Raw genomic sequence first — 144,179 nt, forward strand, 5'->3', positions numbered from 1 at the left:
GCAGAGTGCTTTAATGCCAACAGTAAACAGGGAACCCTTCTCTATGGTCTTCCATTGATTTCTCAGCAGCTGCTCTTGTGTTTTATGTGGGGGTGGGTTTGACTGCACAAGACTCTTCTCAGCTGTTGTTTGTGTCCTCCTCTCCTCTGGTTAGTTTCCCAAAGTGAAGAGATCTCTCTCAATAATAAGGCCCTGTCCCCAATTTGTACATGGGGATTAAAGGTTTACTGTAAAAAAAAAAAAAAAGTTGGAAATCTATAGTAATGTCATGCACTGGCTCATCAAAATCTTACAGACTTGTTACAAAGCAGTGATAGCATCTTTCCTAGTATGCTTACAAGGTATTTTCTTTCCTGTTAGTGTAATCTGTGCTTCGTCCTTTGCCTTTTTAGAGTGAAAATGCTGAACATTAAAAATAAAACGGTAAATACGTTACCTACAAAATGTGCAATTTACTTGAAACGGGACATTCTGATTGGGGGCCATATGTCATTCATAATAGTCCTATGTTTGTTTCATACCAATTGTTTTTGACAGTGAGTTTGTGTGTTGCGTTGCCAGCATGGCTGCATTCAGAGGAAATACATTACATTTAAAAACCATGGATGAGTAAAAAGAACCGGAGACCTTGTACTACGTTTTGGCAAATTTTGGAAGAGTGATTGTTATTGCTTATCAATTTTGGTTTTGCTATCCTTGTATTACATTGCAAGATGCAGAAACAACAAAAACATAGAAACCCAGAGACACTATTATTTCAGGCACATCATTGTGGGTTCTTTTTTTTTTTTCAAATCTTATCACAAACGCTAACTTGCAGTACTTCCTAGGAAGTCTAGCACATGTGTGTTGATTCATGAAATGTCAGTTCTTACTTTGTCCACCAAGAGTGCATCATGAGAAATCTGGAAACATCTATTAGAAACAAAGAAAAGATGCAACGATGACGTGGATATCACCATTGAGTGTCATTCTGCCGGTTATCAGCAAAAGAGCATCAAGACCTTGTGCAATGATATGGTTAGTTAGCTTGGTAACTTAAGACATCATGGTTTTCCTTTTTTTTTAAAAGCATACTTTTATTTTGATTTGGGGTTTGAATCACTCCTCTGTAGGTGTTACCATTATTTTACCACATTTTTACTGTGCTCTATTACGCTTTTACCACCGCTTAATAACCGTTTTGAAGGGGAGGCCTGATCAAGCATGTAAAAGTATGTGTATTCTGTTGTGCCGCAACTTAATTAATCATCTGGCGGTATATATATACTTAATATATATATAATGTGCTAGCTTTCGCTCAAGGTAAACATGCAACGTTTAGATAGCTGTAGTCTGAGCTCTTTAAATAATTCTGTGCTTCTCAGGGGGCTGGCTCCGATTCAAGACCATAAGATCTGCATTGGATGGAAGTCCCCTAACATTCCAATGCAGCGCACTGTTAACAGTACACACTGTTCTTCTGTGCTGGCTGCAGTTTCCATGTGCTTTCTATTAGTGGAGTTTTTCCATGTCCACACAGTTCCAAGGAATTTGGTACCATGTGTTGCAGGTCATCTAGTACAAAATAAATAAAATAAAAACTATGATCGATCATATAGCCTAGGGTTTTACTGATTGATTGAGTGATTGGTTGATTAGATCATTCTCCCTATCTGGAAACCTTGAATGGAATGCAAAATGTTCACTATGAATGCCTCCTCCGTGTGGTTTAAACACATTGCTCTTTCGATGACACCTGGGAAAGTATTTCCTTTCTAGAAAAGTGGCAATAGTTGTCAGAGGTAAAAGCAGGCCAATCTAGAGATCTGTTTGTCTGTGTCAGGATATCCCTGACCTTCTCTCTGATTAAGGTAGAAGGTTGTAGTGTCATGCTATCAAGGTAGTTCACTGTGTTCTGTGATCTGCAGGGCTGAGAATTTGGTTTAGATGAGCCAAATTAACTTCCATGTGCCCTTGGTCACAAGATAAATGAATCAGAAAGCCCCTGTCATCACTTCTCTTTGCGGAATGCTGCTATCAGCAAGAATCAAACTGAAGTAAAATAAAAGTATAGGAAAAGAAGCTGTCATTCTGAGAAAAGGCACAGTCATTTCTGCACGGTCTGTCTTTTCACTCTGACTCTAATCAGACCAGAAATGGATTTTCACATCTCCCGATCAGCTCATTAAATAGAAGACCAGAAATAAGGATACAAGAAGTCAGAGACACATAGCCAGAGGAGCGTTTGGGGCTTTTGTCTAAAGGAGGAAAAGCTATCGGACTGGATTGATCGTGGCAGCTCTCCCACAATCGCCTAAGAGATGTCTACTGCTGATCACACTCTGTTCCTGTGAATTGAAACGGGAGGCTTTCAGGCCTTTTCTGCAGCTGGCCAGCCAGTAAACGCAAAACTCAGGTCAAGAGTAAATCCAAGATGCTCCTTATTTTGGATCCCCATCCCAGTGAGCACCCCCTAGCTTCAAACATCCATTCTGGCACTCCTCAAAGGACAGTACAAATTTGGAATAGATAGTTTTGTCAGGGAGAGTGGCATGAGTCTTACTATTGATGTCTTAGGTCTGCCATTGTTGTGCTTGCAGTGTGGAAAGAGTGTCCAGTGCTGGTAACCTGGTAGTTGATTTAAGAATGGGCAATTCCAAAAAGAAATTACAGTTTAAATGGCAGAATTCAAATAAAAAAAAGATGAGCAATACATTCCTGACAAAGCTCAGTGATGGCCCAACACTAACACAGCGACTAATGTGCACTCTCAGTGCAGTTCTCATTTTGGGCTGTCCACAACCAGAGAAAGAAATAGTCATTTCAGTTGTCAGATGAAACCTCAGTTACAACAAGGTCTGTGCAAAAGAAAGGCTTAAAATCTCTGGTTAAAACATCGTTCGGTAACAGCTAAAATGAAAGTAACGTCAGTCTGGTTATAACCCCACGCTGCGTCCAAAATAACTGTCTGACTCAGCTTTTTTCCATCAAATTGAAAGAGTTAAGATTCACGACAGTCTTTCTTATCGAGTTTTGAACATAACACGCCTGTATACAAGTCGAAGCATGTTTGGCCTTATTAAGTCAGTCAGTAATGCACAATGAGATTTGAAATGGTAAAAACCCATTAAGGTGCAAAACTGTACAAAGCAGTGGTGGGGCTTTTTATGGATTGTACATATACATGTTATTTTCAAACTGTAAGGGAGATTTTCATAAAACTTGTACCAGCATGCTATATTTACACCTATGTGAACATGAAGAAAAAAAAACAATTTAGGTTGTAAAGTAATTCTGGTAGGATGGTAACTTAAGTATACCAATGTGCAGTGTAGTTATAAATTACTCAAAAGCAGGGTGTTGAAAAATGCTTTATGAATCACTCTAAACATGAATGTAAGTAAAAAATAATGCAATTATAGAAAGCATGCATCACAGATCTATGCACGATAATGTTTGTGCTTTGGAGAGTGAGAGGGGTTTGTGCATTTATAGCTTGACGTGTTGCAGTTGCAGGTTGCCTGGTGTTAAAGGGCAAGTGCTTTGCGAATGAATGAGCTTCAATGATCTGTATTCTCTGGCCTTTCTTTGGGAGATGTGAATTAATCCAGAGACACCCCCTACTTTCTGGGATTAGTTATGAAAATAATAAAAAAAGGAGTTGAAACGTTTCAGTCCTTGGGGGTGGATTTCTGATATTTTAACCATTAAGCCCTTGGCCCTGTTCATTGCAGCCGATTGTTGTGAATGTTTTTAATGAAAACAAACATTCGCGGGGCGAGAACATACACAAATACAGCACAGGACAAGTGGTTTAATAAACAAGGCTTGGGTTTTCCAGACACTTGTCTGAATATCTTTGGGTGATGTAAAGCATTCAGGTGGTTCAGAAATATATTTAACTGAGGACTGATTTCTACTGGACTCTTGCCTACACCAGCATAAGTCAGAGCCAAGGTCAATAAATGTGTTCATAGCCCCTTATGGCAGTTGGAGGATCTGAAGTCAGGCTACATAGTGGAAAATCAGCATGCCTTTTTTAATTATATTTCTTTTTATTTTATCCCAGGTAAACAAATCATACCTCATGGAAAGGCAACTGTTTCAAACCAAAGCTTAAGGTTTAAAGGAACTGGGTCTGATTTCATTACAATACTCTATGTTCAAGGCAGCACTTCAGATTAATGGACTAATAAATGATCAATAGCCCCAGAACAAGGTCTTTATTACTCTGTCAGGGACTCAGCAGTCAGCAGTAAGGTTTACACTCGTACCTTAAATCAGCAAACCTTTGACAGAAGGCAGCAGCATGTTAAGTGTTAATTGAGAGGGTGCAGCTCTTGTGGTTAAGCAGTTATAAGGGTTCACAGTAACTGGCCTATATGAATTTACAAAGGCTAAACAAACATTTAATCAAGCAGACAAATAGTACATTCTCAAAGTGAATAGAAACAGCATATTTTTCCCCCCTTAGCTCATTTAATAAGAATAATATTATTAATATGTGTGCATAAACATGGCTAATCATATATTTGTTTACATATATATGAATATATACAAGTATGGAAAGATATATATATATATATATATATTTTTTTTTTATTTGTGTAAAAGCTCTGAAACCCAGTATATTTTGCATACAAATTTCGAATTGTCATATATTTTTATGTATGTATATATATGTGTGTGTAATATATTGTCTTTTTGTTTCCACAGATCTGTCTTTAAACTGTTTTACCATGTGATTGTGAATGTGCTTTTTCTAATTTATCTTATATTGTAATGTATTATTATAATCATCATTATCATGATTATGATCAACTTATTCATGATGAGGCTATGCAAAACAAAACATTCAATACTGGTTCAAATTCAGAGCACAAATGGTACTATGTGGCGCCAACGGTACCATTCCCTGTTCTTGTTTTGTTTTGAATTCTTATAAAGTATTACCTTTCAAAAGAGAGCCGGTTAACACAAGTTATTGACAGAGACACCCCTGTGGTATAATAGGTAGCCCAAGCTTGCTGATAAGGTACTCTTTCACATTGCTCTCGCTGTACCCACTTCCATTGCTCTCAAATTGATAACTACTGTTCAAGCTGTTGTGGTTAGACCAGCAGTAACGTGCTCTCATATCAGTACAGACGGTTACAACCGCATTCAGTTGTGTCAATAACATCATTACTACAAAGGTAGTTTCCTCAATTGGCTTGCTAACTTGAATTTTAACTGTAAAATGAGATCTCACACATCAAAGCTTGGATGCAAAGATAAGAAATTAATATTTTTATATATACACGAATATGCATACTGTACTTACAGGATTGTTGTGCTTGCATTGGTTGAGGTGATCTGTTTTGAATTAATGACAGCTGAAAAAGATTATTAGTTCTATTTAAATGAACAAATTGCAAGAAACACTGGTATGTAGATGGCTGGGATTCTATTAAGGCATTTTTGGTGCACCTCAAAAGTTGGATGTCAATAAAGGGCATGTGTGTGCATGAGTGAGGATGTTTAGAGAAGGGGATTGTGGTCTTGGGGGAGTTCCAAATTCAAGACAAGTCTGTTTGTGTGACGCTGGGATCGCTGTTGTTTGTTTACATTATTTATCAGCATCGAGCAGGACTGAATTGACAAGACGTCAGTTTAGCTCAAGGCAACGGCTATCGGATTGCTGGGATACATGGACGAAAAGGGGTTGGTTGCCAATCAAAGGTTGTATTTTAGCCAGCCCATCCACTCTAGATTTTTGTGTTACAATGTTGGGCTGCAGCCTACAGAAGGACATTGTAGCACTAGACACAAAATCTTCCAATCGTGACTTGTTTAATCCAAGAGTGACAGGGAGCAGGAAGTGTTTAAGAGTCTGCAGTCTGTGTTTGACTCAGGCTTGACTTCCCACAGTTGCTAAACCAGACATTTTTTTTAGTATCATATTGCACAAACTTCCTTTTTGTAAAGTCTGTTGCAACTGCCCTGTGTTCAGTTAACTGCAGCACATCCCCAAATACCTCTTGCTTATAGAAACAGCTGCCAAAAGCTGGTGGATTGCACAACCTCTGCCCTCAAACAACTAAATGAGTTCTAAGTATTAAGGGGGGTCATCTATGGTACAGTACAGTACAGTATGGGGTTTGGCTGAGATGTTGGACATTAAGGAGTTTAAATATGGCAGTGAGCGAGTTGCCCACATAATAACTGCATGCTTTGAGATCAGATGCAGGGAGGAAAATAATATTCCCATTACACATTATTCATTTAGATCTATGCAGCCTACTGTTTGTGTGAAGTTACTCAAAACAACACTGTTAACATCAACCACCTGTTGATTTATGTCGCGCAGACTGGCAGCTCCTACAATCGGAAATGGATCACATTGCTATTTTGGAATTGGCCTCTTAAGTGGAATACATTAATATAATTAGAGCTTCAGTCGTTCATTAAATTGCTGGAGAAGTAACACCACTAGTAATCGGGATCAGATGTTTTCTTGGTCAGATCAGTGGAAGGAAACATAACATTGTTTTTAGTTTTTAGTTAGTGAGAAGAAGCACCCAAACCAAATGACTAAAGCGGGCCTGTACCAGACTCTGATGGATTGTTTGTCCTCTGTAATTAAGTCGCAAGTTAGCAGGCATCATTTTTGAAGAATTCTGGGCTCTATTACTGTCATCTTCAACATAGATATAACTCCTTGTTTGATTCAATTAAGAGGCAAGTTTCAAAACCTATCCAATCTCAAAGTGGCTGGTTATATGATGGTTAGGTGGAGTTAAGTAACTAAGTTTCACTTCTACAAGACATTGTATAAGGAAAGACTATAATCAATCCAAGATACATCAGATCTCAGCTGTAGTAGTCACTGCCCAATACTCTGTTGGTAAAACCATAATTATATATTTTATTCCCAATTCAGAATACTGTAGTTGAGTTTTTTCAGAGTTTCACAAATCAATTTGCATCAAACTTAAGGTGACGAAGCTAATCAGTTTATTCAGATCCACTGGATAAAGAAACATCCATACATGTGATTCCAGACATACTTAACAGGAGGGGAGAGGGGTTGTGCTGGTTGGCCAAAAATTAGCTTTTGTCAACTAGTGAAGTGTTATGCAGATTTCTGTTTTGTTTTCGGATTCTCTTTTTCCTCCCTCTTCCTTTCTTTTCTTGGGTTGGGAATAACATCAACAAGGTCTCCCGCAGTCAATGACAGGACCACGCTGACCACCACGTGTGTCCATTGCCTCAGGGGTTAAATGGGCATTTACAAACCACTTGGCTGTCGATACGAATACAATACGAATGGGGCACATGAGCAACAAAAGCAAAAGTGATGCGGACCAAGCATTATAAGGGAGTTGATGTAGTTGGAGTCACACTGCCATATCCACCCCTCGGTGACCAGATCTGCTGCTGATAGATGGGTGGCAAAGTCTGAACAGTTTTGCTCTTGGGGGTAGAAACTTGGGAGTTTGTCAGGTCAGGAGGGTATGGCTAATCAATCTAGGAGCTGTAGAATGACTTACGCTATATAACTAAATGTTTACTAGAACAGCTAACTCTCACCTGAGTCAAACCCAAGCCAAACCTGATTGTGAACCGTACACATTATTCTGAAATGAATTTCCCAGACACAATATTGTTCCTAAACAGTCTTAAAATAGGAATAGCATCATTCCCACCTTTACCCGTATTTCTAATTAAACATATAGACAATACCTCATGTCCATTGTTGTAGTCAGGAATGACATAAGAGTTAGTCAGTATTTCCAATGCTAGTGGAAGACTACATTTCTTGGGAAAACAAACCCCAACCCAAAGCCAAACTTGCTGATATCACATCCCAACACCACATATTGAAGCTTGGAAACTATATATATATACACACACATATGTGTGTGTGTGTTTGTGTGCATCATTCATTTAGTCTATGGGTAAGATTATACTTTGCTAAACTGATTGCAAACAGTTATTTTTCTGTATGTCTCCTTTCCTAATAATCTGCTCAGATATTTGATGTTTATTTCTGGTCTCCAGGTGAATGTGTTTCCCTTTTTGATCTATATTTGGCATTTATTTTCTACATACTGGATTGTATTACTCAAATGTTTAGCACAACGCAATATTTATTCAGGTTTTTATTGTTATTGTTATTATTTTTAATAAGAGAGCTTAATCACATTGTAAATGATCACACAAATCTTTCAGAATGCTGATTTAAAAGTCCCCATAGGCAGTTCAAATGTTTTATATTTTGATTTTGTAACAGCAGGAATTTGTTTGCCTGCTTGCAAAAAAAAAAAAGGTAAAATTAATGGAAAGTGCTTTCTGAATATGGACCTGTGTAAATGCTGTGTATGTTTTTAATTTGGCTTTTTTGTGAGATACAGTGGATTGCTTAGTGTTAGTGTGTGGGATATTTAAATTTGTATTTTTTTGTGGGATGTAGTTTTATTGTGCTATTAGTGATACAAGTTGGAGAACATATATAAATGTTGAGTAAAAGTGTTATTATTTGTATCGTCTACGTTTTTAAAACAGTAGTAGCTGTTAATGAGTTTTTCCTTTGCACAGCTTGAAATAACATGTCTGGGTTTACCAATTAATTCCATTTATACTGGGGAGTAAAAGTTGTAAATTAGCTTGAAACTAACTGTGTCCTGCGGCCTTATGCTGTACAGTTTATTTCAGAGATGTTTAAGCACATTCTGATGTCAAATATCTTAGCGACTGTAGTTTTAAGCTGCTACAAATACAAGAACATAATGTTTTACAAGGAATGTAATTTAAATATGTTAAATATGTTGTTAACCCCCCATATAACAAATTATACTGTAACGGAAGGGTTAAATCCTGGAGCAGCTTCACTGGGGAGCACAGGGGAAGTGAAAAAAGATCTTTTGAAAAAATATAATAAAACAGGCAATTAAAAAGGAAAGGTTAAATCTGAATGAGACGTCGGCCTCTGTGATCCTATAGATGGTGAGATTATGTGTTACAAAAGGAACAGCACAAAAATAGGAAAAGAGAGAGCTAGCCGTGTAGTTTCAAATCTTTCAGCTTCATTCTTTAGGGGGGAAGAAAAATAGGCCGACCGAATCTGAGCGACCCTCTAAGTCTCTCTCTCTCTCTCTGTCTTGCTCTCTCTTTTTCTCTCTAGACCCAAGTTTCCAAAGAGAGCAGCCGAACAAGAAGGCTGCTATTCACAGCTCGTTTTGAATGAAGTTAATTATCTGTTTCTTAATTACCCAGGGCCTTGAGCAGTTTTCCAAATGCCGTCCTGGGAGAAGAAGAAAAAAAAAAAAAAATTACTTCACATAAATCTCGAAAACAACAACCTAAAACATGCATCCTCCACCAAAAAAGAACATATTGAGAGGCTCAAAAGAGAGTATTTAGGCCTCACCCTAGGGACTAGTACTACCTCTAGGCCTTCCACAATGATGTATTTACAACTCTTGCATCCCCAGAGCCTGGGCCTTGTGTGTTGTAATCGGAAGCCTGCCCCACTGGACTTGGTTTTTCCCACCAAAATTAGAAGCTCGCTTTTCTATACAGCTTTGCCTTGTAATGATACGAGGGCAAGGGAAGACAATTGTTGTTTGTGTGTGTGTGAGGAATATCAGGCCCCAGAAGCTTGACCTCCTTAGCAACAGGCCTGTAGGCCTCTAGTTGTTATTCAACCAGGCCTCTTCCAGTGGTTCACTATTTTTTTCTTTCTTTTTTTCTCTCTCTCTTCCTCTGTCCTACTCTATGCCCCCTGCACCTCTCTCTCTTCCCCCCTCCCCTCCTCCCTTAGCTTCTGCCCATACAAAAACCTGTGTTTTCTTTTGCCACAATACATTCAGAGTTAATTTATGGACATCTGTAGCCGTGCAGAACAAATAATGCAGTGCGGTCATAGTTGGTCTTTAGTAAACAGAAAAAACGAATGACGAGGGTGGGTGGGTGGTGTTGGTGGTGGTGGGGGTTGCTCAAGAAGGGAGGTGGGAGGCTGGGGGGTATCTTGGGAGCTGTAACTTTCATTAATAGATGCTAAGGCTATGCTTTCCAACAATACCGGAGCCGTCTGCAAGTGCATAGCTTGAACACTGGGTGTATGATCCTTGAGTACAAGGCCAAAAACAATCCAAAAAATAGATATGATGTATTTATGGGACTATATATGTCTTTTGGGTTTATAGAAATCAGGGTGGTTCACAGATAGCCAGCTTAAACCAGTCTCCTGGCTTTCACTTCCCAATTTGTTCAGTTAAATCTGTCTAGGCCTGCAATAAAATGCTCATCAGCAGCAATACAATGCACGTTCTTTTGCCTGTAACTTCACCACCATAATGTGATCTGGTTGAATCATCCTAGTGTTTGACTTCATGGGTATCGGTCTCTGAACACCACAGTTCCCAAATTGGCCTTAAACGGTTAATTTGTTTACCCACGGGACATAAAACCCAAAAAATAGACAAGAGACTGTGGATATACATTACATCTCCATCTCGGAGACTCTGATTGCCTGCAAATCAATACAACAGAGTTATTGAAAGGCTGGTGTGTCAGTGCACGATTAACACGCTGCTTTCTTTCAGTTTGGTGACTCCGTGGTTAGAAGGAATAAGGAGCTAGTTGCACGAACAGGGACTTGTTATTCTTGTTTCCCATCAAGCCTTCCTCTTTTGTTTTTTCTCTCTTTCATTTGCATCTAGTAATCAATCTCAATATATGTCCCCTCCAATATTATTAGCATTGACATTTTCCATTGTGGAAAATTTCACTGTCACATCTGTCTTTTGTTAAATACTCTTCGACTTGGTACTACTTTCAATGTAACATAACCGCTGTTTTTTATACTCATGAGAACTCCTCACGTATCTAGTAAGCTACTAGACCAGGCCTGAGCCGGTCCATAGACACTCTGCTGTGCTTCAAGGACATGTAGCAACATAGCACGTAGGAGTTTCTTTAATTTGAAGTTGAAAGCAGGAACCCACCACCAACGAAGGATGTCTAGTGCTTCAGGCTTCTGCGATAATGAGAACTTTCTCAGAGCGGCTTTCTTCATTTTTCTTTTCTTTTTTTGGTTCAAGGAACAAACACATATTTCAGGGGCATAATCACCGAGAGATTTGATGCTCATCTGAATGAGTCATTAGCCTGAAAAAAAAAGAAACGGACTGAATGCTCTCGTGTACTCTGTAGTGCCATACTCTCTCGGAAGAAAAGGGACTCGTATAAGTGTCTGATTCGATCACAAGTACTCCTGCCCTCTTCTTTTTTCACTCCTTCTCCCAACTCCCCCCTTCGCCACCACACACACACCCACTTCTCAAACGAATCCCGAAACAGGGAAGTTAAATAACAGCAGTTCCCTGACCGTTTTATTCAAGGTAACGGTCTGCTTTCAAGGCCCGACAAAGAACCTGACAAAAAACAAAGGTGTGCTCAAAAGCATGTTTAACATTCAAATGGCAGGGAAGTGGGGAAAAGGGGGAAGGGGGGATTTCATTCTCCCTCCCACTACCACCACCAGCCACCCCCCCCCACTCAAATCCACAGCTTTTCAAAAGAAAAATCTCTTACTGCTGACAAGCATGATAAACTAGATTCTACTGTCCATTTTGAAAAGGCTGCATTTCCCCCCTTCTGTTTGTTTATATTGTATGTTTTCTCGGATTTGTCAGGATAGTCTAGTCATAATAACAGTAGTTTAAAAAGAAACACCATGAACACATAGCTGTAATTTATTTTTAATGTTTCCTGCTCTTAATACAAACTTTTACAAGAGAGTGGAGCTTTGCATATTTTGAAAATGGAATCTGATGATATCATTTTGTGAGGACGTCTTGGTTTTCTCTGTGGGATAAGGACAAGAGAAGACCATTTCAAATAGTCCAATGTAATGCACTCCCTTCGGTATTCAAACATCTGAAGTTTCCTGAAGAGGGCGAGAGCCTTCCTAATTTCAAAATGTTTACTGTTAATTTAAATTCAGTCACTTAGAATAAGGGGACTTTCCAATGACTGTATTTAAAAAAGTATTATCAGAACCAAATACAGGATTCCAGCCTATCTTTGTATCTCTGAATACGATAACAATAACAATAACAACAACAACAACAAGAAAAACGTCTGCCTGGAAACATAGGGACAAAGTCAAAAGATTCCTGTTTCATTTTTAAGCATGTTACATCCGTTATGTTTACTTAGTGATGAGTGGTCGGCTCAATGTGTCAGTTTCTTACACTACAGTTCCCGTTCTTCTTACTTTTCCCATCTCTTCCCATCAACCACTGCCTCCATCCATCAAAGCTGTATGTTGAGATTTTATTGGCTTGTTTGTTTCAACTACATTGAGAGGCAAATGGCAGGGCTTCTAATAGGGATGTAAGCAGTGCCACAATTAGAGTCATTGCATAGGTACCTTGGGAGACAAAGGGGTTATGAATTTACTGTCCCCTAAACACCTCTGAAACAATCTGCCTCGGACTCTCTGAGGGAATCGAAGAAGTCTCCTTTAGCAAGTGCTCCTCTTTGGATGTGCGTAGAAGTCTTTGATTTATGCTTGTTTCTGTGGGTAACAGGGATGATGTTGTAGGGGTGGGGGGGGCAGAGACCAGGTGGGTCTGAGAGGGTTGGTGAGGTTGAGCAGCTTAATAGGAAGAACGAAGCATGAAAAGATGTTATTGTGAGTTGATTCCCTGGTGCCATCTTCCCCCCACCATCCCCCAGCTCTCTCTCTCTCTCTCTCTCTCTCTCTCTCTCTCTCTCTCTCTCTCTCTCTCGCTCAGAGATGAGGGAATGCAACTAGTAATGTAAACAGGGAGAGTGATCATGAAGTAGCAGGAGAAAGGAGAGGTAGGGGATGGACTAAGAATTTAAGCTATGCATTTTCTGATTATCTGATTTTAGTTTATGTTTATTTAACCTCCATGGACACTGAAAGTTATCCTGTAGTAAAAAAAAAAAAAAAACAGATAAAAAGAACTCCATCCTGTGAGTTCCAATGGAAGCTAACTAATTCAAACAGGGTCATGTGTGTTTTCGTCGTTTCAGATGAAGTAACAAAGCTGCTAAATGTGACATCTTATGTTATTTTTTGGCTGGTTAATATAATAGCAGCAGCTGTTCTTCAGTTAACGATTCAGATAGCTGTCCTCAGTCATGTAGTCAGTGTCTTTCTTCCAAATTCTCCCACTAAGCTCCAACTCTCCCCCGGCTCCTGAAGCTACCCCTCATTTACTCCCCAGAAAAGGAAAACAACAATCCCTTAACTTTCTTTGAAATGGGTCTTGCCTGCAAGAAAAATAACAGGAAAAAGAAAGGAAGTCAATTCAGTGACCTTCCTACTCATTTGTGTTGGCATCACCACCCTGACAAAAAGTAAACAATCCTCCAGGGACCGGCCACAAAATTATATTATACAGTGAATGTCCTCAAAGGTTATTTGGCACTTTTCTGACATTACTTCTTATTCTTTATTAAAATAAGATAAAAACAAATCAAACAATAATGATACAAATCTGAAACTGTCTTGGAACATTAGCTTTTATATAGAATAAGAAATGGGGATTGTCCTGTTTGTTTCTTTAGGGCAAGTGTCTCAATCTCAGTACCTGGAGGAGCTACAGTTTCTTTTTGCGATTACTTGAGGATTCTAGTTATGTAACCTTCATATTATTATCTTTCTAAATTTCACTTCACATATTCTTTACATTCAAGGTGTACTACTTACTACATCAATTGCAGTCTGTAGAGAAGCATTAGATTTGTCCAGTTGTCAGCTACTCAGACCACTTAAGAAACTTGGTTGGGACAAAAGTCAGAAAACACTGTGGCCCTACAGGAACTGAGTTTGAGACTTTAAGCTATGGAGCCAAATTCAACTTTCCCCAGCCTCATCCTTCCTTATTCCTTATTCCTTATCTACAAAAGCAGCGATTACCCACTATCTCCATCTCCCTCCAGTTCTGCTGTGTTTCATGGTCTATCAGTTCATTGAGTGGCGGCACAATGGCCAGGGGAGGGCAATGCCAGAGCTCCTGGGGCTATAACCTTTGACTTTTGGCAGCTGCTTTGCTTGAGTCATATATCTCCCACAATCCCCCCTTTTCCCCCCCTCTCTCTATCATTCGCCTGCTTTTTCTTGGGCTGTGGGAGTATTTAGGGGTAGATGAGTTTTGAAACTGGGTCATCCCTCACACGACAGCCCCATAAATTCAGCTGAGCCACAGCATTTCAACTCGCAGCTTAATGCACGACCCCACATAGAGCGAATTAATAACAGATTTGCATTTGAGAGAGAGAGAGAGCCCTCACTCAGATGGAGAACGAGGAGAATCCTTTTTCGCACCTTTGTCTTATGTCGCAGATGCATAGTGCCTCATGTTTGTAGGAAAACTACTTTCTCTCTGGATCCCACTATCTATCTCTCTCAAAATCTTTATATTCCTGTTCCAAACCCGGGAGCCCACGTGTACCATCGGGTCTAATGTACTCCCTCTGAGGGAAGATGAGCTGTCGTACTGAGGTGTTGCCTTTGGTGCCCTCCGGGGACTATTGTGGCAACAATAGACCAGCCCCTGACACAGTGTAGCAGTTTGTGTTCCTATTCCCCAGGGTCCTGTCCCCTGTTTCAATTTAATTTCCACAACAAAGCAGCCCAGAAGATTCTCACGCAGTTTGGAGCCTGCGATGCAATGGATGATATTTGTAAATGCCCCCCCTCCCCCTTTTCTTTTTTCCTCTCCCTCCCACTTACCCTGCTTTCCACCCCCTTTACTTTTTTTTCTTTAAACTAGGCTCTATCTGGCCTTGCTTTGCCCGCCCCCAAATTTCTGTGACAGTTTTGTGAACAGATGTTCAGATTCAACAGTGCACAGTGCATTCCCATGCCTCAGCACTAGGATTAACAGAATGCGATCAATAAACTGGAGGACTTTTTGTGGTTTTGTTTTGTTTTTCTTCCCCCCCCCCCCGATTCTCACTCACTCCCCCCCACACACACAAACACACTCTCTTTCTTTCTCTCCTCTTTCTTTTCTTCCACTGCCAGTTGTAATTGCGATGTGCTTAAGATAAGCCCAAAGTTTTAGAAAAGGCAAACAAACAGTATTAACATAGTGTACATCTGCCAGTTAAAGGGTAAACAAAACAAATCTTCTTTAATATTTACATGTTGAGGTGGAGGAAACAAGAAAAGGACAGAGAGTAATTCAGAAGTAGTATTCTGGCAGAGATTTATTTGACTTCTTTCAGTTTAAAAAGGGTCTGTTCACTCCCTCTCAGCTGTCTGAGTGAAGTAAAAAATTAATGAGCGAGGGGGCAAAAAAGTGATTCATTAAAAAGTGTAATTAGGAACAGCAGTTACGCAGTTTTTTAAACACCCCATTTGATTCTTCAAAGGTTATATGAATATTAACCTTCACCAAAAAACAATAATATTGTTTTTAATATGTATGCTGAAAAATATCCCACAGAGGGTGTATGTCTTGTTTAATTTATGTGGATTATCGGATTAGATCTGTGATGTGGCATTTTTCTCTTGGCATGATCCGAGGTTATCAAGTACTCTTACGAGATCCAAGTGGATTGTTGCTTCATAAATGAATGCTGAGTTAAATGTTACAAAACCACACCATATGCATAATTCATACATGCCACTATGTTCTTTCAGCTAATTTTTGCTGACAGGATTGTGATCAGTTTCTCTGATGGTTAGCATTTCATTTTGTATTTCTTTTAGTCTACCAATGTTTTATTTAGCTCTAATTTTGTTTTCATTACTACAAAAGACAAATATTCAAATTGGATTTTGTGTAGAAGATTGTGTTTGACGGGCAGTCCAGAAAACAATTAAACATAAATGAAGTAGAAACATAGGAAGTGGAAAACCAAATAGAAACTGTTATAAGTATTAGTATTAATAATATTGCATTATTAAAAGAGCTGGAATGTGCTTTAAATCTGGAGTAATTGAATGCATGAAGTCCTGACTCACCACTGAAAAAACAGATAAGATAAAGCAACCAACTGGACACAAAGATGTACTAGCAGCTGATTTATAGATCCAGAATGTGAATAAAACAAGCTAGGACCCCAAAACAAGGAGACGATAGTGCTGTATCTTGAGGCCAATACAAGATTTATTTCTGTATTTTTTTCATGGCCCTTACAAATGACAGCATGCAGCTTTTGGGCCCACAATCCACACAGACTCCCTGCTGTAGCGTTTGATTTCAGAAATGATCTGACTTGACGAGACAGCCCTCAGCCCTGCTCTCATTTTTTGTGTGTCTTTTGCTGATGTGCAGATCATTATGCTGGTGATCTTTGACTTCCCTGGAGCTAACAAGCTGATTGAAATGAGCCCCTAATCCCCACTAAAACCCCTTTAACTCATTAGGCCTTGCTTTACCCTCTCATTAGCAGGCATTAGCCAAAGTATTTTTGTCAGCAGCCATCCAACCCCCTTCTTTTACATCAAATCATTAATGATAATTAAACTACAATGGAGGTAAATCCTACACACATCACTGATCAAAATAAACAGTGCTTCACCTTTGCTCCGGACCTCAGAATCCAAACAGCTGAATATGAACAGTTGCAGGAATTCCCAGCTCCCAGGCTGAAGTCTTTTTGGGACTATACCAAGTGTATGATTTGTTTTCCCACATATATCCTCGCGGATGTACTATACACCTATTTATAAAATGGGAAAAACAATATGTATGGATCTAAAGCATTTTTGCACACACACATATAGTTAAGTGATAAAGATTAATAGATTTATGAAGCAAACTTGATGAAAAATTGATTAAACTTCACTGTGGAATGTCCATATGCCTGTTATAGACTGATGTATTGATACAAGATATTACACAGTGCAAAGGATATGGTATCAAATCACCCATTTTCAAATTTTAAAGAATTGTAAGGTCTCTCAGGAACTTTCCTTCTTGGCCCACAGAAAATGCAACAGATGTTGGTCAGCGAGGATGGGGTTTTAAGCTTGTAAAATGGTCAATGAGATTTAAAAGGAGGGGGATGAAAGGCTGGTTGAGAATACCCCCCCCATCTTTCCCAAAACTGGAGCCACTGTGTAAAAGCAAGCAACAACTGTCTCCACACTGAACCCGCTCGAATATCAGCATTGCCTGTTGCTTTTGCTTTAAAAGAATATCGTGACCAGTCTGGTCCTCTCTTTTAGAGCACCATACAAGGAAGAAAACATGTAAGGAGCCATTATGAAAATCTGAGTGAACAGATTTTGAAAGAAAAAAATAAAAATACAACAATCAAATGTTATCAAGGAAAGATCCAGCTTTCAAGATTTCATTATAACATTATTTATTTAATTCCTCTATTATAACTTTCCAGAAAGGTCCGTTGTGTGTGCAATGGTGAGGAGATCAAGCTTAGGGCCCACAGCAATGCATTGTTCAATTCCAGCAGTGCTAGTTCAGTCAGTCAGTGGGAAAGCACAGCGCTCGCCAATCCCTTTCAGCCGGCCCATCTGTCCCTCCGAGCCTCGCTTTCTCGGCATGTGTATGTGTGTCTGTGTGCCAGGGTGTGTGAGCAGGCAGTCTTTTCATCAACTTCAGCTGGTCTGCAGGCCCTTACAGCAGGCTCTCTCAATGACAGGACAAAAGCCCGGGCCCTAGGGCTATACATTCATCATTCCACCAGTGCTTAGACGCGCCCTGTCAACAACACTAATTGCATTTTGTAAAAAAGAAGTTAATAGCTACTTAGTTGCTTTTTTCCCCATGTTGTTTTGTTTTTTTGGCTTTTTAAAATTAATTATTTTGCAATTCACTGTCTTAATGACCTACCTGTAGTATAAAAGTGAAAAAAGACAACATTTCATTATAGACTTCATTGCAGGTAGTTTACAGTGTTTTAAATTAATGTGTTTGTGTTTCATTTAATTATTATTTCATTTCCCACTCCCTTCCAAGGCAGGTGGTCTTTTTGCAAACACAAAATCTGTGGGGGGGGGCAACATCAAATATATTTTTAAATTAGTTTTGATTACACATGTATTACACATGAAGACACGTTGATTTATGAGGGGGAACAGGAGGGTTTGAATTTTCCCGACACAAAAACTCTCCTGCAGAATGAAAATGAAGAAAGGAGAGCATTTCAGAATTTAGGGTTGTTGAAGGTGGATTTATGACTCAGTCACTTAAATCAGTCAAACTAACGTTTACTGCGTATTCATCGCAACAAGCTCCCAGCAATTTAATGCTAATCAGCTGGGATGACTAGTAATTAATTACTCAACTATGTATAATGTGCATATTAAGGGATTATCTGTATTATATTCCCAGAAACAATGGGAACACTGTTTGTGTGTGTTCTCCTTGGCTTTAATGTATTCCGGAGACACCCACCATTTCTGTGTTATTGGGGGAGAAAAAAAATATATTTAACTACTGTATTCTAATAATTTAGACTTAACTACAGAACTGAAACAAAAATATCTATTGATTCATTAATTTTGTATGTGTGTGTAGGGGGGTGGGGGGGATTTGAAAACTATGGTACAATGGCTGTAGTCTCGGAGCAAAACATGTTTGTTTGGTTATTTACTTATTTTCCATTGGGTTTTGCTGTAAATGTGTTTATCACCACCTTTTGCATGAATGGCACAAGTTTCCCCTTGCCTTTTTGTCCTACTATAGTAAGCTTAACTGTTTTATATTTGTTTCCTCCCATCCATAATTAAGCAAAGTTGAATGCCCCATTGCACTTATGCAATCAGGACAAAAAATAATAAGAATAAACTAACTTAAAGCTGATGACTTAGCAAAAGTAAATCTAATCTCTCCTTTGTCCTGAAGAAGGTAGGGGTTCTTCTTAAGGGATGAAGTTTCCCTTGATGTAAAGTGAAACAGGGTGGGAGTAATAAAGTGCGAGTGCCCCCCTGTTCCATCTTTTACCCCCACTCCAAGTATCCCCTCTCAGAACTCATTACTCTCAGGAACTTTCCTTCTTGGATGGAAAATGCAACAGATGTTGGTCAGCGAGGAAGGGGCTTTAAGCTTGTAAAATGGTCAATGAGATTTAAAGGGAGGGGGATGAAAGGCTGGTTGAGAATAACCTCCCCACCCCCCCATCTTTCCCCAAACATTCCTGGACATCCCTCTCTGTGGATATGAACTCCAAATAAAAAACAACAACACAAAATACATCACAAAGTATGTATAATGTCCAGTGCTATAATAATGACAAAAAGTGCGTGTGGATAGGACCACTTTTTAATTCACTGACCTCCTGGATGCTTTACTCCAAGTTTTCTTTTTCTTTAGCTAGGAATACATGGTTTATCTTGTCTTCAGAAGTTGTGTTCAAACTTCAAGAATATCTGCAAGGAAATCCCAGCGTACAGTCATTGTAAGCCAGTCAGGCAGTGTCAAGGATTTCATAAGCACTTCTTGAAGGAGCATAATGAATCATCAATTACAGCACATCTAGGTGCCAAAATAGCCCTATTGCAAAGGAGCTGTCAATAAACAACTCTGTCTGCACATTACATTATATGTTCAGTGTCGTTACATTCATCTATTATTAAACTGTCTAGATATCTTGACAACGCCTGACAAAGATTTACTGTTATCAGTCTGAAACTGTGATATTTATCTTCCTTCTGCTGTGACAAACTGTTAGAGATTGTTGATTAATAAAAGTAAAATGGCAGCAACACTATTTCAAGCAATTTGACAGGTCTTAAACATATTTGCTATGCCAATCTATTAAATGGATGGGTCTGCTGATCAAACAATAATATCAGATGAAAAACAACATAAATGGAATAAGTGACCATTTTGAATGGTTTCCATAATATGAGAGATGTTAATAACCATATAAAATCGAAAACATTTGATTTGCAGACTGCAGGTAAATGTACAGGAAAAATAATATTTTTAAATAATGACACCATGAAAACCACACTGTGCCAAAGAAGGGGCAAAGACATTGATGCACTGCGGAGCCAGCTTCTTATGATGCCAGTTGGCAAGTTCAGTGCAGTATAGTTCACACAGGTTTGATCATGATTCCTGTGCCGAAAGATGTGCTTATGTGTCATGAAGTTATGTTGTATTAATGACCATGGAAACCAACAACATTGAATTATTATTAGGTATCATCATCATCATCATCATCATCAGCAGCATCATCATCATCATAATCATCGTCATTATCACCATCATCATAGAACAGACCCTAAAATATATTTAAATTGATGGATATTGGATGCAACTACCTTTATTTTTTCCTGTAATTATTATTTGTAATTTTAGTTAGGCCTTTATTTAGCAATACGATAATATAAAGAATCGAAGCTTTCCAATGATATCCCTAGAAAAACGTCAATACCCAGAATGCATTAGTTCTGGACTGGGGGACGCGCTGTGATGACGCAAACCAGCAGAGAAAACCAGCAGAGAAAATCTCAACCTCCATTTCAAATTGGCAAATATTACAATTTTATAATTTACCAGCAGCCACTAAAAACTATAGCGAATCCACATTAATCCACGTGTCTTGAGAGAAGGTTATTTGGGCAATCGGGAAACAGCTCCCCCATGTAAATAATTTCCCGGCGCTGCGGGATGCGTCACTGCTCATTTCTCGCGATAGAAATCCGGGCTGTGAGAGGGAATGTGTATTGCCATTCGGAAGGTTTAAACTAGTAAGAAAGTATAGCCTGTTTAGGTCTTTAATCATTAGTCAAATTATTTGGAAAAACAGAAAAATGGCCACGCCACAACAAGGGGAACCTGTATTTAAAGAAGAGCCTTTCGAGGGGATTAAAAAAGAGCCCGATACCTTTGATCTCGTTAACGATGAGGGCGATGATAATCAGACTTCAGCCGAAGAACCGAATACTATTTTGGTAATGTGAGTATACATATTTATTGATCTACATGTAGGCCTAATTGCAATTGGTATATTGCAGAAAATGTCGTTATTTTGATATACTGCAGTTTCCACAGGATCGGACTGTGCTCGGGTCAGTTGCTAATTTACGGTCGAGCTGCAAAATATCTTCCCGATTACTAGGCCTATGTGACCAAAAGGCACATATTATTATTATTATTATTATTATTATTATTATTATTATTAGTAGTAGTAGTAGTAGTAGTAGTAGTAGTATTGCACTGTGCATCAGCAAGTCAATTAAAACTGCCTATATTTATTATTTAATTTGAAACCCATCAGTTGCGTTGTTTTCCCATTGTACTTCTGTGTCAAGAGAGAGAGTGTGTTCTGCATCATGTGATAATGTGACAACTAGAAGGTTGTTGATTTAAATAAGGAAAGCGTAATACAAATACCTGCCACCCGGGTATAGAAAGCCGATCTGTTGTATATAAAACATGTTGCAGTAATTTACAAATGCCAGTTTAATGCACAATTCAACTCAGTATACTTGGGTGTGGATAGGGGGAGGGGGAGAGGTGCCTGCCAAATATTTGTCCACAGTGCAGTGTCTGGTAAGAGATGGTAAGATGGTGTGTTTGTACTGATTTATTTGGCAGTTCAACTTTAATCAAACCATTAAATCCTTTTTTTTGTGTGTGCTTTATTCTGCAGTAAATTGGAAGATGAAGTGAAAGAAGAATTGGACACTCCAAAACAGAAAAGAAGAAGAATTTGCATCCCACCCCCTAACTCTACCTCACCCCCCATCTCAATCTCTACCTCTACCGAAACTATTCCCTTTGTCAAAGTCAAATCATCGCCTCCCTCCTCCCCTACCTCCCAGCTGCCAGCAAAACGTGTCAAGCGCCCAGCTGGCAGAAAGAGACCATTAAAGCCCAAATGCACCTCAGCAGTTTCTGCATCTCCCTCTACCTCAAGTTCCTCCCCTACCTCAAGTTCTCCCCCATTGCACTCCTCCTTCTTAACCAGTCCGCTGCCTGAATCTCAAATCCTGCACCCTGAAAAAGAATGGCCACCACCAACACCCACCATAGATCTTTCTGCAGAGACGTGGAATATGGAGACCACCAAAGACGAAGCTCCGATTCAGCCCCAGTTTATCCCAGCAAGAACTCCCGGCATTCAGCTGAGCATCTCCAAGACTTACTCCAGAGTGGATCTTTTTAAGCTGTTCTTTTCAAACAAAGTGGTCGATACTCTGTGTACCAACACTACCAAACAGGGCATAAAACAAAAGAAAAGAGGAAGAAAATTTAAGTGGAAGCCGGTGGAGCCGGGCGAGTTCTACATATTCCTGGCTGTCGTCATTGCCATGGGGATTGCGAGACTGCCTTCCGTAACAGACTACTGGACCAACGACGAGTCCTTCAGGATCCCCTTCTGCAACAGCTTCATGTCTAGATCTCGGTTTCGAACCATCATGTGGAATCTCCAGATGAGCGACCCGGACGAAGATGAAAAGAACGACCGGCAGCGGCACACCCCGCAATATGACCCGTTGTTTCGAATCCGCCCTCTTTTCAATCGCATGCAGATGGCTTGCAAGGCGTATTATCAGCCGCGGCAGAATGTCAGCATCGATCAAAGAGTAGTTGTTTCGAGATCCACCATCTCCCAATACAAGAAAGACATGCTAAGTAAATGGGGCTACAAGTTGTATGTATTGGCTGACTCCAGCAACGGCTACACTTGCCATTTCAACATTCACACGGCCAAGTCAGCGTCAACTGAGAAAGGACCAAGTTATGATGCTGTAATGGGCCTGATGCAGCCATCCTATCTCGGGCAAGGTTACCGGCTATACTGTGACAACTTTTACACAAGTTCGGAGCTGTTTCAGGACCTGTACTGCAATAGGTTTGTGGCTTGTGGCAGCATGAGAGAAAACCAAAAATGCTTTCCCCAGACGAAACAGAATGCCATGACGAAACAATCGGAAAGGGGCAGTATCCGGTGGATTCGGAGAGGGTCTCTGTTGTTTGTGAAGTGGATGGACTGCCGGGAGTTATCGTTTTGCTCTACCATCCATAACGCCTTTTCCGGAGAGATGACACGAAAGAGAGTCAAATCAAAGGATGGCAAATGTGAAACAAAAAAAGTCAATATACCCACGGCTGTAAAGCAGCACAACCAGTTTGTTGGAGGGGTGGACTTGTCCAATCAGTTGATACAGTACTACACTGTGCTGCACAAAACTAGGCTGTGGTACAAATCCTTTTTCTTCCATTTCATTGACATTGCTGTCGTCAATGCATATTTGCTCTACAAGGAGATTTCAGAGCTGAGTGGAATCGCACCAGAGAGCCAAAGGTTTTTCCGTCAGAACCTCTGTTTTGAACTCTGTGGAGAGAGATTTCCCGTCGCCAGACCTTCTGTAGGAATAACTAAACACTTACCTGAACCGTTGGTGGACACTTCAACTGTCGATAAGTCCAAGAAAGCCTCATTTGGAAGGCTGAAATGTGGCAGATGCAAATCATCCAAAACACCTTGGCATTGCAAAGCGTGTGATGTACCACTGTGCCTTATTGTGGACAGGAATTGCTTTTTTGAATGGCACAAGTAGGGTTTATCTTCTCTTTGTATGGTGTCATTGGAGTGGATGTAAAAAGTATGTTATGAAACAATAAATTGAGCTTTTCATTATGAAAAAGGTGGCTTTTGTTATCTATAATTAAGAGGTTGGGTTTAAAATGATTGCTTTATGATGTTGAACCCCATATGTATATACACAAATGTAATAACAGCATAACACAGGCCAAAATAGACTTCCAGTGTGGCATTAATCAACATGGCATAAATTGTGCTCTTAAATATGTCTTGCCAACAAGAAAAAAAAAAGAACAACTTCTAACCTGCATATTAACAACTGATGTATGTTTTAACTCTGTATTAGTGTATTTAGGACTTTTGAATTTACATCTTAGAAATACAAATAATTGATCTTAAACATAAAGCACAACCGAAGTTTGGGAACCAAGTTTATTAGCAGAGAGAAGACCACAATTTACTACTAATCTGGCTTGCAAGCCAACTACCACTTGTTATACTTTTCTTCTGTATTATTTATTTTAATTTCTTTAATCCCCTTCAGAAACTGCAACCTCAGGCTTTCCCAAAATCACACAGGGGTCCTACCACAACCCAACTTCCTTGTGCCTGGCTCTCTGACTCAGTGACTGAACATTGCAAGTAATCGGTTGAATGCCCTTATTATGAGTCCATTGCACACACTTATTTTTGTAGCACAGAAAGTGGAATCTGAAATAATCCACCAAGATAATCCTAACAAGAAAGAAACCAGCCAACATATTCATTAATGGTTTGACCCATTGGGGTAAAGGTTAAATATTTTAGGAGGTACTTGCCTTAACCCTCATTCAGTTTTCATTACTGGGAGCTTTACAAAAGTTGTAGTCTATACAATATTACAGTTCTGACTTTTAATTCTGTACCACCACACTCTTTTGTTAGTAGGGTCCCTGACCACATTCTGGCGATTACTCAAGACACCTCTGTTCCGACTGTACTTGTAATGTAGCAGTGTATTCTCTTGAGCTGTTCAGCACATTTTGCATGTTATGTAACTATGACTTCGTTATGCTCCTGCTTACTTACACATTATTAGATCTCCTGTAGGTCACTGATTTCTCCTATGTCCCATCCCTCAGCGTTTTGCTAGGACTTCCCTGCATCATGTCTGCATTTGATGTGGGATGTGTGCTTTGTATTTTTTAATTAATAGTACTTAAATTGTACTTTGTATTTAATTGTTTTGCTACACTTTTGTAATGCTTGTGTAACCAAGTCTCCCTGGATAAGGGTGTCTGCCGTGTCTGCCAATAAATACATAATACTAATTCATAATAACATATCACTGGTTATGTATGCTCTTTTAAAGCTATTCATTTAAATGTGAATTCCAAGTTTTAGTAAGAAGTTTTAAATATCTAAACAGTTCAGTCATTGTCTTTTTACTGTATTTAGTTTGGAGGCTAGTCAATAATACATATTTCTTTTTAATAACTGGACTGCATCTCTTTCAGCGTGTTTAGTTCTCAAATCTATGTATCGTAATGAGTCCAGTATTCGTTGTTCCTGCATAACTAAAGGATGTGTCCGAACATTTGAATGCATGTAATGGTGTAAGGGAAAGCTGGAATAAACAATCTACATTAGTATATCAACGTTATGAAATATCTCCCCTTGATATTACTTTGGAAGAGAGAGCAGAAGAACATGGACATTCATGTATGATTTTATTTTATTAGTGCTTATGTTTTTTTTTATATGTAATCTGTAATAAGTCCCTGCCATAATAACAATAAGAGAAACATCTTGTAGACGGCTGATCAGAAAGTTAATGTCAAGCAAGGATAAACTCTTTCCAACATTGGATTTGAGTAAGTACATATGTTTTGAACAAATGGTTCTCGAGCTGCACTGTGTATAAGATGGTATATTCCCATGTTAAGAAGCATATGTACTTTAAATATCACTTGTTTCCCTCATAACTAAGGTTTTGTATTTCAAATAAAACTCCCATTTGTGAGATTCAGATTTTCTTACCAGGTTGAAAAAGGCACACAGGATTTCAACTGGAGTAAGTCTTCAGTGTGGATTTCCTTTTTATGTTCGCTTACAACCAATTTATTTAAATAACATTCATAACTATATATATATATATATATATATATATATATATATATATATATTATATAATTTGGTTTACGTGTACGATGGTAAGACTTGAAAACATGTTTGTGATTGAAAGTGTTTGCTCAATTACTTTTTCTTCATTAGTTCCACAGGAGAGATCTGTTCTGTTGTAAACTGTAATGGTGAGTCTAAAAGCATTTTTCTCCTCCAATTGTTGTAATGTTTTATTTATTTTTTTCTCAGTATGTTGCAATTGCAGCCCCTTCCCTATCCAATGCTTTTGACAGTGTTCTGTGTTGAAGAGGCCTTTTGTACTAGAGATGCACAGTAAATATTTTGCTTTGCTGTCTGTCTCAGTCTGGAAATGGTAAAGAGAAAGGAGATTTGGTGTATTACTGTCAACTGCATGTAAACAGTACTTAAGGATTCATTAGGGGAATCCCTGTTGATGGGAGAATATTTTTCTTGACAATTACTGGCATTATAGTAGTAAATGTATGTTTTTTTTTAGTCAGCAATTACTGCTCAGAATATCAGCCATCTTCTGGGGAAAGTATTTGTATGTATCCATATGCATATACCTTCTTTATGTGTGTGTGTTTAGATATCAAGATTTAAAACCAATGTGAACAGACAGAATCCCAGTACATAAATTCCTTTGAAGGAACATTCAAAGTGATATATATGAACATATGTTTTCAGAATCTTTACAAATTTGTATTCTCATAACTTATTCCTAAAAAGACAGGTACTGTGTATGGGATAATAAAGATTTGAAGTGTGCATAATGATATAGTATATAATCTGAGATTTTTTAATATATAAATACAATTTGCTAGTCGATCATTTGTATGTTTACTGTTTCTTTGCTATGAGATTGGCCTGCAGTGCTATATTGTGTTTAAGAAGAACAATAACATATTTTAAGATCTTGGCAAGAAACATTGTTCCCATCCTAATGTATTGCTTACCTATACACCCATGAATCTGAGACCACGTTTAGTTTTTATCAAATCATTTATTGATTATTATTATTCATGTATTGTAAACAGGAAGGTTATACTTCCCCAGTTTATGTTGTGATGCATAGAATTGCATAGGTCAGCCATGCTGTACGGCTGTGTTTTCTGTGTCACAGTGTTGAACAGCAGGCACTGTTTTTGGCATAAAGCAGCTGGTGACATCTAGTGTTGAGACTATGCTACCACAATAATACATTGAAGACAGCCTTCTGAACCTTTAATGAAACCACTCCTTCTTTATTTTTTCATGCGATTTTATCTGAATGATTTCATATCTACTGCCCTTTAAAAGGCTCTGAACCATAGTCTAGTCACAGTTGTTTGAGGAGGCAAAAAGGGCACTGGTGGAAGAAATCAGTTTCAATTCTAAATACATAGCTTGAATACTGCAGTTTTTGGGGTGTGTCAGAATGTGTGTGTGTGTGTGTAACCTTACATTGGTTAACCTTACATTGATAGGGTAGTTACATAACAGTTTCCACATCACTGACTGGAGGGACAACCTACCTATAACGTTCTGGAAAGATGAATACAGCATACAGAGACCTGACCTAACCACATACTCACTTTTCTCTTGCTTGCATAGAGTAAATCTGTTTGTATATTTTTGTTGAGCAGGTTGTTCATAGTACTACAAACAGTATGATCATAATTAGTCATTACATTACTAAATCAAGAGATTTTAAAAATATTCATCGTGTTTAAAATGTACTGCATTGGTCACTGTGTAAAAACAAGAGCAAAGTGACTTTATATTCTTAGGCCAAGTCAGCACACGTGCTCTACTCTTCTATCCACATGGCTCTGCAACACAGTGATTGACAGGCTGATGCTCCAATCACTGATGTGGAAGCCCTTTGTTTATGGATCCACCCTTTCTGGATGACAGTTATGTTGCTAGGTCACATTGTGCTGTTTTTGAATTTGTTCTTGTTTTTCAATTTGTTCTCTACATTGAATAATTATATACTTGTGCAGCATCTTTCCCATCAGATGTCTACATTTGACCCCCAAATCTGGTAGGATTCTCTTGTGTGGAGAATGGCTGTGTTTATGAAACGTTGTATGAGTCGCATATGTCTTTTGACAGTTTCTGACTGGGCTTTTAACCTCTAATTTGTACCATGGCAAGCACCTTGGGGTCTTTGTCTGATTGCCAGCTCGGTTTGTTCATTATAAATTGCATAATTAAATAGTCCTGTTACAAATCTCTTATAGAAAAATAGTTTATTTCTATATAAATCCACATCTTATACCTATGAAAGCATAAAATTCAATCTGTCAATTTTTGTTATTGTGTTTTCATATTTATAACCAAAAAAATATGGATATCCAATGGCCAGAGGTGTAATTCACATACAAATACTTACATTTTCTTAAAAAAAAAAAAAAAAAAAATCTTCCGTCCTTACTTGTTCGGCTTCCTGTCGTTATGTAGAACATTTTTTTTGTTTTTGTTTGTTCTATTTTGTATTATTTGCATCAGTTCTTCATTGTAAACCATTAAACCAACAACCCAAAATGAGATTAAACAACACAATATGACAGTGCAGTTGGGGATCACCTGTATGTACAGTATTTGTTCATTTTGTGATTGTGTAAAGTTTTTTATTTTTTATATTGAACTTAAATTGTAGCATCTTTTAAAATAATTTTCACCACGCTAAAAATAGAAATCATTCCCACATCTGCAAATCCAAGTTCAGAAAGTTACAGCTCACAAATCATTTTTAAAATTTATTTTTTTATGATGTTTTATTTATTATCCCCTTTCCTTTGAGATTTCGTGATGGTAGCATTGTTTATCCATGGAGAAAAAAAGAAAGAAAAGGAAAGAAGAGAAGAGGATTATAAAGTGCCCTAAATTCACTCTGTGCAACACAGTGCAATGCAGACGTCGTCAGAAGCTCCTCGGTGTGAAAGAGAGAGGGGGGAAAAAACACACTTCAAGGTGCTTCTGAAATAGATTTCAGATTTCCTGCTGAGCAAAATCAATTATCCTTGCACATTCAAAGCTCTGAGCGGCTCCTGGTTCCGTGTTTGAATCATATACCCCAGACTGTCTTGGCATGACTTCTTGACAATAGCAAGATTCCAGCTGGAACCATCTACCAGCCTCACACCTGTACTCCATTTGTATTTATTCCAATACTTCAGATGACAGTACTTTAAGAACGTGTGCAGCAATATATTCCAGAAAATTGGGAAGTGTCTTATTGTTCGTCTTTGTATTATTGTTCCACGCTGCTTTTATTTTATTTTTGGAGTGCTGTATGGAAACCTTATCATGAGGATTCACAAGTGCTATATTCCAGCAAATGTGTGTTAATTATATATCCCAGGAATCCAGAATTAGGTTATGTCAGGAAAAAACAAACAAAAATATGCAGCAATGTGGGCAGAATGGCAGCGTCTGTCTGTAATCCAGAGAATGAAACAACAATTTTGTTATTTAAAATCTCATCCTGGAGCTGTCTTTTCACCCTCTGTAGATGTGGACTCTTATACCTGAATAGAAGCAAACATTTGTTTTTTTATAGTTACTCATTTTGGGAGGGAAGCAGTGAAGTGAATTATTCTAAGTCCTAAAATGCAGGGTTCAGTACACTTGTTTTAAAACAAAATGTATTTTGTCTGTGTTTTTTGTGTTTTGTTCTGTGCATTTGGTCAAACCTACAAAATGTATGATTTATTATGCTTCAATTCCTTTTTTTTGCCCCAGTTAATGAAATCTCAAAACCCGAGAGAGGGCGGTGTCTTTAAAGCTTGCAAATATCAGTGAATGTGTTGAAATGGATATCAAAATAATGTTCCCATGGAGACTTTGTTTGATGTAAATGGCTTGAATTTGTTCTAATGAACAAGCAGGACTCCAGCAGGAATTAGGCCCACACTCCTTAGGCCGTGAGTGTATTTTAGGGTGTTTAAAATCTAATTTGCTGCCAAAAGAGGGTGCTCTTGTCATACGTTCCACTTTATTATTTAAAAGCAAAACCTCTCAAAGGGTTCGAACCAATCAGGAGAGCAACAGGCCTTGCCAGAGATTTAGTATTACAATCTTTAGTCATGCAATCTGTGGGAAACTTACCACTTTAAAATTGCTTCTGCCAGTTCAGTGTTGTTGCCTGAGTTACTCGAGAATCTGAAACAAAAAAATAGGCAAGACAAAACAAAAAACAATTGAGCAAAACAGGTGATGCGTGAATGTTATTCAGGCAGTATGTTTGCCATTCTTCTTTACAACTGTGGTGCTAAAGAATCTGCTGTTGAAATGCAGACTGCAATATGATATGTGATATGAGAGCATAATTAATACACTGTTGAGGTACATTCTATAAGAGTTCCTCAGTAGAAGGAGAATCGATTACTTAATTCTTAAGGCAATTTTTTGTTTGTTTTATAATTATGCACCTAGCTAACAACTTGCTGGATTAGACCAATTATTTGTGTATATCTATATATCACTACATGTATATTAATCTATATATCTGTATATTAGCAATTCATCTATCAATGTTTTACCTCCGCTTTGCATGTGAAATTATAAGCATTTGGGGAATTCTTTTGAGGAACTTCAGTTGCTTTGTGTTTGTCTTGGCATTGCAATATTCAGACAGATGCTGAGAAAGCCTTTTTCTAAAAGACATACTCTTTTGAAAATATTCAAAACAATTGTAACTTTCCATATTTGTTTTGTGATAATTAGCTATGCTGACTTGCGGATTCCAGCTACTAATTATTTGCCTGCTGTTCAGAGAGATCACCCAGGTTAAAGTTATTGGAGTCATCCACTGATATTTTCCTCAATATTTGATGGTAATTTTCAGTCAGCCCCCCCATTGACACTCTCAGACCGGTTTTCCCTAATTCCTTTCATGTGTTTAATTATAAGATTTCATCATCTTGGACATTTTTCCATGACAATCAAAGTGGATTATCCTCTCTCCACAAATGCAGACTTTACTTCTGGATTTGATGTCCTACCTGTGAGAAATACCATTGCTTGTGTATTTTGCAGTGTGGTATCCGCTATCTCCTTGTTAATGATTAACAAATTCTAGGCAACTCGCACAACTAAAAAAATAAACATAAAAACAACAACAACAAAAAACAGCTAATGGAGACCGCTATAATGTGGTGTGGTAACAAACCGCACCGATCCCTGGTATTTTGTTGCTAATCCAATCAGCTGAAATTGTAGAGTGACACAAACAAGATCCTCAAATTATCACCTGTTGGGCTAAACATCTGGCTCAGGTGCTATTTACTTCACGCACTGCCGCCTGTGACATTAATTACACCATCTTTTGTTTTCTGCTGTCATACTGCTAGAATACCTGCATCATTTCACTACAATGCACACTGGAGAGGATGGCGATTCTCAGTTGCTTCCTGGGAAATAGGGGATTCGCAGTCCATTTCTGAGACATCTCCAGACTCACCCCCTGGTCCCTCCCCTTCCTTAAATTGATCTCAGTTAACTTTTGAATTCACTTTTCTTCCAACTGACAGTGAATGTATTTATTAGACAGTGGGCTTATTTTCATAAATCCTGATTCCTGCATCAGCTGTTTCATGTCTGTGCTGCATGCATTCTACCTCTTTGATTGTCCCGGTCTCTAGCTCATTAATCTAGCTCTCGTTTCTTTCCTTCTTCATCTCATAGGAGAACCCAGCCTGGCTTTCTCTAAATTCAGCTAAATTCCCCACAAAGGGTTTCTGCAGAGATCTGATGTTGTTGTGGTAACTCATATATATGGATAGAGCTTTTAGAATTACAGTCAAACTAAGCCATATTCTCTAAAGGTATCTCAAGACAAATGAGGAAATTAAAATAGCCTTAATATTTTACCATGTTGATTTTTTTTAAAGGAAATGTGAGCTACACCATTTTCTGCCAGACGACTGAACTGTAATGACTAACTGTAATCCCTGAGATGGGAGAGAGAGGAATTCCCTGGCGATGCCTGCAGCAAGATTAAATTCAAGCATTTGAAAAATGTTTTGGGGGGGGAATTGCTAGATTTATTAGAGAGAGTAGAAGGTTATGGAGCAATCCCATCAGATACATTTCTATTAGGAAATGGAAAACGTGAAGAAGTGTAAAACGCTATATATTAAACATAGTTAATAGGGGAAGTACCAGTAGGTTGTTTATCAAGCTGCTATAATAAAAAAAATGAGTTAGCACTGTGTTTTTATTTTTTATTTTTACGGTAGTGGTTGTTTCCCGTAGCAGGAAGTGAGTTATTCCAATTTCAGGAGTTCATATATATAGCAATACAAATAGCTTTTTCGTTATACTTCTTGAAGTGAAACAGTGTGTTCTTATGAAAGCGATCTTTACTCTGGTCCCCACACATATCTTTATTTCCAACCACATCACACAAGCCCATTACACGACTAGGGGTCTCCCATATATTCAGCCCTTGGCAACTGCAGTGATAGATTTACATTATATTGTGTGTTGGAGTGTGTTGCTCTGGATGAAATGGGTATTTTTTTCTTTCTTTCTCAGTATGCCATGTGAACTTCCGAATGTTTCTTTTTTCCTTTAAATACTTTCATATAAAATTCATTCAGAGCCGGCGAGTGAGGTACTGTGGAAACATATTTTCATTCATCTTGCTCTCATTGGAAAATTCCTGCACGGGATTCACAAAAATTGAAACATCATTGACATTTCTTTTGTTGAATTATTGAAATGTATATATGTATGGTTCAAAATGAATTCCTAAACCTCCATTAGCATTACTTTGTCTTCAACAAAAAAGGGGAAAATAAAAGTCTCAGTTTTCCAGGTGAATCAATGAAGAAACATGAAAGAACCAACTCTGAGATGAAGCACAGCAGCAATTCATTGTCGGCTAACCATAAATCATCTCCAGTACCAAGGGAATAACCCCAGTATCTTTTGAATGATTCTGATCTGAGAAGAAATATCATATGGTTTTACATTTGACTGTTTAAACACTTGATAAGCTGGATAACTAAATAACTTACAGGTTGCCTCCTGGAACCATTCCCTTGGTATATTCCATGTTAAAGAACTAGTGGCTGTGCATTTTCTTATCATAACTTCAGTGATAATTGCCTGAGTAGCTGTCATAAGCTAACAATCATAAAATCAGCCAAGTGTACAAACCTTGGTTCAACACTCAAAAATACCAGCCTCACCTTGGACACCTGATAATCCTTCGTAAGGCAGCAGGAAACTGAACGCCGGGGGGGGGAAAGGGTGGGGTGGGGTTGTGGATGTGGGCGGGGGTGGGGGGAGGCTCCCGGTGTTATTGTGAACTGGCGTCATCCTCGGTAACAGTTTTCCCATAATCGGGGTTCAAGTCCACCACCGTTGTCCCTTTCATGGGCCCGCCGTAGCTCTCCTGAGTCTGCACGTCGTACTTGTCGGCCGACTTGCCCCCCGAGCCAGAGGGCCCCCCCCCCCCGCCGCTGTGGCTGCCGTTGGTCTGCGAGCATACATTGCTCACCTTGGCTTGCTTCTGCTTGTAGTGGTTGTTGTAGACCTTGTACTTCATGAGCAGGATGAAGATGAAGACCAGCACGGAGGCCACGATGATGCCCCCGATGATGATGATCATGGTACCGCCCAGGAACTGGTCGTGAATGGAACGGCACTGGCGGTACTCTTTCTCCGTGGTGAAGCCCACGCAGCCGATCATCTTGGTTGCCGTCAAAGAGGTGATCCCGTCGTCGTACACTGCTAGGATGCAGAGGTCGTACTCCCTTGAGGAGGCCAGGTCACTGAGCAGGAATACCCGGGTGGTCGCGGGGATCATCCTGGTAACGCCAAAATTCAATGCGTCAAGAGAAAAGCAAAGCAGAAGAGACTGATTCAACATTTCTAGAAATAAACCCCATATTGAATAACAGTTCAGTAGGCTTTTGCTCTGAATAAATAGTTTTCTATGTATATTTGTTTCACTGAGCATGTCAGCCTACCTTGAAATAGCCAGCACCCACTTTTGGTTAAGATGTTAAAACATGGAATGACTCCAACTGCTACACAATGTGGTGTTGCTTCATTGCAAGCTAAACAGATGCACATTCAAAACCAATTCTGAACAGGTGGGATTTCAGCAACTGGGTGAAGGGCGCAATTGAAGTCTTTGAATTGGAGGGATTTTCATGGATGGCACTCTAGGCCTTAAGGGCACAACTGCAGAAGCTTCTGAAGCAAAATGGTTGAAGGCATGCTCCAGGCACCTGCAGTATTTTTGCCTTTGACCCACAACAAAAGTGTGGGATACATAATGGTCAAGGAGACCAGACAGATGAGGAGCTGTACTATGTGTATATTTGTGCATTGCTATGTAGTTATAATTTATTCTTCCAAGTCAACCAGAAGACTAACACCAAAGTACATGTATAAAAGTGAGACATTCCTTATACAAAGAGTTGTGGTTCTTTTGAAGATATTGCCTAACCAATATTGTGGAAGCTGATTCTCTGAGACTTATCAGAAAGGGCAGAGACCCGGGAATCAATAAGCTACCAAACAAACAATTGCTTTCTCTCGTTGGTAATCATTTTTTGATGTTCTGTGTAAGTTAATCCTCTGCTGACTGTGCAGTTGTTGTGATCATTTCCCAGGCTTTTTTGTACTCTGCAGCAACATGTTTCTAACACCTAAAGTTAACAACAAAGGTGTTACGGTCAAAGTCAGAGGTTTCGGGAGCCTGGTTTCAATGCTGTTGTGCTTTGACTTAAGCATTAAGATGAGAACTAAGAATTGTTCATCTCGATACAGAGCATGGCGTTATATTTGATCTTCACAGTACAAAAGGCTGAAGGTGGTTGCTGCGTGGTCTCTAAGGTTCAGAGGTTGGTTCATTTATCACGATCAGTGTGAAACACAAAAGGCTGGTGGGTTAGAACAAAAGGAGGGAATGAGAAATGACTGCAGGTAGTTTTCTGAATATACTGGCCCAGGAACCTCCTGGTAACCTCAATAGAATAGATGGAACACAAGGAATGAGAGGTTGAGGTTAACCTACGGATGGTATGTTTTAAGAAATGCTCTTTTGTTTTGCAGCTTTTATTGTTGGAGCCTCTGGCAGCTGCTGTTTCTCTCTCTCTGACTGGCTCTTCAGAGAGGGTATCATCATAACCACAGATGTTGAGTTTTTGAATATGTCTGCCCTGCTGTGTGTTACATAATGTTTTTGCTTCCCCTAGGCTAGATGCACTGTCATCTGTTGGTTGAGGTTGCTAACCACCTAAAATGTTTGCAGCAAAACCTTCTAAACATTGTTCTGAATTGGCCTTAATAAGCTTCCTTAGGGTACTGCAATTGTAATGAGCTACTTGTAAGTAGGTTACTACATTATAAATGACCACAATCATATATATATATATATATACAGTGAGGGAAAAAAGTATTTGATCCCCTGCTGATTTTGTACGTTTGCCCACTGACAAAGAAATGATCAGTCTATAACTTTAATGGTAGGTGTATTTTAACAGTGAGAGACAGAATAACAACAAAAAAATCCAGAAGAACGCATTTCAAAAAAGTTATAAATTGATTTGCATGTTAATGAGGAAATAAGTATTTGATCCCCTATCAATCAGCAAGATTTCTGGCTCCCAGGTGTCTTTTATACAGGTAACGAGCTGAGATTAGGGGCACTCTCTTAAAGGGAGTGCTCCTAATCTCAGCTCGTTACCTGTATAAAAGACACCTGTCCACAGAAGCAATCAATCAATCAGATTCCAAACTCTCCACCATGACCAAGACCAAAGAGCTGTCCAAGGATGTCAGGGACAAGATTGTAGACCTACACAAGGCTGGAATGGGCTACAAGACCATCACCAAGCAGCTTGGTGAGAAGGTGACAACAGTTGGTGCGATTATTCGCAAATGGAAGAAACACAAAATAACTGTCAGTCTCCCTCTGTCTGGGGCTCCATGCAAGATCTCACCTCGTGGAGTTTCAATGATCATGAGAACGGTGAGGAATCAGCCCAGAACTATACGAGAGGATCTTGTTAATGATCTCAAGGCAGCTGGGACCATAGTCACCAAGAAAACAATTGGTAACACACTTCGCCGTGAAGGACTGAAATCCTGCAGCGCCCGCAAGGTCCCCCTGCTCAAGAAAGCACATGTACAGGCCCGTCTGAAGTTTGCCAATGAACATCTGAATGATTCAGAGGAGAACTGGGTGAAAGTGTTGTGGTCAGATGAGACCAAAATCGAGTTCTTTGGCATCAACTCAACTCACCATGTTTGGAGGAGGAGGAATGACCCCAAGAACACCATCCCCACCGTCAAACATGGAGGTGGAAACATTATGCTTTGGGGGTGTTTTTCTGTTAAGGGGACAGGACAACTGCACCGCATCAAAGGGACGATGGACGGGGCCATGTACCGTCAAATCTTGGGTGAGAACCTCCTTCCCTCAGCCAGGGCATTGAAAATGGGTCGTGGATGGGTATTCCAGCACGACAATGACACAAAACACACAGCCAAGGCAACAAAGGAGTGGCTCAAGAAGAAGCACATTAAGGTCCTGGAGTGGCCTAGCCAGTCTCCAGACCTTAATCCCATAGAAAATCTGTGGAGGGAGCTGAAGGTTCAAGTTGCCAAACGTCAGCCTCGAAACCTTAATGACTTGGAGAGGATCTGCAAAGAGGAGTGGGACAAAATCCCTCCTGAGATGTGTGCAAACCTGGTGGCCAACTACAAGAAACGTCTGACCTCTGTGATTGCCAAGAAGGGTTTTGCCACCAAGTACTAAGTCGAAGGGGTCAAATACTTATTTCCCTCATTAACATGCAAATCAATTTATAACTTTTTTGAAATGCGTTTTTCTGGATTTTTTTCTCTCACTGTTAAAATACACCTACCATTAAAATTATAGACTGATCATTTCTTTGTTAGTGGGCAAACGTACAAAATCAGCAGGGGATCAAATACTTTTTTCCCTCACTGTATATATATATAATTTGTGTTAAATAGTTCAGTTGCTCTAGAGGTACCTGCTGTGTCAAGGTCTTCAATTTCAATTCTTATTGATTTCCTTTGCAAGTCCTCAGCAGCCGCAACTTCTTAGAGGTGATCTGCCTCACATCCAAGTTCTTCAGCTGATATTTATATTAAGTTACAGGATCACTGCCACTTCACCATTGATAAATCCCTTTTCTTGTGTACCATCAATACAACTTGAGTACAGTATGTAAATTTGTGAGGTTAGCACCAATAACAGCTGATCTCACACTTATTGGATGTCTTGTCTTTTGTAACATTAGAGTCAGAAGGCCATGCTTTGCCATCTATGAGAGATGATGATGTTGGAAAAAGATGAAGAAAATGCATTTGCCCCTCACTCACTAAGAATTTACTGAAATGAAAAAGAAATACATGATCCGTTGTATGCAGCTTTTATCGCACTCCATTTGGTTCTTCAGATGCTTTTGACTTTGCAGATATAATGACCATTATGGTTCCCTAGCCTGTTCTGTCTCTAAAATAAATCAGAAAGGTTTTACCCCCCCACCCCACCCTCTAGTCCACCTTAACAGTGTCAGATCTACGGAGCAGTTACCTATTCAGAGAGTTGTCACATAGTGTCAAACCACTTTAGCACTCTTGTGGTCTAATAGACAGGGTCTTAATTACAACTACTTGCCAGCTTGTCACAAATGGGTTGCTTGGAACTTTGCAAAGATCTAATTAATTTGTTACTCAGTGTGAGGGAAAAAAATTACAATAATTATAAGTAGGCTGGTTGGGAAGTTGTCAGAGACATTCTTTGCTAAACACATCCTTCCCCCCCACACATACACATACACATACACACACATATATCCACCCTCCTTCTCAAACATCACCTTTCATATGCCAAAATAAATAAGTGTTGCATATTCAGGCTCTAGGGACTGTGTATGTTTAATTGATTGTTGAACTGCATTTAGATTGCGGTACAATTGCTTAAATAAACAAATCCCTGTGACTCTTCTACACTTTTAGCCTAATTAAAGTTAATTTACATTTCATACGTGATTTTTATGTGTTTATTTATGTATGAATTTTGCTTAATAAAGTTCATCCTTGGGGATATGCCGGAAGTTAATTATATTATCACCAGCAATAGGAAATGCGAAAATGCTATAGGACTGCTGCCAAAAGCTAGATGCCTAATAATAAAACATAAATTAACAAATATATAACTGTCTTGTGTTAAAATAGAAATGTGTATTTGACTCGCAAAATGCGATCAATGCTGTAGTGGCAGACTGTGTTTGATGAAAAGATCATTAAGCTGGAAAATAATGAGTGGGCGTTTTTGCTTAATTTTGCCTCCATTTAATGAACTGCTTTCAAATTGTCTTCTTTTCCTGCAGATTACACAAAATGAAAGGGTGGAATCAGCATAAGGTTATACTTAATGGTAAAGAATGACAGTATGTTCGGAATTTAGCTTACTAGCATCCTGCAACCCAAAAAACATTTTTCTTCCATATCTAATGTGTTGCAATATAAATAACATAAAAAATGTATGCATGGGGAGTGAATGGTAATATAAACATACAGTTCATTACTCTTTGGTGCTGTCACAGCCCAGGGAGAGAGAAAGGAGGACTGTGAAATGTAATCAAAATTGATATCTTTCTGCTGTGCTCACTTTAGGATTTTAATGATCTTCAGGTCAGTGTTTAGAAAAGTAGATTCATTCTTTCCAAATGTCTAATTTCCATTTCACAAGGGATACAACCCCCCCTCCCCCAGCAAAAGCAAAAAAAACAAAACATGCAATAACAACATATTTGAGGGGTATCCATTTTGTAACCATGCAGTTAAAACTGTCGCTCTTTGGAATCCTTGAAAAAAAAAATGATGCATGGCATTCTGGGATTGATTAGGTGCAAAAAAAAAGCTAATTAGCTAAGTGGACTGAATGGGTTCTAGTTTCTTCCTTTTTTTCTTTCTTTCTTTCAAATGTCTAATTCAACACGTATCAGGTCCAACCCCGTCTTTGAGATCCATTCTCTTTGTTTTTCCAGTGAATCAGACATTCTTGATTTTATGTAGGTAAAAATGCAGAGACTAAGCTTTATCTCTGAATTACCTTACCTTTTTGCTCTGTGTTTGCTATTAATGTATATTTGTTTTGCGTGACAGGTGGAAATTTTGTTCCTGTTACTTGATGTCTTCCTGGTATGCCTTATTTGTTCTCTGCTGCCTCGTCATTACTAACATTTTAACTGATAACCTTTTTCTTTTACATTCAGCACCTGGGGATTTGTGAACCTGAGACTTATCAGTGTAAAGTACACCAAAGCAGAGTTACACAGTGAATTGTTAAGTGGGGAAATTAAAGTAGATAGCTGAAGGGATTGCTTTCCACATGTTCTAGTGTGGATAAAGATGTCTATTATGTAACTGATCTCCATAGTCGTGTCTAATGCCTAACCCTTTTATTTAATTTATTTTCTGGCACAGCGACCCCCTGACTAGGATGCATTTCCCCCGCAGCAATGCTCAAGGCTTATAGCTAGCAAGTATCATTAGCAACTATAACCCCTTGGGCTGAGAAGGGTAAATTGAAGAAGCAGATGTCTTCCTTTCACGTTTGGTCTTACCTGTAGATCAGGATGTCGTCAGATGAGCTGTTGTACTGGATCTGGTACATGCGAATCCCTGGGATGTGGTTCTGCGGGGGCCACTTGATGGTGGCGGATGAGGAGGTCAGCTCCGTCACTGTGACCCTCTGTTCCTGACGGGAGTTTGTGACGTTGGACTTGATTGAGGTGGGGATGTCAGATGGCCCTGGCTCAGGCTCCAGTTTGGGGTTGAAGTAAGGGAAGGGGTTGACAATGAGCTCCACCGGGGCAGTGGATTCTCCGGCTGCGTTGGAGGCAATGCACGTGAAGATGCCCGAGTCCTTGATGGTGGTGGTGAGGATGTCCAAGGTACCGTTCTCATAGCAGACGGTCCTTGTGGTGTTGGCGATCAGCTTGCCATCGGGGCTGACCCAGTGGATGGTGGGTTCGGGGTCTCCGATAGACTTGCACCTCAAGCTTACCTCCTGGCCTTCCATGACAAACATCTTGGATGTGTGTCTGGTTATCATGGGCGGCTCGCAGATGAACTCCTCCTCCTTGATGGTCCAGAAGTATTTGCCCATCAGCTCCTGAGGGGAGGCGCAGGTCTCCAAATCGTCCTCTCTCGTGAGCCTCCGTAGCCATACCAACTCGCAGTTGCAGTGCAGCGGGTTGCCTCCAAAGCTGAGTACCAAAGCTGTGAGGGGGGATCCTTTCAACTTGGCGTAAACTGGGATCCTGAGGAAGAGCGGGTCAGGGGGGATCTTCTTTAGCTTGTTGGAGGTCATGTCCAAGCGAGCCAGCTTGTGGAGGTTGGAGAAGATGCCCTCAGGGACGAACTCAATGAGGTTGTGGTCCAGGCTGAGGGTGTTGACGCTCACAAGCCTGCTGATGGTGTCCCAGGGGATTTCCACCAGGTTGTTGTAGGAAAGATCCAAGTCCTCAAGAGTTTCCAAGAAGTCCTCAAAAGAGCCTTCAGTGATGGTCTGCAGTTGGTTGTTGCTTAGGATCAGGTGGCGCAGGTTGATGAGCCCTTGGAAGTGGCTGTCATTGACCATCGTCAAACGGTTGCTGTCCAAGTGCAAGGCGTGGAGGTCTTGGAGGTCAGAGAAAGTGTATGGGGTGATTTGGCTTATGGTGTTCCTGGACAGGGTCAGGTGGATGAGGCTGGTCATGTTGGCAAAGTCTTTTTTCCTCAGTGTGGTAATGAAGTTATCCATTAGCCGTAGCTCCGCTGTCCTTCTGTCGATGTAGGGCGGCACGAACAGGAGCCCGGTCTTGGCGCAGAGGACAGTGTAAGAAGGTAGGAGGTTCTGGCACATGCATCTCTTTGGACAGAGCATGGCAGACACAGGGGTGCTGAGCATGACCAAGCAGATGAACAATCTCTCCATAGCTGGGTTCCTGGGGAGGAAGAAGATAGGGAAACTAATCAGGCACCACATGGACCCAAACACATAAGACAGGATCCATTTACACATTTAGCCATAAATTAACATTTCGTAGCGTTCTGTTCTTATATTGTGAATTTAAAGGCTGCACACCAGTTATGTCTTACAACAAGTCTAGTAAATATATTGACATAGTTTACTGTTTGTCAGACTGAAAAGAAGTCAGTAACATCTCAGCTAATGAAAGAGCTCACCTAGGAGACTTCATAAGGTGTGTCATACTAGGCTTTTGCTTGTATGAGGGGGATCAATGAGTGCTTTTGCAGAGGATGGCCAGGAGAAGGCAGCATTGTCTAACAAACAAAACAAAAAAAATCTACTATTTGAGCCTCCAAAACCCATGATTTATCTCTCTCTCTCTCTCTCTCTCTCTCTCTCTCTCTCTCTCTCACACACACACACACACACACACACGTACACTGCAGACTGAATTTAATGCAGCACAACTCGAGATGCTGCGGATCACATTACACCTTGACGTGATTGATGAAAGATCTCATATAGGCGTGTATTAACATAGAAAGAAAACAACCACATTAGGTATTTTGAAGTTGAATTTAAATCAGGTTTTGAGGGTACACCCTTTATACTGTAAATGAGCAGCCTTTTATTTATTTATTTATTTTTAAACAGTATTCCAGCATAAAAACAAACATAATCCTTATAACACCCAAAAATCTCTAGGCACCTCCAGAGAGGTAATTCAAATAGCTCAATAGGATGATATCAGTTGTATGTAGGGCAGTACTCCAGAAATATAGACAATTGTGGAGATTTCCCACAGTTCTTTCATATTTGTGGTATACATCTCAGTCTTCTCCAGGGCTGTATGCAACAGGCCCTATGTGGTAAGCAATGCCCAGCTACCATATGGACATTGTGTTTGTGTCTGCCCCGTTTCGTGCTCAGTAGTGTTTTAATTGCGTGACCTCTCGGTGAAGGAAACGTGTTAATATCTTAGAGCTTGTTTATGGATCACTGTCTGGCACAAAATCCATCCATTGCCAGTTATTGTTTTTGATTTTATTAATATGGTGAGAACCATCTGCTTCAGAATGATTGCAATAGGGCAAAGTAAATGTTAGGTGACGAAATGCAGGTTGTGAATATGCGTACTTCATTAAAAACTGTAGCTGCATGCATGCCTTGATCGAAAGCAATTTAATAGATTTTCCCTTTAATTAACAGCACACCAAGATAGCATCATTGCTCAAAATGTACCAGCAAGCAGTTGTCTTGTGGGGATTTGCTTTTGTGTGATTGTAGCCTTTCTTTGTGTGACTGTTGACTGTGCTTTTTTTTTTTTTTTACACAATTTAGATTTGAAATGTTGCTTTGTAAAATATATTTTTTCTTTTATGTACAGCTGTTGTCGGATAAAGTAATGAATGTAATTTAAAATAGATTAGGTAAAATGCATAAAGAAGAGATTAAATTAAATCAGACTAATCGAGCAATCCAAAAAGCAGATTAATTAAGCTCTTAATTGGGAACTGAGAAAATAGCACCCTTAGTTTCTAGTTGCAATCTCTAAAAACAAATTGCACAAAAAACCTGAAATCCCGAACGGAGTGGTTGAGACTATGATTATCCAATTGGCAGCACTAATGATGGAGGTGTAAAAGAGTCCTGGAATACTTAGTATTGCAATGAAGAAAAAATAAAAACCCAACAATATTTGCTAGTGATGTTTGGATAAATAAATTACTACTGTCTGTAAAAAGTGCTTTCTAAATAGATCCATTAGACTGATGATACCAAGGAAGGTGATAATCAATGATAAACTCTCTGTGGGTACAATTTAAAATGGAACAACTCAGCCACAGTGCGATTCTATCTCTGCTGCATTTACTCTGTAGCTGGTTATACCCCCAAAAAGGCAACCACTGAAGTAGACATAGTTAATTCACCCTATTAATAGTTATTATTATGTATTATTTATTCATTTGGGTTGATACCTCCATCCCAAGGTGACTTAAACTTAATAATTAATTTGCTTTACATAAAATCCTGGCAGGTCATAGAAAAATATACCAAAATACTATGTGGAGGTGTCTAACTCAAATGTGGGTACAGCATATACCTAATGTAAGAAAGTATACACAAAGCACGGGAGACTAATGCATGCATCATTCTACGTTATGTGGAAGAATTCTATGTTATTTGTCCATGTGTCCAACAAGAATGGACACAGCTATAGGTCTGGTGTGCTACAGGACAGTTTCTTTTAAGCATTGATCATTAGAATGCAAAATAAAAATAAAAAACTAACAAAATTGGTGCAGATATCACTTTTCGAAGTAGGTAAGTAGTACAACTCAATAGAAGGACGTGGCCTAGTGCTCCCTAGTCCAATAAACAAGCTCCCTGTGGAGTAAACTATCTCTTTCGAATCTCAGTTTGGTCAATAGAATTTACTGAAGGTATTGAACAAAGGAAATAAGTAGTTATAGAGGCTTCTCTTTGACAGCAGTTGGATGGGGTCACCTGTAGAAATCATAAATGGGTTGGCAAACCTTTTATTCAGGTTTTTTTTCCCCATTATGATCACGGACTGAGGTATCGACAGGTCTGCAAAAAAAATGTTTTGTCAGTAAATGTTTTCCCACAAATTACCACCAAAATGTTACTCTCTGGGTTTTTAGCTCTGCGTACTCAGCACTGTGTTGCTATAATTAATGGTGTCCCTGCCTCCAAGGACACAATTGTTCATTGCAAACACTTCTCTCTGTTTATTTTTTATTTGTCTTATTGCATCATTGCAGTTATTGACCAGACAAACTGTTAGCTTTCAATTTATGAGCAAACGGACATATCTGCATTTGTCAGAAAAAGTTGTTGAGTTGGAACTCTTCCACGTCACATGACCTCAGGGGTATCTATGAGATCATATAGAACGCTCTCGTGTGCCAGTCCAGTTAGAAAACTGACGTTGGTGTTTTGCCGGAACAGGACTAAGAAAGGCATTACAGGGTAGCAGTAAATTATGTCTAAATGTATGCTGGTCAGGAATCTGTTCGTTTCCCCTCCTCTTTGTTATTCTCACAGATCGTTATGAGTAATCATGAACAGGAAAGCACTAAACGCACAAGTGCAAATAAAGTCATGGAAATACCAAGGGGATTAACTGGATTTACATGTGTAAATATGTTTTCTGTTGGCTTCCCTTAATTGTTTGTAGCCCTGTGCATTTGACCTATCATCAGAGGGGGCTGTATTGGAAGTGAAATATTAATGAATACTTTGTTTACCACTAAGGCCTGTTTATTTCCCTCCCCCTCTAATAGCAACTTGTTGGCAACAGATATATTCCCTTGAACTGCAATCAAATGTTTGCTAGTTTTGACAAAGGGTTCTTTTTTGCAATAACGGTTTCTCCACAGCCTTATTGTCAATATGAACAACAATCATGTATTTGGGCACACAGTACAAATGTTTAGTTTTTCTTCTCTTGTATGCCACATGCCAAGTTGAACAGTGGCTTACCGGTGTTTAAAATGTCCCTCGGGTCCTGTTAGGAATGCCATAGATTGATGATAGATTCTCCAAGTTGTTCTCTCTCACTCTCTCTCTCTCATTATAAGACCCGCCAATACAGCCCAGTAATTCTATGACAGCAGACTCCTTTACGGTGATCTCATTAAAACACACAGTTGTGTCAGGAAAAAAATGTCCAAGGTTCTGTTCTCAGTTTTGTACTAATTTAAAACGGCTGACAACATGGAAAGCAATGTTGAAAGCATCTAAAAATGTTGAGGTTTCACTCAAACACAAAGATAAACACAAGCATGCTCATCTAGATACTAGTTCAATTGTGCAGGGAATTCAGAAGTAACTCTTCTCTCATGTGGAAGGACACGTACAAATAAACCCTCCGGCCATTTTGTGTCTTGAAAACTCTATAGATAATTAATTGAAAACGGCAAGCTTACTTCTTTGAGGGGAACTGCTGAGGTTTCTGAAAATGAGGTGTATTATGACAAAACTTAATAACATTCAGAAACCTACGCCTCAGAACACTTAATGAACTTGACAGCGGTAATTAAGTCTTCTCATCAGATGAAATTGCCTTGACCTTTTACGTTTTCTAGGGAATTTTCCTCCACACACTCTCAAAATAAATAAATAAATAAATAAATACTGTGAAGCAAATTTGTGTCTTATAGCTGAAAAATCTGCCCTGCTATCATTTTAAAGTTTTGCTTTGTATTTGTGCTGTGCTTCCCAAACAGATGTGTGTGCTGCTGTCTGAAATCCTCAGCAGGATCAGAAGAGAAAGAGCTCAGGGCAAAGCACTGTGTTTATTAATAGGGTCTCGGCACTGGTCCGTAGCTTCTCCTCCCCACTGCGAGAAAACACACTGCTGTCTTTTGGACAGAATTATTCGCCTTCATTGCTTTTCACGTCTTAACGTCAGTACTGGTTTAATGAAAGCTCTTCCTGGGCATTTCTGTGCGTGTGATCAGGTAGACATGTAACCTGTTCTTCCAAAAGCAGACTGTCTTCTCACGATCAAATCTGTGACTCTGCTTCACTGGATTTTAGCAAATGTACCACAGTCTCATCAGGCCGACGCTGTAAAATGCGTAAAGACAGCACTATTCGATATAAGCAGTGGCCCCCTACTCTCTCTCTCATTCCCCTATTACTTCAGTCATTTATTCATTCTCATCGAAGGAAGGGTTTGGGTTGTTGAGTTAATGTTTGTTTAAATGTGTCAACATTTGGGTGACCAGACTGCTTACACAAGTTGTAATCAAAAGTATTCACATGCTTTCTATGAAACCGTTTAATCTGTCAATTCCTTTAGTACAATAAATGTTATTCAGTAAACTGGGCCATATTATTTTGGAGTTTTGCTGAGCCTAGAGAAACCCAGGGGGAACCGTAATGATCCTAGCTGGTTGAAGTGAGTTAGGATCGCATCTGCGTCAACATTGTATTGCTTCTCCCCAGACTTCTGTGAAGGGTGTGAATACTTTCAGTTGCAGCTAGATGTTATTTGAAATGTAATAAAAACATTGAAGTTGCTGAAGAGGCTGCCCTGGGACCTAAATCCCCCAAGTGCAATTATTTTTTTTCGGGTTAAGATGTTGGCACTTTACGTTTGTGTCCCCTTGCTTTCGTAATTTGTGTTGTTCAACAAAACTGCTTTTGATTGCACCTTCTTGCCTCATCTTTGATATTACAATATTAATTATACAAATACACACTCAGCTTCCTAACTAGGCAAAATGAAATGCTCCTGCGTTGAAGAATACAGTAATTACACAGGTTTCTCGAGCCTTTTAAGAACACAATGAAATTGTAACGTATCTTTCAATGAATGTCATTTGGGGCCAATTTTTATTTAGACCCTTGGCTGCATTTTTGCTGTTGTTGCTGTTGTTGCCCTCCAAAAAGACAATCAACAGCAAATGAAAGACGATGAAACAAAACAATACAGCAGAGATTTTTAATTAAGAGCCTGCTGTATATTTCTTCGACTCCCTAAAATTAACATAATTTTGGTGTACTTAAAACAAAAAAATATATTTAACAATAGTAAAAACACAAACTAACAAATGACAAAATTGGCTTTTGTTATTATTTTAACAGTTTTAAAAGAAAGCTATTCATTGAAATTGGCAGTGTAGCTTTATGACTCCACTTAGACTAAAAAAAGACCTTGACATTTTACATTCACCTATTGGAAAACTTCCAGTATCAGACACAGTTCAGTGCCAACTTTGGTGCTAATAGACCGAGATGGTGCAAGCCCCCAAAATGTAATTCCTGTCTGCTTCTCATCCCCCACACTGTCCCTAGCGAGTACATTACTGCTCCACACACAAACACGCAACAAATATGGACACACATAAACACACACACACGCACACAGACCAAACAATTTAGTCTCTGCGTGATTTACTATCACTGCTGTCTGTACACCTGCATCTCAGAAAGCCTGGCTTCGTGTGCTGACGGTGGTGGGGGTGTAACTGTACTGCTGTGACAATCTGGCTTCAGAACTTGCCTCTCGCTGTGCAGGTGAAGGCAAAAGAGATTTTCTTTTTTTGTTTATTTTTTCTATAATTTTTCCTACCCCCCTTCTGTGCTTTTGTGAGATGGTAAAATGAGGGTCCGCTACTGTTCTCGTGTCACCCATTCCTTAAAAATGCTCTTACACACTTTCTGCTTTTGCAACAATAAAAAAGGGCTAAAGAACATACTATGTTATGTGCCATTATCCTACAGGAGAGGCTTGAATAGCATTTCAGCAGTAGACATGTGTAGCATCCGAAGTCCAGCCAGGATTTTTGGAGTGGGTTGCTTTGACTTACGATGTATTATACAACAAAGAAATAATACTAATTGTGATTATGATTAGCATCAGAACGTAGTGTTATTCATACAGTGTTGGAAAGTGTTGCCCCTTGTTTTCTGCTCTTTCTTCATTCGGACACAAATAATATAGAAATGTATATATTATAATATACAATGGAAAAAAGTGGAAGAAGCTCCAGCACAATAGTATCTAGTGTCTTAGCTGCTACTTGCACCAGAGGGGACATGACTCTTGTGGAGAAATTGGACTTTGTGGGTGTGCTAATCGAACTTTGAACTTACCAGATATGATGTATGTATGTATTAGCCTATATCTTCATGATAGCCTGAAGATCATGTTAGTCTTTACTGAATGGAAGAGTTTATTTTTTATAATGAATGGTCTGAATTTCATTCTGAAACACTGAAACTAACAGGTCTTCTTAAATTCTTCAAATGAACAGTGAATTGCAGGCATTTCCTGCCCACTCAGTGTGTCTTTTGTAGGAAGGCCATGTAGGAGTCAGGAGTTGGCATGAGCAAAGGGGAGGCTCACTCTTGAAGCAAATCATCCAGAAGAAATGCCCTGATGAGCAGAGATGCAGTTTGGGTTTCTAATTTATGTGTGTGTGTGTTTTGTGTTCTGTTTCTTCACCCCAAATGTCAGATAATCATGTCAATAAGCACTTCTAAAGAACATAAGAAGAAATATGCTTAATTTCTGTGTGTGTGTATGGTTCCCAGTCCTGTAAATGAACAGGACTTGGACTTTGGATGTGTATTTTAAAAGGAAGCAAGTATTTGTCATTGGCTTCCCAGGTTGTTGAAAAGGATTCGGTGCACTAAAATGTGTCCGCTTTGGATTTCGCCGTTAATTGCAACCTGGATTGTTTTGCAACAGCTTTCATATCCATTCGCTTTTGAAATGGATGAGTGGCCTTCGACAGTCCACAGTCCAGTCAAGTTGAAGTGAGACCTCTCTCTTGCACATTTCTCCCTGGCAAGCAGATGAACACTGGGATGGGTTGATTGTCTGTTTTACCTCCACGCCAGACTTTGCTAATTGAATGTTTGAAATTACAAATGAACTGCTGGCGGCCGTACCGCGACGGAAAAGCAGAACATCGAACAGACATTGAAAGAGAACGAAAGCGACGATTTTTCCACTCTTTTCAAAATCTTAATCAGAAAAAGCAATTTGATTGACACTGCTTGCCTGTTGGTTTCTGCCAACACGTCTAGGTTCTGGCCTGACTTAAATTGACGCTGCAGCAAAAGAGCACTGTGTATTTGAGGCTGATGCAAAACACCTGTCTTGGTTTGGCTTGAAAGAGCAGTTTGAAGGCTTGTGTTTAGATTCAGTGTTCTAGAACATTTTAAGCCCTACATTTTTTAAAGATTCATATGTTAGTTCTTGACCAGTTAAGCAAATCAACTGAGTGAAAGCAGGTCCTTGAGCTTATGTAAAATAACATTAACTATGTATTATATCTACCTACCTATGCAATCGATCAAACCTATCTGTTCTTTTCAAAATATTTAATTGGATTGCAGTGAAATATTGAGGCATATGTTTCTGCATGTCTGTTCACTATGCTTAACTGTCATTCTTTGTCTAAGGAAAGACAATATACTCAGTACCACGTGAGCAGTGCTAGAGCTGAACACTGTGACAAAGCACCGATTGACTCTCATGTGCAGCTTGGACAGACCCTGGTCCAATGCACGTTACAATATAAATGCAGACTTGTGCATGAAAAAAATATTTCAGCAGTAATATATTATACATCTATTAAGCGCCCAGTCTGTGCTGTTCAGGGGGATGTATTAAATGTGAATAATTTGGTTTCCTAGCATCATCAATAAAGACATCCCCCCCGGGACCTTTTCAAATGTGCTTTAGTGGGACGTGAACTACAGTGGTAACTCCTAGCATGAATCCCAGGCATCTTCACAATGGACAACTTTGGATGATGCTTTTTCAGATTTATTAATCATTAAAAATTGAACTATAGAAGGGATGTTTTCAGTTAATAAACATGGATATGGAAACCAGCACAGATCCTGATATGTAGGTACTGTAATTTAATATAAACCCCAGGGGTTTATAGCAGCCCTTTAAGTGCTGAAGGGAATTCAGGCATTTATTTCAAATGCTCTCTAAATTACAGATGTTTCCAGAAAACCTACATAATAAAACATAATTAAAGATATATTATACAATGAAGATCCAGGATTGGTGCTGGCCCCCTGCTCTACAGCCTGACTGTCCCAAATATACTTTCTTGTTCTTTTCTTTTTTTATAACCTCGCATGGCATTGATATCGTGTAACCTGCTGCGTAGTGCTATCAGTTGTGCTCTGTGTATTCCTGAAATATAATTTCCATTGCAATTACTATTGTTTTGATGCTTCAGTTCACATGAACTGGGTCATAAATCAAACGGGTGAATGGCAACACAACTCCATCTCAGAGGTTGGCAGCCTCCTGAACCGTAATAACAAACCAGAGGATTAAGTGGTACTTTTTTGAAAAGTGTCAAACCAAAAAAATAAAATAAAATAATAAAATTCTAACGCTCTCTGAATGTATCATTGCTCTGACAAGCTAGGAACCGCAGTGGAGGGGAACAGAAAATGTGCAACCGCCCTGCAGATAGAGGAACTTTCTATGGCAGCAATTAGAGAAAATACAGGGTCGTTGTAATGCCTTGGAGCATACTCCTGGATGTTGGAGAAAAAAGATCTGTTTCATGGAAATCTGAGCACAAAATGAAGAATTTGCAATCAGAATCATGTCTGGAATTGTGAGCTCTGTATTTGATGATGATGCTCATGCGAAAGAATGATATTTGAGAGACCTTGCAATAGTAGTTACAGGGAACAGGGTTTTGCTTGTTTATTGTCGAGACAAGTCAGTGGAACAGTGGCGATGATACAGCCAGATGCAGTCACAGCAGAACACCTGCAAACAGATACCGAAACTGGCCTGGCATGACTGGCAGTGGTCTCCAAATCACATGGTGTTCCTGGAATCATTGGGAAATTGTCTCTGGAGACTAAAACCCCCAAACCTCATCTTGTGTGTGAAGCCAGATATCAAAGAAGGAATTCTTTGAGGGAGTTTATTGAACACTAAACAATTTCTTTTCATGAATTATACAGGTAATTTTTATTAGCATCCTCATAACCAGAAAAATGCTCATACTGATTGTTTAAGCCCTCTGGAGCAAGTTACTCAAAGGTGATTCCTGCAAAGTATATGCATCCATCTTTTAACCACACTATGCGAGATTTCTGATCATGTGATTGGTGCGGGGTCATGTGTGTGCAGGCATCAATCAGGGGGGGATTGCTATGTGGGAGGTGGAGAAACAAATGACTTGGCTCTCATTGCTTCCAATTCTGACCCCATTGGGATTCTGATGACAGGATTCTCCGAAGGAACAGCGCATCTCTCCATAATAATGACACATAGGCACTCGGCGATGTGACTGGAATTCAGCTATCCGAGGAACACTTATTTGCCACTATGCGGCAGGAGAATGGGGGGTGGGGATGATAATAAAAAATTCTCCGTTCAATACAGCACATGGCTCTAGGCTTGAATGGTAATGAATTAAGATACTCAGTACTCGCCTCCTTATATTGCGTGCAGTGTCAGTCAAGCGCCAGGTACTGACAACTCCCCCCCTATCTATATGGAAATAACACAGGCCCTGTTTAACACTTAACATGAAGTAACCTTTTAGAAACCCATTCGCAGCAATAACTAATGATTAATGCTGGTGTGCTAAAAATAGCAGCAGCATATTAGAGGACATCAAGTCTGCACTACAAAATTGCAACTGGGTGTGTGGTGAGATTCTACCATTTTAATAATTTCTTACTACTATTGTTATTCATATTAATATCTTCATTAGTAGTGGTAGTACTTTATGTAGTTCGAAAGACTATCCCACTTGTAAACCGAAACTTCTGATTCCTGGAGGATCAATTCTTCATTTCAGTGTTCTCTGTATGCACCCCTCACATCAGCCAAATCTTTCCTGGGGAAAAAAACACTCTGTTATACAGGGGATAGACCTCATCCACATGGCCATGTTTACAGCCCTCTGCCAATTGGCCCATGCCGAGAAACCCTTTAAACCAGAGGTGTCAAACTCAAGGCCTGCGGGCCTTGAATACAGCCCCCCAGTGGTTTTAATCCGGCCCCTGTAAAGTTAGTGTATCATTAAGTAATTTGGCCCACGACAGCTTGTGAATGAGGAAATTGCATGTGAAAACTACAATTCCCTTCAGCCATTGCAAATTCCAGAAGAGAGTAGATGATTTAACTGCTAATCTCAAAAACCAGCTAGCAGAAAAAGCAAGTAATTTCACTGCATACTCGCCTGCTGTTGACGAGAGCACTGACATAATGGACACAGCCCAGTTATCTATTTTTACCCAGGGGGTAAATTCAGATCTAAATGTTACTGAAGAGCTTTTGGGTGTTGCAGCAATGCACGACACCACCACAGCAAATGACATATTTCAGCAAGTTGAGAGATGCATGAACCGAATTAAGTTGCCGTGGGAGAAATGAGTGGGTCTGACCACAGATGGAGCACCTGCGCTGTGTGGTGAGAAAACAGGTCTGCTTGCTAGGATGCAAAAAAAGCTATGGGAGGAAAACTGTCAGTGTCCCAGGACAATTTATCATTGCATTGTACATCAGGAAGCATTGTGTGAGAAGGTGCTGAATATGGATCATGTAATGCACACAGTAACAAAACCTGTACATTTGATCAGGGTTAGAGGTTTAAATCACCGCCAATTCCAGGAATCCCTTGAGGAACTTAATGTTGAATGTGGAGATTTGCTTGATCACACAGAAGTGCAGAGGAGAAGAGAGTCGGGACATAGTACTTACAACATATTTTGAGCTATGGGGAGAAATCAGACTTTTTCTGCAAAACAAAGGAAAACTAATATCAGAGCCCTAGGCTGGAAGCTGGCTGTTCGATCTTGCATTTCTATGTGATGTTACTGAGCATCTTAACACCTTAAATGTGAAGCTAAAGGGCAGTAAACACATCATAACAGAGATGTATGACAGTGTGAAAGCATTTCAGCTTAAATTACGTTTATGGGAGAAGCAAATGCAGCAAGGAAACCTTTTCCATTTCCACACTTGCCAAGCCATCTCTAAATCTCTCACAAACATCGCTATTCCAAGTGCTGGATTCGTTGCGAAACTGAACTTGTTGTTTAAAGAATTTGAGCGCCACTTCTCAGACAGCAATTCAGTTTCCAGCTTTTCTTCAACCCGTTTGGTGTTGATGTGAACAATGCTCCAGAGCACATCCAGATGGGATTAATCGAAGTGTAATGCAATGACACACTTAAGACGAAGTTCAAATCCATTGGCGCAGCAGAGTTTTACCCCTTATTACAGTCACGTTACCATAGACCTCCCTGCACGTTGCACAAGTCCTCTCAATGTTTGGAGGCAAATACCTGTGCGAACAGCTGTTTTCACTGATGAAGCTCAACAAATCCCCCCAGACATCACGACTGAATGATACACTCCATGCTGAAGATCGCTTCAGCACAAGACATTACACCCGACATTGACAAGCTAGTGTCATGAAAAAGGTGTCAGGTCTCCTCCACAAATGAAACCCCTCAGAGCAGCAATTAGGTCAGATGTGTGTTTTGAATTGTAATCGTAAGCGTTAAAGATTAAATATAATTCAAACTAATTAATTTATTTTAGAGTGTTGCGAATTTTGTTGAAACAACAGTGAATTATAAATAGGGATGAGCAAATATTTAAGCGGCCCTCGAATGAATCTTGAAATGATCATGGCCCGTGGTAAAATTGAGTTTGACACCCCTGCTTTAGACACTAAAGCAACGTACCTTTTGAACTCTACATTATCTTGCGAGTGTTGCCTTTGTGTGAAATATCTGGTTTCCTATGCTTGACGCCTTTCCCAACTACTTCAGAGTCAGCATTTCCTCAGGTCTCTATCTTCAGAGGTTCAGTCTCTGTTTGCCCATTTTGTTTGGTTGTCATGTGCAGCCGTGGCCCATTACTCCCATGCCTTTGGCCTTCTGAACTCTTTATAAGCTGCAGAATCAGTCGTCCTGGAGACAAACACTAGGCCGAGCACTTATGAAGGACAGCAGTTGTGCGTAGGCCTGTAAAGGTGTTTACAGTGTTCCGTGCAAGTCATGTAGTTTTTCTTTTTAATTAGTTATCTGCATTTGTCAAGATGGATCCTTAACCCTTTATCAGCCTCCATTAGCTTAGCATCGTTCACCTTACTATCACAATTCTACTTTTGTCATAGCCGCACTGACAATTTAGAATTTAGGCGAGCTGCTTTAGTTAGCCCCTCACGCTTTATTATAATGATTGTTTTCTTTGTGATGAGCGCTTGGGCTGGCATCCAACGAATGGTGCCTGAGTAACAGAAAAAACAAGTGCTTTTTCTTCCAAAGAGGAGCTGGGGGCAGGGGGGGTGGGGGACTTGGGGGAGGTGACTGGGGTCTCTTTGTGGTTTGACGTATGTGATCTTCACAGTGAGGTGCCAACATTAGCCAGAAGGTACATTCCACGCCTGCTCTTTTTTTTGGCAAGGCCCAAAAAGCAATGTGGCTGATGATGTCACATTGCTTTGGCTCACTCCATCCACACAGCAGATGGGATACACAGCGAATTAATTTTCCCTTTGCTTTCTTCGGAGTCCACTAAGACCTGATCTTTGTGCCTGCTTTGAAAATGGCAAGCAGGTTGATGAAAATGGAGCTTCACACATTTCCCTGTTGCTTCAAAGGCTCATGGCACACAGTAGGCTTTTAGAATGGAGGAAAATAAGCATTGACACATTGGCAGGCGAAGAATACATTATGACTCAATTATCACATTTTCCGATTATTATCTTTAAATAGGTCATGGGCCCTCTAATGATATTAATAACTTTGTTAAGCCTGGGTAAATAAATAATGGTTTGGTTATACAAGGAAGGCTAAGGTTAGAACAAAGACGTATACTGATGATGTCTTAAGAACCTTTGAGCAGGTTCATGTAAAACAAATTGTTGTTGATTATTTAATTATGCTTTTAAATACTTCCAGAATATTGCAAGTGTCAGCAAATAATATTAATCATTTTTAAAAATTGTTATATTATACTTCAGGATTTTGGTGCTTTATTGACAATGCTGCAACTTCAAGCCTTTGATTGTCCATTAGTAAAACTTAGAGAGCAGTTCCAGCTTTTAAGGGCTCTATGAGTCGCTATAACTAATACAGAAAGAAGCTAATGTGATTAGGATTGGTGGATAGCAAGTGAAACTGGAAATACAAAAGGCATTTAAAACACATTAATTAATCTCTGTTCTTCTTGGCACAAATCGGATAAGCAGCAGACAACTGGATCTTTAAACAGAAGGGACAAAATTTACATATTTGAAATTAAGAAAAAAAAAATCAAAGCCTTCTTGTTTGTATTGTCTTCCTTGTTTGTAAATGACAAGGATGTGTCAAGCGACAGTGATCTTAATTTAGTCTTGCTCTTGGACAAAAGAAGGAATCTATTTTCAAGAATGACTCAAAGATCAAACCTTGCTCTTAGGCAGGTTAGATTAGAGAGGGTTTAGCACATCTTTATAGCCACTAACCAATCATTGCCACGTAGCTCCTTTCAAGATTAACATCCAGAACAAACACACAATATCCTGCAGTCACAATGACTTCAGAGACTACATGAATTATATATAATCATTGACACTAAAGTCTGAATCACATAACAGTTTTAGGTTGAAACCTGACAGAAACTTAAAATAAGAGAATATTTTGATTACATTTTTTTTTTTTTTTTTCACCAACACATAATAGAAGTTTAAGCATTAGAAAAGGCTAAATGATTTGAGACGTGCTTAGAATCGGAGACAGACTCTGAAGGACATTCCTCATTGTATCAGAATCAGCCAAGATCCTGCCTGTCTGGAGCCTTTAGACCACATGCTATGGCCTTCTCGGCCAACATACTCTCTGTCTTTATTTATTTAAAGCCTGTTTCTCCACTACAATTGCTTGATAGTGTTGAGTTCTGAGAAGCCTAGAGGCAAAGTGTAAGTTCCAGCTTCTGTGCACAGTCTGCAGAATTGATCAACTTGCAAAATGGTTGCTGTCAATCATTACTGTTAGTTATAAAGCAACGTTTTGGTGTTCAGGCCAAGTTCTTGATTGCAAAGTCTTACGTGCTATGTGTCATGTATCATGCAATGCAAACAATACAAGTTCTGGCTAGTAGACTTGAAGCCACACTTTTAAAGCAGGATGAAAACAACAACATGCACCTGCTCAGTGCAATGTTACCGACTTAAGACGAGATGATGTAAGTCTGGGGATGACTGTATATCAAGTGTTTTATTCCTGGTCATATATATATATGCCCTCACCCTAGTCTGGAACTCCATCCCTCACCCTGACCCTAACCCCAACCTTGACTGTTATACAGACGACCAAAACATCAGAAAACTCAGAAGGAAATGTATGGGATTTAAGAGTGTTATTCCTGTGGTATTCAAATATTAATTAATTAGGGATTTGCGGCCATGGTTATGAAGTGCAAGAGAAAAAGATGAGTTTTTGACAATTTCGTTATACTGTTTATTCTAATTGAAAATATACGGATGTAGTATTACTTTATTTTTAAAGTTCAGTCTATTGTATTCCTTGAAGGTCATTGGTGTAACTGAGTAGGTACAGTGACTCATGTGCGTTAATCTTCCTGTTGGCAAGCTGCGTCTCTGGGAACTGGTTCACTTCCTATTATGAATGGGAAAGAGATCTGGGAGCAATTCAAAGTGCAATCTGAACACTTTGATACTCCACACCGTTCGTTATTATTATTCTTCCAGCTTACGAAAGCACCACATTAAATCAGTTTTATTCTGTAGACATTTTATGCCAGGCTATTTAACAGATGGTTGCGTCTACTCTATATGAACAGCTAAAGAAACCATGTGCGGCTTAAATGATCAAAAAATGCCTGTGAGGGCATAAATATTCCCCGTTTCCGACAGACACTGTTCAAATTGGTTATGCTGACATAAACCAAGTGTGTCTATACATACCACACAAAGTGGTTTAAATATGTACACTGTGTTGCAATCGTTCAAGTCACGACATAGATGCAGCGCTGTTTAAACATCTGGAGATGATATTGGCTTTTGTGCTTGAAACTCTCCTCGTTGAAATCTCTCCCTCGTGCAGTAGCTCTTGAGTTATTGATTATTTAAGCCTGCCAACTTATTACAAATGGATGAAAGCAGGAGTCAGTAGTCTTTGCCCACCAAGAGGTTTTGATATTTTTCCCCCCTCCAAATTATAGTAATAAAATAAGAGTTGCATGATTAAAGGCATTCTGTATATGGCTGACTTTCCACACTGTGGAAAACAGCGCAAGAAGTCAGGATATTTGAAAAGCCTTTAAATTGGTGTACAAATATTCAAGGAAAACACTAAATGTCAACTGTAGTGTACAAGTGGCTCAGAAATGTCAGGGAAGGTGGAGTGCAGTTGGTTGGAATATCCTCAGCATTCTCAGAACTGAAGACTATAAGTATGGATTCTGGTTTTTCAGTGTTGCCTACCCATCTTTCCATAGTATTTTAAAAAGATTCACCTGACTAACTTCTCCAGTCATCTGTTTGTCTCAGTTACAACATGTTGGTGGTAGAGTTGGTTTAGATTTTGCTGCTTAGTTCTTTTCAAGTACAGTGTCTTCAATAGATTCTTTCTGGGTTCTTAAAGGAACTCTCATCTTTTGTTGCAGAATTATTATGTGATGATTGATTAAATCGTCAGAAGCAGTCATCATGTCTTCAAAATGCATAACCGATCCATATGTATGATTTCACCAAGTAAACCATGTGATCGCAAACTGTGCCCTCATATTTTCCCATGAGGGCACAATAAGCCAGATTTTAAATGTTTGGGAAAAAAAAAAAAATCAGAGATATAATTTTATAAATTTCGAAATGTCTTTTTTGAGGAGTCTTACTCAATTTAATGGCCTGCTTCCACCTCCCAGAGTGAAGGAGTTGAAAACATTGATTGCAGCTGTGGTTGGGGCAATTTGCACTAAAGGTTGGTTTCGATTAACAGTTAATGCCAGTCTGTGTATGCCACGAAAAATATAAAATAAAAGAGAATTCCTGAGGCTTTAAATCTAGATTTGTTTTTCGAACTTGTTTATGTGTGAAAGAGCTACTGAGGGAGAATTAATAACCTGTTACTGGAGCAATGTTCAAAGTACACTCAGTGATTTTTTTTTTCCCAGCCCAGAAGTGGGTTGAATCTAAGATTGAAATGTGTTAGTCATTTGTCCATTGTCTTTTGTTTGATATGTGCCCTACCTTCTTCAAGGCAGATGTGTTTTTTTGCTGTTCCCTGCAGGGGTAATTGTGTTCACATACAAGATGCATTAGGAATACTGATTTAGAAAGAAATGTTTAGTTTGAAACTGTTTTTCCCTTCATTTCCTTTGTCTGTAATCAGTGCCTGCTCTGTATGGCAATGCATTGGAGGAGCATCCCTTGGGAACTCTGTCTGGAGTGAAAAAGTGAACCATAACACTTAGCTCTTCAGAGGGTTTAACAGCTCCCAAGAAGGCTGGAGAAGAAGAAAGAAAGTGTCCCAATACTTTTGCCACTGTGAGGTATGAGATTGCACCTAAATCAGTGATATGACACAGTTACAATGCAGGATTAATCAGTTATTTATTGCTGGCAGCTCATACCTCTTGTTTTGTTAAGTAGTTGGAAGTTAGCATCTTTCACGTACACAATGACTCTGAAAACAGAGGATGGAAAATGCCCTACCAGCTCCACGATAGAAGTTAACAGATGGTATAGTGAGCAAGCCAGGATTTGATGATCTCTGAGCAGACCAAGAGATTGAGGTGCCTGGATACCAGGTTTAATTCTCCGATAGGAAAGGAGGGGAGTTGTGGGGACGTGCTTGAGGGTTTAAAAATCCATTCCAGAAAGCCACTATCCGGCTTTGAAGTCCGACTCCAATCATATTCCTATTCTGGTTGGATTTGATTCATGTCTGAATTCTAGCAGGCGCATTTTGAATGAATTAAGCCAGATCTACAAAGCTTTCTGCTTATATGTACAGCAGAAAGAACTGACGATTGGAAGGCTGTATTCTGATGTCTTTTTCATTTTTTCATTTTGTTTGTTTTCTGCCTTGGTTGATTTCAGAGGAAACAGATTTCATCACTGGTATTACACACAGCAATTCATTCATACAGATCTAAGTATGTAAATGCAAATAAAATCAGCCATAACATTATGACCACCTGCCTAATATTGTGTAGGTCCCCCTTTTGCGGCCAAAACAGCCCTGACCCGTCGAGGCATGGACTCCACCAGACCTCTGAAGGTGTGCTGTGGAATCAGGCACCAAGACGTTAGCAGCAGATCCTTTAAGTCCTCTAAGTTGTGAGGTGGGGCCTCCATGGATCGGACTTGTTTGTCCAACACATCCCACAGATGCTCGATTGGATTGAGATCTGTGGAATTTGGAGGCCAAGTCAACACCTTGAACTCGTGATTCATCAGACCAGGCCACCTTTTTCCATTGCTCCGTGGTCCAGTTCTGATGCTCACGTGCCCATTGTAGGCACTTTCGGCAGTGGACAGGGGTCAGGATGGGCTCCCTGACTGATCTGCGGCTACGCAGCCCCATATGCAACAAACTGCGATGCACTGTGTGTTCTGACACCTTTCTATCAGAACCAGCATTCACTTTTTCAGCAATTTGAGCTACAGTAGCTCGTCTGTTGGATCGGACCAGATGGGCCAGCCTTCGCTCCCCACGTGCATTAATGAGCCTTGGCCGCCCATGACCCTGTTGCCGGTTCACCGCTTTTCCTTCCTTGGACCACTTTTGATAGGTACTGACCACTGCAGACCGGGAACACCACACAAGAGCTGCAGTTTTGGAGATGCTCTGACCCAGTCGTCTAGCCATTACAATTTGGCCCTTGTCAAAGTCGCTCAGATCCTTACGCTTGCCCATTTTTCCTGCTTTCCTGCTAACACTTGCTGCCTAATATATCCCACCCACTGACAGGTGCCATGATAACGAGATTATCAGTGTTATTCCCTTCACCTGTCAGTGGTCATAATGTTATGGCTGATCGGTGTATATATATATATATATATATATATATATATATATATATATATATATATATATATATATATATATATATATATATATATGTATGTTAACCATATTTCTAAAAGGACAAGCCAGACAGCTTGTATCCACTAGAGAGGGTTTATGAATTAATGCATGAAAAAGTCTTCCAAGAAAACTTAACTTAGCTCCCAAATTTAAACAAAGAATAATGGAATGGATAAAAAACTTAAAGCATTTTGTCATTGCTCAGTCTTCCAGAGTAGCTTCTTTTAAAGCATTCTCACTGCTTGGCTGTTACTATCCTATTTTTAAAAATAAACTGAAACTTGCTGATGGGAAGATTATGGGCAAAATCTTCAAAGCCTTTTTATTTGTGCTGTGTTTCTGTGCCTTTCTCAATTTTCGAAGAGTACAAGGAAAACAATTGACAGAGATAGATCTGTAGATACATAGAGATGGATATCGATATTAATATAATAGTATTAACACATTGCAAGCAGGAGTGATGAAGGAAAGTGTGGTGCTAATTCCACAACGGAGACATCAATATTGACTATATTTTATGAGAAAAGCAAAATTCGGTTCTTAACCATTGAAGGTCAACTATTTTGCGATTTCTAAACTAAGAACTTGACCTGTAGGTTTCATTTCAGGTCTTATACTATAGGAACATAGATGTGAACTAAACAGATACAAAATATAGATCAGGCAATACTAATCAAATTCGTACTACTGTGCATAAGAATAAGCATCTATCCCTATTACTACTATTATTATGTATTTGCTACAATCATAATTATAATTGCCATAAATATTATTATTATTATTATTATTTTAAGGAAACCCCTAGCCTGCTGTATCATTCAGTTACTGAGACAGATCAAAGTGCCAATTGGATGCAGGAACATCACATCACATGTGATCGTCACGGATTCTGTTACAGTTCCCACTAACCAGCTGGATCTGGAAGTCACTTGAACTGCTCGTGTGCCCAGCTGAGGTTGCTGCGAACAGCTGGCATCCCTGGGTTGACCACGGTTACATCTGTCTTCACCCCTCTCCCATTACACAGCAAAACACCAGATGCATTTGCAGAGCACTGCTCTATAGTTGTGCTACATTAGCTCTCAGAGCCAGCTGTATGCACATTTTTTGCCTCTCCGCTCAATACTTGTTAGATGCTTAGAGGGCTGGGCTGTAGATTTATTCTCTTTTACACCCTGCCACCTCCTTTCCTCAGTTCATAATGCTGCCATAATTTTGTGTTTCTGCTCTGGTTCCTGGCTGTAAGTGAGGTTTTGGGCTGTTTCTTTGATAGATGTTACAGAACATGGAGCTCATGAAAGGTGAAGATTGGCGTCTCTTATTTTCTCATCCGTTAAACCATCCCAACCTCTGGATTATGTGGTCAGACTATGTTATTTCCTTTACATCGGGCAAAATGATGCTGCTTATAGCCAGGCTCCCTATTAGGAACATTGGGGAGTTTACATGCAATGTTTTTAACTCGTAAAGTAATGACATGCATGCATGTTTGGCCTGAAAATAAGAATCAGGTTTGCAGCCCAAGAACGGCTACAGAGAACAAGGTCAAATCACAAATACTTGAGTAAATTACATAAAAATTACTTGAAAAACATGCCCATTTCCATATATAAATTCTGCCAATGAGACCAAAGAGTGAAAAAATAACACTGAGTTTTGTTACCATTAGTGTTTTTCATTTCACCCAACACGAATACAGGTTTTTAATCCCTTCAGCCACCCCCTTGATAATTTACATAACATCGACATTTTACATTTTAAACAAATTAAAATGTAATCATTTGAGAGGGCTTTGATTGGAAAAATGAGACTTTAATACTGAAGGGAAAGACAGGGAATCTTTTCTGCTTATTTGTTGTTTCAAGCGTTTTACAGCAGCACTCTGATCTTAACAAGACCCACTCACATCCTGCTGGTTTTGTGGATGTTGTTGCAGGTCTCAGTTTTTTAATTGGTCTGAGACTCTGAGATGTCTTGAACAAACAGGGGCAGAACATCTCAACAGCCCTGAAACTGTATCTTGAATCTTTAAAAAATCATAAAATGCGAAAGAACAGAAACAACATGTCACACAAAGCCAACTGAGCAAAAGATTGGATCAATTAGTGTCCTAAAGGTTTTAAGTGGGAAACAAGTGAGAGATGATCACTTCATGGGCCTCTGACTGATCTTACACATCACTCCACAAGTGATGTGCTCTGCATGGTTATTGAGTTTTGGGTCTCCAAAACAGAAGACAAGACTCACTCCTTGTCTACTTGGGAGAATAAAAAGATCCTTATCTATTTTAATGCAAAACTACTGATTTACAGAGTTATAATTATGAAGATTCTTATAAATAATAACTTTTATATGGTTAACTTTGTCTCACGTAAGGCTTTTAAGCCTCAGACACTATCTGTACTCTACCACTTATTCAATGTTGTCTACCAGCCTGTCTTTAAATAATAAAAGTCACACTTAGAAAGGTATGGGGATATAACACGTCAGTCAGTAAATGACTATGCTCTTTTTCATCCAAAACTACCTGTTTTCACATATGCTTTCAGTTCTGCATGGAGACATGTGGAAACAAAATCGCCAACAAATGAAGAGATTCAGATCTGAGATACAGAAAGTACATGAAAGCTTTGACCCATTATATACAGCTCTGGAAAAAATTAAGAGACCACTGATCGCAATGATCAGTTTCTCTGGTTTTACTATTTATAGGTATGCATTTGGGTAAAATGAACATTTTTGTTTTATTCTATAAACTACTGACAACATTTCTCCCAAATTCCAAATCAAAATCAAAATATAAATGGAATGGAATGGCTGCCATACGTGTAGAGATGCTGATTTAAGAAAACATTGCAGTGGCTTCTTAATTTTTTCCAGAGCTGTATTTTTGAGGGGTTAATAAATCAATATTGTACATTCCAAGATGGCAAGGCCATGAAAAAATACTTTAAAAACATGACTTGGGAGTATCAACAGTAATCATAATAATAATAAAAATAACCAACACACCCTCTGCCAACAGCCGAAAGAAACTCTATAAATGTGGATTCATTATTTGCCATGTCAGATATATTTCTTATCTCTTTCTAAACAGAAGCATTTATTATCCAACATACATAATTTCTCAGTCAGATACTTAAATGTGGCAGGTGTCCCCTTTAAGTAATCCATACAAAATGTTGTATCTTTTGAGAATCACTCTGCACCATGCTTAGCTTCACTTTTAATCACCCTGTGGTAACTACATTGAGAAAATGGAAAAGGACAGAGCTAAAAATATTCAACCTGTTGTCCTTCTGCTGATGGCTACGAAAAAAAAAAAAAAAAAACACAGACCGTTGCGCTATTAAAATCACTTAAATTTAATGTCAAGGTAAGATGATCGGTCTGCTTCTCTAATTAAGATGAACAATTTGATTAGTGCATTCCACTCCTCCCATGAGCCAGCTTGCTCTGTACTGTTTCAGTTGCATCCTTGAAAATCTGCACCAAATCAGCTAAATTAACCATGCAAAATCCACACCAAGGGACCTGGGGGGAAACCTGACATACGGTATAGATTTTTTTTTTTTCTGCAAAATCAATTACAACACATCATTCATTATTCTACACGGAATGGGACGCTTAGTGCATTCCTACTTTTAAGGTATACAATATGCACTTTGCGGTAATGAGGTAGCATACATCTGAATGTACTCTTTTGACATTGTTAATAGCTTGGAAGGTCATACACCCACACCAAACTCCTATTTAAGTTGCTTATATAGGCTGTTTTTATTCTCTCACTCCCCCCTTGGCTTCTATTTAATCTTAATCACGACTGAAGTTTAGATAAGGATTGTCAGGGTCAGCAAAAGTCTGCTTACAAAAAAAAAAATCGAACGTGTTTAGCTAAGAAGTTGAGATCATCCATTTTTGATAGGAGCAGAATTAAACATTTATCTTTTGTTTGTTCTTAATGGTTTAATGCCTTTTCATAGTGCCCCAATCACTTGGTTTAGTAACAATGTACGCTGCTCAATATACAGTTACAGGCAAACATCCCTATTCAGTGATTGTCGAAGAGAAAGGCACCAAAGCTCTTCAGCCTATAACTGAAACACTTTATTCTCCACACAAACGATAACCAGCTGGGAGTTTTGGCCCTCATATAACAAGGACAACAACAAAATGATATAGTGCAAAAATCTGTTTACAATTGCATGGACAGCATACGTGCATTCAATTCATTATCGATGGTGGTGTCCCATTTTCTCAAATTGCTTAAATCTCAAAAAATGAAGTTCTACACAGAACTACGACCACTTATTGCTGCGTTTGATTCTGTTCTGTCTAAGCTTGGCATTATATGACACAGATGTGACCTCGTTGTGAGGAATGCTCTCTGCAGCGGCTCAAAACGTGACCCATAAAGACTAAGGAGGCAGGCTCTTTGCGCTACACTGTGTTTCTGGCTCAGAGAGAGCAAAGTTCAATTTAGCCAGCTTGACTTCACCTGCTATATGGGCACCAATGGTACCTGCCTCACTGATTTAGCTTCACGGGACTTCAGCCAAGCCCAGCTATACTAAACAACCAGCTTGCCAACCACAGAGCTCCCAGAAGTGTTACTCACTCTGACGATTGCTGTATTTAACCAGGTGACACGGGCCGTATCGATCCTAGCCTTTTAACTCAGCAGAAGGGATGGTGTTTGCCATTAAGAACAATTGTTTGGTGCATACGCTGTTGCCTGAAGACACAGGGCTGTTGATGTTTTTATGTGATGTGTGTATCTTTGATATACTGTCAACAGGTATCCAGTGCTAGCTGTGCCTCAGGTTTTGGGGGAAAACCTCCATGAAAGTTATTTCACATAATCATAGACTTGTACCCTCTGAATTTGTTGTTACCTGTAAAGCCTCACTTAGAAGCCCCAGATATATTAAAAAAGTCTGCTACCAGAGATAACAGCCACGATGTACAATACAGACTTTTTCGTCTGTTTTCCGACTAAATTGATAGTATTGATGTCACCGAGAATAAAGTGTCTCTCTCTATTGGTGTTCTCCATCTGCTGTTAAAACCAATCTGCTGCCACTGTCACCTCTAGGTAACAGCTAATCAACGGCAGTGGGTTTACCGTATATTCTTCACAGGATATATAACTGCCTTTCTGGAGGTGTGAATAAGATGCGGTGTTGGACCCCGACCCAGAGAATCTTTCGGTCATGGTAAAGTAGTGCATTGCTCTCTGAAGTTCTGATTATCGGGCCATGGAGATTCAGGATCCTAACTTTTTGCATGTTTGAAAACTCCTACCACTCACAAAGGGAAATCCAAAGCTTTATAACTACAGGTTGAACAATCCCCCAGAGGTATAGGAAAAGTGTAAGGCCTTTCCATGCCTATTCTCTCCCTACTGCTCTTACTCTCTCTTGTCTCCCTCTCAAAACAACCAGAACCTTAAAAAACAACGAAATAAATTGATGTCTCTGGCTTTGGAAAAAAAAAAAAAATGTCGCTATCGTGAAGCGGTCTGCCCTCCAAATTGCAATTTTTATCTCCGCTGTCAAGGTTGATGAGGTTCCAAGCAGAGGCCAGAGGTGAGGATCAGTCATTTTGTTCAGGGGACAGAAAGAAATAATGTTGGATGACTGATGGGCTGTGAAAAGCACCCCCATTTCAATCCAATCGCCGATAACAAAACCCTCGAAAAATAAACTCATAACAAGCAGAAGCTGAGCATTAAGGGAGACCTTGCGGTGTCACTAGTCTTGACTTGCAAGGAACTATATTATTGATATTTAACAGGATATCATGATGTTCCAGATGAAAAACGGGGCAAAGATGGTGCCGGGTTCTCTCTTCTCTTGTACTTATGTATACATTTATAAAAGAGTTGAACAGGAATCCCGCCCCACCCTCCAAATAAGAAAGAAACTAAATATTAAACTAAGATGACAAATGAGAAAAAAGGGGACTGGACTGAGTCGGTGTTTGCGATGATAGCCAAAGCTGTCACATGAATACTTGGGGAGGCAGGAAAAGATTTCTGGTGCAGTGGCCATATCATGTCAAATGCATGTTATTTCACTTACTTCTGACTGTCTTTGGGAGCTAACTAATGATCTATACTGCACCCCCCCCCCATCCACACATACACAAAATCCCCCACCATGGAAAAAGACATCACTTACAATTTCTTATGCCATTGCAAATCCAGAAAAAATGCACATCAACAGATTTCTGCCCCCCAACCCATCCCGTTCTTTTACATACCCTGACTTTCTCAGAGATGTGCTTCATTTTTTTTTCCTTTTCAGCTCCCCATTTACTGTTGCCACACTATTCAAGTCAAACTCACTGGCTTTCAACAGACACACCAGAGAGAGAGGCTTATTCACAAATGTGTGTGGAGTAAAAGCCTTGACACATCGGTGAAAAACCAAATTACCCTACAGAAAAAGCTTGTCATGTCTTTTTTTCTTTTTCTTATCTATATTTTTTTGGTTCAATTGTTAGATGTAGCAGTGCAGTGTGAGGAACTGGAGGGAGGGAAGATGAAAGCAGACACCTTTTAGAGCGGGGGAAAAAACAAAACAACTTTTAACAGGTTTGTTTAAAGAGGATTTTTTTTTTTCTGGGGTTACCTGAAGGATGTTTATAATTAACCTCAGTGAATGTTAACATGCAAGAGAAGTTTCCTTTCCTGTTGAGGACAAGGGAATATATTTGCATTATAACAGTATGGGGGGATGTTCTAGTTCTCTAAATAGGACTGGTAAACAGGGTGAATAAGTCACTTTCAGTTGCTTCAGTAGCTTTTATTTCTAAAATATTTATATAATGTTTTTCAGCAAATAAAAAGCCTTTTCAAATATGCATAATTTGGGAGCATTTAAATCATCAGTGCCATGAACCTGCCATAAATGAGCTATGTCTGCTTTGAACTTTTGAACACATACATACCAAATAATAAATCTTTAATGCTTTAATGCTTCCTAATACCTGATAACAGGCCTTTAAAGAACAGTTTTCATTGTTTTTTAATTGAGCGTCTTTTCTGTTGGAAATGGCATTGGATCAAAGGATTAAGGTGCACAGATATGCAGTAGGTGCCTCAGAATGGTAATAGCCATTAGATTGTGAACCCGGAGGTTTTCGAAAGATGACCTTGAGTTTGTTGTAACAGTGGTGTGTTCTTCAGAGATCGGTGGAACCGCATTTCTGTCTATCAATCAGCAGTTCAGTGTCTCAGGGAACGTAAAGGAGTCTAGTGGAATGGATTTCCTGAAGCAGAAAAGTCTACATGCTATTTTTAGCCTGTAGTTAGGGCTGTGTTCTCCTTAGGAATTGAATATAAGAGAGTTGGAACAAAGGCATTTGCAAAGAGGGGAGTTTTGAGTGACGAGGCGTTCTGCAGAGTGATGTTGAACTATGAAAATCAAATCTAATGTTGCTCAGCCTTGTTTGTATTTGTTTGACTTTGACTTTATATTATTATTGTGTCATTAATACACTTTAATACAATTGGTAAATAGTTTATAAAACAGTTAGGAGCCATTCATAATGTCACTTATACATTATTAATAAACCTTTAATAAAATGATTTATTGTTTATTAACCAAATTAAACATTTTTTTTTGGGGGGGAGCTGTCAAATACTTTTTATATACATATATATGATAAATAATATTTTATAAGGGTCTACAGATCATTTATAAGCTATTTACCAATCATTTATTGATGAAACTATTATATAAAGTGTTACCAAATGTGCACAAATCTTGCTTTGTTAAAAGCATCATCTTCCTTGTTTATAGGTATAATACAAATCTTCCTTTCGGACGTTTTGAACTCAACTTAAAGGATCCATTTACTCCATGGAGTGGAAGTCAAAGGTTTGCCCAACTCCCTGTATTGAACTAATGCCTTTTATATTTTTATAATGCCTATATTTTTTTCTCAACTGAATCAGTGTTCAACAGACTCTGAATGCATACTTTTCATATTTTCTGGACTTGGATACATAAGCATGAATTGGCCAATGATAAGGTTGGAAACGAAAGTGGTAAATACTTTCAAGTACAGCCATACATATATAAACACAAAAGGAAATCATGTATGAAAGCTTTGGAGTTTTAGCAAAGCACGCAGGGATCTGTCTCTCTTGATTTGTTCGGTTCACCAGAATATCTCAAAGGCAAATGCAATTGCAAACTGGGTCACTGGGCTTGTCAAAGAGGTGGAGATTGGTTGACCAGTTAAAGAGCGATTTTAACTGTGAATATGCAATTGCACCACATTAAAAGGCTATTGATTTACCTATGTGGACATGTATAATGTAATTGATATTTTCACTGGGAACTGATCAGCTTCATAGTAAGGCAATTTCAACCAGGAGCCATTAACCTAATTTGTGGTAAGTAATTAGACTGTTTTTAAAGTGTTGAATTACCTATTACAAGCTGAATTTGTTTATTATTAGAGCCACATAAAGAGAACTGTGTGATGAAATAGTATGGCAGTTTTTCTCAGAGCTTGTATTTTTTTTTCTGAATAGAGACTTTGCCATCATTCTCACTCTTACATATGTTACTCAAAATTTCATTTCATTGATCTTCATTAAAGACAGAAAACAACAATGATGTCATAATTGTGAATATTGAATGTTGTGTAGTTACTACATTTTCTCAAAAAAACAACATAGGCACACATTAAGATAATTCTCTAATTGCATTCCTGGCAGGGGGCACAGACTGAAAGCACAGATAGTTGATTAATTTCTTTTTTTGATGGGTCTTTTTCTTGACGAAGATTCAGAGCATTTTCCCTGGGACCAGATAATGAACTTTCAATGTACAAAACTGATGTTTAATTTGGGGGAAATAGTTATTTGTGTGAAAACAAACATCCTACCAAGAACTTCGATCCAATCCATTCGGGTTTTGGTGGTAATGTATGGAACATTGTAGACATTAGTCCACATTAGTACACATTATGTCTTGGAGTTTTATGGTAAAATCAAATATTAATCATATCTATTCTGGGTGCCTGTTTAGAGGATTACATGAATTATATATGTTGGTGTATCCTTTGATGATGAGATCCTTTGCAGTGAAATATAGTACAGTAGTTTGATAGCAGTTTGACCTTGATGAGTTGCATCTTGCTTTTAAGTAAAAATAAACAACAACATAAAAGATGAAAAGTGAAATAGTTAATTAATATTCTAATATCTAATAATAAGTGGATTGAGAGACATGCCTAATTTTAAGCTTGACAAAATGTGGGAAGACATCTAACAGTTTACCAATGGCTGTATGTTGCTTCTTCGTTACCTTACAACTGCTACAAAGCATTCGTCATGTTAATAATTCACAGGAAAAAAGAGAAATAAGACTCAAACATTCTGAACACTAGCCAGATAAACAATCGCCTGTTTTATTGGATTGTTTCCAGAAAATAATTATCTTTATAGCAGTATATTGATTTAACTTGATTGGGGTGGGGGGGTGGTGTTGATTTCACAAATGATGATCAACATCTGGACTAAAGTGGTTTTAAACCTGTATTCCAGATACAATATTTAATGAGTGTTTTTTGTATTGCTTTTTAATATAGGCTTATGTAGATGTAATGAAATTAAGGATTAATAATAGCTCTTGATGAATGTGCTTCATTTGTAAAAGATTATCCTGAGTCAATTGACAATTTTTCTTCTTCTTCTTATAGTTGTTTTTAATGTTATTATTGACTGTGTACCACTTGTCCTGCTAAACATATACATGTCTTTTTTAGAATACAGCATGAAATATGTACTTTACTGCATGAGAAAAGCAGGATTTGTTAATTTAAAAAGATATAGCAACTGAGTAAATGATACAACTAATTTGCAGATTGAGCACGGGGAAATTATTTGAGATATGCCTCTTCCCTATGGTCTTCTTATCTCATACTGTACTTATGCATACTTCAAAATTGCAACCTGCTGAACTGAAAGCTTGAAAGCTTTTTTTTCTTTTTCTTATTCTTCCAAAGAACCTGCTGCCCCTTGTGAAATTCTGGCAGCTACAAATCTATCGTGGATCCGTTCTTGTGCGATTTAACTGGGAAATTTAGATTGGTGGTGCACAACTCTGGTCCTCTAAGGCCACAATCCATTATGTGGAATAGGTCTCCTTAAATAATAAACAGCTTGAGCAAATAATTAGTTTGATAATGGAATTAAGAGCTCAGGTGGAATGAAAACCAGAAGACACATCTGCCCTTGAGCAGTCCTAATATAGATTAATAGGGAATGCTTTTATATTAGGGTACACAAATTACATTCATAAATCCTTTAGAACCTGGGGTCCTTTAACAGTCACAATATCCTTAAAGTAACTGTCCTCTTGTAATGACTAAGTGTATGTTATTAACACACACTCTGTAAGTCAGGGTTAATAGCTATGTTATTATACATGGCTATTACTAAACTGCCATTTCTGTACCTTAAGCTAAAGTGCCAGTGATTTATGTGCATTTTGAATCCATAGTTTTCCTGAGCAGTTATATCTATGATTGCATGACAGCTGCCCTGAGACAGGAAAGTTAATATCAGCTCCAGAGAATGTCCCAGCATCCATGTACCACCGTGGCAACACAGCCTGACTTCTCTGCCTCACAGACACCTGTTCTTCTCCTTCAAGACACTTAATCCAAGCTCCAGCTGAGCGAACTGACAGAATGAAGCGCCACAAGGCTTTAAATTGCCCCAATTCTGTATGTTACAAGGCAGGGGCATTAATCAGAGCAGAGATTGTTTTGAATTACACACAGAGTCCACGTGATCCAATCAGCCAAGCTGACAGTGGGGATATGAGAACCCATCGTGGCTCTTTGTTAAATCATGGAAACTAATGCCTTCAGATCATGAAACTGGAATATGGAGAACAGGGCTTTTGTATGTCTGCTGGATGCAAAAATTGGCCCCAGTGCATTTTCGCAAAAATGAAATATAAACAAAAAACAAAATACACAAATGCCCTGCCCAGAGCATGAAGGACATGGGAAAATAAGACAATCTGACCTTGTGTTGAAGGATTATGGATTGGAACTTTTCTTTGTCTTGCTCTGTATTCTCTCTCACCTTGACTCTTGCAGTCAGACAACCATTGAAAACGCTACTGAAGTGTCATTAATTTGACCCTGTTAAAGTCGCTAAACCATCATCTCATATGATTTAGTACAAACATTTATATCCACAATTCAAAAACCATTATTTATTCAAAAACGTATAATTTCTTGTGGAATTCATGTGGCTTGTGCATTAAGTGCATTTATATGTGACCTAGTCAACATCTAATTTGGGATAATTCCTTGATTCAGCTTTAGTTAGGTCTGCATGTATTCCAACGTTGGGGTTTATTCTTAATGTTGGTACAAGGCAACGATAAATGTTGAAGAGACAAACAAAGCAAGACTAAGCTTTAAATGGCTGGGGTGTTTTAGGCATGGTATATATGCAATTTATAGTGAACCCCTGGTTGCATGTTCCTGAAGTGCCTTTAAGAGATTGGATGTCAGTTAATTACCTGGTGTTATCAGTTTAGAACTGAAAACTGATTTTTGCAAAAGTAAAAGGGGAAAGAAAAACTAGACTACTTGGGAAATATTTCTTAATCTGTGCCACAAGGGATTTGTTCATCACAGTTCAAATTCCCACCCAGTTGTTTTGATGGTAATGAAAAGCACTGCATCAACATAACTAGCAGGAAACACCTTGGACATGGCTTAAGGGAGCTATTAAATTAGCATTCTTTGTGGTTTAATCTTACTTTAAATAGGCAGAAAGACTGGAGAACTCCAGCAAATTTCACTCCAGTGAAAAATAACCCTGTCAGTTGTTTTTCAGTGTGCAAGAAATCATGAAAGACCTGAATGCCAAAACATTTTAAAATAAAGAATAGTTATAAAAATAAAGGATGATGAGAAACCCTATAAAGCTTTTTTGTTTTGTTTTGACCTCATTACAAGTTTATGGATTAACATTTTATTTTGAGGATTGAGCTGGTTATATATACTCTTCTTTTGATTTCTTCCATAAAATCTCTGTCTATATATGTTTGATTTTCACTCCAAATTACTTGGAATGCAAAACAACCAATTTCGATTCAGTCAAAATGAAACTTGTGCACAATCATGTGATCTGAGCTACAGACAAAGTAAATGAAGACTCAAAGCTTTTTCCGCCCAGTCTTTCGTCATTAGAAAATTAGAGGCTCATTTAATCGACTTCAGGGATTTGGACTAAAATTATGCTCTCAAAGTGATGCTATGTATTTATCAATAATTATATTGATACTCGCAAAGCAGGCTTATATCTGATCATATTAGTGGTAATTAAATAATAATCAGGGAGATTTCAACACAGTCTCCGCAACTGGTGCGACGTCAGGAAAATGGAAGAATAAGGTCAAACAATGGAGAAGATATCCCCTTGCATTTTAATCGTCCCAGCTCACAGCACCCGAGGGAGGCCGGGATTCATTTAATAAATGGAAGAATAGTTTCTAAAGAAATCAAAATGTGAAAGTCAGATTAAATCAGAAGCTCTTCCCCTTGTGGCAAAAAAACAAACAAACAGCAACAACAACCAAACGAACAAATGAAGCAAACAAAACAAAAACAAAACCGCAGGACAATTATGAACATGGAAAAATCATAAAATAAGTGCAAATAATACATGTATTATTTTACCAGCAATGTATGCATATTTCCCCTGAGGTTTATTTTCAGGTACAGGGCTTGTATGATATAAATTAGTAATCTTACAGGTATAAGAAAGATAAAAAAAGGAGAAGCTTTTGTATGTATAAGTGGCTAACAGTTGCTAATGTCATGTTCGATATTGAAGGCTAAAAGTAAATAAAGAAACAACTCAAGAATCCTGCATCCTACTGATTTGTCAGTTGAAGAAATTATAAGTAAAAAGGTCCGGTTTTGATTAAATGGATCTAAAAATGGCACAAGAGCATAGATAAAATACCATTTTAATCATACTTTGTACTTTCATAGTCTGGGCCTTTGGGGGTTTCTGATTTTTGAAGCCGTTTCAGCAAAGGAAGGTGACTCTTCAAATTGACAGCTTCAATGTGCTGAGAAAGTTAAGGAAAATATTTGAACAAAATTGGGCAACATTCATCAGGTAGCCACTTCTACCTTTAAGAGCTGCACATATTCAAGTGTGAAAGCAGTCAATTAAAACAAGACAACTTTTTATTTTCCCCTCAGAAGAGTAAACCACTTTGTTTACTTGATTTCCAATTCATTTGGGAGCCTAATTCGTTCACAGAGATTAACTCTTGTTGATAAAAGGAGCCAGTCGTAGCCCAGACACGTCAGATGATTTCATAACTGAATGCTTTGAATCATGTATCCCTCAAATAAGTATTCTCGTAGCACAAATAGAAATAATTGCCTCTGTTAAGAAAATGAAGAGGAGGCATGAATAAGATTAAATAAAGGTGGGAAAAACATACTCCAGAAGTCTGATAGCTTGAAGGATTAAGGATTTGTGCATGTTTTATATATATATATTAAAAATAAAGCTGCAGTACATTTCTAAAGGTTACAGTCACATCTTTGACTTCTAGCAACTTAATCATAAACAACTGGGGCTGTGCTCTAATGGTTTATAATGTCACCAGAACCCCACGGTGCAATTATAACCTTGTAATTTACTGTAGCCCATCTATTATTCTTTCTGTATAGCTACAGCTTTCAAGGAAAAGATTAAAGCATATGCCGGGCTGTGGCTTCATGAAAGTCAAGGCCACTGGAAGAGGCAGGACCGCAACACCAGCAGAAGGTAACTGGGGCATGGCTAATCAGGTACAGCAGCCAGGGAAGTCAAGTCGTTTCTCCAGCTCCATCCTTTCCTGTGCCTTCCAACCAAACCCTTGCCATCCTGCTAATGCTTCATGACAGTCAGGGTGGCATGTGTTTAACATGGCCTAATTAGGAGCTTTTGGAGCCTGGATGTGAACACCAGCTACTCCAAAAGACAAGCTGACCAGATGGCTCTGTCTTCATAGGGAAATGTGTGCTCTTTTATTTCTTTTTTAATCCACCACGCTCTTGACTTTAGTAAACTGGCATGTCAAGTGGAAAAGGCCAGACTGCAGTGCATTCCTGCTACAGCGCTGAAATGTGAGACTGTTTGAAACACGATCTATCTGGGTTTTTGGAGGTTTGGCATCCAGTCCTAGAATCCATTTTAATTCATTAACCTATAGTATACATAATTGGATGGCCATAGCACTCAAGCAAGTGACAAACTGGAGCTTGGATGCATGCTGAACTCTGTTAGATATACATGTTTTAAAGAAAATGACGAATACAGGATTGTAAAAAACAAACAAACAAAAAAAACTTCAAATCTCAGCCAACAGGGTTTATTTAGAAATGGATCTTTGGGACACTCGACTGAGAAGAGGAGTTATACATACATTTTCTTAAGCTCTTGTTTGTTTAAAATAATTAAACAGGTTGCTGCCTCTTCAGATGGAAACTAATGGATGTGTGTGTGTGTCAACCACAGTAGTTTCCCTCAGCTGTCTCTTCCTTCATCATGTGGAGGGAGAACAATGACTCTAAGGTCTATTATTTCTAAGTCAATACATTATAAACTTATTCATTAACATCTGTTTGGAGCAAATAGCTTGACCATGGGGCACAACATGGCAAAAGCCCAGGGTCTGGCTTTAATAATCCCTATAGTCCAATCCCTTTCCTGAGCTAGTCCACTTTGGAGATTGTAACTGCCACTCTTAAGCAGCTTACTCTACCTGGTTATATGTGGATTACATAGGAGCCCAAATGATTGGGTTATATTTCTGTTCTGAGCTCTGGAAAGCCCTCACATTAATATGACTGTATTTAAGATAATATTGACTATACTTGGGCTTACTGATGTGCATCATTTTGGCAATGGCTAAAGATGTAATTTTGTTGGTTAATTTTGCTTGATTTAAATTAAGAAAATAAACTAGGAAGTATGGGTTAACCCCAACATCAACCTGTTAGAGATCTACAATATTGAAGTACCTAGACTTGTGCTTTGATTGGTGCTTTTAAAGTTCTTTATTTTTTGTTTTCCTTTTTTTTAACAAATCCATATATCTTGCCATGCAGTAAAGGTTCTCCAAGTCTTATACTGTCACCTGCCTTGGAAAAGAAAACTCTTAGTATTCATCTAGTGTCGCCTGCCATCCAAGATGAAATTTGTTTAACATGGCCTAATTAAGGATACTGGCGTTTCCTGGATCATTTTAGCAATGCCAATAGCATGAATTTTAACGAGAGTGTGATTGCAAATCTTTTGAAGAGGGAGAAGAAGCAAAAAAAAAAAAGTTTATTTGCATTTTATTAATGAATACAGACAGGCTTCAAAGGTTTAAACAAGTTACTCTGATTTGTATCTAATTTAGTTATTCTTTAGCACCCTTAAGCACATAATCAACAGCATTTCCTATAATTGTATTAATTTACATGAAAGCAAATTTAAGCACTTCACACTCAAGAAAACAGTATTAGTGGCCTCTTTAATGAGCAAAGTATGAGGTTGAGGGGAGCCAAATCGATGAACGATGGCTAAGTGAAGTACGGAGAAGTCACTGGGAAAACATGCAGTGTCAATTGGAAAATGTCTCCAGGCCTGCTTAGCACATGCATGAAGTTTCATTCTGCTCCACACAAGCAAAGCTCAGAATAGATCAGCACCGAGCATCCAGGCTGTCCATCCCATTATATTTTCACATTGCACATGAATAATTAAGGTACGCTCTCCATCCCTGTGATCTGGTATGATTCTGCTTTATGTACGGTAGATGTATTGCTTGTTTTTGTATTCTTTTTTCTCCTGGATCTTTTTATCTCCCTTCTACCCTGTTTGATCTATTCCACTGCAGCTCAACCTGACCCGCAAGAACATATAATTAGACAGAGAAGTGAGTCCCATACAGCTGGTTCGTGATGTGATTGCATCGAGTTTCATGAGAAGATTCAGTTAAAGGGATTCACTTAAATCCTTTGAGCGTTTAAGTTCTGAAGGCCACCGTTCCAATCCAGTTAAGGTCATCAGGGAGTTTGATTGTGTCAGCCTAGACCCTGTATCTCCATTCCTCTCCTGGAAAGCTCTAAGCAAGTATTTTTGTATAGGTCACACTTAAAGCATCAGTTTATAAAGACTTGGAAGCATTTCATTGTGTTCAATCAAGTGGCTATTTGGGTAAAATCAGCCATTTAGAGACTTTTTAGAAGAAATGTTTAAGCAACCTTCTGCCTTCAAAGATCAGAGTTCCCTTAATCAAACAAGTGAATTGCTTTCCTTGTGACCTACAAAACAAACTGCATTGAGGGTCTCTAGCTGGAGAACACTGGCTGAGATCTGAACAGACAATAATCCAGAGTACAAAACTACTGCAGAAGTCAGTGCAATTAAATACGCCGGGAGATTTCTTTCCACAGAACTTGTTACTGAGCTACGCAATTGCCTCTGTCTTATCTATCTGCAAACCTGGCCCGTTGCTTTACAGGGGGGGGTGGGGATCTCTCTCTGTGTTTCTCTTTGAAGTCAGGGAGAAGACAGACACCCAGTGTAGCGCTTGTTTTGGGTCACAGTGATCCTGATCCGAACAAGCGAGTATTTCATTCTGTGATTCACCCAATGTGCTTCAAAACACATTCACAGGGTCTTATTAATTGATTCACCCATCTATCTATTTATATATTGGAAAGAATAATTACACAGTAAATTGACAGGATTATAATAATTACGTCTATACTTATACTGTTGGAACCCAGCAGCAGAAAAGAAATACTAAATAAATAAATAAATAAATAAATAAAGGGATAAATCACATTTTATCTGAAACTGTAATCGAGCGAACACAAAGGAAACTGAAATGAAACCGCACTTAAGATCTCTGAGCCCTCATTTAGAGAGATTAATCAGAGACAACAGTGATGTACTGTTACTGATATGCAAATGAGCTGTTAATCCACATTTCATTTATGACTATATTTCATGAATAATAATATAACAAAATTTCAAATCAAACAGCCCACAGGTATCAGAAGAACCTAAAAGTGGGAAATCTCTGTTTGTACTTTCAAGACAAACAAGGTTAACCTTGTCAACAATTGCAAAAAAAAATTAAAAAAAATAAAGCAATTTCTCTATATCTCTGGGTACACAGTATCTGTGAAATGTACACCACAGCAGAGACACTGAAATTAAATTGACAGGTACTTATATAGGCAGTGTAGTTCACACTTTTTTCAGTTGGATTTGACCAATGCCATGGTTAAAAACCATAGATTAAAGGACAGTTTTCCCAACCTCTCTCTCAGGAAAATTCTCAGAATATATGCTAGCCTCAACACCACACCAATACTCTATGATTTTATTATTTTATTTTTACAAAATGCTACGGTGATACAAAATATATTACCAAAGCTGTGGAATGGAAAACCAGATATCAAAGTAAAAAAGAAACAAACAAACAAAATAACAAAAACCTTAACTTGTCATATTGTGACTGCTTCATTAGGTGCTGTGGTGTTCATAAAGTATGCGCTACCCATTCATAATGTATACATTATTGTAGGCACTTTATGTAGTCAAAGAAAGCTTTTCTATAGTGTAGTATTGAGGACAAGGAGGATGGCGAACCTACCAAGATAATTCCCTGTGCTAGACTGAAATGTTTACCCCTCCTCAAATACAAGGTGACAACCAAATGGCAGCACTGTTCAATAGAGCATGAGCCAAGCATTTGACAATACGCTAATGTTCACATACAATATCAATTACCTATAGGGAATCACAGCAATCTGCTGCTGAATACGATACTGCTTCATTGCCATTTCCTTTTCTATTTGTACCGTGGGCGAGTTAGAGTGCAGAAATACAAAATGTGACATGCTTTTGTTATGCTCTTTGCTTATCAAATGAACAACAACTTGTTTGAATTTGTATTTGAAGTGTACAAATCCAACCCTCAGACACTTCATGATAGGGATAAAAACAACACGTCCTTTGAAACCAGTCCAATTCTTAGAAAAGGGCCACAGGTAATTTCCAGTCTAAGCCTACAGTGAGGGAAAAAAGTATTTGATCCCCTGCTGGTTTTGTACGTTTGCCCACTGACAAAGAAATGATCAGTCTATAATTTTAATGGTAGGTGAATTTTAACAGTGAGAGACAGAATAACAACAAAAAAATCCAGAAAAATGCGTTTAAAAAAAGTTATACATTGATTTGCATGTTAATGAGGGAAATAAGTATTTGACCCCTTCGACTTAGTACTTGGTGGCAAAACCCTTGTTGGCAATCACAGAGGTCAGACGTTTCTTGTAGTTGGCCACCAGGTTTGCACACATCTCAGGAGGGATTTTGTCCCACTCCTCTTTGCAGATCCTCTCCAAGTCATTAAGGTTTCGAGGCTGACGTTTGGCAACTCGAACCTTCAGCTCCCTTCACAGATTTTCTATGGGCTTAAGGTCTGGAGACTGGCTAGGCCACTCCAGGACCTTAATGTTCTTCTTCTTGAGCCACTCCTTTGTTGCCTTGGCTGTGTGTTTTGGGTCATTGTCATGCTGGAATACCCATCCACGACCCATTTTCAATGCCCTGGCTGAGGGAAGGAGGTTCTCACCCAAGATTTGAAAGTACATGGCCCCGTCCATCGTCCCTTTGATGCGGTGCAGTTGTCCTGTCCCCTTAGCAGAAAAACACCCCCAAAGCATAATGTTTCCACCTCCATGTTTGACGGTGGGGATGGTGTTCTTGGGGTCATTCCTCCTCCTCCAAACATGGCGAGTTGAGTTGATGCCAAAGAGCTCGATTTTGGTCTCATCTGACCACAACACTTTCACCCAGTTCTCCTCTGAATCATTCAGATTTTCATTGGCAAACTTCAGACGGGCCTGTACATGTGCTTTCTTGAGCAAGGGGACCTTGCAGGCGCTGCAGGATTTCAGTCCTTCACGGCGTAGTGTGTTACCAATTGTTTTCTTGGTGACTATGGTCCCAGCCACCTTGAGATCATTAACAAGATCCTCCCGTGTAGTTCTGGGCTGATTCCTCACCGTTCTCATGATCATTGAAACTCCACGAGGTGAGATCTTGCATGGAGCCCCAGACAGAGGGAGACTGACAGTTATTTTGTGTTTCTTCCATTTGCGAATAATCGCACCAACTGTTGTCACCTTTTCACCAAGCTGCTTGGCGATGGTCTTGTAGCCCATTCCAGCCTTGTGTAGGTCTACAATCTTGTCCCTGACACCCTTGGACAGCTCTTTGGTCTTGGCCATGGTGGAGAGTTTGGAATCTGATTAATTGATTGCTTCTGTGGACAGGTGTCTTTTATACAGGTAACGAGCTGAGATTAGGAGCACTCCCTTTAAGAGAGTGCTCCTAATCTCAGCTCGTTACCTGTATAAAAGACAGCTGGGTGCCAAAAATCTTGTTGATTGATAGGGGATCAAATACTTATTTCACTCATTAACATGCAAATCAATTTATAACTTTTTTGAAATGCGTTTTTCTGGATTTTTTTGTTGTTATTCTGTCTCTCACTGTTAAAATAAACCTACCATTAAAATTATAGACTGATCATTTCTTTGTCAGTGGGCAAACGTACAAAATCAGCAGGGGATCAAATACTTTTTCCCTCACTGTATATGTGTGATACAAGCACTATCAGCTTTCTAAACTGTAATCTTAGTTTCATACTTAACAGCAAAGCAGATCCTAGGGGAAATGGTAGTGGGGGAAAGGGGGGTAATGGAGGGTGAAGCGAGGGACAGAGTTTGGGGGGGGGGATTGGACTTGAACTTACTCTAAGACACGTTGATAACGTGGGGCTCTCATAAAGGAATATGTCTTGTTAACCGCACTTGACTCGCGGCATATTGCTTGTACAAAAGCACCAGGCACAAACATTTGCCTTAACAGCACGGTTGGGTAGTGGATGATTGATAAGGCTTTATCTGTCTATTGCAGTTACTCATCTTGGCCCTATCAGGCCCTCGTTATCTCAAATGGGAATGGAAGGATAAGATATGCTCCCATTTGGCCTACGGCTTTGTAGCCCTCGGAAGAGGTGCGGGATGGGGAATTAAACATGGAGTAGTCATCTCAAGTTCTCTTCATGTTACTCTCTCTCTCTCTCTTTGGGTGACATTTCAATTCTGAATGTTGTGGCTTTGAGATGAAACAAGATCATATATTCCTCAGTTGGAGGAGGAGGACGATGGGGGGGGGGTAACAAACCCTAGGAGGTTCAAACAATCTGTATACCACTGCTGTGCAAATGTGATTGCTTGTCAGGGTGCAGATTGTTGACAGTTAACAGACCTTTCCTATCTTTCATTTGAAAGGCATATAACAGCACTGTGCAAAAGTTTTAGGCAGGTGTGAAAAAATGCTGTAAAGTAAGAATGCTTTCAAAAATAGACATGTTAATAGATTATATTTATCAATTAACTAAATCCAAAGCCAGTGAACAGGAGAAAAATCTACATCAAATCCAATAGTGGTGTGATCACCCTTTGCCTTCAAAACAGCATCAATTCTTCTAGGTACACTTGCATTAAGTCAGGGATTTTGTAGGCAAATTGTCAGGTTGTATGATTAAACAATTATACCAAACAGGTGCTAATGATTATCAATTCACTATGTAGGTTGAAACACAATCATTAACTGAAACGGAAAGAGTTGTGTAGGAGGAATAAACCTGGATGAGGAACAGCCAAACTCAGCTAACAAGGTGAAGTAGTTAAGACAGTTTACTGTCAAAAGTCATTCACCATGGCAAGACTGAGCACAGCAACAAGACACAAGGTAGTTATACTGTATCAGCAAGGTCTCTCCCAGGCAGACATTTCAAGGCAGACAGGGGTTTCCAGATGTGCTGTCCAAGCTCTTTTGAAGAAGCACAAAAAAACAGGCAACGTTGAGGACCGTAGACGCAGTGGTCGGCCAAGGAAACTTGCTGCAGCAGATGAAAGACACATCATGCTTACTTCCCTTTGCAATCGGAAGATATCCAGCAGTGCCATTAGCTCAGAATTGGCAGAAAACAGTGGGACCCTGGTACACCCATCTACTGTCCGGAGAAGTCTGGTCAGAAGTGGCCTTCATGGAAGACTTGCAGCCAAAAAGCCATACCTCTGACGTGGCAACAAGGCCAAGCGACTAAACTATGCATGAAAACACAGGAACTGGGGTGCAGAAAAATGACAGCAGGTGCTCTGGACTGATGAGTCAAAATTTGAAATATTTGGCTGTAGCAGAAGGCAGTTTGTTCACCGAAGGGCTAGAGAGTGGTACACGAATGAGTGTCTGCAGGCAACAGTGAAGCATGGTGGAGGTTCCTTGCAAGTTTGAGGCTGCATTTCTGCAAATGGAGTTGGGGATTTGGTCAGAATTAATGGTCTCCTCAATGCTGAGAAGTACAGGCAGATACTTATCCATCATGCAATACCATCAGGTCGGCATCTGTTTGGCCCCAAATTTATTCTGCAGCATGACAACGCCCTCAAACATACAGTGAAAGTCATTAAGAACTATCTTCAGCGTAAAGAAGAACAAGGAGTCCTGGAAGTGATGGTATGGCCCCCACAGAGCCCTGATCTCAACATCGAGTCTGTCTGGGATTACATGAAGAGAGAGAAGCAACTGAGGCTGCCTAAATCCACAGAGGAACTGTGGTTAGTTCTCCAAGATGTTTGGGCCAACCTACCTGCCAAGTTACTCCAAAAACTGTGTGCAAGTGTACCTAGAAGAATTGATGCTGTTTTGAAGGCAAAGGGTGGTCACAGCAAATATTGATTTGATGTAGATTTGTCTTCTGTTCACTCACTTTGCATTTAGTTAATTGATAAATATAATCTATTAACATGTCTATTTTAGAAAGCATTCTTACTTTACAGCATTTTTTCACACCTGCCTAAACCTTTTGCACAGTACTGTATATTTATGAAATGTTATTATTCAAAATTGGAGAAAGTACTTGAATCTCATTGTAAACTGATTCACAAAATAAATAATAATAATAATAATAATAATAATAATAATAATAATAATAATAATAATAATAATAATAATAATAAAAAAATGCCTCCCCATGTATTTTGTCTAGATCATTCTTCTTGTGTTTCTTTATAAATTGTGTGTGTGTGTGTGTGTGTGTGTGTGTGTGTGTGTGTGTGTGTGTGTGTGTGTTTTGAAGAGTTGAGGCCTAGCAGTCTGATAAGTCGATTTTTCTACTTGCTTTGGGGGGGAATCATTTCTTATTTGCTGCTTTTATTAAATAAGGCTGGAAATGTATCAAGTATATATGAAAACACAACTGCTACTCCACTTTAATGATTCAGATTTAAAACCCTCTGTAGGGTGATGGAACGTTGACTGTTTTGATCAAAATCTTGACCTTTGATTTGTGCAAAAATAAGTAAAAAAAAAAAAAAGAAAAATGTCCTGGGAAAAAGAAGAAGATGGAAGCCTATTTTAATGTTTAATCAATTTGCCAGGCACACATGTTGTCTCTCAGTCTCTTTGCTTAATCTGCACTTTAGTTGTCAGAGTCTTTTCATTCACCCCATAATAGATTCATTACTCCCTGTCACAATGGTGAAGTATGAATGCTTTTATTAGTATTAAGATCAGACTTTCGTTTTTCATTTATTCACTGTTCTATACATCTTTGATAATTAGTTGGCTCTGTGGGAGCTTTTGAAAGTAAAACCAGCTCAAAAGTCAAGTAATTATGTAATTCTAGACACTAATTACCTTCTTATGCAGCCCTTGTAACAATTATGACTAATATAGCATTGTGTTTATGATGAAGTATCTCAGTATATCAAAAATATATCTCTATAAAACCAAAATCAGAAATTAATCTCATACCATTGATGTTGTAACATTTTAACCTAATTTCCATTGCACCAATATGATTGTATCAACCCAGCAATAACAGAAGAGAGATCCCACATACAAGTTGTATTTCTCCATCCCAAACCAACTCTTTGTTGTGTTAATATTACCTCTAATCCAACTATTTACTCATCTTCAACTTCAAGTTCCTCCTTGTCCCACAGGCTAGTGCTTGGACCAGTCAGGCCAGACACATATTAATCCAACATCATGCTTTGTTCTGACATTTTAACAGACTGTTCCAAATCTTTTGAACTGTAGCATAGATATGTTACAAGACCACATTTGTAAACTTCAGCCTCCACAACATCAGTCAGTAAATGTAACCCATGCAAATGCAACAGTGCAATCGTTTGTCTTCAATAGCCACCACACAGGGAACAAGAAACTTGGAGAGCAACAATCAACTAGGTTTTAGACTGGACTAGGCATATTTCCTGCTGGTCCAAAACTAGTTTGAGATGTAATGATATTGGATTACCTACAACACAAGATAATTCTTAGCAGGTTAGATGCAACAACATCCCTAGTACCCATGAAGCATCCTTTCACCTGTGATTCTGCGACTGTACTGGGACATTTATGTTTCGTCGCCGTCATTTTCATTACCCTGCACCATGCAATCTCACAGAAGATCATCAGACGTGGCCACTTAAAAAAAACGTGAAGAAAATCAATTATCCTCTAATTTCTCTCCATCTCTCGCCCTTGTATTAAATGACACCTGGGGCCGGATTCTAAATCTAAACTTTGACTCACCCACTAAATGCAAACCACAAGCATGCACTCAATAGCAGTTATATATCTGAGTACAAGAAAGCAGCATATGACAAAAAATGAAACCAACACAAGTGCTGGTCTGCTGGTGGATCAAAGTTTTGTTTTTATCTGGCTTGTAGTCACCATTGTTGGCACTGGTGATATGATGTTGGCAATTCCTTTTTTCCTCATTATGTTAGAGGTTGTCCATGTTGGCTTTTTCTTCTGCACTGGTGGTTTAAAGCGCTACAGGTGCCTTGTGGCGGAAAGGCAGCAGAAAGGAAGGTAATGTGATTAAAGCAGGATTATATAGCTCATAACATCTTTGACATGACAAGTAATATTATTTGTGGATTAAATTCGCCCTAGCTGAAAATATTAAAAAGGAACTCTGACAGGTTTTAAAATTAAATGGGGATTACAAGGCCTCTACACCATTTTTAAATAAGAGCGGGATGCGCAATGCTTTTTCAGATAAAATTATTTATGGGAGCACAAAGAAATTAGCATGCTCTCAATTTGCAAATGACACTCTTTTCATGTTCCGCATTTTCCCACATTGCACCGGCGGAGTTTATTAGCACAGTCAAATAGCATTAACTAAAAATGGCAGCTCTTCCAGATTGAAAGAATATGTAGCTGTTTGGAAATTTACTGAAGACAACAGTAAAGGATGGAACTTGAATATCTTAATTCCTAGCTCTTCATTTCAGATTGTTTAGAAATCTGTTGTTTAGAAATTGGAAAACTGTGTAGAAATTGGAAAACTGTGTGAATCCACCTCTATCTAAAGAGTTTTGGATCCATTAATAATTTATAACTTTTCGCTTAGTTGGGCAAAAAGCTTTCCTAGATCCCAAATTTGTGTCTTCAAATTGCATTAAACATGTGTTTGGTGATTGAAGCACTACACCTAATGGCTTAAAACGTTTTAAATGTCACTGTAGCTATTTAAAATTAATTGTGTAATCATGGATAGCATCGTGTGGGCCGAGTTCATGTATTGAACCCCTGCCCTTCTTCCTGCTAAGCTGGGCAATAATTCAGGTATTCAGAAATTATCAAATGAAGTGCAAAAACACTCTAGTATAACACTGTTTGTGCATCAGCACGGACATAATCAATTGTATTCTGAAGAACAATGGGTATTTCACCATAATATTGGATAATATTTGTCTCATAGCATTTATGTCTACACAGTGTTCTGGACTAAGTGTGTTCATTTCTATTAAGCACACTAATGCTCTGTAATGTGATCTAGTCTTGGGGAAATAAAAATGATTTCAAAGGTATATATGTTTTTCTTTATATTCTAGATCAACTGCTTGTCTTGACATGTCATTTGCTGAAGTGGTTTGTGACAAATCTTGTGCACACACTTCAATAAGTAATTCACTTTAAGTAGCCCTGCTGCAAAGTGAGATTTCATTACCTCCCACAGCCCAACTCCCCCTGGCCACTTAATTACCAAATTTTACAGTCCTTGCTGTCCTATGTATTGAATAATTCCAAATGTATTACTTTGCCACACTGCCAAGAAACCTTACACTCAAGTTTGCAGATTATAATGTAACCAAGGGCCAACAAACAAACACGCATGCACACACGTAAACCTCTATACACTACTGCAAAGGAATTACAAATTTCACCAGAAGCATTCCATGTTTATTATTATGATAACACTGTATATTAAGCTGTCATTATTCAATTATTGGTACGTAGTTTATGAAACAGTTAGGAACCATTAATAATTATTTTAATAAATGATCGCTGAACCTTTATAATACATGATTGATCATTTATATATAAATCATTTCAACAAAATAGTGTTTTGGGAGATGCCAAAACACTATTTGTTTCAAATCTTTATTATAAATCATAAATCATTTTATATGTTATATATTTATTATTGGAATTATTAATGGTTTCATAAACCATTTACCAATCATTTATTAATGACACCTTAATATAAAGTGTTACCATAATAATAAAATGTAAAATGCCACAGCAGCGCAGCTTTTTCATATGGAGCCTTTCTTGCTCTATAATTTGACCTTCCTTCCCTTCTTCCTTGTGCATCCTTTACTGTATATTGCATCTTTACTCAAACAAGGTCAATTGCTTTGGATTCACCCTCTTGTCTAATTAGCCTGAAGTGAAGCAGGATTGTGGGGTTATCAGTCCTCTACCAGTCAAACACTCTCTTTCAATTAAGCCAAATGTGAACGCAACGCAAATAACTGAAATTTCACTGTGCCGGAAAAATTGAAAATTGTAGCCTTCACTACCAGCTCCTACAAAGTTACACTGTACAGTAACTTTTGCCGGTCATCCCCCTAAAAATGATAAAACAATGGATTCTCTGCTTTCTTTACATTTCACAACTCGGTATCTTCGAGTTGCGTCACTCCAGAAAAGGTCGAAAGTCCTCCGGTGACTCATAATACACAAGCTTTCCATAGCGTCCTGTTTTCTTCCCTTCTCTTCTGTTTGCTTTTAGACCGCTCTCAATTATTTCTCAACACCCATTTCACTCTTGTGTGAACCTGTCTATCCAAAGCAAATAAATACATCAGAAAACAAGAAGCCGCTGAGGGCAGAGACGTGGTTCCTGATTTCACTCTCTAGCACAGTTTTCTCTTCTTGCCCGGTGTGCCTAATCAGTGATGTAGCTGCACTGGCAATGTGTCTGCACAGCGAGGGGTGGTGCATTGAGGTGCATCACGTCCAGACAGACTTTGCTGCCCTAAAGCCTGGCAAATGTAGACTTGAAATGTTGCACTCCCTGTAGGTTTCCTGACTGAGAGACTGTCTGAGAGCTCTGACTGATAATGTCTCGCATCAAGGGCGTTTATGTGGGACTTCACTTGCACCGAGTTACTTACTCATATCATGCAAACCATGTGAACCATCAAGCTTTAATAATCAATATATTTTCACTAGTTAGAGGACACTAGTTGCTGGTTATTTTAAAATTGAATCAAGGGCAATGTATCCTTTTTTAACCGAGCCGCAATGATATTAGACTTGAGTTTATGATGCTCCAAGATTAGTTTGCTGCTTGCTTTTGTTTTCCTAGAATTACACACAGCTGGTATTTATGATGTTCAGTCTTTACAGAAATATTGTGTTCCTTTCTGTTGATCATGTGTATAGTTATCCATTCTTGGATAAGGTAATTGAGACACAACAAAGCTGTTTTTCGCTGCTGAGAAACAAGAAAGTTTGAGAGAAATCCCCCCCAAAAAAGAGAATGCATAATGTCCACTAGAGGAAGAAGAAGGTAGATATGAAAAAATAGCAATACACATAAGCAGCAGTAAATTCCTCAGTTAATCTTGAGAAAAAATACAATCTTTGTCCTATGGGACGTTTATTACACAATCCATAACAGTCATCAGCCTACTGCACACTGCAAGCTTGGAGAGCAATTTTGTTCGGGTCATTAAGTCACCCTGATCTTAATGTCAGCAGAAGTCCATCAATTTGCAGCTACAATGCTACCATGTTCCTTTTTGAGAAATACAATTATTATATTTCTTTTTTTATACCCTCTCAACTTGGAATCACCAATTATTAATCAACTCCTCCCCTGTAGTGGAGAGATGATGGCAACATACACGTTCCACCTGAAACTAGCACTTCCAGGTTATCGGCCGCTTTTCCCACAGAGTAAACAGCAAAACTAAGGATTTCTGAGGAGGCTAACATTACTGATACTTATATCAATACAAACCAATAGGCCCCCAGTATGCCACAGAGGTTTCTGTAGATTGAATAAGCCAATGAAATCCTGGCTAACATCAAGCACACTCTTCAAAGGCAACACTTGGCCACGTCTGATCGGATCCTTGACACCCTCGGTTGTCACTCACAATCCCCAACAGTTTTTAGGCCTTGTGTTTCAATATTGGATGCATTAACCAAAAAAGAGGTTGACAGATAGTATAACCTGCAGAATGGCTGCTCAAAATAAACATGAATATGCAGCATGACAGAATGAAAACTACACAAACTTTTTCATGGGGGCGGTGTAAATCATTTCACATAGCTGCACCATCACTTTCACAAGCGGACAATGCATAAAATGTACATGATTCCTAGGTATGTTTATTGACTACATTTCTGCTATCTTAGGAGAAGGGACAACAAACCAAAAATCCCCAGTCAATTATGTCTCAAGGCAGACAAACATTAGAAATTAAAAAACAACTTCAGAAATTAAGCCAATTTCAGAGAGAACTCTTCATGATGAAATAATCCATATGAGAACAAACTACTTTTTTCAATCTCATGACACAAATTATATATTATATCATAACGGGAAGATGCATGTAATCAAAGTGTTTAGAATTCAGATCAGTGCAAGAATGGGTACTGGTGTTCTTTGTTTTATAACTTCTGTGAACAGATTTGGTTTTTGGTAACTTTATGTACAGTGCGTCTTGTTATATCACCAAAACTGATATTCTGCATGGGGCAAAATGGTATATTCTTTCTGTTGAGGCTGGGTAAAATATACCTTATTGTCAAAAGTCTTTCACGTGACGTTATCTTGCTGTTGTAAGGTATACACCTATATTTATATCTGTGAATAGAATGTGAATCATTTTGGTGCCAATAGCTATTTTCAGTGCACCGGATTGACATCATCAAATCAGCCTCGCGTCACTCAATACATTTTATTTTGTTATTTGTTTCTGAGAACACATGACATGCTTTATTACAGAAATACATATTGCCACTTATTCCTGCTTTGTTTAACTTTCTGCTTGAAAAGCTTATGAATGCCTTGTTCAAAAGATAATTTAAGAAAGAAAACAAACACAAAAATCCCCCTATGCAGACTACCCAGCCATGTATGTTTTGGGAGTTCCTTGGTACTAAAGTGTAATACAGGGGAAAGAACTGTGGACTTGGAAATAGAACGAAAGTAATTTCACAAACTACACTGTAATGTCTTGGGATGTGTGGCTATGTATATCTTTTTGAGATTGAAATCCATAGCAAGAATCACAGCGGTAAAAGGATTTTATATTGCTTCTTCGGATCAATGCATGGTACTCATTTTGTTTCAGCAGGGCACATACTGTATGCAAACACACAATTTTGTAACTTTGAAATATCCGTACTCCTTAAATACCCAAGATAGATTATTAATACATTATCCTGGGATGCATAATCCATGCATAGTCAAAAGCATGCCTCTACTGTGTTTCTGATGGACTCATGCTTTTTTCTCTCTCAGCTGACAATCTCTATAAGTAAAGTAGTTTGTTGTCCTTAGTGTACCCTGACTCAGGTTTGCAAGAGGATATGCAGCTGTTTGAACATTGATTTGATCAATAGCAACAACAAAAATGTTAAATGTTTGTATGGGCTTATACAACAAAAAATCTACCCTCATGCCTCTTTTCCAGGTTATTAGAAAAAAGTCATGCAAAACAATCCAGATATTAATAACTCTGAAAAAAATGAATCAAAACTGTAAATCAGGGCTTGTCCTCCATTTGCTATAGAATTATATTTTTGTATTTTTCTCATTGATGTAATACTGTAAGCCATTTATATGACTATATATAGTAAAGGGTGATGCTTTAGCTGACCACCTGCATATATGGTTTGGTATATTATTGTTGGGATAGTACAAAGACAATCTGTGATTTATATTATAGCCTAAGCACAGATTATAAAACAGTTATAATTTTGGCTATATTAGTAATTGTACTTAAAATACATCACAGATTGATAGATATATAAGTCCCTGTTCGTGGAACTTCAGTTCTTGTCTGTGGAACTTCAGTTAAGGTTCCAAAAAAGTGGGATACAGGTGAACCATATTACTGCTCAGCAAACAACTTGCAGGAAACACATGGATTGCCAAAAAAAGAGTCATGCAAATCACACTCTTTTATTTCACAAAAATACATAGAGTTTCTCATCCAGAAGAGATTAAAAGGGAAAAGTTGAATACCTGGTTGGTGTGTTCAGAATCAAAGGGGGATGAAATAATTAGACAAGAAGAGGTAATTGAAGTTAACATTAAGTTAACATTAGCCACAGTTTTGGCAGTGATGAGTCTCAATACTATTATAAAACAAAATCTGGATCCATGTGCTGTTCAACTTCAAAGTCTATCCTTTCAGTTTCAAACACTTGCCCCAGCAATGCTTTTTCTCCCCTCCCTTTTATACCCAGCAATTTCAAATAATCAAATCCAATCAATTCACTCATTGGAAACTCACATAACAAAATCATCATAATCGATTTTATTAATTAAACATGCACAAGAAAAAAAAATCTCATTCAATTATCCACTGAGTGATTTCTAAACAGCAATTAGTTATTGTATTTGCACCTCAATTAATTCAATTGGACCAGAGGTAGTATACATACTAATTAAGTTTGACAAAGTACGCATTTCATACTAGGGTTACACATACAATCAATCAGCACTGAAATTAATACATTTTTTGTTTTTTTAAACATAAATAAACACCTCTATTTAATCTCTACTTTGAATATGTCGTCCTTGCAGCCCACACTATAAACTGTTAAATTTGTCTTCTGTAAGTAAATGATTGGCAGTACTGGTTGAATTGCTCTTGAAGTAAATGTATGTACAACTACCTAATGTATACAGTGTATTTAATAATTTGCTGGAAGGGCTTGTGCTGTTATGTTTGACCTTCTCAATGCCTCAACAAGCAGGATTATGGGTGTAAATCTGGCTATTAAGTACTGAGAGCACACTCTCCTGACCTGTGTGTGAAAGCTTCAAGAACAATACGCTAACAATCCTTTCCAGGCTACAATCTTGACCTATTAAAGAGCACCATACCAAGCTCTGATAGTTTTCAAGGCAGGCAGAGCGACTAAAAGGAGATCTGAAGGAAATACTGCAACCTTAATAGCAGTAAAAGGTGGAGGAGAAAAAAGCTCACCCAAATAATTCTCCACTCTACTTGACATTTTGGTGGGATTGGGATGTCCTGTTTGGAACAGTTTGCTGGAAATCTCATATAATGGGACAGCATTTCTACCAAATTCAGATTACTGTCTGAATTTATGTAATTTATATGTATAAACCATTTTGTTAAATAAAACAAATGAAGTAGAGCAATTGATACTTGAAGAAGTCAATAGTTATGTCTACCCTGGACAACAAATCAGCGCAGATTAAGATCTTATGGAAGAAATAAAAAGAGTGAAAGTGGGATGGAGTGGGGAAGTCTACCCATTTGTCAATGGATACTAGCAGTGCTCACTTACGGCTTTGAAACCTAGTCACTAAACACAAAAATGATACAGAAACTGCTGACAACACAAAGAAGCTTGGAATAACAAGAAAATATAGAAAAATAACAAAATGGATCAGACAAAAATATAAAATATTTGACATTGAAAGAGTGAAAATGGTGCTGGGCCGGACACACTGCAAAAAGAACAGATTAAAGATGGACAAAGGAAGCTATAAAATTGATCACAAGAGATGAAAAAAGACTTGGAAGACAATCACATAAAAGAAGGGAAGATGAAATAATAAACTTTGCAGGTATGACATGGAAAGAGGAAGCTATAGATTGAAGCAAGTGGAATATATATATATATATATATATATATATATATATATATATATATATATAGTGTAAAACTTCAATTAAACGCCCCTGGTATTTATTCCAAATAACTGCAAGAAGCCCCAGCGTCAATTGGAGGCCAGCGATTGTATTAAACATTTTTTTTTATTACTAAGTACAAAATGTAATTTTATGTGATCATTTAGTTTTTAATTCTCAATTGTTGTATTTACAGGCATGTTTATGTATAGCCTAAAACTTTTGTTTTGAATATAAAATAAATACACTGTAGTTAAATTAAAATAAAGTAAAATTCCATCTTTGAATGTAATGTGTTAATAATTAATATTTTACGTAGAGCCTTTCATAAAGGTCGGTTAGGAAGTAAAAAAAAGTACAACTAAATTGAAAAGTAAAAGTTGTTAAAATAGTATAAACGTCTAAATACAGAGAATGTAAAATGTACACGTATATATACATGTATGAGAATACATATAATTAACTAATTAAGAACCAGATAAAGTGCTTCTTCCCTTTTTCCATTTCTATTCACACACATTTCTGATCATATAGATCTGCAGTGTTGCTTTGAGGATTTAAAATTAGTATGTTTTGTTTTAATTGAAGTAGACATGAATGAGTTTATTTTGTTACAGACCAACAATTAACAAAAGAACTGCTGAGGAAAATCCAGTGGGTTGAAAAATGGATATGAACTACTGCTGACTTATGCTACAATTGGCCAAAAAAAAAAAAAAAAACCTGATGTGGGATTTTATGCAGTTTATGAAGCAGCCAGTTTTCTGTGAGCACTTGGACCTACAGAAGTGTTTGATTGCTATCTGTGAGAGGTATGCATTATATACACTGTGGTAACATCCCAGCAGTAGAAATGGCCTAGCCTGTTGTTTATTTCACCTATTAGTGGTGGCAGCATGATTGAGTGCCTGTGAATTGTAGATGATGAGGTCTTTCACTGAAGACTTGTCAACTTTCCTGAATGACATTCTTTTAAATATGAGGCTATATTTTCTACTGAGAATAATGTTATTCCATTTCTATGTGGTAGCTATTGTGTAGCATGAATAAGTAGCCTTGGGTGAAAAAGTGAAGGCTCATGGGGATGGGAACAGGGGATGGGGGGAAGTTTCAAGAGCAGGGGGTTTCAATTCTCTTTAGCATATTTTATACATTTATTTTCTGGAAGTTAAATATACCAATGAACAATTTTAAGAAGACAAAAAGTCAATTTTTTTGGTATTAAAATTAAACAATTAAAAACTGCGCAATGACGAAGCTGACATTTGAAAATAGAGAGGTTTGGCAATATACTTTTGGAAAATGTATTTTTCCCAGGTTCCTAAGTGTTGACAGGGAGCCTGAATCATTAAATTGTGTTTTGTTTAGTAAGCATTATAAGTCTACTCTCTGGTTGTGAAAAAAGCTTGAGAATATCACACAGAGTCCTGTTTTTTCCTCCACTTAGAATATTCAATCATATAAAATCAGAATGCTTTAGCATTTTGTCTTTCCTCCTTACATGTTAACCACTAGCTCTATGCTAATGTACCTTGTCAGCCCTGACATTTTTATTGCCCCTGAACATTCTCAATAGGCTGCTCATGTACATGTGATCCCAATGGTTAAATAAATAACTAATATACTCTCGTTTGGATCTCACATCATGTTCATGAAGTCCATTTGAATTCTTTATATGAAAGACCATTAATGTGTGCCCAGAAGTACGGACACATTTTCTGTTTCTGCATGAAAATTTCTTTGGGCAGCATCTCCAATTCCCATGAAATCTCCCAGCATTATTGTTTAATTCAGTGACACTTAATGATATTGCCAGAGCTGAACTTGACATTTTCTAATGGAATTAAAATACAAAAGGATTAATTTGTGGATTAATATAATACATTTGAATTAGCTTGTGGGTAGTTTGCAAACTGTATAGTTGTCAACCTTGAGGTCTTGAAAGTCTGCATTTCCTTTTTACGTGTTCTGAAAAGAGTATCTCATGTAACTGCAAGCAAGAATTAAACAAAACAATAATATTGATCATAATAAACTGTATCTATATATTTTCATGCTCCTCCAGCTGATTTGTTTTTAAACTCTGTTTACATGTTTTCTACGCAGAGAAGTCTCACAGTAATTAGAATGACTGTCAATCACTGGGTTTACTTGGCCACTAAAGGCCAGTTTATACTCCATCGCACGACTCTTGTTGAAGGGCATGATGGGGAGAAAAATTGTCCCTCAATAGATGGGCAAGGAACACTCAGGGCCCAATTTACTTTTTACAATAATACCAAAATAGTTTGTTCAGCTATAACGATGTGCTCCAGAGACAGACAGTCAGGAAGACTCATGTGAAGTCAAAAACGTTGATTGCGATTTTTTTTATTACTAAGTACAAAATGTAATTTTATGTGATCATTTAGTTTTTAATTCTCAATTGTTGTATTTACAGGCATGTTTATGTATATCCTAAAACTTTTGTTTTGAATATAAAATAAATACACTGTAGTTAAATTAAAATAAAGTAAAATTCCATCTTTGAGTGTAATGTGTTAATAATTAATATTTTACGTAGAGCCTTTCGTAAAGGTCGGTTAGGAAGTAAAAAAAGTACAACTAAATTGAAAAGTAAAAGTTGTTAAAATAGTATAAACGTCTAAATACAGAGAATGTAAAATGTACACGTATATATACATGTATGAAAATACATATAATTAACTAATTAAGAACCAGATTAAGTGCTTCTTCCCTTTTTCCATTTCTATTCACACACATTTCTGATCATATAGATCTGCAGTGTCGCTTTGAAGTTTTATAGTTGGCAACTGGGAGATTATTGGGTGATTCTAGAACATTCTATTGTCTCTGGATTCTCGGTTGAACCACGGTCGAGCGACAGTGTATAAACAGCAATCACAACAATTAAATCAGAATACTGAATATTCCAAGTACAGATTCCACTATCTAAACAACATATTCAGAACATTAAATGGAATATGTCTCAGCAATGTACAGTAGAAAAACGCAGGCGGTGTCGGTGTGATGTAATCATGAGTACAGGTTTAAAGAAGAGCAGAAATGAGAAAAACACATTGTGTGCCTACAGTCAATCAGCTTCTAGATCTAGCAGGCATTATCAAATGATAGAACGGTGAAATGCTCAACTGTAAATTCAGAATTAAACAAATAAATAAATAAGTGCATATACCGGCTTTTCCAGTATGAAAGCTCAATTCGCAGCTACTGGACAGCAAATCCAGATGCAATTGGTCCGCAGTTTTAACTCAAAACCAGCCAGTCAAACTGCTAGCACTCTTTCAGCTCCAGCCAATCTGCTCCCTGCCAGCTTGAATGATACCCCGCCTCCAGCAACAAGTTCTGATGGAATACTACAGGGACTGTTCAGACTGTAACATTGTCCAGATCAACTGTAAGAAACACTATTACACAATAGTAATAGTAATTAAAATGAATAAGGATATATTTTAGCCAAATAAAAATATTCAGCTTCGTCCTTAGGATGCATAACTCCAGTCACAGTCATCTATCAAACGTTAGAGCCCACATCAACGTGCAATATTGCTTAATTAGAATTTACAAAGCAGCTTGATGGAGTACAAGGTGTACTGAACTTTTTAAAAGTGACAAAAAATCCGGTGCAATGCATTGACCCACACCACACATACATCTATAATCTCAAAATATGAAATGGCATGTGTTAAAAAGTACACAAAAAAGATAAATACTACTGTTAAATACTCCTACCTGCAAGATCACCAGATCTCAACAAAATTACAGGTGAAATTCAAATATTCTTTAAAGAGCGAGCTGTGAATGGTGATTTAATAGCATTAACTGAATATAAATGTGGAATATCAAGAATTCTGATACATGTAAACAGAACATTCTGAAGATATATTCCAACTTGTTTCATTTACAGTCTCTCTGGGAATTCATCATTAATCAGCTGAACCTCTTACCCTAAAATACTACAAAGTAATTCCTTGTTGCATCACAAAAAGGATACCTTTGCATGAGTCATTCTAATTTCTAATAAGGTTCCCCAGGCCTTGAAAACATGCTGTGTATTTGCATTATTAAATTGATCTTAGAGGGAATTCTGAGTAATCAAGCAGAGTTGAATGCCTTTTCTGGTACTGCATTCGAAAACAAGATTTCATGTATTCAGTTTAAACACACACTTTAAAGATAAATCACAATTAATTAATATAATAGAGATTATTTTTTATTAATTTATTTTATATGCCTCTTGATTTTGTCAGTCTGTTTTATGTTTAATGAACAACAACAGAAAAAAAACGTACACAGAAGTGCAAATTAGACTGTGCCAAATCCTTGTTGGAGTAATGAGAAGCAATCCACACTGTAATACATTTCTCTCTAGTACAGCTTCAGGTTTGACCTAGTTTTTATATCTGCTGTTAAAAAATGCCTTTCTTCAAATGCACGTCGCTTTCCACCCCTCACCCCTCAACCCTCTTCTTGCTGGTAAAGTGTTACATTAAATCTTTCCTGGTGGTCATAAACATGTTACGTGCAGCTTCAATAATTCATTTCGATCCCCTCGTTGATGTTTAATTTCGGAACAAATAAAATATGTTTGATAGATAGGCTATACATTTCGGCTGTGATACCAGTTCAGCAGCAATACCTACCACATGTTTATGTGGGCAATGTTATGAGAGATGAGAACTAATGATGGAGCTACAAAGATGACATACAGTAGCTGACAACAACAAAAAAATTAAACATGAGCAGAATTCATGCACACATTTTGAATGCACCCACAATTTAGTAAATTGTGCACATGAATGAGAAACTTTAATACTTATAATTAGTGTGCGTGGCTTATTAAATTTCGGGGACAGATTTAAATATTTAAGTATCTTAGTGACTTAAAGTGGTGTGATATAACCCAAGGCACCAGTTTCAAGCTCTAAACATTAACCCTTTCAAGTGCTATTCTGAACTCAACTTAAAACCCCCCAGAGGGTTGAAAATGGAGGTCACTTATCAACATGAGGCACCCTCCTTGGAAACTGATAACATTTAAGAATGAATGCAGTCTTTTCAATTTAAATGGCTTTAAATAACCATGCATAAAAACAGTTCTTCTTCTCCCCAGACAATGAATCATTCAGATTTATATTATTATACGGCATGGAGTCATATTTTAGATGGGCCTGATTATTCATAGTGGTAATTCATTGCCATTTAGAGCTTGAAGAAAGTGATTGATCAAAGAACGAGATTTAGAGATTATGCTTTAAGATAAAAGATAAACAGTTGGCTGCTTGGCTGCTTTAAAATAATCATGCAGATACATATTCTGATTATAACGATTTTGAAACTCTGGCTCTTTGTTCAATATCCCAGAATATTAGATTTACAAAATGTAAATATTATATATATATATATATAGCTGGAATGTGCAGCATCAGCCTAAATGCAAATAACTGGTCTTTTTAGCTTTCAAATGGGCCTGCAAGTCTATAAAGACAACTGTTTTTTTTAGCCATTTTTCTTCCATCAGTGCTTGACTAATCGGTTCTCAGACATAATACTTCATCACCTTGTGCTGGTTTTCTACATCCAAATTCAAACAAGTATATTTTAATGCCATGATCTGGAGTGGTTTATATATTTATACATATTGTTTCCTTAAAAAATGTGTTATTCAAGACATCTCTGAAAGCAATCTCTGCAAAGCTTCTTCCTACTGCATCTGTCTCATATATACAGTTGGACAAACTAACATAATCATTAATTAAATTGTGTGTTTCAATACTTGGTTGCAAATCCATTGCAGTCAATAACAGCCTGAAGTCTAGAACCCATAGACATCACCAGATGCTGGGTTTCTTCCCTGGTGATGCTCTGCCAGGCCTGCACTGCAGCTGTCTTTAGTTCCTGCTTGTTCTTGGGATGTTTTGCCTTCAGTTTAGCCTTAGAAATCAAAAGAAACCAATCAGAGAGACAGTAAAAACATTAGGTGTGGCCAAATCAACTATTTGCTACATTCTTCAAAAGAAAGAACGCACTGGTGAGCTCAGGAACACCAAAAGGCCGGAAGACCACGGAAAACAACTGTAGTGGATGACAATAATTCTTTCCCTGGTGAAGAAAAACCCCTTCACAACAGTTGGCCAGATCAAGAACACCCTCCAGGAGGTAGGCATATCTGTGTCAAAGTCAACAATCAAGAGAATACTTCACCAGAGTAAATACAGAGGGTTTACCACAAGAAACCAGAAGACCAGATTAGAGTTTGCCAAAAAAAACATCTAAAGAACCCTGTACATCCTATGGACAGATGAGACAAAGATCAACTTCTACCAGAATGATGGGAACAGAAGAGAATGGAGAAAGGAAGGAACTGCTCATGATCTGAAGCAGACCACCTCATCTGTGCAGCATGTTATGGCATGGGCATGTATGGCTGCCAAGGGAACTGGTTCCCTTGTATTTATTGATGATGTGACTGCTGACAAAAGCAGCAGGATGAAATCTGAAGTGTTTAGGGCAATAATGCTCAGATTCAGCCAAATGCTTCAAATCTCATTGGACGGCGCTTCACAGTGCAGATGGACAATGACCTGAAGCATACTGCGAAAGCAACCCAAGACTTTTTTAAGGTGAAGAAGTGGAATATTCTGCAATGGCCAAGTCAATCACCTGACCTGAATCCAATTGAGCAGCATTCAATTGAGGCAAAAATGAAGGCAAAATACCCCAAGAACAAGCAGGAACTAAAGACAGCTACAGTACAGGCCTGGCAGAGCATCACCAGGGAAGAAACCCAGCATCTGGTGATGTCTATGGGTTCCAGACTTCAGGCAGTCATTGACTGCAAAGGATTTGCAACCAAGTATTGGAACTCACCATTTAATTAATGATTATGTTAGTTTGTCCAAATATGTTTGAGCCCCTAAAACTGGGGGGACCACATATAAAAATATATTTGGATGTAACTACCCTCAAATTACAGATGAAAGTCTACACTTAAAGGACATCCTGATTGTTTCCTTTCAGATCCATTATGGTAGCATACAGAGCCAAAATGATGACAATTGTGTCACTGTCCAAATATTTATGGACCTAATGGTATATTTATAGGCACATTGTATTTTATTGTTAGTGAGTAACAGTAAACTAGTACCAGAACAACATAATTTATAATATTGCTGTGGAATGCTTATTTTTCTACTCACTGCTCTGATTCATTAGAAGCTGTTGTGCTGATCCTAGTTACATTTATTAAATGGTTACAGATTGTGTGCATATCTAAAGCACTTTGTAGCACACAGTATCATAACACCTAACTTACCTTCAAAGACAAAAGGAGATATTTACAAAACAAATCCTTCATTTCTTTTTGGACAAATATACTTAGCATATTTCTTAAAGTACTATCCGATTAGGTCTAGTATACAATATGATCTGAGTGTGCAGAGCTCTAGAGATATAAAAGAGATGCATGCACTGAAGAATGTATGGCCATGATGTATTGGTGATGTATGTTCCCATTCAGGTGAGGTAAATATAATTTACTCTATACTATGTTTTTCTTGAGTCTTAACAGGATTCATTTTTGTCCTTGTCATGTTTAGGAGATCAAGTTAATACCTTCCATCTCCAACGCAAAGTACATTGAATTTTGAAGGAGAGTGAGAGTGAGAGAGAGAGAAGACAGAGAAGAGAAAGGAAGAGAGAGAGAAGAGAGAGAGAGAGAGAGAGAGAGAGGTTATCAATTTAACTTTTCCACACTCTTTTCCCCCTCTGGTTGATAGTTGAGGCAAGGCACGTTTGTAATAGCTTCTCAGCTCATGTTTGATCTCGGTATAAATTAAACTAAAGAAAATGATTTTGAGGCAAATGGTGCAAAAGAATTGACAGGCTTTATCAGATACCATCAGCTGCAATTCTGAGACATGGCCAAGCAAATGGCCTTTCATAAATTATGAAGGATGTATTATCACACAAATGGAATGGGTGACAGCAGTTAAAATTAAAAATCAGGACCATCAAAGAAGTCCTTCAGTTCTGACTGGCAATTATCCAGAAATAATAAATTACTTTTTTTCATTCTTCTCCTAAGAAGAAAACCCTGAAATGGACATGCTTGGGTACTTGGGAACATATCATGAACTGAAAATTGAAGCTCCTTTTTTTTCATACATTTGGGATTTGAAAAGCTGAAATGTGCTCTGTCAGGTAAGCGAGCCTCATTCCAGAAATTGTACAGTCTTTTTTTATTATTAATGTCGTGTTTCTCTTATGTGGTCAAGGAGTACATATGAGTCTGAGGTTTTAAGATGGTGCATGGTAAACAAACAAAAAATTCCCCTGTAGCATATTAAGTATACAGCAGATGAGACTATACCTCATTTTGTCTTATATTCCTCTCCACTCTCATCATCTCACATTCTGCACAGAGACAAGCAGTGACATTGCAGCAGATCACAACAAAAGCCATTGTACTTGCACAGAAAGCCGAAAAAGTATTAAAAAAGTGACACCTCTCCAAAAAGTTACAAGTATAAATAGGATGGCGAAGATTTTTGTGATTATCAGTGACAGCAGTCCTGCATTTGATAAATGAAGGAATACTTTTATTATTAGTATGTAGAATGCAAGAGTGGAAGACCGATAGGTGATGGGACTGCAGGTGGGTGGCATAAATCCCAAAACAATACTACAGGGATCTTTCAAAGCTGCTTTGTGTCATTATCAATACAGTTCTTGTTGTGTAAGATGTGCCAATGTAAGCACTTTATGTAAAGGGTAAAGCTGTCAGAGTACCTTATCACAGACAACAGGCAATGTCTTGATGCGACCTATAGAAAGGTAATATATTAGGAATTAAACCGGTGTGCCATCTTAAATCTGAATGCAAATTACTTCACTGGAACTGAGTTGTTTGTTTGGTTGGAAGATCTGAAGATATGGTGGAAGGAGGCCTTTGTAGCCTAAAGCAAGGGCAGCATTAAAGACATGTGAAAAAGCAACAACTCCATTAGATACAGCATTATTATTTAACAGGGAAAAAAAATATATATATTTATATATAATAGGTATTCTTCATATTGAGTTTTTTTTTTTTTATCAGGGCACGAACAGCGAAATCAGATCGTTTCCTTCATTACATTTTGAAATTGTTGCTTTTATGATGCGGTAGGTTGACCTTGAGTTTTGTTCCCTGCGGCTCCTTAACACGTTCATTTCCACTGATCTATTAGCAGTCACTGGAACTGAGAAGGGCCTTTAAATAATTTCCTGTACCGTGTGAAATAATTAAATACATGAACCGTTGCAAATGTAACCCTCAGGTTGAGTTACAGTTGCCATTAATGGGGAATGGGGACGATTGTACAGGCTGCGGTCTGGCTGTTGCGCCTTCATCCTCCATTGAGAATAGGCTGGTGTCTGGGCCTCAACCTTGTGCAATTGCCCCAGTCATGCAAAGATGAACTCCTGTTTGTATGTGGGCGCTAGTGGAAGGAAGCTGGTGGTAGTATGGCAAACAACATTATCATTTAGAGATATCTTTAATTAATTTAAAGATATCTCTAAATCATTTTGAGATATCTTAAAATTACTTCCTGTATGTAGCCCAAGATTATCACTTCCTGTTCACGTGTTCATTCGTAACTGAAGGAGTAAACAGGAAGTGATAATCTCAGCCAAAATACAGGAAGTCATTTGAAGATATCTTGAAGTGATATGCAACGATATCTGCAAATCATTTAGAGATATCTTAATTAGTTAAAAAGCACCTTAATTATATATATATATATATATATATATATATATATATATATATATATAAATGGTTTGCAGATATCTTTAAATGATTTGGAGATATCTCTAAATATTTGAAGATATCTTTGAAATGCATTTTCTCTAAATTATAATTTGGCTTGCAATAGTGGTGTTGTGAAGTACAGTCACCTTCAATTAAATTGAAGCCAGTAGACGCTGTTTTGCATGCTGGTTACAGCTCCATACCTCTAGAGGTGAAACAGTAAAGACTCATAATCTAATCTAGCCTACATCAGTCATTTCACACTGCATTAATGAACTAGACTGATCCATTGTTGTGTCAGACAACAGGAAATGCCCTTCACTTTCTCCATCCAAGCACACAGTAGCACAGTTTTCTGATTTTTCTTATTTCATTTATACTCAATTTGGATTTTTTGTTGTTGGTTTTCAGTGTTTATTGCCACTATTCTGTTCGAACTGAAATATTTAAATGTGCGTCTTGAGAAATTACATCTGACTTAAAACCTTGAAGTGACACTTAAGTGGAAAAGGTCATGGTTCGAAAACTACTAGGATGAACAGTATCAGTGTGACTGCTGTGGGCTTTCCAAGAGCCCCCAATCCCACACACACATTGTGCAGTCCAGTCTGGAGCACATAGGGTCTTTGATACGCCTCCTTATGCCCCCTGCTGAATTATGACTCATTTGTCACAGCCGCTCGTCAGGGGAATCCACAATGAGTTCATTAGATGACGACACAGGAATTTTGTGAAGTCCAATTTCAAATCCAAATTTGGCCATACTTCGCTATGTTTTGGATGCACAGCCACCGGAGTGTACAACTGGGGTTGGTTGTTGTTGAGTATGTGGAATGCCCAGCAGTGGAAAACTATGTGTTTTTTTATAGGGAAGCTATAATAATCACATCACTTGGCAGACAAACTAAAGTCCTTGTAGTTTTAAAGCAGGGCCAGAGCTTTGATCTGCAGATTTTGCCCACTGTTTTAGCAATCTGTCAGTATGCCATTGCCATTTCCTTTCCATGAAGCAAATAGAGTTAATTATCCAGATTTGTTATGGAATCACTAATATTTATTATGGCTTATTACTTATTCATTTTCATGTATCTTTCCCTCATATATATTTCAATTATCCAAAGATGTGATCAAAGAAAATACAGAATATAGAAAGATTGCCTCCTTTATAATATATTTATTGTAAAATATGTATGCCCAGAATAAGTGTAACAGGGATCACAGTGTATGAGCTTGTTATGGTGATGTAATCCCTGTACAAACCCCCAGTATCAGGAGACCGGTCTTTTGGCATAGTGGGTTTGTCGCCTGGGACACTCTTGTCGCCTTAATAACACAAAAGTTATTAACCTTATTATAAACCCTAATTAACAATTAACCACATTTTGAATTACACGTATTTGAAAAAAAAAAAACAACAACACTTATTTGAATTACACAACGCTGTACATTAGAACAAGCTCAGGTAGAACTGAGAGTAATCATTTGGAAGATGAAAGAAAAACTGAGTGAAAAAGAAAAACCTCCCTTTAAAGAATATGCCAACAATTCATTACTTAATGCCTCAAATGTATAAGTCTCCAAAGTCACCTGACAGTCCATGAGAATAATAAAATAATAGAGAGCTATGGAAACCATACCCACCCCCTCATTCCAAACCATTTCAAAACCCATATGTTGGACGCAATCAGAGCAAATGCATTTGTGGCAGGTCACAGTTTGAGGGATCCTTGAGCTGAGGCACTGTAATTCTGGGACAAGCATATCAGCAACTGAATCACTGTGGTATATGTGATTTTTTTTTCCCACTGCCCAGCATCTTCATCAACAGGAGCTAAGCATATCAACACAACATGTCATCTGTGTCATCTGAAGTAAATTCTTATGGGCTGCACTGCATGCTACTTGCTTGTTTCTTATGAGAATGAGACAATGCCTTGGTGTCTGTGTTGTAGCTGATTTCACTTTTAGCATTGTCAGATGAATTCTAGGGTGTTTTTTGGACACCTGGTGGAAAAATGTCTACTCCATCATTGCTATGTATTGAGTGTTGAATGAAAACTCAACAGGATGTAGGGAAAAGCTGTAATGGCACCACCAAAAAACAAAAAAACATCTTCAGAGGTCACTGCCAAAGGACATGCTTTACAAGGATGTAATAAATCAAACCTTCCCCAGATTCTGGAACTGACGCTTTTAATCCAGACTTAAGGCAATCCACCCATTGTACCGATCACACTTACTTTTGCTGCATGCAGGTTGTTCATGCATGCAACAATAAAGTTTGCAGACTGGATTCGTTTCAATGTTGCTTGAAAGATTTCAAGATTTTCGGCTCAGATGAGGAACTGGCAGAATGGTTTGGGCTGTTTTCATGTGAGTTATTGCACATTTACACCAGGATTTGTATACTGGAAGTTGTTACAATGTAGCAAAAACAAAAAAAATGATGATTCAAATTAGTGGTCAGAATCTGAAAGCTGCAGGGAGTTTGATGGTTCTGATAGACTGAAGTTTGAAATAAATTGTTGGACATTAAGTGCAACATATTATGAGTTACCCTTTTAACCACCCTCTGTTGGAATTCATTATTCTTTTTTTCCTTTTGTTTTCCCCCTGAAGTCCTCAAACAGGGAAATGAAAGAGAGATATGACATTGAGATGACCAATTTAGATTTGGAACAGACAATTACACTCATACTTAAAAGCAAAGTGGTTGCTTTTAAAGTTCTAGTAATGCAGGTTGTTAATAGATGTGTATGTGGTGGATTTGATCTGGTTCTTGTGGTGTCACTTCAGCACAATCCAGTGGGCAAGAGACTTACATTTTTCCAGTATAGTTTTATGCCAAATGCGTTTCAGTTTAGCTTGTTTTGCAGTGTAATTTTCCTCACTTCTATAATTCCCTTTTTCTTTTTCTTTCTCTTTATTATATTTTTTTATGGCTTGTTCTGTGGTGAAACTTCAAATCAATTTCACAAGGGGAATACAGTGTCACAGTAATTTGATCAAGATTAAGAAAAAGCAGATGAAATAAATTGAGCTTTGTGCATTATTCCTGTACTTGCTTCATTACATTAGCTCAACGTGATTTGGAAACAATTTGGGAGATTTAGTATTGACTTTGCAATGTTTGAGTGATATGGCTGCAGAGTGGCCTTTCAATTAAAAAACAAAAAAATAAAAAATAAAAGGTTTTCTAACGAACCTTTATTTCAGATTGATTATCAGTGCAGAGATGTGTAGAAAGACAAGAATAACTAGTTTATTTGTGCTATTATTATTTCTTATCAAGCTTTAATACACTTGGTACTTTTTTGCAGGGACCTTGTTAAAAATCAAAATCCTAATTCATGTGGTAGAGGACTGTCATAAATTTAAATCCTCCAACTTCTGTTATGCTAAGTTAAGGTACCACAAATACTTATCAATGACTCAGTTGAGCTGCTGCAGACTTCGCCTGTTGGCATATGCTAATGCAAAAAAGAAATAAAAAAAAGAAAGCTTTCATTTCATATGAGCATTTGACGTCAAATCACAAGCAAAATCTAATAGGATTTATTGCGGTCGGGATCTGAGACTTTGGAGCACCCTGCTGAAAAAACAGACAGGTGTGCAACCGAGATTGGACTCATACCTTTAAAAAATATATATAAAAAAATACTGACTTTGTAAATAAAAGTGATAATTTTTATTGGCACATTGCCAATCCAGTTTTCTTGTACCTTTGCTATTGCATTTTGTTGTTAAGCTACACTATGACTAAGCAATAAACAGTTGTTTGGAAATAGCATTTTGAAACAAGTTTAAGTTTTTCCCGTGAGTCCCTTTGAAGTAGATTCACCCTCGGGGAATTTCGCTTTGGCTGCCCTTCTCTGTGTTTGCATCGTGTGGTTAAAGTGGTGCTGCAGAATACAGGGTGCAACGTGGCAGTGTTGCATGTTAATTACTGCTGCAATGTAGCAATTTGAGTGGCACACTTTATTTAGCCATCAGGTAGCAAAATCATCTGCTTCACCCCTGATCAATGAAGGCTGAAATTGTACACCGTGAGGGCAGGTGTTACCTTACAAGCCCCCCTATCATAAACAGTGATCACACTGGACAATGAATGTTTGATCAATTGAAGCAATTAATGTTCTGAGCAAGTTGGGTGAACTGCATTTGTTCCCTGCTCCATTGCTCTCTGTAATGAAAGATTCATGAGCAGCCTTCTCATATTGTATGCATTTAGCCCAGGGGTATATAGGAAATGCAGTTCACATAAGCCAAAGAATCAAGCCCTGTTATTGATTATTTTATGCACAGTATGACACAGGGATTACCAATTGCCCTGATATAAAATCATTGATGAGAAAATAATATACATTTTGCTATAGTCTCTGTTTATTTTAGATATTTTGTATTGCACCTGCAGCAGTTCAGAGAGAAACATGTATGAGTACCATCTGCTGGCCATGGCATTAAAGAGAAATGGGCATGGTTCCTAAAATTATGGTTTTATGTGTCTTTTGCGTGTGTGCTATAGTGCATGTGTAAAATGTATAAACCAGATCCACATCGATTCGATCATATAAGCAACTTTTAAAATTTCCAAATTAAAAATGTATCAACTAATCGTGGATGACAAAAGTATGTTCCTTCAGGGTTTCAGGATGTGTCGTGGCATAATTTCATCAAAGAAGTTACAAAATCACTAGATTTGCCTTCCTCACGGCAACACAAGTAATTTATTATCAAATTAGTGTATCTGTCTCCATATTCTTACAGTAATCATAGTTTCCATAGACAACAGGAAACGATGCCAGTTCCAAGGCTGCAGTAAAAACAGTATAGTCAGAGGAGATTAATACATAGTGGAGATAGTTTGTGCCAACAATCCCACATTCAAAAAAGGGGAAAAAAGTGTCTGGAATTCTGCAGGAGGGAAGAGGTACTCACTCACACCGGGCTGATGAGGTGGAAAACACTGTCTTAGGCATTGTTCCATAATATACCTTAAATGCTCAATTGGGTTCAGATATGGTGAATGAGAAGACTGTGACATAGGGATAACATCATGCTCGTCAAACAGATGGGGGCATTGTCATCCTGGAAGACACCATTCCCAGGAGGAAAGCAATGCTGCATCATCAGGTGACGATGATCACTCACTACCATTAAGTAGCGGTTAGCATTGACTTTGCCTTTTAAGGGAATGAGTACCAAACTATACCAGGAAAATGTGCCCCATAACATTAGGGAACCACCAGAACCCTCCACTGTTTGGAACCAAGCACTCAGGGCTGAAGAGTTCTTTTAGGTTGGCACCACATGTGCACTCGTCTATTTGTCAAGAACATGGCTGAGGATGATTCATCTGACCATATCATACTTTTCCACTGCTTGGTAGTCCAGTGCCTGTGCTCTTTGCGCCACTGGAATAAATGCAAACGTGCATTGCCAGGTGTGATGAGGGGTTAGTGCATTGCAACCTGACTAGGGTATCCAACTCTGTGAAGTTCTCAGGTTGAAATTTGCAGTCCAATGATCTGCAGTTGGTTGTGTGTTTTGCCTTGCACTTAACGCACTATTCTGGAGCATGCACTTCCATCTACTGTTGCTCTTTGCTGATGATGTCGTTCCCTCGGACTTCCATGCTGACAACACCATTTCTGGAAGTTGAGCTGTCTTGGTCACTGAAGCTCCTGCTTAGTGTGCCCCAACAATTTCCCCTCTTTCAAAGTCACTGAGGTTTCCTCATGCAGCCATACAAGCCCTAATTATAGGAAACCAGGCCTGTCCAGCATTTGTATACATGTTATTTGCTTAATTAATGCATGAGCCACACCTGTGTATAAGGTTTCAATATACTTGGTGTCCCTCATTTATCAGGTGTTTTGTGGCCACTACCTTTATATAAGCATGCAATCTGTGTGTTACAAGAGCATTACAAAGAGCTTAGGTGCTGAATGGGGTCTCCTAAAATGTCTCCTAAAATGTATTAAAAAATGTTTGGAGTGTTGGGATGCCATTTATTTTTAAATGAGCCCTTATACCAAAGACAAGTTACTATTTACCTTTACAAAGACATTCTATTCCAAAAATCACACACTGTAACATCCATTAGCCTTTTCATAATTCCAGTGATGCAAATGTTGGATTGCACTGGGATCCAAGTGATCACTGCAGATTGCTGAACTGTATAAATTAAACAAAAAAAAGACAGATTATTAATTTGCACAAACAATCTCTGCTGCCAATTAATATCCTCTCTTGTTGGAAAGTAGAAAAGAATAACTCCATCTTCACTGTTTTTTCTACAGCTGTTGACACAGCAACCCTTCATGCTATCTACAGAAACTATAATTACTATCAGTGATTAAGAATGTGGAGTCAGAAAAATTTACTCTCAGGTGACTTGATGATAATGACTTGAGTTGCCATGAGAAGACAAATACGGTGAATTTGTTTTATTTCAGCTATTCAAGAAGTTATAACACGACACATCCTGAAACCCTGTAGGAGCATACATGCTGGTTTTTGACATCCGCCATAATTTGTTAAGTTATACATTTTCAAGTTTTGAAAGTTGCTTATATGATATAATTCATCTGGAAGAGTGGTATACATTTTATTTATACACTTTATCAACATGTAAACACCCCAAAAAATCATAATTTTAGGAACCATGCCAGATTTCCTTTTAGACAGTTTGAATTGAAATGGAGAATCAAACTTTTCTATTCAGGACAAATGGTGATATTTCCTAGCATTACTGTGTGTATGATTTCAAATGGTGAACACCAGTAAAATGTTTGGAATCTGAAATCATCTCTCTTCATGTTATAAAACCAATGGTGCCTGATGATAAATGGTTTCTAACAAGATACATTTTTATCCTTTAATTATTTGTCTTTCTTTCCTTTCCCTGAGGCCTTTCATGGTCTTGTATCCAATATCAGATGAATCTAAAATTATGAAATTGGAAATGATCAATCCAGATTGCATTGTGAATTTGGGATGTTATTATAAGGAGTGAAATAAGGTTGAGATTAAACACAAAACCAATGTGGACATGATTTATTTGGCCCACCAGAATGTCTTTGATTGCAAAGTAATGTTACAGAGCAAGGCAAGAACGTGTCTTCTGGAAATGCTGGAAAGCATAACGCACAATCTTTATTTGATAAAATAATGCACAGCGAGGCATGGCATTTTAAAAAGATATTCATGGGGATGGATTACCCTTTCTGATTATATAAATTACAAGAAACAATCCCAACAAGCCGGAGTAATGAAAATCAGATCTTTTTGCTGTGTCAAACACTGGATCATTTCATTTCGATTTAGTTTAATAAAGCACATCTGTCACAGCTCTACACCATTTAACTAATCCTTATGACAAATTAGCATTTGGAAAGATTAGCAGTATGCCCCCCCACACCCCTCTCCAAACTTCTGTACATCGGAATTCCAGTAATCTTCCGACACACATCCATGAGAAATCAGAAACACAGCTGTCCGCGCAGATGGTTGTGATCATTTCCATACCTTAGCCTCACCCCTTGCACTATCATCTGCGGCACAGTCTTGCTTAAAATAAGAAATTCCGAAACCGCCTGTAAAATGAGCTTGGTAACATTTAGGATCACTCAGTGCTACGCATTTCAAATCCACTCTAGCATGTCACATTAAGTTCTCTATTCCCTCTCATCAAATAGCTGCTGGTGATTTGACAGATGAAAGTGAGATGTCCTTCAAGGTAGAGTATTGATGGAATACATTTTCATACAAAATAAATTATATATATATATATATATATATATATATATATATATATATATATATATATATATATACAAATGTGTAAAAATAAGATTGCACCTCAATAATCCCTTCAATCCCATTAGCACTTTTCCATGGTCTTTCTTTTGTGTTGGTTGGGCTGGATCTACTTAGTATTAAAATGTTCTTGGGGATCCATAAGATGCTATAAGTATATGCATTAATTTGTTTAAATATTTGTTTCCCTAGACAGATATTTGATTTGCTTTTTACATGTTGTATGGACTTGCATGGAATAACTGTTAAATAAAAGCCCTGCACTATTTTTAGGTGGATGTGAAGAGAAGGCTGCTATTTAAGAAGTAGAATAAATGACAAGTGCCATCGCTTATCGAATCATTCCCTCTGTAACAGGCTACAATTACTGGAGCCCCTTAATATTTGTGCCCGTATAATTATCATTATAAGTGTATTGTAGGCTCTCACTGATAGCATGTGGTGATTGAAAATGACAAGACCTTTCAAAAGCAGTAATATGCTACATGACGTTTGCGAGATCTAATCTGAAGACCTCCCATCCAGCGCTAAGTTCACGCTCTTTTATTTGGGGTGATTAGACAGTCAATCAATTCACCTTACACCTGCAGCTCCATTTGAGCTCACCACCATAACATTTATATTTCCTGCAGCTTCAGAGTGCTGTAAGATCTACAAAATGGGAGTTCAGAACTGAGAAAGAGAAGAAACCTGCTCCCACAATCCCCTGAGATGGAATTATAGACGGCAGGGGTACAGCAACTGTAAGAGCTTGCATCAGAAGTCACTGTATAACAGTGTGGCAGGGAAGAAGGTCATTGTTAGCAGAGAGAATACTGCGGCCTGGAGCCAAGTGCTGTATTAACTCATAGGGATAGGCAGATGTCTGGTCATGTAAATATTTAAAGGTCAGCATAGAGATCTCACAGCCAATCTTTAGAGCTATGGGCAACTGACGTTGTCTAGATAGGAGTGGTGTTGCATAGTCACAAAAGTATTAAATTTGTCTAACTTGTGCTACCATTTATGTGCTTTATAATGCTACCTATCTATAAACCTGCACACTGTGGAAGAGCAAAACAGGCTTATATCAATCCAGAAATGTATTTATCAGTCTTGTGGATCATATCCATCTATGGTCTTCAATAGATGTTTTCCTACATTACCGTGGTCTCCTGGGAACATGCCCTGCCTTTGTCATAACTCAGAAAACAAGAAACAACACATTTGAGAACCAAGTTTAGTAGATTTTACATGCACAAACATGTATACCAAGGGAGGTAAAGCAAAACATACCTGTGCTGCTTGCATTAATTATCTATTATATGTGTTTGTATGTTGTCACTAGCCTGCGCAGCACATTGACCCCAGACACGTAATTGTTGTTAGGGATGTGTATTTACATTTTAAAACATATCAAGTCAAGTGGTAGTTCATGCATGCATCTTATTTAGCTGTGTGCTTATCCATTTCATGGGTAATGCAAATGCTAAACTACCAGGCTTTCTAGCTACATTATGCTAACATCTAAAAGGAAACATTACAGAAACAAAATAGCTATGCATTCATTAACCTAGTTACTCTGTATAATAATTATTTGGGGTTTAATTGGTGCAAAGACATCCTAGAAATGTTATATCATAGGAAGATTAGTTCAGAAACAAGATAGTACATATATATATATATATATATATATATATATATATATATATATATATATATATATATATATATAAAAAGTAATCTTCTATTGGCTGATCTGACAAATTTCTGGCAAGAGTGTATACATCAGTATATATATATATATATATATATATATATATATATATATAGGGTGCAGAGGAAACACCTCAGCTTTATACTAACACTTGAATATTTGCTGAGTTTAAGTGTTCAGAGATAATTTGCATAATGCATTCATCCACACAGACCTACAGATTGGATGTTGATCTCTGCCAAAATTTTTCAAGAGTATGAGAGGTTACCCGAGCTACAAAGGAGGCCCATTGTAGTTCAATGTAGTTGAGCTTCGAAATTCCCACAATGTAGGCTATGTCCATGTAATTTCACCTCGGGGCAAATGGTAGCCCTTTCATCAGGAACATTCACCCTCCTTTGGGATAACAATGATATACTTTTCAGCAGTTTTGTGGCACAGACCCAAATTGCCCTTGACAGATGAAAAAATATATGTCTTTAGAATAATTGAATCTTCATTGAGCAGGCTTTGGCCCTCAGGGTCTTATTACACCTGTCAAGACCTCTAGAATGTAATTCATCAATATTTTGAGCCACATCATAATCAGATCTTCAGAAATCCCAAAACAAACTGATTTAGATCACAAACCATATTGCAAATACAGCTTTCTTTCTTTTTTTTCTCCAGCTCTTACAAGGATGTACTGCAACATTCTTTCTACCTTTCAAAATGTGATTATAAGATAACTGGGAATGTGGATTGACAACTTGAACTAGGAATCTTGATCCTCCTTTCCTATGATCAACCTAGACAGTTCTCAGCCAGCCAACTGGCCTTAATTGCAAATGAGTTGTTATGAAACACAAGCATTGATGAATTGTAACACCTCCTGAATGTGATAAATGAAAGAACAGAAATAGAATATTAAACCAGACCAAAATGTACCTCTTGTATGTGTGTACAATTATGTGTATGTGTGTGTGTGTGTGCATGCGTGTGTGTGTGTGTGTGTGTGTGTTACTATTTTGACCTTCAAACTCTCTTTAATCGTTCTTCAACTGACTATGTATGTTGTTGGCAGTTTTACAACTGGACTGATTATTGATCAAGGAAAAGGGACAAATTGGCTTAATTTAAAGTTGTTACTGTTCTATCACCACATGTACTACTTATAATACTACTACTACTACTACTACTACTACTACTACTACTACTACTAGTAATAATAATAATAATAATAATAATAATAATAATGAAAGAAACACATTCATGTCATATTGGCCTGGTTTCAAAACACTTCCCAGCTAATGCAGTACAATAATTAATTAACTAATTAATTTAGTTACGTATATACTTACTTACAACAGTTGCCAATGTTTAGCACATAACAATACTCGTGGGACATGCGTGGATGTGTCATGAATCACTTCTAATTTTGTCACGTAATCCAGAAGTGGCTCCCAAAGGGACAGACAATGACATGAAAGCCACACACGACCAGCGCCAAAAATATAAGCGGCTAAACATTGCTTTTTTGTTCATTTGTGTAAACCACTGCTCGCGCCTTACAGATACACGGCAGAGCGCAGCCGCACACAGAGAGAGAAACCGGAGCAGGAGCTGTCCGTAGTGCTGATCCGTTTTAGCACCAGTAATGGGAAAACACCCAACACATCAGTCCACTAGTCTTTATTTATTATTATCATTTTACTTGATCTACGAATGCTTTTAAGCTGCAAACCCTTACATAACAAACATTTATTCGGGTGTTTCCTTTATTTTCGCAATTAAAGATAAAGATTTTAGCTAGCCTCTAAACATTTCAATCAGAGCGGTACCCATTCAAAATAATAGACAAATGAAATGTAATGTAAGTTTGCATCTTCAAATCCACACACACACATACACACACGCACATACACACACACGCATGAAAAGATAGCTACCAATGCCTGCTAGTAAATCATTAAATACATAAATAAATTGTTATGAAATTAGGATACAATTGCAATCCACAACATAGATGTATGAAATATGTATATCATGATAACCACACAGAAATAATGTATATTTATTAAAATAAATCAACAGAACTTTGCACAGAATTCCGTTTTGATGCAATATCCCTGATGAGTGTTCCCTAGTATTCCCTGTAGCCTTGCGACATTTTTATTTTATTTTTTTGTTTCGGTTACAAGCTACACATTTGAAAGTGCAGAATAACTGATCCCCATAATTAAAAATGAGAAGAAACATCGTTAAACAATACCATACGCCCGTTTAAATGGCAGTTTGTGCCTTTTATTTTTAATTACTAAGCAATCAATTGCATAGCCCATTTAGACATGTTAAGTTATAAATAAGCTGACTCTTTTCTTGCAAATTTCCGACAGGTCTGCTGTATCTACAATAAACAAATCCTCCACATTGCGAGACAGATACAGACCGAGGTAGGTGTTCACTTTCAAGGTGATTTTTAGTTTAGTTTTTTTTTTTTGTAAATCCTACAAAGTGAAGTACCACATAAAAATATCAATTTAATTAAGGCCATCGTGGTACAGAAAACAAACATGTTTGCATCCACACACTTGGCAATCATATACACTGTGGATAGCATAACTAGATTATCAGTTACCTTCCTCTCCCTCCAGAAGATCCTCCGCGTTGCAAGGTCTGTCACCGGATCGAGAGATGGCTGGTGCAGCGCCCAACTTAGGCGCTTCGCTTCTCACAATGCAAGCTTTTCCAATAGCCGGGTAGGAATGTGTATAGGAGCAGCAGTGGGTATTTTTAAACGGCGCAAGCGAAGGACTCTCATCTGAGTTGGCATTAGATACAGGACATTGCCAGTTAAACGGCAATGTTCAAATACATGCCTCTATCCTTGCGGGCTGCCTTCTTATCCCGAAAGATGCTTAAAAACACGGGAGCAGAACAAGTAACGGTGGCGTGTTTCTTCGGCGTCAGTGACTAAGTCATTGTAAATGGTCATCTGCATGAGAGCTGGAAAACATGTTTCTATTTCTTGGACGGCTTGCGCTGTCCTTGACCAGTATTCACAATGCAATTAATCAATGGTTCATAAAACTACTTCCTATTTGTAGTGAGAACTAGTCGCAAATGCGTTCAATGCATTTATTCAAAAACGCCATAGCGGTGCAAAACAATCGGTATGTGCAGCTACACGGTAAAAGGAAAATGCATCTCATCGAAATAGTTTATCCTGTAACAATTCTCATCAACCCACGGCATTCACCTTGAACTTTGTAAGTCCTGCTGTAGAGCGCTTGCTGAATGATTTGGTCGTATTGATTACACAATTATTCCGTATACTTTCTCTTAGTATAACTTGTAAACCAAAGGCATCTGTAGCTTTTCTTTTAATCCAAGAAGGAAAAGAAGACAAGGGAAATCTACGATTCCAAACTGTTCAATACCATTTTATCTACACATTTCAATAGTCCTTATATTCGTTGCTCGTTTAGAAACTGCGCCGATGACAGAAAAGGCTTTGTATTGTTCCCACAGAGCATTACTTTTGCAGAACAGGCGAAGCAAGCTAGGTGCACCTCGGCGTGCTGAACTTGTCCTGGCACTCCCCAGTCCTTTTCTTTCTTTCCAAGTAATATTGCTGTCCCTGCGGGGACACGTACTTATCCTTTCGCGTTGTTTTCATGCACATTTTACAATTGGCATCCAGATAGTTTTTCAACTTCCCTTTGCCGTCTTCTGCATAGCTGTGAAAGTGCAATGCGAACGACACGAGCTACTGCGTTTTCTTGCCGAGAATAAAAAAAGGGTCGGGTTTGTGCAGAGAGAGAGAGCGAGAGCGAGAGAGAGAGAGAGAGAGAGAGAGAGAGGGGGGGGTGAGAAAGAGAGAGAAATGATCCGGGATAGCAACACACGGTGTGCGGAGGGAGGGGAGTTTCTGAAAACTGGCTTCTGAATTTAAATGAGCGACAATACAATATGTGGGCTGAATTCTACTGTACATTGTAATGTTGTATTTGTATGTCTTTTATACAAAGAATAATACACGTCATATATTATACATTCATTAGTCTTTCGCGTTTTTTATCTTCTTTTTCAAATCAAACTTACAACGTCATTATATACCGTTTATACAAAGGGTGAAAGGGAAAGGATTCAGATTTCTTAAGCAAATCACTTTTGAATGATATTATGACGATGGTGATGATTTAACACATGCACATTTTCATTATCTTCCACGCACCCACATCACATAGTTTGAACTAAGCTTTGCATTATTTAAACAGTGGCTAGTCATTGAAATTCTGTCTAAACATCGGCAGTGTATGTAAGCTCTATTTTGTGCTCGGTGTTGTGTCACGTACTTTACATATTATTCTTCTGTGAAGGCATCTTATAGTAATATGGCAATGATCCTGATATTACGTAGTGCATATCAACAATGTATGACAACTGGCTTATTTAATTCAAACTTCCTATTCATTTCTACCTGGGACTGTGTCCTACCTTAAAGACTCAGCACAAACCTAAGAGAATGCAGCCTCGTTTGGCTCCTAGTTAAAACCTTCAGGGTTTCTAGATGCTTGACACTTAACAATAACTGGAGTTGCCAGTTGTGAATGACAAGATGACAACAAGAATTCAATCAAGGTATGGCAAACTCGACACTGAGTGTTTGATGTTTTGACAGCTTGTTTATTATGATTTGTTTGAGATTACTGAGAAATACCAACAGATTGCTTTGGTGATGTCAAGTATTGCATGCTAGTAATGGGACATACTTGACAGAGATGGACTGACAGACATATACATTCCAAAATATCATCCTCCATTTTGACCCTTTGTTATTGGTCTCTCTATCATACATGGAGGTGTCTGTGGCTCAAAATGTTGGCCAGGTAATAGTGCATGTGATGAATAGAGATTTGATTGTTTTCCTTTATTTGTTCCCCGGGATCTGAAAGCAGCTGTAAAATCTGTATATATTAATAGGCACAGTTATGGATTAAAGTACTGGCACCTCTTATTTGAAACAATGGCACCTTAGTAAATGGTAACTTTATATAACGAATGTTGTTTGTTAAATTAAACTTATTTAGCAAAATAATTATTATTTTACACTCAGATATCACAGAGTTCACTAATAAGGAAGCCAGTTGATTGTAGATGTCTCTAGAGCAGCAGACTAGTATCAGCACATTCTATCTTAACTTTATTCAAGTCAGTATGTATGTAAATGACTAAATAATTAAATAAGAAATATGGAAATACAGGGTTCTGAGACTTTTTTCTTTAACTGTAAATAGATAGGAAGGTATACTGACAGACTGTCTTTAAACTACAGGTGGAGCTGTCCTTTGTGCTGAAAGATAGCCAGCTAGTTAGATAGATAGGTTTAGGTTTTTAAATAAACTTAATTTAACAGATCAAACAACAATTAACACATTGTAAACTTATACACTAAACCACATAAATCAGCACCTCAACAAGAGATGCAACCAATTAAATATTTCAAACCCCTCCCACACCGCACCCCCCACATACAACTGACTATTTACAAGCAAAGAAAAAAGGAGAGAGAATGAGAGTGTGTGTGAGAGAGAGAGAGAGGAAATGCATACACATATGCAGCACAAGTATGCTCTCATTTGGGACAATATGAGTTTCAATCTGGCTGCTCAGGTCTGCAACTTGTTCCATGATCACCAGCGGTGGATGTGCCATGCCAAATGGTATTTCCCCTGCTCTCTGGCCAAGGAGAACATTGCCTGTGATGTTGATGAACATTCCTCTGTAGGAATCCAGAGTCAACATCCTCTTCAGCAGGTTCACCATCATGTTGCTCATTTCAGCTTCCACAGCTCTGTAGAACCTGTGCAAGGAAAACAGAAGAGAGAGTTTAAAGGCCTGGACAAAAGGAATCATTTGCATAACAAAGGTATGAGATACTTTGAAATGATTCAGTTTAGTCCAGGGAATTCAGAGATTTGTTTTTCACCTTTCATTCAGTTTCAAGAGTTCTTCAGCCTTATATGCTAGTCTGTCATAATGTGAAGAGTCAGTTACTCAATTTGAATAAGGAATAAATAAATACATACATACATACATACAGACAGACAAACATACCATACAATGCAATGTAATATAACACAATGCGACACAATGTAATACAATGCAACACAACACAATCCAATGCAAGGGGACAAACCTAGACTGGACTTAGGGGTCCTTGAAAACTCAATTGGTTTAAGATGCTAGTGGAGACAAAGTTTATTATTCTTATTATTCTTATTTATTTCTCATCAGACGCCCTTGTCCAGCGTGACTTACAAAATATAAGAGCAATACAAAGTGCAATAATACAGTGCAATTCAAGGCATAATACATTTTACAAATTCACAATTTGCACAAGTGTATATCAGATATAGAGTAAACAATATATAAGGTCTTACATCCTAGATTGTAAAAGCTGATAAATGTAGACAAGATGTTAGGTCACAATCAAGGGCCAGGGGAAAGGGAGCATAGGGGAACTGAAAAAAAAAAATACGAGTACTAGTAAAGCAAGGCAAGTAGTATGACAAAACGTATAAGCGCAATCTTACAGGATGGTAAATTACTAAATTACAAGTACTGTCTGAAAATATGCATCTTGATTAATCGCCGGAAGGAGGTCAGGGACTCTGCTGCTTTGACTTCAGTGGGCAGGTCGTTCCACTATTTAGGGGAGAGGGATGAGAAGGAGCGGCTCTGGAGGAAGGAGAGTGAAGAGGAGGCAGAGTTAGTCTGGCACTGGAGGAGCGCAGTGGTCTGGAGGGGATGTATGGAGAGACGAGTGACTGAAGGTAGCTTGGTGCAGTGTGGTCGAGACAGCGGTAGGTGAGGGTCAAAGTCTTGAACTGAATGCGTGCCGGTATCGGGAGCCAGTGGAGGGAGCGGAGCAGTGGAGTAGCGTGTGCGAATCGTGGCAGAGAGACACCTGACGAGCCGCTGAGCTCTGGATGAGCTGGCGGGCGGGTAGTGGATGCAGGTAGGCTGGTCAGGAGGGAGTTGCAGTAGTGCAGGCGGGAGAGGACCAGTGACTGGACGAGCAGCTGAGTCGAGTAGTCGGTGAGGAAGGGACGGATCCGGCGTATGTTGCCCAGGAAGAATCTGCAGGTGCGTGTAGAGTGGTGATGTGCTGGGAGTAGGAGAGCACAGGATCGAGGGTGACTCCTAGGTTCTCAGCAGAAAAAGAGAGAAAGTGTCGTAGATTCCAAGGGGATTGAGATGGAAAGATCAGCAGAAGGTGAGGTAGAGGGGGGGAAAATTAGTTTGACCTTAAAGTGTTTGACTCGACAGTGATCCATGATCATGATGTTCTCGGGTTTCAGGTCGGTGTGGATGAGGGACAACTCCTTTAGCTTGTCCAGCAAGCAGCACCTGGGTGGTGATGGTGCGGATGTGGTGTAGTCCTATTATTGTGCTTTTGTATTGCCCATGTAAACTATGTTGACCTTAAATGCACTCTACTTTTTGAGATATAATTGTATTTATTTGTTCATTAATTTATAAATGATTAATGAAAAGATGATGATTTGATACTTAAGTCTACAATTTCTGTTCTGTTACTCAGTGTTTTCCGTCGAGTTGGATATGTGCTGCTCATTCAGTCATTCTATTTTAGGTGGGTGTTTCCGTGTGTGAGACCCCGCCCATCGAACGATCTCCCTACCCGTGACCCCGCCCTCAGACAGGTAACAGCAAGATGGCGACAAGGAGTTATTGCTGCTCATTTTTACTTTTGAAATATTTTATATATATTTTTAAATGTTTTAAATTAGTTTATGTGTTTAATCCTCCAGGGGTCCACTCACAAAGTGCAACTGCATTTTACATTTTTATTGCGAATTCGCAAGGGTATTTTTTAAGCTAAGTGCTGGGTAAGTCTTCGCTTATTTGTTATCCGTTTAATTATTTCACAGATCGTTTATGTGTGTTGCTTTATTTAGAACCCACTGGGTTGTAACTGTAAGTATTAGCGAATTATTCCACAAGTATCAAATTGTGCATTTGATTTTTTGTATTGTTTTAGTTTTTTTCTGTAAAATAATGTTTTAAACCTCAATTATATTTTAAGGGCACTAGTATAAGTGCTATTGTGCAGTTAATTTATTTTAAGTGCATAACTCTGTGAATTATAAATAAGTCTGTCTTTTGGCTCCATGGCTCTTAAGTTATGCCAGAAATTGATTTTAACCCGTTTTCTAAAAGTTACCACCAAATGTGTTCTTCAAGGTTTTATGTATTTTCACTTAACGTTGCAAAGTTTTCAGCTCCGGATCTCCCAGTACCGGATGAAACATCCCATTATCTCGCTGAGAAGTTTAACTGTGTTCATGAACTGAAATAACCTTTCAAAAAGTAGGTTCATCTTATAACATACTGCTGTTATTATAGCATCCTTTATTTGGATAACATTGTTTTAAGACCACGTTAAATCTTTAATTGCTGTCTCATGTTTGACTCCAACTTTAAAAAGATAATATGGAGTCAAGGGGGTTGCACAGAAGTATAATTTGACAACGTTTAAGTGCTTAAGAAACCATGGAAATGTTTTGACAGTGCAAATGTTTGGCTGGTTCATAGACGATTACGATGTAACCAATACAATGTCAATGTCAGCACTGAGATAAGGAAGTGTAATGTTTGTTTTCGTTTTGATTTAGATTAGAAATGTATACTTTTGATTTTGTATTGACTTTTGTCATTCTTAAATTGTACTTTGTATTCATACTTAATTAGAAATGTGTATCGAATTGGATTGCTGCACTTGTGTAACCTGTAAGTCGCATTGGAAAAGGGTATCTGCCAATAAACTTATTGTAATTGTAATACAATTTGTTAGAGGGTTTGGAAATAATAGTAACTGTTCTCGTTAACAGCTGTTTTCTCGAACACCAAGCCTAATTTTTAATCAAATAGCGATGTTGTCATTGAAACTTCCCCACAGACCTGGAGCAGAAAACACAACATGAGACACTCAGACACTTGTTCCTTGTTTTAAAAAATAAAACTACAATACCCACAATGCATTGAATGGTTAAACTAATAATTAATCAAACAGCATGAACAGAAACCTATTTTTTGTAATAATTGCAAAGCATGCATAATCAAGAATCTAAACATCAGGAAGTAGCTTGCGATAGGTGTAATTAAAAATGCAATCAATACATTGTTTCCAATGTTACAAATTGTGCTTCCCGAAGCATAAATCCAAAGGTGTCTGAGGGTGCATTGAGAGGAGAGGTGGGCGAAGACCTGGAGGAAAGCAAAGAAGATACTGTCAGCAGATTAGAGAGTTGAAACGTGTTGTTGTACAGATTATGTTTCAAAATGAAACTGTATGGTGTGAGAAAATAAATATGCAAATCAACATTAGCAGCCTGCTGAGATTAGCTTCACAAATTCCAAACCCCAAACCCTGGCAGAAGCAGCAGTTAACATCCAAGACGGTGCTATAAATCATGATGTAAATGACCCCCCCCCAAAAAAAATATTAAAAATAAATCCCAAGAAAAAATAATGCAGATACACGCTCTATAGTGACACCCCCTCTATTGAAGTTATATAACTGTCCCAGAAGTCAGACATACACTTCCAAACAGAACAATTGTAGGTAAATTCTTTGCCATTGGGTTCACTGCAGCTTATGCGTCATTTTCCCCTGATGTTGTCTATTTCAAAAGGGTTAAGATACGTGGGACGTATAATTAATTAGAAAAGCTACATTTCTTATGTATGTAACTAAATGCATACATAGGCCTACATACATACAACATTTTAACAATACATTTGTGATTTAGCAATTTAAATAAAAACATTAAAACCTTATTCCTTACATTACTATAATGTTTAAGAACACTTAATTACAAAAAGCACAATCGATAATTACACAGAACAATATCTACACACAAATGCTCTCAAAGTTAATGAAAAGTGTAAGCATTTAAATGACAATATATATATATATCAGAGATCCCTGATATTGTAGGGGCGTGGTCTGGTTCGCGACCGACCAATCAGCTTTAGCTCACCTGTTGGGTGTGATGGAACAGACCTTATTTCCCCACGACACCACATGGGGCGGCCCATCACTCATTCTTCAATTCTCCATTCCCCATTCGCTGTATTACAGTCACTAAAAGTGAAACTTTAGGCACAGTGACCAAAACCTGTAACTTATTTATGAGAAGCATACACCAAATATGCAATACTACTGGCACATTTTTTGCTTTCCACTCAGATTGCAATTTTATAGCAGATGTTTGTCAGGTGATCCTGAGCAGAACAAGTATGTTCTCATTTGGGACAATATGAGTTTCATTCGGGCTGCTCAGGTCTGCAACTGGTTCCATGACCCAAGTTTACACTTCAGGCAATGGAGGAGGCCTGTGGTGACATCCCAGCGCAGTCCTGTCAGGGGTGGATGTGCCATGCCAACCAGTATTTCCCTTGCTATCTGGCCAATGAGAACATCGCCTGTGATGTTGATGAACTGGACGAAAACAACAGACACAGCAAAAAATACTGCAATGGAGAATTGTTTTGTGGACTGTTATGATTTAGATTTTACCGTATTTTGACGTTTCTTTATCTATTTAGTAAAATGTACCTAACGTACAGTACAATGTAGGCCTATTTCTCTTCCTTTGCATATGTGAAATATAATTAACTGTATTTTTGCATACAGCATGCTGTTTGAAATCTACTGTGGAAACATAATATATAACAACAAAATCTTAGTCTTGTCTCTGAAATAAGTTCTGATAGTAGTGTTTTAAATATGCCGTATTAGTGTGATATTGGTGTCACTAAGTTCTATTCATTTGATTTTGTGTGTGTCTCATTTGGATGCAGTATTTAATTTTGCAATGTGAAATTTTTTGAAATTGGCTAACTGTTTTGTATTTAGAGTTTTGAATACATGAGAAAATGTAGGTCAACAATTGGGAAAAACTGTATTCCTTTCCCCAAAGCCTAGGAGCACCTAGTAGAAATGTGTTACTTTGTAATTCTATGGACATTAGTGGTCTGCTTCAGGTCTTGAGAGAAGCAATGTGTTTTGTATTTTGTGTAACCATAAACCTCAGCTACTTCGGTCATGTGCTACAGTTGAGCAGTTTTAATTCTATTTAATAGAGTGGTGACTTTATGAAACACATGATGAAACTTAAAGAAATGTTACCCTCAAGGACCAGAAGACTAGGCTACTCTTTCTGGGTGTGCAAACAGTGGGGTTGTTCTTCCTGTGATTTGCAGAGGCCTCGGGATGAGCCTATGGCAAAACCTCCCCATAGATCTGGAAGTTTGTATTCTTTTCTCGAGAAGGACATATACACAAGCCCGCAGCAGTTGGTGTGTAATGTATTCACTGATTCGAAAAATCTATTTTCTTTTTACGGACTCTGTTTTAGTGTATTCATGTTGTGTATGCTGTCATTTACCCAATCATGTAATCCTTTGACAAATTAATTGAATGTGTCTAATTGTTGGTAGTCACGTGATGTGATTCACATCTTTCTTTGAAGACGTCCAGAAACTGCTAGGTGACTTAAATATAATGCGTCATTGCCAGTTTCTGGAGTGTCAGCCGACACTTGCGTTTAAAAATAAATGAACAGCACAGTCTTAGTATGCTGGCTATAGAAATGTATATACTAAAGTACAGGATGGATGTGTTAGAGAGAAAATCATGAAGTATATTGGATGACAGCTCTCAGAAGATATATGTCCCCAGTTTTGGGAATACAAATGCATGACTAAAGGTCTTGTTTATAAGTACACTTAGTCTGTAGCATACAGTTACTGATCATACCCCCAATGGTCTGTATTATTTTGTGTGTCCTTATGTAAGGGGGTTGATCAGAAAGTGACAGGGGAAAATAGTAATATTGTAATCTTTTAAAAGTAAATCCACAAATACTTTAACCACAACAAGAAGATATATAAAGATTTAATGGAATGAAGCCAATGAGTCTTCTGAAAATTTGAATAGTGATGAGATGATGTACTGTAACATGCCTTCTCCCAATACTGCTCAAAGAATTGTCGCATGAAGACAAGTGTAAAATCAGAAAGACATCCCTATACCTACAGATGTGTTTAATATGAATTGTATTTCCCCTTCCTTTCTTAGCCGTTTACCAATTTACAGCTGGGGTGAGAATTGTCACTTTCCACTTAGTTAATCGTTATTGGAGAATGGACATTCCTCCATCAAACTCTTATCCACGCAGCCCCAGTACCAACTATGAATTGTACACTGTGGACAACAACTGGCCTAGCTGACTATGAACTTTGATCTCCATTATCCTTTCGCACTCTTCCCTTAGGCTTTTACCAGAAATCTTGCTTGATTTAAGCGAAATCAAATTGCACAGCAGAGCAAAAGAGCAAGCCATTAGGTTAAAGATGATAGTTATGTACTCTTGCAAAGGATACGGTCTGTTAATCTACTTTGCTTGTGCCATCCACCTAACTGCCTCACTGCATATGCTTAAGCTAACTATCTGTGTAAATTAGAAGCAGAAATAAATATTTCCGGCTTGTGTAATCCCACATCTCTGAATGGATTAATTTTTTTCCCATGGCTTTTATAACTCGGTAATTACTGTAGGGCTCATGAATTGAAAGTGTGACTGCATACAATAATGGGCTAGCATGTTTCAGTGAAATTAAAAAAAAAAAAAAAATATATATATATATATATATATGGGACACACAGAGAGACTGCTGATGAGGCAACATCACAGTCTCGACATTTTGCAAAACATTACATTGCAGTATTATAATTTCAACCATGCGTCCTGCCTGCACAGTGTAGAACATTGCATTTTATTATTATTATTATTATTATTATTATTATTATTATTATTTTATTTCTTGGCAGACGCCCTTATCCAGGGCGACTTACAACATAAGTGCAAAACAAAGTGCAAAAATACAGTTAAGTAAGGTTTTAATTAAACTTTTTTAAAAGTTCCCCCAAGTACACAACATATTGAATGCTACACACACACGCTCACTTGAACATGCTCACACACGCAAAAAATAACAATAATAATAAAAATAAATAAAAAACGATATATATATATATATATATATATATATATATATATATATATATATATATGTGTGTTTATATATGTTTTGCCTGTGATTTTTACAAATACCCCTCTGCCTATAACTAGATTTACATTTATCATTTATATATACACAAGATTTTGGTAGGAAATGCCAGTGGAATTCAAATGTTGTAGGGAGGAGGAGTGCCCCGGTGAAAACAACAACCCTGGAGAAAACAACTTAAAGAGTATTTTTGTTGCAGCATATTTAGTAAGGTCCACAATGTAATGGCAATCCAAAGCTAAAGAGGTTTGTGGAAAGCTAAATGGAAGCTGGCACAAGAATGATTCTTGTTCAGCTGAAAGTGCTTGACACTTGAGTAGGGAATATTTGTGCCAAGTGATTTTCTGTAGCTTGGCAGATGCGAAGAAGTGGCTGGAGTTAATGGGTTCAGTCGGCTTGTGATCCCCACCTATTAGACAGCGCAAAGCATTGAGATGACACATTGATAGCCTTTTAGCTTCCCTTGATTCCTTTTTTGTTGTTACATTGTTACAATTTTATGTTTTCAGCATCATCAACCACTGTCCCTACTAACATCTGTATAAAACAGTGACATCTTTATGTGAAAAGCATGGCTTGGTTAGAGAACATCAATATTACATTTGTTATGGACTTGTCAATTCCTACTCTCATGTATCTAAGACAAAGTAACTACAATAAAACAAAACCTTATTGTAGTATTTTTCTTATATATTTTTCTTTCACTTACCCTATAATAAATACAAGTATACACTAAGTATACTCTCAAGGTTCTTTGGGTTCTATGTAGCACCTTTAGGTTCTTGCTACCAAATTTGGAACCATTTATGAGAAAAAGTTCCATGAATGAAGAAAATAGCCTTAAAGCAGACATTATTAATTAACTTATTAGCAGACATTTTTAAAGGGTCATAAGTTGTATTAAAGTTACTATGTAATGTGCATAGCTGCTTAATTAAGCTGTTTGTCTTCAAACTTCCTTTTCTAGTTGTTTATCATTGCTTGATGAGATGAAAATTCTCTGCCCCTCCTTAAGTTAATCTTGTGTATATATATATATATATATATATGTTGTTTTCAGTCATGATCACTTTGAGTATTTGTCATCATCAAATTGTATACAATAAAAGTCTGACATTCCATACGTTGTTTATGTTATTTATTCCGCACCTTTGTGTGTTTCTCAATTACCATTTTGCAGTCACTCATTTTATACAGTAATTGCTATGAGTTAAAGCTTATACTGTTGTATATACAACAACAATAATAATAACCACACCAAATTGGGGTAAAATTAAACTAATATATTTTAAATTCAGCTTTTTTGGAGGAAACCATACATGGTTCCATTTTAAACCATTTGCTCCATGCTGTGGAACCTCTAGGGTTCCTACCACAGAGCTTCAGATGTTTTTGAGGGCCATATATGCAGTAAGCCACAGAACCATTTTTGTTTCTATATTGTACCATTTATTGTAAGTGTGTAGTATAGTATAGTATACTATACTATAGTATAATGTTTATCATAATAAGTAAAAGTTTGATATGTTATAGTTATGATAATTGAGCAATGCTCAGATACAGCCCATTTATAATTTATAAATGGCCCATGATATGGTCTGTAAATTAAAGTTAAATGTGGCCCGTGTGAGAATTTTCCTCCACAAGTCAGTCTATACGCTACACTACAGAGTACAACAGACACACCAGTGTCACTGCACAACTCAGTCTCAGTAGAGAAACGTCAACAGGCTGCTGACATCTGATTGGTTATTTGCCTTTAGGAGGCAGGACATATGTGATGTGCCTGATTGGTTAATTTATTTATTGAAGGCGGGTCTAAGCACAGTACAGCTCAGAAAGCTGGAATTCCAAAAAAAAAAAATCAAAATCAGGCATGTCAAATATGTCCTGCCAATCAGACATCAAGTAACCAATCAGATGTCAGAGAGCTTGTGACAGATTATAAATATTTTAAACAGGAAACTGGGAAAAGATAATACAGTACTGGAGTTTGGAAACATTATGCAAGATCTTCAATGTGAAACAGTGGAATATAAGTAAAATATACTGTTTTATTTATTTACATTTAGCATTGAATTAATACTGGCATTAACAACCATACGCATTGCATTTCCATTGTGTTTTCATTCTTCCAATGTACGTTTTTCTTACATACAACACGATCAGATATATATCCGCTAATATTAAGCTATACCTACCTATCTAACAATAATAATAATAATAATAATAATAATAATAATAATAATAATAAAGCAATTTCTTCAATAATCTAGCATCTGCAAGCAGGGCAATTATTTTCTTATGTATTTATTAATAATCATAATCAAATGCAAGATTACGCCATGCAGTACGATCAGAAAATATAATCATAATCAGGTAGGTTTATGTAGCCTAATATTAGTGCATATGTATGTATTTATTTTTTCCATATCGGAGTACTCTGTGGTGGGAACAGCAGCAAGGCATTTTTGCTTAAAGAGAAAACAAGCAGTGCAATGACATGCATCAGTTGCCAACAGCAGCTCTATATCGCACAGTTCTACCGCAGCCTGGACCAGACCAGGTTCGCTCATTAAGACCCCACGCACAGGGGATGCTAAGGTTGTTTGGCTCTACGTATGTTTGTGAGCAGATGTTCTCTCTCGTGACTCTGAACAAAAGTCACTTGAGAACTTGACTCCCATCTATGGGACATTCTGCAAGTGACAACGATCAACTTTTCACCTGACTGTAATGATATACTTGGCACCATGTCACAGCTTCACTGCTCACAATAGTTTTGACACCAGTGGGTCAATTCCCCCAAGACAAGCCTAATGTTTGATCAGGCTGTAGTGAGGAAAAGTCCTTTGCATTTTTTTTTTTTTTAGTATGATGATTGTTATGCTGTGATTAGTAGGCTCTTAATTACATTACTATTGTGATGTGGCGCATACCAATAAGGAAACAATGTTTTTATGTAGACCTACCCATACTCTTTATTTTCTATGATTTCATACTCGGTTCACCCCACCTCAGATACAGTTTATAATGTTATTGCATCTGTGAACAGGTTTTCTAAGAAAAATATTTTGTTTACATTATATTCAAGTGATTGTACTTTAATATCATAATAATAATAAAGTCATGATTTGCTTTGATTTGTATGTGGCCCCTGAAAATACTTCAACCAGAGAATGACAGGTATATTGACCCAGGTGTCAAAACAGCTGTAGCAGCTGATTAAAATACAGGCCTCCTGTCTGAACAGGAGCAGTTTTAATGGGTGAGGTGTCCCTCCTATCATTGCTGCAATGTTCCTGTGAAGAGACCGTAGATAAACAATTCAGTGTTCAGTTGGTCTGGGAGAACTGGATGTAATAACCAGGATATTGCTTAAATCTGTCATCCTGGATAAGGGCGTCTGCCAATAAATAAATAAATACATAATAATAATAATAATAATAATAATAATAATAATAATAATAATAATAATAATAATAATAATAATCATAATAATAATAATCATAATAATCTAGTATTGTGCTGAACTAATACATTTTGAGAACCCTTTTCTGACAGCATGCTAGTTTTTAATTTAATTTTATGTAAAGGGTTTTTGCAAAGTGACTGTTGGAAAGAACTGTTTTGAATGTGAAAGCAACGTCAATGTTGACAGTGAATTAATTATTTTTAAAGGTTTGTGATTCTGAAAATATATAGATGTAAATCCGAAATGGTAGCTTTCAGATGTTATATTGGTTTCATCAATAACAATACCATTCCCTGCATGTCTGTCTGAAGTATTGTCACCAAACTATATAATTCACCTCAACTGAAATTTATAGGTGAATTAATTTTTTTTAGTCTAGGCAATGTGGTGCAAAATTGCCATGTGTAAATGCTGTAAAGGGGTATGCATTGGACATGATGTCTTGGTGTCTGACAGCATGCTCTTCTCTGACTTTGAACTGTAAGATTAAAAACTGTGATAATAATCCATCTACAAACTGCTTAAAATACTGCGGTGAAAATGCTTTTAAACTCTCCCCTATTCCAGTCAACACCCACCGCCTAGTTTTTGCCCAATGACAACTTTTCACTTCTTGAACTATTACTCAGACAAATCTGTAACTTCTCCATCAGATGCTGTAATTTATGTAAATTAACATCTATCTCTGAACATTCACAATTAAACGAATGTATAAACTGTGCGAGAGATGTTGACGTTTATGTGGATTTTTGGGTGACGCATACCTCAGGAAGATGAAAGGAAAGCCGGCTAATTTGTTGGGAGAGAAATAAATCACATTAAATGTCCTTTTTGTTTCATTTATTACTTTGGTTGACAAGAATGCTTGACAGCTTTAGGCAAAAGTGGGGCTTTGTAATGCAGTAGCTCAGTAATACCAAGTGAAATTAAAATGGAGCAAAATGTAGCACCTTTCACCCACAATTGAACATGTAGCACAAACATCTACAGCTGCTGAAACAAAATGCTTTCATTTTAATACAACACCCGCTTTAGTTGTTCAGCAACATGCTTCTATTAGCCACAGAGATTGATGAGAACAATTTGTCTCCGGCTTCATCTGTGTGATATTTACTTCTGCTGTTTTCATTGGCAGGCTGGACATTTGTCTACTGACAGATGTGTGCATCAAAGACGATAGGGGGTCAACTGCTTTTCCTTTCTCTTCTGCATTCTTTTTAATGGCTTTATATTTCTGAAATTAAATATGGTATATAAATGCATTCATGCTGCATGGAAATGACATGATTTCCAATGTGCAGATTATAACAGATAAAACAAAACGGTGGTAATTGTCCTTAATACTGCCTAATTGAGGCTCTCTCCCTTAACAGTCTAATTTCAAAGCACTCACGAATATCTTCAGTTCCAACAAGCAAATGGTCTTATTTAATTTGTCTTAGCATTAATAATAATAATTTTTATTCTTATTTTCCAGTCCTCATGAATGTCTAAATATTCTATTTAAAAGAGTCTCACAGTTTATTTGTTTTCAAAGCAAATCTTTTTATGTATTCCATTTAAATAATGTTCGGCCTTCTATTATTTTTTATTTGAATATAACCAAAATAGACCACTCAGAAATTCTTCAAAGCAATCACTGTTATTGTGGCTCTATCATGTCATAAAAATCCAATTCTCCCTGGTGACAAAAACATGGGTTGAACATGAATATTGTCAAGGGTTTGTTTTCTATATATAAGCTCTTCCACAAACATGCACAATCTCTTATATTTGCTTTTACAAGTCCTTGGCATTTTTCTCCAGAGTAACTGTGACAGTTGTGGTATTTTATAGTAAGGCCTCATAACAATTGACTGACTTGTTGCTGAAAGGCAGACACTGTTGAAGTAGGTCCACAAGAGTAGCTGGAAATTAGGCTATTGTGGAATCTGCATACATAAGAAATAATTTTGAAAATGTCAACTTACATTTTTAACAATCAAACAAAGAGTGTAGGCTACCAAAAAAAGAGCGAGAGATAAAAGTGAAGGCTTAATTTTATTTGAAAGCTGGGTAATTTGACCAATTATGGACTTTGAATAATCTTGTACTTTGTCCGCTTTGAAGATCAAAGAGGTCCTTATATATTTTTAAAAAGGCAAGGGAAGCTTAGTTCATTAGCCAAAACAAACCTTGAATGAGGTGCACTTTAATTGCACAGAAACAACTTTTTAGAATCTCATCCATCCATCTCATTGATTAACAAAGGTTTCCCCTGATGAGGAATATAATTGGAAGCCATTCTCTCGAATTCTGCTAACCTTGAGGGACCATTAATATTACCACTGAGCCAGGACAGAAAAAAAAGTATTATTGATATGAACAAAAGAGTAAGTAACATGCAAATATGAAAACAATAATCTCACATGTTAGTGAAAGTTGAAATCCCTTTTGAAATACACATGCTGACTGAAATGTTGCAACACGTGCCATTCATTCTGTTATTTTGTATATGGATTGAGGAAGGGAACTTGGAATTGTGTTGCTCCTTTTGCTGTATTTGAAGGCTACCTAGTAAAGGGGCATCTGAAGTGTAAGTGTTGAAGAGATATGAGAAAATGCAAAGCTCTCCTACCTGACTCGAGATGAATATCTCCGGTTTATTTAATAATGTCAGTCAAATGCTAAAATTACCTTTAACACCCGCCCTACACACACAAATGAGTAACCTTTAACTTAAAAGAACATTCATTCTCATTGCCTGTCGTGGATGTCAGCTTTTTTCTTCCGGTCAGAGTGAAAGGTCAATCAGTGAATATTATGAGACCATTTATCCATACTAAAAGTCTTCTCCCTGGGCTGAACAAATGCTAAGAGGCAGCTGTTTGAAGCACTGTCTTACAAGGAACAAATTTAAGGGGCAAATTCATTAAACATTTAGCACCACCCTATCCTAAAGAGTATTGTCCTTTGAATAAAACAAAAAAACAAACAAACCAAAAACACAGTGAACCACCAGTATTGGGTCACAAACATTGTTTTATATGCTAATATAACAGTCCCCTTAGACCATTTTTACAATACTTTTTTATCATCAGGAATTTTTCTTTCCATTTTCCCTTTTTAAATATTCTGTTCTTATGATTCATACCAGCATGGGCCCGATATTCAAAGGGTTTGCACACCGCACATAGGAGTATGTGCTTCGCAATTGGCTGTCATGCATTGGCCTAAATGTGCATTATTTGCAATATCTGTTTTGGATTAATTATGCACCGTGTTAATTGTATGTAAGGCGCAATATGGGGGGAGTGGCTGAAATTATGCGTGATTTCTGCTGTACTCGTAGGTATGCAGGTTTGCGACTCGCAATAAGAATAGAAAAGATGACGTTCACTCCACGCAGAGCATCATTCCAGCACACAATTAAAAATAATAAAAATCATCATCCATTAGCTTTGTCAGAAGGATTCTAAGCACTGTATTTGAATTTGAATTGCGTGAAAGCCCTAGTTTGACTGAATATATAGATATTTGTGCAATATTTGCGGTGCGCATTCATCCAATAACTGCGCAAAGCTGGCTCAAACAGTGGGAATAAAAATCCACTGTGGAGTGTGCTGGCGGGTTTGCGAGGCACAATTAGGCACCATGTTTTTTTAGCAAATTGCTTTTGTTTCTGCGAGGCACACAGTGCGTGAAGTTTGAATATCAGGCCCCATGTTCCAAGTAACTAATTTGAATTAATAATAATTCAGTTTTCATCTTTTGTTTGTTTCTCAGAAAAACTACAGCCAATAGTTCACCGACATCATGTTTTGAGATTATTTATTCAATTTTTTCTAACTCTGACAGACATGGTAATAGATTAACAACAAAAAGACGTTTTCCCATTGTGGTCAAAAGGCATTATCAAAATGCATATTTTTTGTACAAGTGTGAATTTGTAAATCTGTCAATCATAAAACCTTTTCTGGAGGTACATTTACCTGGACTTGGACCTACAAGGACCTGGGAACTTTATAAGGCTTAAATGTACTGAGTAAATAAAGCATTTCAACTGCTTTTTAAAGATAGCCTGAAGTGTGATACAACATAAACAGCCAACAATGTTTGACTCATCCTCTACTAAGCTATAGGGCAGTTAAAATTAGAACATCACTTCATTTTAATGGTTGTGAGGTGGTAGGTCTCTGAATATCTTCATTCATTCACTGTATTACACTACTACAGAATCAATATTCAAAATAGAAGAAAGTAATTAAAACAGAAACATATACTCACCTAAAGGATTATTAGGAACACCATACTAATACTGTGTTTGACCCCCTTTCGCCTTCAGAACTGCCTTCATTCTATGTGGCATTGATTCAACAAGGTGCTGAAAGCATTCTTTAGAAATGTTGGCCCATATTGATAGGATAGCATCTTGCAGTTGATGGAGATTTGTGGGATGCACATCCAGGGCACGAAGCTCCCGTTCCACCACATCCCAAAGATGCTCTATTGGGTTGAGATCTGGTGACTGTGGGGGCCAGTTTAGTACAGTGAACTCATTGTCATGTTCAAGAAACCAATTTGAAATGATTCGACCTTTGTGACATGGTGCATTATCCTGCTGGAAGTAGCCATCAGAGGATGGGTACATGGTGGTCATAAAGGGATGGACATGGTCAGAAACAATGCTCAGGTAGGCCGTGGCATTTAAACGATGCCCAATTGGCACTAAGGGGCCTAAAGTGTGCCAAGAAAACATCCCCCACACCATTACACCACCACCACCAGCCTGCACAGTGGTAACAAGGCATGATGGATCCATGTTCTCATTCTGTTTACGCCAAATTCTGACTCTACCATCTGAATGTCTCAACAGAAATCGAGACTCATCAGACCAGGCAACATTTTTCCAGTCTTCAACTGTCCAATTTTGGTGAGCTTGTGCAAATTGTAGCCTCTTTTTCCTATTTGTAGTGGAGATGAGTGGTACCCAGTGGGGTCTTCTGCTGTTGTAGCCCATCCGCCTCAAGGTTGTACATGTTGTGGCTTCACAAATGCTTTGCTGCATACCTCGGTTGTAACGAGTGGTTATTTCAGTCAAAGTTGCTCTTCTATCAGCTTGAATCAGTCGGCCCATTCTCCTCTGACCTCTAGCATCAACAAGGCATTTTCGCCCACAGGACTGCCGCATACTGGATGTTTTTCCCTTTTCACACCATTCTTTGTAAACCCTAGAAATGGTTGTGCGTGAAAATCCCAGTAACTGAGCAGATTGTGAAATACTCAGACCAGCCCGTCTGGCACCAACAACCATGCCACGCTCAAAATTGCTTAAATCACCTTTCTTTCCCATTCAGACATTCAGTTTGGAGTTCAGGAGATTGCCTTGACCAGGACCACACCCCTAAATGCATTGAAGCAACTGCCATGTGATTGGTTGATTAGATAATTGCATTAATGAGAAATTGAACAGGTGTTCCTAATAATCCTTTAGGTGAGTGTATATACCAAATAATTGAATTCATTATTTTGAGGGAAGAGTAAACAAACCTTCCATTAATTGTTATGTGCAACAGAAAAACAAGAAAATCAATAATAATAATTAAAAAACCTCCTTATTTTCTGTCCAGATATTTTGTAGTGGTCTGTGTGTGTTCATAAAATGGCCTCTTTCCTTTGTCAGTGAGTTCAAGATAGATATCGCCCCTCTCTGCTGTATGACATATCTGTGTCCGGAATAAGTGGATGTTAAAGTCCTTTTCATCATATACTATTGTGCAGATTGGACAGTAAGCTTCATAAAACTTGACAGGCATTTGGAATGAAAATGCCAAATTATTCTTAGTCCACTGTGTATATACCCTGCACACTACAGTGTTACAAATACATTGTCTCACTGCATTGCTCAGAACTCATTGATATTAAAATTAAGTGTGTGAGAAACACAGTACTCTCATAGAGATCCATCTCAATATATGTTTTTGGTAAATTACTTGACGTGTACCTTTCATAAATATATACAGCTACTGAGTTTTGTGTTTAATTGAAAGGAAATGGGTATTTTATTTGATTTGAGATGCAATTTTTGGGATGTCAAAATACTGAAAAAGAAATTAAGGTGGAATTAAAGTATGTCCTTGAATCCTTCTGTGAGGCAGGAAACATATTTTTTAATGTTTTCTGTTGGCCATCATTTATAACTTTTCTGAACTAAAACTTTCTTTAAACTTTCTGATGTGGCTTTGAATAGATACTTCAAAACCAGACTTGCAGACTATCAAACATATGGTCTCATGCTGTGCCACATGTGGCTCTTTAAGCACCAAAGCAAAGTTCTTTTGATTTTGATCTGAACCATATTTTCTTGTGTGTGAGAGAAGTTTTGATTAACTAATTTGACTGTTAATCAAGTGTTGTCCTGTTTAGAAAGAAGCTATATTGTGCATTTTACATCAAACATGCATGACCTCATTCCAGTTGGGTGGTGGATCATGGTCTAATTTAAGGGACAGGTATGATTTCTTTGGAGATGTAATTCATTTGGTGAAGATTGGGATATGTCATCTATAGCCTAAAGCAGGGGTAGTCAATTATTTTGTGTCAGGGTCCAAATTTCATTGCCAAGGTATAGTCAAGGTCCAGACATCAGAGGGAGGGAATCACACCTTCAAATGCCCCTTTCCAACACACACACACACAATTAGTCATATACCTAGTTACTTATATGTAGTACATTCATTTGTATAAAAATAAAACATTTAAATAAATGTAAATATTAGTATTAAAATGGTTTCAGACAACGTTTAATTTGAATTTGTTGAAGATTATTGTAGGCATAGAGATAAACATTATATACACTTTTGAAGCATTTTCGTGTCTTATTAGATTTATGTCTTTACCATTTCCCTTTTTGTCCCACTGTGCACTGCACAAAAATAATGTTGAGAGATGAGGGCAAAGAGGATTGAGTAATTCAGGGCCGGGGGTCTGGGGGTCCTCCCCCAGAAGACTTTGACAATTGGAGACCTGAAATGCATGATTCTGAGTCATTTCAAAGTTGAAAAACACAGCTCAAAATCTCCATGAAATCAGATTTGGACTCTAACATATCTTTGCTTCACAACCACATATCACCAGCGAAAAATCACATATCAACCGAGATTATACATGTAAACTAGACGCGGTTCATGGTGCTTGTCAATCACAGATCTATTTCAGTGGGTCTCTGTAATTGTAACGGGTGAGGATGCACAATTCTCTGTGTGCGCTGCTAGAAATATGCGTCTTCATTAGAAATCAACTGTTTCCACCACGGACATAGGAGTTTCTAGGTGGCACCGTGTGTATGCACTTGTATATTTTGGAGGCGAGGTTGAAATATGTCCACATGACAAATTATTCGCAGTTTAGCTGTTTATTTATAGAAATCAGGAAAACAAACCGAATACGTTTGTGTTTTATGTTTTTGACGAGTATAAAGTGCCACTCTTGCCCCAGTCCAGAATGTGTACAGAGACGCAAAACCTTTAATCTGCGAGCAATCAACTCACTGACTAACTGAAACACGAGCGCTATACAGGACATGCCATATTAATACGCAACATCCTATTGGCTGATAACCAGGAAGGGCTGCTACTAGGTTCCACACAATAACAAGCACTGAGTGCAACAAACCTCCATAACACTACATAAAACAAATCATGATAAAAAGTTTATTTAAATTATTCTCGTGGTCCATTCAAAAGCATCTGGTGGTCCAGATTTGGCACGAGGGGCCGCCTATTGACAACCCCTGGCCTAAAGAATTGTCGTGCTTCAAAAATGTGTAAAATTGTTTACAAGGTTATACATTATATATAGTGATTTATTTGTCTTCTTCTTCTTCTTCTTCTTCTTCTTCTTCTTCTCCTCCTTCATTCCTTCATTCCTACTTCTGAATCCTTTGCTCTCTGAGGCAAAATTCCTTCTTAGAATAAACACAAAAGTCAACTCTGTAAACCTTGAATCTTGAAACCAGAATGCCAGCATTTCGAAAGATGGGACCCTTAGACACACATATTCAGACACATCTACCACTCCACCATATTTTCAACATGGACTTGAATGAGGCTGCGACTGAAGTCAAGGAGATGCTGATACATTAACATTGCGTCACACAAACCTACATATTTCATAAGAATCTGTAAATATGCATTACTTATGACCTGCAAACCAATAGTAATTTCACCTGGGTTAATCAATAATTTATTAATTAAGTATGAAATGGAAGGCCAGAGGTCCTGCATCTCTGTAGGAACAGCACTGGTACAGGGTAGCCTAAACTACATTCACCAGAACTATATCTACGTCTGAACTTGTAAAGCTGCAGCAGTTGCTCTGAAAATCTGCAAGCTGTGTAGCAATGTCTGTCTTTGATCAACTTTCACATGCTCTCCATAGCAGAGGGCTTTGAGCAGAAGAGGGATATCTCCTAGATTAGGCAACATTTGGGTGTAACCAGGCCTTTTATTTTATATAGGCCATGCATTCATATTAAACAATGCACTGGTTAAGCACCGATTGTTTTAGCTGTCCTGGCTTGGCTAGTTATTAATTTTTGTTTTATTGTCAATAAAATCAATGCAAGGAAAATGGCTGATGAATAGCAACAAGCAATGTGGAAGTAATTGTCATGGGGGTACCTAATCTTACCTAATGATAAATATTAGAAATAAAGCCTTAATTGTAGAAAAAAAAGTTATCAGTCGCCCCCTTATTTTCCCAGGCTTACAGTCGGACCCCCTCATCCCCAGACCACCCACACGAGAAGCCTTAACAATAAACAGGGATCCATACTAAGCATATACGTACGTGTTGTCAGTTAAAAGTTACGACGCTGTTTTACAAGATGATTAATGAGTTTAATAATGGCGTCAGCCTCCATTATTGTGAAAATTTACTGGGATCCACATTGGACTGTCAGAGTTTTGCTGTTTGTCAAAGGCTGTTAGAAAGATCTTACTGTGTGCCCAGCCTTGCTGTCACAACCGCTCGTGTTTTGCATTGAGCGAGTTCATATTTACCACAGCACATTTGTCAGAATTTACACAGCCTAGATGGGTTCATTAGAAATGCATTGCTTCTTGCATATGCTTCATCAGCTTTGCACATCTCGGCTGCTTCTTCCCTGGTAGCTTTTCAGGCTCCCCGCACTTATATTTACAGAATTGCTGTAATTCCTGAAAACACTGCAGTTTTGTGACTTGGTTTCTCCAGCACGTCCTTAGGAAGACCTATCATATGAGATGCTGTTAAGGCCTCAACTGGAGCTGAAGCAAATTTGGCAGTTTTCAGCGCTCTGCTGAGATTGGAAGGGTTTTATTGTAAAGGTTTACAGAGCAGAGAGAGAGAAAAAAAACAGATTTGAATAAGTCAGTAACCTAAATGTATTAAACTCGAGCCAGTAAATAGATTTAATTGTTCAGTGAGAAGTTAGTAAATGGATTTTGTTCTTTACTTTGCTTGACATTTTATATGCTTTTATAACACTGTTAATGCATTTTCTATCTCTTTATTTGCATAATATGTTTCAGCCATTGTGAATGCTTTCTGAATCTCTTTCGTCCATTATTGTATATATGTTTCAATGTTGGCTTAAATATAAAGAGCATTTTAAACTAATCATCTCAATACATTTCACCATTTTAAAGATATTTATTTTCCTTTCCCCAATTCTTCATTTCCCATAAGCTCCAATGCTGCAGCATGAGCTCTCTGGCACTCTAACTTTTCAGTTAAATTAACCTCAGTGTTACTGTTTGATTTAAGTACTACTCCACGCTTTTTGTAAGCAGTTTAAGTCATTTACGTGATTTACCAGAAAGGTAAGAACCAGATGTTCCTTTCCATTTTTTCTTTTCTGCATTGGCAATTATAGCCCAATATCTTCTGCATCTTCTAGGCAACCAGTCGAGAAAAACCTTGACTAAAACTTCAAAGTATCACCCTAAGGAGATTAATAACAGCTCTATGATCCTTCATATACTGCAAATCTGAGAGTAACTCAATTAGAAGTGGGGAGAGAAGGCAAAGATATGCCTATTACTGCCACTAAAGTAACAGATGAGTTTTTTTGTATACTTTATATACACTGGAAAAGATCCCAGACCCTGTTTTTTCAGGGGAGGCCATTGTTAGTTTGTTTTGATGTTGTTGTTTTTATTTTACATAATGGACAGAGTCTGACGTTTTTTTTCCAGATTAAATTGATAATTAGTAAAGGAGCTATACAAGTACAAGGAGCTGCATCGTTTGTTTCTCTTTGTTCTTTCCTGTAAGGAGAATGGAAAACCAAGATGTATCATCTTAAACTAAAGGGGCAGAGAATAATTAAAGGCTTATGAATGAATATAACAAAATATAAGATGGATGTAAATTAATACTCCCAAAAAAGGAGCTTTGGGTCTTTTGCCTCCCTCCTCTGGGTGGTAGGCATTGTTATGGGGGTCTCACTGTGAGGTTCTTTCAAAGGCTATTGGAGTTAAAACCGCTTGCATTTCTTCTGTAAAAGATGCCCATTTCATTGTACCGGCCTAGGGAGGGACTAAGGGCAGGGCTAAGGGTGGGGCCTAACACCTCAGTAACTACAATTCTGTAGCTAACCTTGAAATGCTATATGGCGAATTCTGAAGGACTCCTCATATGTTAATATCCTGCCACCAGCTCAGGACAAACAGAGTCGCTACAGCAAACCATCCTCTTTTTCTGTGTGTATTTGGAGTTTGGATCAACGAGAATATAAGTGGAGTGCATTTGCCAGATATCCGAATTTGCTGCTTTGGAATCCCACAAATGAGCTGACACTCAGTCTCTGGCAATAGACTTTAGCTGTGATCTCAAGAGACACCGCTCACTCTCCTTCAATGACAAGTCTAACAACTGCCACACATCCCTTGTGCTCTTTGAACCGCATTGTTTATCCTCAAAGGTCCTTTAGTCAGTTTTTTATATCCCTTTTTCCATTATACTCTCCACTGCCTTGGATGCTGAATGCTGCATTTCAAAGGCAAAGCGAGTCTTAGTCTTTTCTCTGGCAAACAGCAGAGCCCTCATTCCTGTCATCTGTCTCTCTCACTTGTGAGAGGGAAACAATCAGTTCGTTCGACACATTTCACACCATAACCACATTTCTGGTATCACATTGACCTATACTTAAGCGAAAGGGAGCATGACCTCCTTTCAGTGATCAGGGATTTGAAAACCATGAGTCGGGCTGTCATTTACTGTATTCATTTACAATTTCAAGCACTGAATCATAAACTCAAAAACAAATTTGAAAGGAAGCTGCTGATCGTGTCTGAAGTTCATATGCCCTATATGTTTGTTTTACCAGACTATAAAATTTAGACTAGAAATAGGTCAATATAGTTGTGGTGTGTTAGTATTCACACTCTTCATCTGAACCAATCCTCTTCTGTGATTCATTTAGTCTTCGTAAATATTGTTAATTATACTACACTTAATGATCAATGATATATTTTCAGAGCAGGTTCAACATTGATTTAGCACGGCAACAACAATCATGCTTCCAGTTGATAGGGATCTTCAAAGTTTGAGACATCATTGTTAAATAAATGACGTTTACTGTGCAAAGATTATTAATCCAAATACATCGCCAAATAATATAGTTTCAGATGTAAGCATATGAATACTCTCCAGTACAATTATAAATACCCAGACTGTGAAATAACATCTGTTAATGTTGGAATAATAATTGTTGTAGCCCAATTTATTTGTGTACAGGGTCAGCAAAACATACTTTAATTTCATTGCCATAAGCTTTGACTGTCCAGAGAACAGTAACCTTTTACCATGACAGACTCTGGATATCAGAATTCTCCTTTTGTTTGGCAATCGAAATGAGCCAAACTGAATATATGTGGGCTAAAAATAGGAGCATCACAGTAAACCAACAGTCAATGTGTACATGGCTACAGTCAACGTGTAAATGCACCACTGCCTTGTAAGATATACAGCAAAGGAGGAGCTGTCAAGTACTTCTCCTACTTTGCCAGCGTAAGTCATGTATGCACCCAGATTTAAGAGGTGCTCCTTCAAATCACTGCTATGTGCAAATGTATATGTAGCACACGCTCCCACTGAACCTATGCTATTCTGAGTGTCATCTCGCTTGTGTGACTCAGAGGGATAGCGCATCAAGAGATGTCCTCCAGTCATGCTCATTCTGCAGGCTGGGAAAAGCACAGCTCAGCTCCTATCTGTCCTACTGTGTGCCTGCTGGACTGCGAGGAGATTAAACAAGTCAATGCCAGACGATTTTCTTTTCTCCCTATCTCCCAAGCCCTTGGGATCTCAAATACCAAACACGTTCCTTTGCCAGTACCCACCAAGACCAACAGCCTTGGATTTGACTCTCTCCCAAAGCACTCTGTCTCGTATAGATACAAAGCCAATGATCTTTCCTCCCAAATCCCTCCAAATGCTCAGGGAAAAAAAACGAAAAATAGAAAAAAGAAAACATCTGGTGGAATTCTTCTGTTGAAATGGCACAGGATGCATTATTCAGTTTCAAACACCTTTCTTTCATCTATTCATCCATTGATATGATTCTTTTTTTCTTTATTATGCTAGCTTTGAACCTTTGAATTTGTTGGAAAGGATATATACACAGTGGCATATATTGTATTGTTCCATCTATCTCTATTGGACGCAATTATTGCCCGACTCCTCTTTTTCGTGATGGATTGTGTGAGCTCTCCACCAGTGGATTATACCATGAATGTAATCTCTCAAGATAACTCTGCCTCTAAGAAAACTGCTACCTAAGTAAGACTTCTGATTGGAAAACAGCCCTGAAGCTGGCAGATGTAATCAAGAAGACGATCATGGATCAAGAAGACAATGTTGGATTGCTTTATATTGCACAAGTATCAGAGAGTGAGAGAGACAAAGATTTTTTGATATTTTGATCTTTGGTGTAAACCAAACTGCAGGAGAAGATTTGGGTACAATCTCAAAATACTTAGTTTGTGTTAGGTAACAGTAGTTTTATTCACTCTCCTATTTGTAAATATACTTCATAAAAAAAGAAAATAGAAAGAAAATAGAACCAAGTACAAACATTTTGGGGAGGCCTTCAGCAGCAGTGGATCAATCTGGTTTGATGGTGATGATATATAGATAATATATTTCACTTTTTATTGTACTCTTGCTAGATTCTTTCTAGTTGACTTGTTTCCTCCTTTCCAAATTCGGAAGCAGGTTTTACCAGAGAGCAAAAAAGCTTTGAAAATCAGCCTGTTAGTGTTTTCCACCTACAGCAGTAGTGTTATTTGGTAGACTTTATTTACAGAGGCATGTGTCAGTCAATCGGAAGCATGCCTTCCAGTTCTATTACTACTGCTGACAAATAGCTGTCACAGACCCTTACAATTAATTCAGACCTTGTAAGAGAGTTTTATTATGTTTCACATGCTGGTCCATATAGCTGAAAACTGCTGCTGCACTTTGAAAAGCAACTGAGTTCTACACCATCTGAACTGTGCAGAAGAATCTATTGACCTCTGCACTTTTGTGCCACAATACATCTACAAAGTATCCATGCTTTCTTTGAACTACATTATGCATAGATTACATACTGTGGAAGCATCAGCACTGAACCTTATCTGATCACCTACTGCAAACTCAGTAAAGTTGATATTACCACAATCTTCCCGGACCTCATTAGAGTGAATATTTTGTGTATGTGAATGCTCTGAAAGTTTATTAAGTTTGCGTCCTAGTGTATAATGATAATTTGACCATGGCCTCAAAAGGTAGGGCAGATTCATCATTGCTGGGTTCTATTCCTATTTAGTGAAATGTACAAGCATAGCATGTGATGGATTTGTTTGTTTTTAAAGTGTTTTGTTTTCTTTCTACATTGCAGCATCCATACGTCAGTCATTGGAAGTGTTTTGCAATACCCTCCCGGAATGAGAATTTGCATCCTTTGACATTTGCAATGTAGCACAGAAACTACATCATGATTTAAATCCTAAACGGCAAATCACATAAGCGACTTTCTCAACCTATACATTTCAGCAGATGCATTCATATTATAATCGGAGACAATTTTGTTGTGTCGAATCCTTGCAGTTACTTTGCATCCGAAACACAGGTAATAAGTGAAAGGAGTGTAACCTAGGAGAAAAAATAAATAAATACAGATAAAAAAATCTCAATTTTAATATAAATGTAGACAGTTCCTTTCTCTAGGGGCCCAAAATGATGTGCTTTAGATAGCAATTTCCTGCAGAGAATACCGAATAAAATAAGCAAGTGTCATCTCAAGCAGTAGAGTCATGTCTTCATATGGTATTTGTGTTATTTGTGAGAAAGAGAAAGATTAAAGATGATCCACCTATCATATAGAATCCCTCACATTTGTAATGCAGAACCTGCTATTCTTATCAGATAGTGTAGCCTTTTAAGATTAAGTTCAGGTTTACATGGGAATATATATTCTATGCAATCATACTCTAAAATCCTATAAGACCAGTACAGTCACGGGAAATGCTTGCCTAAGTCTTGTGTTCCAGTCCTGCTCTCATGTTGGAACTATTTTTTGTCTTTTTTGGTTGTTTTCAAACCTAGGAAATGTACATCATTCACCAGGGCTGACAAAACGAACCGAAAAGCATAATTTATTGTTTCATGTTGGATTATATGAAGAAATAGATGCACATTTTGTATTCATGTTTTTCTTCATTTATTCCAGTGCATTCTTCTCTACAAAATATCTCATTGTTAATATTGTAGACACATCTCGAAGGATTCTTTCTGACATACAGCACCCATCTGTAAAATTACATTTGAATTGCCATAATAAAGGAACCCTTGCAATCCTGCTAAGTTTGTATATAGCACAGTGACCTAAATGGGTTAAAAATGGGTTACCCTGCCTCTTTGTAAGGCTCTACATATGAATTTTTTTAATGTAACTTTCCAGTGGTTTACAGCTACATTACTCTCCGATATTTTGTGAATTATTATCAGAATCATTTTAAAACAAAGAAAATATAAAGGTTACATATTGGCAGTAGGAAAGGAGATATGGTAAGCATTTACATTAAATTGATCTCCCCATTTGCTGTATCTCCTTATAGGATGAGACATGCAAAGATTCTGACATATATCTTAGAAGGGTGGCTTATTTCATGTTGTCTGTATGAGAGTCTGGTTATTGGCTGGCCTTCAATAAATCACCTCTTCCTCAACCCAAAAACATGCTTATATCCTTTTGTACCGCCAAGAAAAATGAAAAAATGAACCGATTGCACATTTACAATCTTAAATTCCTATATGATGGGGTGCCTGGTTTCATTTTGTCAGATTTCTCATTGGTAAATCAAGTCTCGTTTGAAGTAAATACAGCAGTGCTGATGCAATACAGGCAGCAGTTAACACTTAGATATAAATTCCACTCACCTGAAAATATGAGCACATCTAGAATCTTGCCTTCCCCAGAATTTGCATTGTCCAGCCTCAATTAGAGACACACAATCTGTAGTGTCCATATTCCCCTCATGCAATATTGTATTTTTTTAAAGAATTCATTGAGATAATTTACATTTTGCAACATGAATGCCCTTTGGTATAGTTCCAAGGATGTGTTTTTATGGCTGATTACAAACCTTGGCCAGACAGTTTAGGCCTTTTGGCAATGTATCAAGCCTGCCTGCATATAGTGTTCACATCCAAAATGTATGGCTGGCCTGTTTGCAAATGAAGCCTGAATTGAATCACAATATATGCCAGGTAATAGAATAGTTTAGTTACTGCCATTCTGGTCTAAATATTATTCTTCCAAGCTGTCAGTGCTGACCAAAAAACTGTAATATGCAATTAATCAACAATATAACCACACTTTGAAGAATTAACTTGCAAGATTTTAGTGGACTTATTGCCGTTTTGTTTCTCCCATCACTAAAGCCTAATATTTTGATCATTTTAGCAACATCTGTCCCTTAAATGAAATCTGCATCTGTTGTAAAGCCTTCTTCTACCTTCTGCTTGTAATCTATTCCCAAGACATTTCGTAATTAGACTTACACTTGTTACCAGGTCTGTCTCTGAAAGTTACAATCCAATAGCACATCACAAAGACTGTGATTGTAAAATATGTCGCTTTCTTTCCTTTTGTATGTGTCTTTATGATGCTCTCAAATGACTTTTGCAGGTTTACATTGTTCATTAAAAATTACCTTTCTCTTTCTATCTGCAGTAACGGACCGCACTTGTTTTTTCTTTTTGATTGAGTGGATTAAGTTATGCATACAATGCATTTTTCAGTTTTCATTCATTGCTTATATGTTGCCTTCAGCAATCTAGCGTGACACTTTCTTTGGAGACTGTAGATGATGAAAGATAGATGGTGTGACGTGTTGTTGTTGTGTCCAGGTGACTGTGATGCAGAAAGGATGCATATAGTCAGTTCAGAGTTAAACTAGTGCTCAGTAGCTCAAGTTCCTTTCAGTTGTTGTACGATTATATATCATCACTTCATCACTGTATGCACTACATGCACTTAAAATTGTGTGAACTTACTAACAGAATTTAAAAAAAGCTAGCAAACAGAGGCACACACAATTTTCTTGCCTTCTGGTGAGAAAAAGCTCAGGGATAAATTATCTGGAGAATAGGAACAGCAGCTTGCCTTCCAACTTTACAAAACGACGGCTGATAAACGAACCTTTGCCAGGGCAAGAAGCGAGGAGGGAAAGAAAAACTGTTTTAGTGCATAGTTTTGGATGTGGGACGACACAGTTGTAACTGGAAATGAGCAAGCTAGGGACCGCCTAAGGCAAGTGGACAAAAGGTTAAACTTATGCAGGATTTTTAAGTATGATTCCTACTGCAGAAGCCAGGGAACCCACCTTCTTCCTTGATCTAAATATATGTCTTTTCCCCTGGGATTTCTAGAGAGGTTGTCTTAAAAGTGTATACAAGAATAAAGCTTGGAATCCCTTACTAGAGCTTTGAAAGCAACAGAATTCCCCCAGTATGGTATATAATATTATATGTATAATTATCAGTTTTTCTTTGATAGCAAAGCTACAGTATGGTTATGAAAGGGTATTACTGGTTTATATCTTTTTTATCCCTAGCTTAGCAAGGTTAAGCTCTGGTGGCAGCTATGAAAAGTGCAGTACAATTATTTTTCTAGTGTACTTCTAGAAGCTGCCTGAGAATTGTAAAGTTTAACTGGCATTACTCAAACAAGGTCCTCTAGGTGACATTCTTATGAAAGGATCTCCACATAAAAAGGAAAAGCAAATGCCTGATTTCTCCAAAAAAGCTTGGCAGATACATATAGACTTCCTTTTAGTAGCCAAAGTCTTTGAGGACTCTGTAAGAATCCAGGAGAAATCCTTTCTTTTTCCTGAGAAAGGAGTCCTGCATTATCTTTCCTATAGGTTTGCTGAAGTAGTCATTTTCCCTTTTTCCCTTTTATTGGAGGAAGCAATACTGATATTGTTGAAATTCCTCAGCTCAGGGGGAACCTGCATAATTTCCTGGGGAATCTACATTTCCACTTGCACCATGGAAACCAGAAATTAGCAGCAGCCCTTATGAACCATAGCTTAAGGGAGTATTCACTTTTTTTCTTCATAACTGTAGCTAGATAGTTTTGGATTAGTACCAACTTTGCAAACAAGTC

The 144,179-nt window shown here is 38.0% G+C and overlaps 2 protein-coding genes across 4 annotated transcripts; one reads left to right on the top strand and one right to left on the bottom strand.

Annotated features, from left to right (window-relative positions):
* The first annotated feature begins 20,439 nt into the window (after window positions 1–20,439).
* Window positions 20,440–24,806, top strand: LOC136749553 (piggyBac transposable element-derived protein 4). 2 transcript variants are annotated; one of them, XM_066703962.1, is made up of 2 exons: window positions 20,440–20,889; window positions 21,586–24,806. In XM_066703962.1, exons 1-2 carry the CDS (start codon window positions 20,744–20,746, stop codon window positions 23,498–23,500), a joined length of 2,061 nt encoding a protein of 686 aa, XP_066560059.1. In that variant the 5' UTR covers window positions 20,440–20,743; the 3' UTR covers window positions 23,501–24,806. The 2 variants fall into 2 exon arrangements, with proteins under 2 accessions (XP_066560059.1, XP_066560061.1); XM_066703964.1 differs by having other exon boundaries at window positions 20,440–20,884.
* A 1,785-nt stretch (window positions 24,807–26,591) lies between these two features.
* Window positions 26,592–113,651, bottom strand: LOC136749554 (leucine-rich repeat and fibronectin type III domain-containing protein 1-like protein). 2 transcript variants are annotated; one of them, XM_066703966.1, is made up of 5 exons: window positions 112,499–113,651; window positions 39,222–40,586; window positions 33,104–33,413; window positions 29,704–29,757; window positions 26,592–29,123 (listed from the first exon to the last, which is right to left on the bottom strand). In XM_066703966.1, exons 2-4 carry the CDS (start codon window positions 40,574–40,576, stop codon window positions 29,746–29,748), a joined length of 1,677 nt encoding a protein of 558 aa, XP_066560063.1. In that variant the 5' UTR covers window positions 40,577–40,586; window positions 112,499–113,651; the 3' UTR covers window positions 26,592–29,123; window positions 29,704–29,745. The 2 variants fall into 2 exon arrangements, with proteins under 2 accessions (XP_066560063.1, XP_066560062.1); XM_066703965.1 differs by lacking the exons at window positions 26,592–29,123; window positions 29,704–29,757 and having other exon boundaries at window positions 32,903–33,413.
* Between the last annotated feature and the right edge of the window lie 30,528 nt (window positions 113,652–144,179).

Source organism: Amia ocellicauda, chromosome 5, assembly GCF_036373705.1.
Source record: "Amia ocellicauda isolate fAmiCal2 chromosome 5, fAmiCal2.hap1, whole genome shotgun sequence".
NCBI lineage: Eukaryota > Metazoa > Chordata > Actinopteri > Amiiformes > Amiidae > Amia > Amia ocellicauda.

Coding starts and splice junctions, on each gene's coding strand:
- LOC136749553 (XM_066703962.1), top strand. CDS start 20,744: ATGGCCACGCCACAACAAGGGGAACCTGTATTTAAAGAAGAGCCTTTC. Junction 20,890..21,585: donor CCGAATACTATTTTGGTAAT/GTGAGTATACAT, acceptor TTTATTCTGCAG/TAAATTGGAAGATGAAGTGA.
- LOC136749554 (XM_066703965.1), bottom strand. CDS start 40,576: ATGGAGAGATTGTTCATCTGCTTGGTCATGCTCAGCACCCCTGTGTCT. Junction 33,414..39,221: donor GACGACATCCTGATCTACAG/GTAAGACCAAAC, acceptor TGGCGTTACCAG/GATGATCCCCGCGACCACCC.